The sequence below is a fragment of the Ostrinia nubilalis genome, chromosome 18, assembly GCF_963855985.1.
Source record: "Ostrinia nubilalis chromosome 18, ilOstNubi1.1, whole genome shotgun sequence".
NCBI lineage: Eukaryota > Metazoa > Arthropoda > Insecta > Lepidoptera > Crambidae > Ostrinia > Ostrinia nubilalis.
The window spans coordinates 12,426,191-12,570,369 of NC_087105.1; the positions used below are offsets into that span (position 1 = coordinate 12,426,191).

The following is a 144,179-nucleotide window of genomic DNA, read 5'->3' on the forward strand; positions in this document are numbered from 1 at the left end:
ATGTATTTATAAGGACATAAAGTATATAAGATTATTTTTAATTATCCATAGTTTAAAGAAGTGGCGGGAGCTTGTGTGGCGGATTAAGTTTACCAAAAGCTTAGGCTTAGAGTAATTATGAACTTTCACAATATCCGTTTGTTTACATTACAGGCCTGAATCGATTTTATTATCAGAAAAAAAGTTAAGACATAAATAAAAAACAATATTTTTGAATCAATTAATGGTACAAGTAGATGTTCGGTTCAATAAATATTTAGCCGATTGAATTAGCAAAAAAATTAGTTACTTTCACAAAAAAAAAATTATTGACAGCTCATTACTCGTACATGGTGTATACCACATGAGACAAAAATATTTTGACTTTGGCAAAGTTAAAGACTATTTTTGTAGATAATTACTTATGTCAACTACCCTATAAATACGAATCTAATAAACGAATCGAAGCTGTTAGAGAAATAGATATTTATAATAAAATACAAGCTCAAAAAACTCCATCGGCAGTCGGGTGAGAACAACCAAACCTTTTTGTTAATGTACTTCATCGATTCGCCCTTCAGCTGATAAGTTTAAGGTCTCGTTTGTATTGCCGACAGGCTGTTTACTTCGAATGTTATGTTGTAACCTTTCTTATCTCTTGCAACTTGGAGGCAACGACCCTCATTATAATGTAAGGAGATACAGTATAGCCCGGTCGCCGAGCACGTAGAATTTCGTCCAATGATTACGCGCGAGCGATAATGGGTAGCTTGGGGTCATTGGACGAAATTCTACATATAAATCTCTTGTTACTGTTTGACGTCTCAAAAACACCGTCCCGTGCCGCTCCCACACCTCAGACTGAGCTAGGCGCTCGCCCTATAGTTTTGATAACTGTTACTTATACTAAAATTTGCTCAAGTAATCGTACCTCATAAAGTTGTGTGCAATCAGACATTTAAAATGTTGCTCTTATTTAGTTTTTAAACATGCTAATCGTGTAACATATTTAATTGCATATTAGTACCTACCTAAAACATAATTTACAATCGTATTATAAGTACTTATTAAATTATTTCAGTTTTTGGTAACCAACAAAACGTTTGTATATTGCTTGCCTTACATAAAATATTTTGTTTGAGCCGTCACTGAAGTAAAAGTTGATTTTTATGTAAGTGATATTTCCTTAACCTCTATAGTCCAGTAGAATTAGATTTTAAATCGGAAACAATTCCTACAAAAGATTTTATAGTTTTAATGGCTTCATTGGTTGCCCATTAAGACTCTCCTAGGTTTTCGACTTCGACGGAGTTGTGCTTAAGTGGTGGGGGTCCCCGAAAGGGGCGCTTTTTCGGTTTTCCGGTTATACCGCGTAAAGGACTTACTCTATCGAAAAGTGGTCTACGTGACGGTTGAAGGGCATTTAATGCTGCATTAAATAAGACCAAATTCATATGTTTTGGACAAACCGTTCTCGTGCAAATGTTCGGCAAAGTAGAAAATATGTGTATAATTAATAACCCTCTCCACGTCCAATAGCTCGTCACCCGTAGGCTCCCATGCCTTGTAAAGGGTCGCCTTAACCAGCGTATCCCTGTCAAGGCTCACGAGTTGGATTCGCTTATCCTTGTTCGTCCCAGCCGAACGGTAATAATAGCCGGTATCGGGGGTCACTATTGACCCCCTATACCAGTTGCGTTGCCCTTTTTTCGCGATACCAGCCTTTTTTGCCTTCTGTATCTCTCTACATTATACCGTTGCCCAAGGTTCAGTATTTAAATCAGACGTAGAAATAAAAAACCTAATTCATTTACTTCCTTTGAAACGGTTTCATTCAATTAGACTGAAACCTTTTTGCCTCACTTTGAGGTCTGAAGAAATCTACAAATGAAATTTTTATCAGGTTTACATTGATGTCAGTCGTCCGCTAAACAAATTGGTGCTTGTATTTTGTTTGTGTATTTTAAAGAACAGTTGACTGATTGTGGAAGATGTGTGGAAGTGGTTTAAGGACTAGGCACACCAAGCCGCCCACACAGCCCCGGTGGCTTTATTTCAAAACAATTATGTCGAAGACATACTGCTATCAACTGGACAACATGGAAAGCATTGGGGGAGGCCTATGTTCAGCAGTGGACGTCCTATGGCTGAAATGATGATGCATTCCATGACTTATGACAACTGGTGTAGAGACTTATTAGGGCTATTTAGCAAATGTCAAAAATAAATAACTAAGTAGTTACCTATGATTGAACTCGTATCATACGAGTAAGAGCAAATTCGCTCTACGGGCGATGCCAATTCGATTTAAATACGTGAAACTTAGAAGATTACGTTTTTCTTAATTTGCTTTTTAGTTAAAATTTAAACTCAAGATCATGCTGCAATCGTCTCATAGTCTAAAATCACAAAATGCCCATTCAAATTGGATTTTACCTAATAATTTTGGGTGCTCTATTAATCATGTTTTATTAAGCAAATAATTGCCTATCCAATACTCGTATTAGGTATCAAACAAAGACTGGAAGGGATAACAGGATGATCTGTACAATGGTAGGGATCAGGGGGTATAAAGGGCCTATTAATTACCATTGTTGGTTCTCGGGTCATGTTTGATAGGTCCTTGCGATGGAGGGTTGGAGGAATCCATTTTTGTTGTACCTAGAGGTAAGAGGTACGTTTATTTTGTTGTAAATTTAGTTTTATTGAATTTTTATTTGTTACTATTGTGTTGAACCCACTCGTAATACAAGCTTATTTAGCTTAATACGAGGTGTTAACGGGACTAAGTAACACAAACAAAGACAACAAATCATCAATAAATAATAAAACAAAGTTGCTTCCTGTCTGTCTGTCCCTAATGTAGGTACGCCTAGATCTTTAAAACTACGCAACGGATTTTGATGCGGTTTTTTTTTTTATAGAGAATGATTCAAGATTTTTAAGTACAATACTTGTACCTGTGCGAATCTGGGGCGACCTGCCCCTTAGTTACTAATAAAATATAAAAAATAAATAAATAAGGAATCGATAGAGTTCCTGCCTAGTATGAGACTCCAATCAGTTTTTTGATTTGTTGTAATAGAAAGCTAAGGGTAGAGACGTAATAAGTATTTTTATGAAAAATCCCAAATAACGTACAGTCCAAAAAATGGAAGACTAGTGTAGTTTTATTATTCCTTTAAATTTACAATTTCAGCTCGATTTAACAAAACAAACTGTAATCCCAGAAGGCGTGTCCAGCTGCTGCATGCAATTGAATATTTACGGTGGTAATGAGCACTGGGATCCAAGTGTCGTGCCCTCTTTAATTCGGACGTACATAAACAATGAGACGAAATCTTATTTTAGTACAAAATTGAAGATTTAAGATACGATTTGTCAGTTTTGATACAATCGAAATTAACAAAAAGTTTGGATTTAAGCCTAGGTGCAGACCACCGACTTTTAGTTGGCCGATAATAGTTGGGCCTGATTTCAATTTGTATGAAGAATCGGCCGATATCAAATCGATGTAATGTGCGCACTTTCATACATCTCCCTAATGATTAACTGCCCGACTAAACTACCGGCCGACGAAAAATCGGTGCTGCTGCAATGCTTTTGATGAACACTTTAATACAGTAAAAAATAAATAAATATTACGAGTCACAGCAGACCAGCAGACAAGCTATTCTAGCATTAGGCGATCGGTGATTTTGGGATTGTATCGATGCAGCATCGCGATTTCGCGACATCATGAGTTCGGACGCAGTATCGGAATTAGGCTAACAACTCACGGCGCGATTTTCACCCGCGCCCGCGGCTATTGTGGAATTGCGGTTTTATTTCAAAACTCACGGGAGCGTTTGTTATAAGAACGCCGCGTGCTAATTCACTGGTACAATATAGTCGCCCGCAGATCGGGCGGTTTTTGCGCGTTTTTCGCGCGGGAGAAAACCGCCGAGCGGGATCAGATTACAACCGCGCCCGCTGCATGCGAAAACCGCGTCGTGAGTTGTGCATTAGTTTTTTACATAAGTATCTGCATTCTACAGAAGCTGTGGGCCCGCAACCAACGCGGGCACGGGTGAATATCGCGCCATGAGTTCTTAGCCTTACGCGTTTTAGCGACTGCTGTCGTTGCGTCGAGCTTCTGATTCATATTATAATATGTAAGGAATAATAAAAAAAAGATAATGTAGTAAATATTAGTAGATGCATCGCGTAAGCTTAAGTTACTTTTTTGTTAAATGACACCTAACGTTAAATTGCGTTTCTGAGTGCGACCATTAAGTAGATAGGGCTGATAGTTTTACGACTTCTTTTGTCAAGACTAGATACTTTTTATGACAAAATAAAAATACATAGTTGCGCTGTAGGATAAGTTTCTTTATTGCGTTTCGTTATGTCAAAATGTTTCTTGTTCTTTGTTGGACGGCCTGGCCTGGTGCGATGTATACTCGTCACTACATAAAAAAAAAACAAAGTCGCTTTCCTGTCTGTCTGTCCCTAATGTATGCTAAGATCTTTAAAACTACGCAACGGATTTTAATGCAGTTTTTTAATAGAGTGATTCAAGAGGAAGGTTTTTAAGTATAATACATTGTACCTGTGCGAAGCAAGGGCGGGTCGCTGGTACTTAATAAATTACTAGAATGGTTTGGCTTCACATTCCGCTGGTGGCCAAGTCTGATAACCATTATCAATCACGCTGATTTAACCCAGATACTCCTGAAACTTTTTATCCTTGTCAATTTTTATCAATTTTTAGTATGTTTCTAAATAGAGGTCAAGTATCCGCAGAAAAATTTTAGAAAAATTCTTGGTCAACTGGAAAAGCCGGAAAATGGGTGGTGTTTTAACACCTGGTCGGAGAATGGACTACTACTACGTGAAAAAATTATACTATGATTTTGTTAGGTTTAAGAGTTAAAAACGAGTTGTAAGTTATACAAATTTATTTAAAAAATACCAAAATCTTATTCAGAGGAGGTAGGAGGATGGTGGAGACATAAATCATAACCCAGGATACTTTAGTACGTGGCGCATTTTTTACACCAAATTGATTTTTTCTTGCAAATTTTACATGTCAGTTGCATGTAGTACTCGTAAGTACAGTAGTACGAGTATGTACTCGTTTACGGGTCTACCGGGTCTACGGAGCTTACATCCCTATGTATGTACATAGGGATGTAAGCTCCGTAGACTCTGGTTGTGGCGCCATTCTTCATAAATATTGTTTGGCACAAACTTTAACAGAAGGTACTTGCACTATATTGCATTGTTGTAATAATTGTGATTGCGGTAGGTACTTTCATGGCAGAAGAACTAGCTGCATTGGAGGCATAATTAGATTCATTTCGTCTTACTTTAAAAAATTCAGAAAGCGGGATGTTATCCTCTTTGTCTGAAGAAGACTTGTGGGCATTTCTACTGTACGGTGTATTTTTTCTCAATTCGGTGCTAAAATTTATATTTAGTTTTTTAAGTAGTTTCAATACAAAAAAATAAATGTTACTCCATTCTGAATGTAAAAATAGCATTGTCACTAAATATTGTTAAGTGGTTTATGAGAAATGTTAAGCATCGAATTGAGAGAGCACCGAATTGAGAAAATGAATCACGGAATTGAGAAATGAATCTCCAAATATAAAAATCGCTCCGCAAACTTAGAATTGATGACATTATGAAGAAATACCTAATGTATTTCAATAATTAATATAATAAATACTTAAAACGATTTGATATCTGATTGCTGGTCTATTATTTAGATGGTTCATTTTAGGTTTATGTGTCTGAAATACTAATGGAATAAAACAAAAATCCTAATCAATATGTTTAATTTTTTAATAAGGAACTATAATAAATTCTAAATTTTTATATATTTATAATTTTATTTAAATAAAACAAATAAAGACATAACACAGGGTCTCTTTGTTTATTTATTCTTAACCTTAAACATAAAACTAATATTGCAAAACCCAAGAGCTAGATTGACCTGACACTATACCGAAGATATTATATCGGACGTCAGTTTGTACACGATTAAAATGGCACTCAAATAGCTGAAATACAACAAGGCACCAGGTGTTACGGCATTATAGCTGAGCTTCGCCGGTACTAAAGGCTCTACAGAAGCAGTTCAATTCCGTCATTCTCGAAGAAAAAACGCCTCCGGTATGGCACAGAAGTGTGGTGATAGCATTATAGACTCATCTCACTTATGAGGCGTGTTTACAAGCTGTTTTCGAGAGTCCTTACGAATCATCTCGCTCGCAGACTCAACGACTTCCAGTCTTCCGAACAAGCTTGTTTCCGAAAAGGCTTTAGTATTATGGTACACACACAGGTACGCTACGGCAGATTATACAGAAGACCAAGGAGTCGCGATATCAGGGATGATATCGGAGTCATGGCCTCCGTAGAGCCTTTCAACAAGTGGGTCTCAAAATGAACATGGACAAGACAAAAATCATGTCAAATGTCCGTGTTGCACCCACTCCTCTGAAGGTTGAAGACTACACTCGAAGTTGTTGACAATTGTGTATAGTTACCTGAGACAAGAGTCCAGATAGTTAGGTCCAACTTTGAGAAAGAGGTCTATCGCTGAATTCCACTCAGCTAAGCATCGATAGGGAAGCTTCGCTATTACGTCTGAAATACCGCAGCATCTTAAGACAAAAGTCTTCTACCAGTGTGTGTTGCCAGTGATAATGTATGGATGTGAAACTTGGTCGCTTACTATGAGCCTAATAAGAATCAGAAATGTGAATATCGGCAAGAGAACCAAAGTGACCGGCATAGCCCGTAAAATTGCATAAATCAAGTAGCAGTGGGCGGGGCACATAGCTCGTACAGATAATGTCTGTAGGGACTGAAAAGTTGTCGAGTGAACCACGGACCAGTGAGCAGGCCCCCACTAGGTAGACCGACGATCTGGTGAAGGTCGAGGGAAGAACCTGGAAGAATTATTTTAATAAGATAGCAATAGCAGTGTTTTTTTTTTTTAATGAAACCTCAAAAAATTAGTTTTATTGTCTTCTGTCCAATGACTGGTACGGTCCAATGATTGGTAGTTCACCCTATTATTATGCTCTATTGATTTCATTATTATTTTAAGTTACACAAACAATTTATAGCACAATAAAAGTATCTATTTTCATTTAATATCAATTCGGTGTACGTGTTTTCTCAATTCGATGCCCCATATTCCGCGGAATTGAGATCCACGGAATTGAGGAAAAATCACATTTCATCAAATTACTCGAAAATATTATAAATTACAACGATTTCTACCTAACGTAATGGCAGATATCAGTTAAATACTTAATTAATTCAGCAGTAATCTCATTAAATACTTCATGAACATTATTAATATCGCACACCGGTTTGAGAAATGACCAGTGACCAAAAATTCTGAGTGATTTCAAACCTCTGAAAAATGCTCCTCAAAGCGACTGATCCCTCTTTTATACTGCTCGACCACTCGAGTGCAACTGCTAGTTTATGGGAATCAGGCGTGGGTGTTCGTATTGTTCGTTGTTAGTGATATAGGAGCACAAAAGTAAAAATCACGGAATTGAGGCACACACGTCGGACAAAATTTAAATGTGTTACTGTATTAAAACCCAAGGACTTGCAATAAAGAAACTCATTTATATAGCTTTATTAACTATCCCTTGTTCTGTGAATGTGGGTTTCATAATGGGGAAGTTATTATTTCAAAAGTTATGAAGCAAAAACGAGTAAATTCTGGAAACCGGACACTCCATTTTAGGCCAAATTTCGCCCGTTTTTTAACTTTCGGATTTTTTCAAGGCGAGATGTAAAACCTGGCGGTCTTCTAAATATGCTCTCCATCAAGTCAAGAGTTCTATAAATACGTGTGATTTTTTTCAAGTCCGTACTTCAATTTTAAAGGTACTTTTTTCGCCCCAGTAGGTCGATCGGTCGTCCCCGTAGAAATGCCCTTGTCGTACCTACTGTACTTCTGCCTCGGCTCTAAGTTGAGAACCTGGTAGGAATTCACGAAAAATAGCAATAGAAAACTTACACGCTATAAGTAACTATAGTTAGATAAACGGAAGCAGGCTAACCTGGAAGATTTTGTAAGGTAACGTGGTCTTCTTCACCAGAATCTTCATCTGTTGCTTCTGCATTAGCATTTTCTGGTGGTAAAATTGCTATGTAATTCGGTATCTGATCATTGTCGTCAATGTTTTCTAATATTTCCACTATTTCGTGAAGTCTCAGCGGTCTTTTATATCGTGGCCTAAACTTTTAATTAATATACAAGTTAGACGTCGATTATGCGACCAGGTGTTAAAACACCGATCGTAATTTTGTCATAAAAAGTCTCAAAAATGTAAAGCATTTCAAAAACAAGTTTATAGTTTTGTAGCTAACAGTAGTACCTAAAATAATAACTAGTATAATCTGAGGTATTACTAGCAAGTTTATGAAATATCTTAGCTTTTATATGACGTTTTTGCACAAAACTAAATAACAGAATTCAAAATAGTAAAATACTAACAAAATAAAGCAAATATGCGATATCGAACATACTCAATTACAGCTTGATTCGTAATGAAGAGAAAATACAAGGAACAGTAAATAAATTCTCGATATTTTTATAATTTATCTGAGGATATTCCGAACAACTTTTTAGCGGTGTTATAACACCTGGTAGGAGTAAGTGGGTTAAGCCTGCAATGTCTGAACTAAACTAAACTAAAAAAAAGAGTTTCACATTTTTTAAATATATCCAAGAACTTTTAAAGTTGGATTCTACCATACAAGAGTAAATACTAATCTCAGAATAAATTTTGACATATCTCCCATACCGAAACTGTCAATATGCCAGTTACACCAGGAGTTATTCTCGTATAAAAGTTTGGTCGAATCGGGCCTAAGTTACACAACGTAAACTTACATAATTTACCTGCATTCTGGAATCCTTAATGATCGCCCATCAAAATGTTATGCACTAGCTTTAGCACCAATAAACGTACTACATAAACACCAACTGTACACGCTGGAAGACATTAAAAACTCATTCAGTACAGAATAAATTCAAGCGAGAAAGGTCTTAAAGTTGTGTATTTTAGCGGAATATTAAATGTCCCTATGGGTTAGTAAGAGTAGTGTACTACAGATGTAGAGGGCATTTCAAGTTAATAACTATAGCATCTTTTGTACTTCGTAATAGGTGCTATATTTCAACAAAAATGTAAAGTCCGATGTGCTGTCAACTATAAATAAGGCATATCAAGCTAAGGCTATGGCATCTTATACAGTGGTATTAGGTGTGATTTTGCAATTATAGTATAAATAGCCTAATGTACTGTACTTACTGATGAGCCAGGTTTTACCTTGGTTATGGAAATAATCTCGTTTTTAAAACTGTTTTCAGTAATAGTGGCAAGCAATATCATTTTATAGCGGTTTGGTAATTAAAATTGAATAATCTGCTACAATAATTACTGCTTAGTACCTAAATACGATAGTGGATTTTTACAAAACGTCGTTCGTTTCAGCCAAATGATATCCACTGCTAGACAAATGCTGCTCTCATCCAGGTACTTCCCGCGATTGTCAAAACAAAAACCGTTTACGGTGTGAAAAATATTGCGATCATTTTCTAAAAAAGATGCCGTGCAACTTTTCCATAAAATACAAGTTCAACGTTTTTTCTCATTGAAATATCTGTTCGTTATACCTACTCTTCAATATTTTTAACGGAACTAAGTCCATGTTAAATGAAGCCGAAAAATGTCTCTACTTTGTTTTTCAAACATCTCAGTCGCATTGAACTTCCTTACCAAAACAGAAGCGCCCGGTCCCCAAGGCCCGCGGTACAAATGATACCGTTCCCTTCCTTATCATTTGATAGGCCGGGCTTAGTGATGTCCCTTCTGAATATCGATAAAGATGCTACAACATGCGAAATTACAAAGTTTTTAAAGTAGTTATACCTTTTGTTATTTGAATAGTTTGTCAAATTACATTCGGAATGCCAATTTTATTAATTGTATTACGTTTTGGTTCAACAATCTCTCGATAAGTCCTACTACCGTAACTAGTTTAAAACTAAGAAAAACATGCGTTATGGCGACTAGACATAATATGTTAAATAAGTTCGTCATATCATAAACAATGCTACTAATTCTCTATACTATTATTTAAACTACTCAACTCTCACTGGTATATGATAGTATTAGTACGGAAAAGTATCGAAAATAGGAATACTATTTAAACCATGACTCTTGGTTATTATTTGATTTATGCTCGTGCCCACCACATTTATTTGTTTATTTTATTTTAACCTTCAACTTCAACTAGTGGCCAGACAGCAGTCTTAAGTGTCATCATCAACTATTGTATCGAAAAATGCCTGCAAAATGTAGTTATTATATCGATAATTGTTTGCAAAATGCGTTAGCGCGTGGCAACACTAGTCCAGTCCTTTATTTCTGAGAGATGGTCCCTATAACTACGCAAAAACATGGGGGCTTGTCTTCTTCGGGCGATTCCTATGTTTAGGAGTATCGGCTGTGTCATATCGTCCTTTTATCTGGTTCTTTGACACTAAGGAATGGCCATTGCGAAATAGGGTGCCTATTTCTTTTCCTTTATTGTACACTTGCGTTTACCCGCGGCTCTATGCGCAGAAAAATTATAAAAAGTCCTGTAAGAAGAGGTTATAATTATGTTAAAATTCTTTTGAGTTTTTTTTTAACCCGGTTAAACAGCTAAACTTGGTCTGCGAGGAGAGGTAAGCCAAACAGTAGGTATATTTGCCTTTGGTAAATAAGAGAAGGGTGTGCTCCTGCAGTGTATACTATGACAGTGTAGATAAAATCCGATAAACAAAGCGTTTGGCAGAATAATCGTATGTTATGAACTGTCACATGATAATGATTGCTTTACACGATACCTCTGATGATTATGATGAAGTATGACAATTGACAACGTTGTCGGGATATGTTTAATGTTGTTATTTATCTTAGCCTAGCCCAGTCTCTAAGTAACCAAGTTATAGTTGAATCTATAGAACATCAGCTTGGATTTCGATCTATGATGATGATACGCATGGCAGACCTCAAGAGTGAAAGAAAGAAATATTTTAGAAATGACATTGTGGCCCTTAAAAATTCTAATTAACCTATAACCATTTGCCTATGGATAATAATTTAGCGTTCTAAATAAACACTATCCCATTTTGTTAAGCTGTCAGCGTCACGCGCACACAAAACCTGTGACGTCACGCTTGCGGTCGCACCGCATTTGTTAACCATTGTTTCCGATGTACTTTTTGACTAGCCGTTGTATGTGGTTTGGCATGTAATTATCAAATAAATAAATAGCACTAATATTTATGGCCGTTAGGGCAGAAAAGTTCTCGAGTGGCGACCACGGGCCGGAAGACGTAGTGTGGGCGGGACCCCCACTAGGTGGACCGACGATCTAGTGAAAGTCGCGGGGGGTTGTGGAAATCCTTAGGGGAGGCCTTTGTCCAGCTGTGGAAGTCATTTGAACGAACTATTATTTATATGTGTTTTTCAATCTAAAGCAGACTACTACTGATGTTACTGGACCATACTGGACCTTGCCCCAAAGAGCGACAAATGTAGGGGAGAGGGAGGTGTTTTGAAACAGACATAACTTGAAAGAAAGTTAATTTCTCTGAACCTTTACAGTTTTCTAAGAACTAGCAACTTAGAGAATTCATTGCTCTTTCGACAGTTTACATGAAACTACACTCGACATCAAATAAATCGCACCTCCCGCGACAAGCATTTTCAAACGTATGCATCCCCACTTCCTACCAATATTGGCACCATTTAAAAGCCTAGTTCTAACCTTAATTTCATTAAAGGAAAGGTTTTTACCCCAAAAATGTGTCTTTAGAAGGTTCCAGAGTCACTTCTTCGAAAAATAGGTAGTTACGCTAAAGCCAACTTTTATGGCTATAAAACTGTTAAGTTGGGATTAATCGCTATCCATCTGTTAAAGAGGACACGTGAGATCATTATTTGGTTTTATAACCATAAAAATTGGTCTAATTGATCCCATAGATGGGCCCAAAGTGAGGTATTTTTTCAAGTCACATTTATGGTATATGTTAATCATTTATTAAGAAATTAAATGTGTTTTTCTTTAAGGATATTTATTGGGCTTTCAAATAACACCAATATTGTTGGGGCACCATGATTGTGTCAGAAGAAAATCTTTAAAGTTGGCGTCGCGGAAGGTGCGGTTTATTTGATGTTGAGTATATAAGCTAGGTCCAAAGAATTCGGCTTTGTCTCAACTCATTCTGTTACAACTCCTATGATATCCTACTATAATTATTATAATTTAGCTGTTGCCCCTTGTCTTCTAGTGGTTAAAAAGTAAAATGGTCCCATTTAATTTACTTAGGGTGGGTTGCACTATCTTACTTTAACTTTGACAAACGTTAAAAATCTGTCAAACTCCATACAAAATATGCCGGTTATCGTTATGGTTACGGTCAAAGTTAGGTGGTGCAACTCAGCCTTAGCTAGTTATAATTATGAGTTTTACTGGTTTTACATTACCTACTTGTAGAATTCTGCAAAAATGCATTACGATAAACTTTACCATAGTCCATTGAAACTACATTGTCTGAAAAATCTGTTTTCCACTGCATTAAAGTCTACTTTCCCATAGCAAGCTTCCAAATCTTCCCTTCCCTTTTTTCAGTTAAAACAGACTCTATTTTGACCAGTACAGGGTTGTTTTTGGGTAAATTCCAATATGTTAAGTTTGTTTAGGTTTTCATTTCGTGGAATGTGTTCAGGAGGGAAGGTGTTAATTAGGTGAATGTATACCCTCACGTTACTTCGGTAACTACGTTGGTTTGCTACGTGTCAATAGTTGACACCAACCTGGAAACCAGTTAATGTGATTTGCTACAAAAGTCGTTGGTAATTTAAGCGTTCATAATTTTGGCGAACTTTTACAGATGGTTTTGTCTTTTTGTATGATAGGTGACGTAATTACATTTTGTTACAATTAATATTAGTATTGAATACACACATTGCTACTCGTATAATCCTTACTAGTGCTGCTCAAAATGTGAAAGGGATATTTTTAATTTTTTTGTTTAATTACAAAAAACAATAATGTATTTGTCCTACATTCTAAATATAAGCTTATTCTACTCGAAACTCTACAATAGATTAAAGCCTTTACCAGTTTTAAAAATTTAATTAAAACTATCAAAGACTTTTTTTTACAAAAATTTACATTATTTATTGTGACTAGGACCTAAAAATAGATAGGAATATTTTCATAAACTTAAAATGACTTATAAAGACTTAAAATCCACTCTCAAACGAAGATTCATTTTTAAGACTTGTTTCATAACACAGGCCTCAGTACAGTCTATTAAATAAATTCAGCATCCACCTCCAGTCCAGATCGAAGAAAACAAACGGTTTTGAGTCCAGCAAGACGTCCCGGCCCAAGTATGGGCACGCACCGCAATATCCTGCCAGTTGTTTGCAGTGGGCCATCATCCCCAATCTACTGCACTCTAGTGTACTGGAGAGCAAACAAGCCCGGAGGTTAAGGTGGATGGATATTGGAGCGAACGCCGCGAACGAGTTTTTGGGACGCTTGTGAGCATGCTGTAAAGGTTCAGCCAAAACGACGCGATCACACGCAAGCCGGCGTGCAGCGATGGCGATCAATGCATTTAAGTCTGATCGCCATCGCTGCACGCCGGCTGAACGCGTGTGATCGAGGGTTGATCGCGTTGGTTTGACTGAACCTTAACTGTGATTTATCCCATATTATCTTAAATCTGCGAGGTAAAGATGTATGGACATTGGAGCGAACGCCGCGAGCGTTTTTGGGACGCTCGCAAGCATGCTGTAACTGTGATTTGTACTGCTAAATCTGCTAGTCGTAGTGTTTATAAGAGGAAGTCCAAAATACGCACAATTCAGTCTATGTCAATGAATGAAAATAAATCTATAACTATTGGCGGACTTTCCAGATTATGTAACTATAATAATATGTTAGTTGACTGAACTTAAATGTCTGTCTTTTTACTTTCTGTAAATTTTCCTTTCAGCGTGATTAAATTTACTTTCAAAGCGATTATATTATTTGTGTGACTGTTACAAACCCCAAACGCTCCATATTTATTTAACAAGAAAAAATATTTTAGTCAAAAGCTATCTTAAGACTATATCTAATGTATGCGCACCCTAAAGTGGTCTCTGAAATATTTACTGTATCCGTGCAGCCAGAAATGGATCTTGAGGTGAAGATTATGATGGCTACGTGAACCGAAATACAAACCAGTGTCTTATAAATATATTTTAAAAACTAACATAACTGCTTGTAATATGAGTAAAACTATCGTTTATTGTGCATAGCGCCTCAGTATTCACGATTACTTTAATCAGAGTCGTTTAAAATACAGTAAAATATATTAAAAAAATATGATTTATGGGTCTCATTTTGAGAAAAGAAGAGCCTGAGTATTCTAAATTATACTTTAAGACAAAGAAAAATCAATCATGACCTCGCTATCATATTGGATTCCCAGTCATAAGATATGTTTTTAGAGTTGTGCCTGTATTGTGTTAGCCTATTCAATCCATAAAATATGTTGAAAACATGAAAGTATTAATTTGTTTTATATTGGTCGTGTTAGTGACCTTTTTTCGTTCGTTCGTTTCAGCCAAATGACGTCCACTGCTGGACAAAGGCCTCCCCCAAGGCTTTCCATAATGAACGGTCCTGCGCTGTCCGAATCCAGGTTCTTCCCGCGACCTTTACCAGAGACGTGGACCTTTTTTACTTGTTTTTTTTACTTCTTAGTTGTCAAAGTAAAGCTTCCAGTCTTTTTGTCATTAAAAAGAACTTTAAAAACGCTTGCCACTACTGGCAAAAAGCTTATTGGCTATTAGTTACTAAATGAAAGTCATTTATAAATCAAGTTTACAAAGGCGCATGAACTGAAGTTTTGTCCTTTTGTTAAAGTATTCAAGTAAAGTGATTGTCTAACTTTCTATTGTCTTTCTTTAATTTGATAATCTGATTACTCTTTTGTAGCTTCAAGTCTTTCAATTTGATTTCGCTGGAAAGTCAACTAAGAAACATTTTTGCGAATAAACTTGTCTGTGAATATTTGTAATATCATTTTTGCGCTTCATTAAGACACTTTTACTTTGTTAAACTTCATTCGTTTATAAATAACTTTTCATCTTAGCTTTTATGAAGTTTTATTGCACAAATTAAAACACAGGGCCTTTAATTAAGCCTCAGATGCACCGAACAAGCCTAACATGACCCTAGAAAAGTTTCATGAGTTTTGAAAATTGACACTGTATTTATTTCACATTTTAAATTACTGTATAATTTATTACTACTTATTTAATGTTTAGTTTGCATGCTGTATTAATTTTAATTGTGGAAGCTTTGCTGTATTTTGTCCAATTTTCGTGTGATTATTTGTCTGTGTATCAAAAATGTTTGTTTCCGTAATATAAATAAATCAATAAATTGAATTATGTATGAGTGGGTACAGCGCAATAGTCCAGCGGATCTCGAGTCGTCCTTATATGATTTAATTAAAATTTTAATAAAAAATGCCAACTTTTTATCACGTTACTTTTCTGTGGCCTGAAGTGTACAGTCTAATTTGGATGCAGGCATCAAATATGCGCGTAACAACGAACCTTATTTCCTCCTAAGACTCAATTAAAATTGTATGCCTTATCGTGACGAGGAAATTATTCCATTAAGCCCCCGGTGTTTCTTGTTGGGTACTTTTTTGCTCGTAGGTGTACACGTGGAAAAGTAGGTCAAATTTAATTTAATTTAGGAAGAAAATGTTTTAAACTTTAAAAAATTCAAGGAAAATTTGTGTCGAAACTATGCTTCTTTTTGCAAACAAAATGTGTTAATTCAACGTGTTAATATTTACTCTTGTAACAATATCACATTTATCAATCAATACTACTAGCGCCATCTCGTGGTGTTCGCCTGCATTACCAAGCCTCCGCGGATCACCGTGCTTATTGTAAGATCTATCCAGTCTAGGAAGTGTTTGCGCCGCTCGCCGCTAGATGACACTAGCACATTGAGAGTCGATTTCTACACCGCGGTGTCCAGATTTTTTTTCCCATAAAGACCTTCCGACGATTATGTTGAATATTGTAAGAAAGAAGTAAGTAAGCAAGTAAAGTATAACCTGAGGTTGCATCCGACTGTGACGTTCTTTAGGGGAATCGCAGATTGGGACTTCCGAAGGCGCATTACGAATATTTGCCCCGCGACTCCGCGTCTGTCTCCAACGTCCTGATTGGAATTGGTTGACGGACGGAGCACGCACACACTATTTTTGTATAATACGCTGGTACTGCGAAGTAAAAGTACACTTTTTGCTACACCCTGGCCTTCTTATTTGGACCCTGCACCTCAAGCTTGTCAGCCGAGAACTTCACACTTTTTATACTCTATGTATTGTTAATTGTTATAATAAAAAATATATATATATATATATATATATATACATTAGAAAACACACATGACGTAGTCCACTTAGAGCAACCGCCCAAATAGCACTCCACACGAATAGAATCAGGCCTAGTAGTATTCGTAAATTCAAAAATTTTTGTCCTCGAGCGAGAGAGAACAAATTATCGATAGGTTTCTTCGTGGACTAGGCCAGGTGCTATTCGCGCAGGTGCTATTTGGGCGGGTGCTCTGAGTGCACAACGTTCTGTCTGGCTCAACATCTTTTAGACGCGGCATAATAAATGAAACTGTTAAACGATATTGGTGTGTGTGTGGTCATGTCCTATCACACCTTGTCTTATCACTTCGTTTCTCCCAGCTGCTTACAATCCAGCGTCATCGCATACCTGCACCAACCGCGGACCTATTGTGCTAGTGATAAACTGCGTCTTTAATAAAACCTTCTTAGAACGCTCGTCTCTTTGTTGGCTGCCAAACTTGGACGGCAAGGAGATTGTTCGAATAGTTTTGGGTGAGAATTCGGGGCTGATGAAGATTGACTGAGTGTGAAGGCAATTAATTGGTGTCTATGTCTGTGTTAAGTGAATCTGCAGCAACTTTTTGATTATTGTTTTTTTTTCATCAACGTTTCGGTTGAAAAAAAAAACATAAACATGGTGAAAAATATTATTATAGGCCTTTCTTTTATTATGGCTCAACATACCTTCAGAAGGAATCATACTTCTTTTCTAACCATCCGGTAGAAAGTCTACAATGTCCTAACTGGAACCTTGGAAACCTGAAAGCTTGGGAATCGAACCAAGTGGTGAGTTCTAATTTATAGTCAAATCGCCTAAAATAGTGCTTCTGGCACTGACTTTAAAAGAAAATTTATTATTAAATCTTGGGAGCAATATTAGTAAAGAAAAACTATGATATTCTACGGTCTCAATAAAGTTCTATCCTGCTGAAATATAATCATCCCTAAAACCTCTAACGAACCTTACTTATTTAAAACGAAACTTCATAAAAGCTATGTAAAACATTTCACACCTACAGCGTAAAATGTTACAAAATTTTCGTCCAAAAGGTGTATCTCCAAAAGGCTAGATTTTAAAATGTTCTGCACATTTTGCTCCCAAATCTTCAACACGTCACGGGGAATTAACATTTTGCCTATGACGTCATTTTCTCAAGCCCTGCGTCCGGTAGCACGTATCTAGAATTTTCCGACGTTCGTACAGCGATTCAGGTAAATAGGACTGAAGGTTTGAATACAGACTGGGATGAGGATAAACTATGGAATAGTGATAGAGATTTTTGTCGGTCTTGGCTTGAAAAATTTAAATATCAAAGTCGACATTTCTTTATTTGCACTTACAAATCGTCAAATGTATGTTTTAAGAAAAAAAATACTAATAATAAGAAAGATAAAGTTTTTCTCTTAATCTTTGCACGTCTCATAATCTTTTTACCCTACCAGCGCTTCGACACCTTTAGATTTGCAACGGAGGGAAGTTGATATTAGTCTCTACGAACTTCTCGTAAGTTCTTGTAATTCAATCCGATGTCATTTGATTGATTTGATGATGATTCTCTTGGAAATGAGTGGTTGGGGCTTTATTTTGGATAGTTTTGTCTTATTTATACCTATTCGATATTGACAATTTGGAGTTTTGGACATGGCATATCAAGTGTACAAAACAAAGGTAGCTCTCATTTCGCGTGAAATGAAAGTAATTTCAAAGTCATCACGTTGTGCCATACTGTGTTGTTGTTTGTACAGCAACATTTCCATCGTGCCATTCCATACTTGCCATAAGAGTTGTTGACCGTCCTCAGTATCTTGTTCCATGGCTCGGTCGAGCACATGAAGGTAATAAATGCAAATTGGTCCGTCTCTCGATTCGCGGTAAAACAGTTACGCCCTTTTGCGCCGCGGGCGTGGGTCGAGGGTCCAAATTAACATCGTTTTTGCGAAACATAAAGGATAATACAGTGCGGATATGGAAACCCTGAGATAGAATGACAAAGCCTTTTTAAAGTATATTAGATCATCTAACTTTTGTCTAAGTTTGGTTTTTCATTTTCCGATAACCTTGTCTCTTGTATACTTATTCTATTTCATTAGAAGATTTCACTTTGAACATTAATGTGAAATAAACTGTAATGAAACTGTAAGGTATTCTCTTAATTACATGATACCTACCAGCACCTAGTTAAAATAATATCTGGTGCTTTTGTATGTTATAATTAAAACCAAGAGATTTTCGAAGTCTCATACGACGCACGCACGTTAGTGACTTAGCATTATGAATACACCAATATTAAGGGCATCGGATACCTTCTAGCTAGACGATATACTGTGGTGTCGTTTCGCAAATTACCCAAACATTTTCAGACAATGAAATTGCAGCGTTTTTGTCTTAATTATAAGGCCACTATTACCATTCTAGCCCGCATTTGGTGAACGTGCTAACATGAGCAAAAAGAACTAACGAACATAAACAGCACAAAGCATACATTAAGGTTTGCACACTAATGTGTGTGTGTTTAGTGCAACCGGGCCGATACGATCATTATAGCACTCCCTGTACGGTGTTCGAGTTAGATACAGTTCAATTTGTGGTTAAGTTAGGAAATCGCGTGTAATTTAGTGTTTGTGAATGATCATTGTTCAACGGATATAGGGTAAACCAGAGAGTGATTGCCCACTGGTAGTGATTGCCCGCTTTAAGAATAATATTGTCAGGTGCTGACTTTGAATCACTCTAGTTAGATTTGAATTTACTAAGTAGATGGCTCCGAGATCAATGTACAGTAGATTTAAAATTTACAATAGGAAACACTAAAAAAAAAACAATTATGGTGGATTTTGTCAAGACGGGTGAAAATGTTACTCAAATAGGTAAAGACTTTAACAATTTTATTAAGGAATTACTTGCTTAGAGGTTAAATTTTTTTTGCAAGTTATTTAATATTCAACTAATGGTGTATAGTCATGATGAAATTATAAGTGTTTTCTCCAGTATCAATGAAAATAAGTGATAAAATTTGATTTCTAACGGTCATTTTAACGGTGGGTAATCACTGCACGTAAATCTGTATATTTTTAGTTATTGCCCACCGTCATTTCAGTTATTGCCATATGTTAATGTATAGTTATTGCCCAGGGCAATTATTATTAAAGTGTTGCCACCATGCAGAAGCAGTGTTTAATTAAGTTTCTCATTGCCAGACTTGTTTTGCAATTTACAGGCATAAATATTGAAATGGCTTTAATGTTTCATTTTCAGTATGCCAAAGACTCCAAAAGTTCAATATAGCATAGAAAATTTGCAAAAAGCGATCGAAGCTGTACAAGATGTATCCAACAATTTATCTACAAGATAAATTGCTGAAAAATATGGTTTGGCTTGAAAAAATTGATAAAAATTCAAAGGAAAATACAAAAAATGAAAATCCTACGTTAAATCTACTAGTGAAAATGTTAATTGTAAGGAAATAGATACAACTTTAGGGAAGAATAACCAACAGCTAATTGAACATTCTGAGCAACCGCTTGAACTGATATCAAAGAAGATAAAAAAATAAATACATATAAAATTCAAATTTTTGCGTCATCTATGTTTTGAAGTAGATGATTCTGTCTCTACCGATTCTGACTCATCAACATTAGCTCAAGAAATATTTGATAATATGTTAATAAGGCCAAACGCAATTTATTTTGAAATTTTGAAGACTGTAGGTACTACTAGAATTTAAGTTTAATGTTTTGTTTTATTTATTTAAAGCCTATTTTGTCATTTTAAATTTGATTATTTTGTTTTAAGATACTGGGCAATTACTGTGCTTTGATGTGGGCAATTAGTGTAAGTAATGGGCAATGACTGTACTTTTTGGAGGATTTTAAATTTATTTCAATATTTTCTAAGTTACGTAAGTTTCAACTAAAAACTGTTAATATTCTGTTTAACAGTTTATTGAGTTATAAGAAAAAAGTCATAAATGGTCGATAATTAAAATACTTTCTTTAATTTTTCATCTCAATGAGTTTGAAATCTTTAAGTGGGCAATAGCTATACGGTTTACCCTACGTTGTAATGCTTTGGCTACTATTTCCAGTGCATTTGATATGTTAGCGGCAATTTGTATTTTTCATGACACATTAATCTAAATTTTGCATTGAATAGATCCTATGGGGCTCATTTTATTTGGGGCAGCCATAACATTTCATTTTTAACCTCATGGTTAAAAAGTTTATGACTCTGTGCTACAACTGAATGTGTGACAAAAGGCACATTATGACGTTCCCCTGATAGCAAGCCCAATTGGACACCTGTAGGCCTAGGATGCGCGCCGCGATAAGCGGTTATCACGCCATTTTATCGATTTTGCCCATACATTTTGGCGTCGATAAAAGTAATCATGGCGTGCATCTTAGGCCTACTGAAGGGGTTTAATATGACTGTAACGATAAAAGACGAATGCATCTCACCATAGTTCCTGAGACGACTCAAATCTGAAATCTAAGTTAGATACCTATCTGAATTTTGGATCCAAATCCTAAGTTTAAAATCCGACCCTTTCATTCTGAGTCCTTTTTCTTTGGATTTAAACATTACGTTAACTTGAAACTAAATTGTAATACAACTTAAGGTCAAAAGCGTCGTCCTTAACGGGCGGCCCAGATATTAACAGTGATTAAAACACGGCCAGCCGCGGTCGTGATGGGGACTAATGACTATTAGTAACCTATGCTCGCGTTTAATTGTGCTCTATTAATATAGAGCTTAGGACTGTAATGACATGATCGTTTTTATAGCGAATAATGACTAGTGAAGTGACCTGCTTTTCCAGGTGCTATGAAATTAAGTATTAAACCTTCTACTTTAACAATTGCATACAAGTTTCATAATAGCGCTAAGTCGCGCTAGAAAATTCTCAGACAAGAGATCTACCGTATATACTACATTGTATTAGTTCCCAGGTGGCAAGCGTGATAAACTGAATGTCCGAAACAGAATAGATTTATTGTGCAGTATTTTTTAAAGTAACTTACTGAAATGAGAATTTTTGATACACACAAGCAACTGTTACTATAAAAATATAATTAGTTTCATATGAATGTTTCTCTTTGATGTTTTATAAGGGTTTAATATCATGCAAACGTAAGACACTTTAAGCTCTCAGTTGAATAAAACTCATAAAAATAAATTTTGCAAATAGGCTTTTAAAAATCTCATTACACGTCCTAGTATTAACTCTACCACTGCTTCGGGACAATAAATGGGCCAGTGCTGAGAAGAAGCAGCGCAAGAAAGTCAGTCACTATTGTCAGCCGCCTTTTCAAGGGTTTGCAGAAATAAAATGGTAGTCTAAAATTAGTGTTGTAGTGTTGTGAGCTCAGTAGTTAAAAGTTTAACCCACATGATGGAAGAGGAATCCCCCAGCGAAATCAAAACCAATAGATACAGCACTCATCATCATCATCATCATCTCAGCCATAGGACGTCCACTGCTGAACATAGGCCTCCTCCAGTGATTTCCATGTAGGCCGGTTGGTAGCGAAACTAGCGAGCTTCAGCTTCCTGCTACCTTTATGACTATGACTTACAGTTACAGGACTATTAGGCATAAAAATCAATAGCAATTTTTATTTAATCACTAACCGTACAGTAAAAGTCAACATGAATAATTCGAACACGATAATGTTTCCATCGATTGCTCGTTCGTTAACTGATATCGCTCGAGGCCATTTGTGTAATTAAATCCCTGCAATTAATTCCCAAAGCATTTTGAAGTAATATCATTTCGTTTTTAAACGATGTTTCGATGACCCATTATAAAATTATTTTAAATTTTCGATTATGTTTTTGGGTGTTTGTGTTTTTTATTGACAAGTGCGTTGTGTAATCGTATGTGTGTAGACAAAAGCAGAACAAAATAAAACCAGCATTTTTTTAGCAATTGATTGAACAGTTTTGAAAAGCTCGAGTTTGTTGTAAAGTTTAAACAATCCATCCCTATTAATATAATACATCGCTCAAAGGATTAGTGCGGAAAATTAGCGCATTTAAACTAAATAAACTAAAGCAAATATAACTAGAACAGTGTAAAATGTAAAGTAACAGTAACTTCATTTTAATACGATTAATTATAATTAACAAAAGAGGTGGAAATTATGATCCTACATAAAGATTTTATAGACAAGATTTTATAAAAGACACAAAACTCTATTTCCATCGTAATACTGTGAAAATGTTATGTAGATACTTACAGACTACAACACATTAGACTATACATTTTTTTGCAAAATCGCCCCTATCACAGTTACATAAGACTGTGTTTAGCTTGACTTGCTGTCGTCTATATAATACTAAAGAAAATTTCTGCTGCAGTGAAATATTTACACCCATACGAGAATAAACCTAGCGCATGTCGACATGCATTTATTAATTCATACAAAAATTACCATCCATCTGCTTCGACAGTAAACTGACCAATAAAACCCCCCATTGCCCCACTCTCATCATCTTAAAAAAAAGATAAAACAAAATTTACGGTTGCAAATAAGAACCTTCGGCGGAAAGTTCTTAGTACGGAACCTTTGTCGGAGTAAAAATAGGTCGGTATCACAAAAATAAAATAATAATAAAAAAACCTTTTTTAATAAAACAAGCTTTATTCTGAAATGCAGTTGTATTAAAACGAAAAAAATAATTGTATGCAAGGTTCAAATAATTTCGAAAGCTTGTATCGCGCATGTAATTTATTTCTCTTTTTTCTGTTTGAAAAATCAATCTCAAGAGCCCCCTGGTCATCAGTGTCAGATCAAAAAGCAAGATTTGTCCCACACATACTTACTAACAAGTGAAGTCAATATAAAGCTTGTAAAAAGTATCAGATATTTACTTCAAAGGTTACTAGGAAGTGTTAGGAATACTTAAAGGCCACAGACATCCTACTAATATTATAAATGCGAAAGTTTGTACGGATGTCTGGATGTCAACATGTTTGTTACTCTTTCACGCAAAAACTACTGAACGCATTTTAATGAAACTATTACACACAGTATTATTGTTTTTAACCCAGATTATAATTTATGACGCTCTATGACAAAATAAATTTCACGCGGGTGAAGCCGCGGGCAAAAGCTAGTAATTAAGATAATAGGGTAAGCTCATAAACTGAAAAAGATTTCCCTGATATGACTAACTTTGGTAAAATAAGGCTCTTTCCAATACGGGATAGACTATTCACAACCTCTAGTTCCCACTGCTACAACTCCTGTGTAGCCAGGATCTACAGCTTGACCGCCAATAAAAACCAACCGGTGAAGGTCAAGTTTGTCATTGGACCCACACGAAAAAAGGAAAATACGAGTATAGAAGGAGTTCGAAGGTCTGTCCAATAGCAGCCGTAATGCCAGTCGACGCAAACCTCCCGCCCTTAACACCATTCAGGCGCACAAAAATGAAAAGAAACCCAACTGCATTATCTGTAGTTACCGATCTATCTCGTCCATGCCTTTGTTTCGCACATGCCTACCTGCGAGCAGTAAATAAATGCAAATTGTTCGGGGCACTCTCCTCGGGCCCGCACTGACACCCGCCTCCACTACGGCCAGTTGGGCACTCCCGTTAAAGACCGGGTGTTTGATGCTACTGAATTAACATGAATAATGAAATGTTACCAATTTAATACAATCATTTTTTTTAAGATGTACCTTTATTACCTCGATAAACATTTAATTTTCACGCAATTCTGAGGTTATTTAGAAAAACAAAATAAATAAACATACCGTTTATCTGGGGGCACGGCAGTGCCCCCACCAAGTCGAGCAAAAAAGCGGCACGGCCGTACCATCCTTTTCTCGAAGCAATTCAGGCCATTTTCGACCCCCTGTAACTTCGTTGTGGATTAAACTAGAAGACTGAATTTTCAGTAACCATGCAGGCATTGTAAAGACACGGTATATTTCAAATTTCATTCAATTTGAACCAGTAGTTTAAGAATTATAACGGGTCAAAGTTTCTTAATTTTGTCACTCACTGACTCACTGACTCACCGATCATCAAAATTCTAAGGCACTTCTAGCAGACCTAGAAGCTTCAAATTTGGAATATAAGTAGTGTTTGGTGTATGAATCAAGGAAAAACTAAAATATTTGGGGGCACGGTAGTGCAACCGCCAAGTCGAGTAAAATTTTTCAATTTCGGTCCAGTTTTCTAGATACATAACTGCTGTCTACAAAATACAAAAAGAAATGAGATCCCATCAAAAACAATACTTGTCAAAAAAAACCAAGTCTCGCAACTCAGTTGTTCTACGGTAAAAAGTTGTGAGATCCATGTAATACCAAGTCCAGGCCAGGAAATCTTTAACGTTTTACATAAATATATTGACTTGGCCATCGCATGAAAACACGTGTAAATTAAATTATTTAGTGCGATGGCCAAGTCAATAATTTATGTAAAACGTTAAAGATTTCCTGGCCTGGACTTGGTATTACATGGATCTCACAACTTTTTACCGTAGAACAACTGAGTTGCGAGACTTGGTTTTTTTGACAAGTATTGTTTTTGATGGGATCAAAATTTTTCTAGCATAAATACTCGTTAAATGACTTCAACAAGTTTTCAAACTGATTTTAGGTAGCTGTTCTTTAATGATTTAAAATATTTCTGTACGCTATCTCGACCTACTATGCAATATTTTCTATAACCGCATACTAATTATTATTCCTTACATTGTTATGTGAGTGTAGAGCAAGGGCAACGTTACAGAATTGCTTATACTATAATATAGATTCTAGACCAAGGACTGTATTTTTCTTCCAGCAAATGTTAGGTCATTGCTTCAGATTTCAGATAGCACTCATTATAATCTAGAATGTATAGCTTGGAGCATGCAGACCCAATTATAAAGATAAAATCTTTATTAACAAGACTTAGGTAGGTTTATGTTAAAATTACAGACTTTATTTTTTGGGTTTATAATATTTCATTCATGAACCAATTTGCAGATAAGGGCAGACAATATATTTTACAGAAATAGATGTTAATGTTTAAACAAAAGGTAAACGTAAATCCAACCCTTTTTTACTACATTTCTAAAACATTACAAACGTCTGCGTAGCTTATAGTTTATTCCAAAATAGCATCTATTACAACTTAATAAGCGTTATGTAACTACCGTCGAATACGACAATCGCCAAAAATATGTCAAAAGCATCCACAAAATGTTGAACAAGAAAAAAATACCGGCATGCTTAAGATACCAACTCGAATCAAGGATCCTATTAGCAATGTTCATTCAACGTACAACACACGATGCGACCTCTATTTTCGTACGATTTATTGGGCATGAAGGACTCTTGTAACCTTATGAATCTCGTCTTATCTTCGAAATATCAAACCCCGTGCTTGAACGCGACCTCGGGATAAATTGAAAATGAAACTGCTGTAATACTGATTAATGGAATATTGGGCGTCGTTGTATGCTTTACAGAATATTTGTATTTGTACTGCCCGTGCAAATGTTTGTTGTGTTTGTGTTTTCTTTCGTAATTAAGATAGTCAAAGAAATTACTCAAAGAAAATGATATTAATTAAATTATTATGTGAAATAATATTTTAGTGTAAGCATTATTTGATATTTTTTTAGGGCAACGATTTCAATGTAGAGAGATCAAAGCGAAACAACTTCGATCTCGTAACTAATTTTGAAAATTAAATACCTATTTATCTTTTATTAAAGTTTTAGCAAACGTTACGATTGACGCAATTTTGACTTATTTGCAGTCATTTTTGATATTGGAATAATAACAATTCCATCTAAATAGCACCTAAACAATTTACATTACTGCGAGTGCTATCTGCAAAGAATCGCTAAAAGCTGAACAATCCTTATCCGTTAGCAACAGAAGTTAGTTATGCAGCCATTATTGGACTGAAACACGATTACAAGTACCGTGCACAGCGAACACATACCTACAAAATATCATGTTCTGCTCTTATTTATATGCCTTCTCGATTTTATCTCAATGTGAGAACAAACATATAAATTATTTCAACGCATTTTCCTTTTTACTTAATTAGATTAAATCCAATGACCTTAACACGAATAGGGTTCGGGGCGTTGGCGCTCGTAAATTCTGACCACCGTTGTATTGTACTATCTCACATCAGAGGCTGTAGGGCGTATGTAAATGTCCTCCACCTTGCTCGAATGATAAGTATTTAGGCATACTTTTATCAATGCAACTTCATGCTGATGTCAGTTAGTACACTTTTGTGAAGGCCGGAGTAATTCGTTGTAAATCAAAGTGGTAAAAAGATTGTCGAAGAAGAAGAAGAGAGTATTTGTTTGTTTATTTATTTGCTTGTCACATGGTAAATACAGGTGGTAAAATACAATTTAATTAATTTGCACACATGACACCCGTATGTTTCTGTATTGTAACCAGTTTTTAGCTTTAAAACTTACAATTAACGACTTGTACGAATATTTGGTATTGGTATATTTGGATATTCAGCTCAATATTTTTTTTTATATTTACTTTTGTCAAGAGATTCAGACTCTTACAACTATCCAGTTTGCTGTTTTTACCATACACTCTACTATAAATCCAATTTTATTCTTATGTGACAAAAAGTAAAATAAAATCAGATTCTTTACGTTTAAATAACAATAAAATAGTATCGAATGCACCGGCATGAAGCAGAGTGCAGCCATAAACTTCGTTGGATTCACATCAGCAGCTATATCGGGTGTGGATACTTCGGAACTAGCAAGTCACGTTTGCTTTTTGGCAAGTCTGGCTTGCCATTTATAGTGGTAATACGTCCACGAAATCTGCTCGACTTTTCCTTATAAGATGGGAGTTGAAAAGATTTGTGAAGGAACGAAATTGGTGCACCAAAGAACTAGGTAAGTTAGCACACGTAGGTTGAAGAATTGACAACACTGGGTGTGTTTAAGACTGAGTATTTATAGTTCTAAATAAGAGAACTTAACGTTGTATGAAAGTATATGTATTTTTATATTCGATTGCTCTACACTACTCTTCAGGTTCTATGTAGGTAGCTAATAATTATATTTAGGAGACGAAATTTCTATTAAAGTAAGACACATTTCTTTTATACATATTGCTAAGCGTTCTCTATCTGACATCTTATCATTTACCCATAAATCAGGACGTAAAACGCAGGGTCAGTTATTTATTTATTAGAAACTGGACTGATTCTTAAGAAGATACTCACATCTTACCTCAAAATGAATCATAGAGCCACAGACAGAAGTTGAATTGAAGATTTGAGAATATTCCTGAAACATACGATCTACAACCCTAGGTATCGTATATTAAAATATTTGCCAAAGCTCAGAAATTTCACTAGAACGTTCAAAATTATTATTTTGCTTGTTATTTCTAACGTGTCCAGCTAGCAGGTGGAATTCCAACTGCCGCGGAGGCTTCAAACAAAACAATCCGGTAGTTAGTAGTTGCTTCAAACTTTTCACTCCGGGAATCCCCAAGTTCGGGCATTTTGAGGGTAACTACATGCCGGGAATTACTGCGTCGCCATCTTTGTGATGTGTTAACTTTTAAGTTTCAGAACTACAAGCTTGACGATGGAAATTTGAAGTGCTTGTCTCCATAAAATTAATAAAATATTCTTATTATTCTAAATGCTTAACTATGTAGAAAATATCTAAGATTTTTTTATTAACTACAAACCAAATGGGTTATAAAAAGTCCAATCAACTAAACAATTAACATTCCTAGTCATAATCGAGCGCTTTATAATGCTTTGAAATCATGAAAACACCTGGGGTTTCATGATTTCAGAGAATTTAAACCCTTAAAATTGTTATTATACTTGACTCTAACTACAAGATTTTAAAAAATTATCAAGTTCAGCAAGTTTTGCCTTATTCAGGTACCGTCCAGTAAGGTAAATACTTACGAGTAAGAAGCAACAAGAGGTATTTAAAAATATGAAAAACTGTTTTCAAAGACTATACGATAGTCCCAACAACTATAAGTACCTAAACTATGAATCCCTTACCAAAATAATATTCAAATTTTGTTCGTTTCAGTCGAAAGACGTCTACTGCTGGACAAAGACCTCCCCCAAGGTTTTCCACAAAGACCGGTCCTGCGCCGCTCGCATCCAGGCACCAGACCGTCGGTGCACCTTGTGGGTGGCCTGCCCACACTACGTCTTCCGACTCGTGGTTTATATATCGCACACCTAGATCTAAACTGAGACAACTCAAAAATTGCCAATTTTGACTTATGCTTGTATTCAAATACTCGGGTATCATACGCATCTTTCCAACATAACAGGTTTAATAAAGCCTTGATCCATTTGCCACTAGATGGCGATAACTTACTTTTGTTGAATCAACGCTTGTCAACCCCTTCCACCTAAACAAGCGTTTTGTCAGTTGACCTTCGTTAGTATCAGAGAGTGCACGTATTAAAATAAACGAAAACGCGGATATTTAGATTTGTTACAGTTAAGCAGAAAATATATAATGAGTTAATTTGAGTAGTAACAGTATTGATGAATTGTTCTGCAATAGTCAACCAGATCATTTTGACTTGTTCCAGTTTTTTTTGATAAAGTAACTTATATTTTGTTACTATTTTGAGTTGAGTTTGTTTTGATGAATCAACTTGTGAATTTCTAGTTGGCGTAGTTTTGTTGGAACAAATTTCAATTCAATGTTTTTCTATACAGAACGCGTAGTTTTGCATGTTTCACCTAAAATCAGGTACAGTATGATAATCCCTGTTTCTAAATAAAGTTAGTTTTATTCAAACTGTTCAACTGTTGTGTTTGAGAAGAGTGTTTTGAGTTAACTTACTATTGTTGGATAAGTAAAAATTACAGTGGATATTTTTTTTATTTTCCAAAAAAAATATGCTAGGTCGTTTTCTTTTAAATATTTTGAGAGAACAGTGTAAAGATAGTTAAAATGGCAATGTACAGACGACGGCACTTCAAGTTAAACACTGTAGTAACTAATGTAGTTGTAATACAAGTGTATAGTCTGATATGCTGTTGTCTGCACAAGAGATAAAACCTTCTTTATAATGTAGAAATAAAAAATAATGTAGAAAAAAGGTCTATAATAAGTAAATAAATAATAAATAAACATATCAATCAGCTGATGCTAAGAAAAAGTGGCTGAAGAAACTCAAACACCTATCATGTTCACCATGTCATGAAATCTTCATTTATCTCTCTTATGCTGATCCAAATCGTGTTAAAAAAGAACTGTTTTCTCAAACAATTCCTAAATTGATGATTAAGGATATCGAAACATTCAATGAAAACACTTTAATAGTGCAGGAAGAGGACTCAGCGACATCTTAAAATTTTGAAATACAGAGGACCAAAGAACGTGGAAGAGATGACATTTGAAAAGTTTTATGACACTAAAATCTTGCAAAAAATGTGGGCAACTAATTTGGTTGTAGACGAAAATCGGAATCAAGTTAAATGGCACGATATAAACATTTTAAGAGTGGAAAAGGAGGACTCAAATCTCAAAATGTCCAAACAAAACTGATTCAAGTCTAAATGTGCTTTATTATTTATACAAAGTCATTCCCCTAAAATGTAACAACTAAAAAAACTGCGATTAAAGGTAAAAAGGATAGATTTTTTGACCCAGTTTAAACACAGGGTCATTTCACAGCCTGTCAATAATCCAAAATAAAACTGAGTTTCATAACTTCCCTAAAAAAAAATGTAGTAATACGTTTTTTTCGCCTCCTGAAAAATGCCCTTTTTTGAGTTGTCTCAGTTTAGATCTAGGTGTGCGATATTTATCATTTATTTTGTGATCTTTTAAAAATCTCCTTTACATTGTGATCGAGACTTACATAAATATCACAGAATCCTTTCCTAACTTCGTTACCATCCGTTCCCAACAAATTACCTATCCTACCCTCAAACACAAACTTCACTTGCTTACTTAATAAACGTACGTACACACGTTACAACTCTATCAATATTTCCCCACGTTGTAATGATAACATAACAAGTAAATTCGAAACAAACATTTGTATTTCGTATTCAAATACTATACAAATAATGATAAGCAACAGTCTTGGATTGCCTGGTGAGATCGATTGGCGGAAATTCGTTTCGATGAGGTTTTTTTTTTTTTTATGTGATAGGAGGCAAACGAGCAGACGGATCACCTGATGGTAAGTGATTACCGTCGCCCATAGACACCCGCAGACCCAGGGGCGTTACAGGTTGCGATGTTGAATCCCGTTAGGTGCAAACGCTATTGACATGAGTGCGAGCATCTATATCCTGAGACATTATACTGTAGAGATTGGCTATTCTAATCTTAGATTTCAATCTCGTACCTAAGTGTTAAATAAACAAAGTGGATTCATATCACACAACGTGACATAGGTAACTTTTGACCTGTAGGCCTAAGATGCGCGCCGTGATAACTTATCGACGTCAAAATGTACAGGGAAAATTGATAAAATTAAATATCTTTGGACAATCTCTTTGTCAATTGAAGAAGTTTCTCTACTGATGATAAAGCTATATTGCACTATTAGGACTTATTTTTCTTTCTCATCAACGTCATCGTGCTTGCTGGTGTGCGTTTTGACTAGCAGCGGACCATGTACGTAATTCTGTAGATATACCCTGTAGAATCCTGTAGATGTAACCAGACCCTACAGCCTAGCTAGTATGCTAGGTAGTATAGAAATGTTAGTGATAGAAATCGAAGCACTACCAAAGACCACGATAAACATTATATTTTAGGTACCGTTCCATCATTTATTCAAGTACGTTTATTAAGCCTAAATACTAGTTAACACCTTTCTACACTACTTCCCCATCAAAAACAGGTTGCAGTCCGTTAAAACTAATCCCCCGATCTACGTGGAAACCGAAAAATTACCTCCGACAACGGAATGCACATCGCAGAGGAACCGAGACCGGCTTATTCAGGTTTAGAGGTGGAGGAACAAAAAAGCTAAGCCGGGCTTAGCGGCCGCGACTCGCAGTAGACTCGTGATATTTCTGAGGGCGGGCATTAAAACGGGTCGGGTGTTGGTGGCAGCGGAATGAAAAATAAAATTGTTCGTATTTCACTACAACTTAGGCCTAGGATGCACGCCGCGATGCTTTTATCGCGCCATTTTATCAATCTACGCGATAAGCCAATACGTTTGTCGTCGATCATCGATAAATTTTATCACGGCGGCCTTAGCGGCCGCGACTCGCAATAGACTCGTGATATTTCTGAGGGCGCGCATTAAAACGGGTCGGGTGTTGGTGGCAGCGGATGATAAAAAAACAGTTCGTATTGTCACACACTACACCTTAGGCCTAGGATGCACGCCGCGATGCTTTTATCGCGCCATTTTATCAATTTACGCGATAAGCCAATACGTTTGTCGTCGATCATCGATAAATTTTATCACGGCGGACTTAGCGGCCGCGACTCGCAGTAGACTCGTGATATTTCTGAGGGCGGACATTAAAACGGGTCGGGTGGTGGCAGCAGCGGAATGAAAAAAAAAATTGTTCGTATTATCATACACTACACCTTAGACCTAGGATACACACCTCGATGTTTTTATTCATATTATCGATTTACGCGATAAGCCGTACTCGCAGACTCGTGATATTTTCTAAGGGCTGGTGTTGGTAGCAGCGAAATGATAAAAAAACAGTTCGTATTGTAGGGCTCGTTCCTATGGCAATCCAGTTTTGCTGGACTGTCATGTGAACACACATTATATCCGTGATGAGTTTGGAATTCCAAATTCGAACGATTCGGTTTTTTGCAGGACACTGCACTGCAAGCTGGATCTTGCGGGATCGAAAAAACGGAATGCAGACACAGCGATAGTCACACAGTTGCTGAGAAGTTCTCGTATACGAGTATTTGCATCAAACTGAACCGCACGGTTACCGACTCAGTGCCTCGCCAAGAGAACTAACTAGGAAAAAACAGTAGGTATCTGAACAAGACCTTAGATTATCATTTGTTAGGTAAGTAGGTACTTCATTCCTATACAACGCTTAACAAAACCTACTGGTCAACTGTATGTGATCTCTATTAATGGAGTATATGCAAAAATATTCAGTACTTTTCATCGTAGCTGTCTTTATAAATCAACTTACAGTGAGTACAAAAAACAAAGTGACGCACAAAATCAGGTAAAAAAATAGGTACTTACCAGTTAAAATCAGGATACAGGAACAGCGTCGGCGCAGCACAGGAACCACAAACACAACACTTTTTTTTTTAAAAAACTCACAAAATTCACGCGTCCTTCCATGATGCACACTTTTTCAAAAACTCACAAAATTCACGCGTCCGGGCATGTTGCAGGCCGACGACCCGACACAGACTGAAGTCAGAATCGATGTGTCATAATAATTATTGAGGTTAAGTAGGGTAGGTCGAAATTAAAATGTTCTTCTGAATATCACATTGCTTCCCAATGAATCAACACTGACATAGTCTGTGGTTATATCAAAATACACGAAAATACTTTTAAATAATAATAATTTAATACGGGATTTATTACGTCAACGTTTATTACACACACCATAAAAATAAATTACGAGCGTAATACCAACATTGAAATAAGATTCTACAAAAATAAAAAGAGTCCGTTCCGCACTGATTCGCATAGATGTGGCAAGATTTTATTTTTGTCGAATAATACTTCCAAATTTTACTATTGGTATTTTTTGTGTTCTAAAACTATTTTATTTATTTAATTTTAACTATTAGGTACTTGTGTGAAATTTTATTAAAAAGTCGTGTTATTTTTTCAAGCAACCTGCGTCATACAGCGTGATTATGTAAATGTCACAGATTAAAAAGTGGTGACCAACTTTTTTTTAATTGTTTCACGGCTTTTGACTAAGTTTTTTTGGATGTGAATTTAATAATAACGAGAGCAAAGAACATTTTGATATTAGTTAAACGTCGCAATTAATTAAATTAAAAGCAGAGCAGCAATAGCAAAATGTTGTAACGCAGATTTTTTTATAACTGTATTTAACTGTAAAGGCATATCTTTAAGATTCTAGCTTTCTAATCATGTAACGATGCATGTGAAATAATTGTTGTTTGTAAATCTTTAACAATAAATAAATAAATAACCGTTAACCATTCGTGGTGGGTTCACCTATTTATTTCCGCGTTCAGTAGTCCCGTCCCGCAACGGAGTTATAATTATATTCTATGTTAAATATCTTTTTATCTTTCGCTATTACTGGAAATCCACCCCAGCAGAACCCATACTAGAAAGACTCAAATAAATTAGTTAATTTGTCTCACACAGATGGTCGTGCAAAGGGTTTAACTACTGGATAATGTGTGACTAACGGTGGGTGAAGGCGGTTTAACTTGAACTTACTACTTTCGGGGATTTAACCCTGCTAGTTTTTACTTACAGTTAAAATCCGTGATACGAAGTTGATTCTCTCTACAACATATAAAATGGCCAGTGTAATATACCTTAGAAATTATTTTCAGTTTAATTCTTACCTTTTGATCAGCATCAGTTTGAGCTGATGATCAAAGAACGTTGTACAATGTTGTAACAACATTTTCGTTCGTTTCAGGCAAATAACGTCCACTGTTGGACAAAGGCCTCCAAGGATTTCAATAAAGACTAGTCCTGCCTGCCCGCATCCAGGTTCTTCCAGCCCTTTATTCGCATAATATCAGATTCTCAAAATATCAGATTCTTAAAATATTAGATTATCAAAATAGCAGAATCTCAATATAACCGAAATTGGACACTCAACGTGAAAAATATGTTTGTTATTACCTATGCAGGGTGTCCAGAAAGTAGAGGTCAAGCCGAAATGAACATGATATCTACTTTAAATAAATATGAAGAACTAGCTTTCCGCCCGCGGCTTCGCCCGCGTGGAATTTTGTCTGTCACAGAAACAATATACAAACAATATCGCGCGCGTATTTACTCACCGTTTAGACCTACCCTGGACTACGACAAACATTTTAAAACCAAAATCAGCTCAATCGGCCCAGCCGTTCTCGAGTTATAATCAGACTAACGAACATCAATTCATTTTTATTTATACAGGGTGACAGGTAAAGCGATACATTCCTTGAAAGGGGTTAAAGTAGAGCTTATTTGCAGTCATTTAAGTCATATGACACCATGTCCGAAACTTGTTCATTTCCAAGTTATTCAAGATTTAAGTATTTTTTAAAAAATCTCCAGTTTTTATGTTAAAATGTACCCTTGTAATGAAGAATACGGAATAATGTTAACTTTTTTGTTGTATTCGTATAGCTAAATAATAAGATTGATATTTTAAATTAAAATTTGCAAGAAAGAATCGTCATTACTCAAGTAAAAGCTAAAAAACCATGTATTATTTTGCAAAAAAAATATGTTTTAGGTAATTAAACGAAGAATTTCCAAGAAAAAATGTATGGAATGTTGTGTACAAATTACAGAATTTAGTTCCTTGATTCATTAGCTATTCAAAAAGGTACAGGTGTTTAACAAACACTACATAATTATTTTTTTATTTGAATTTAAACGTCTAGTAAGATACTTTCATAAAAAAAATAAATAAATAAAATAGTCACACGAACAACTGTTCTTGGGTCTCAATAAATGAAAAACTTAGTATTTTAATAATAATTGTATCACCTAATTTTATCTAGGTACATTATTTTAAGTCCTGCTCAAACTGTGAGCCCCGTCTTCTAATACAAGCTCGTAGTCTGTTTCTCACTTCTGTTTTTGTGACTCTTGTTGTCAAACTTTGCTGAATATCTTGAGCTGCCCTCTGAATGCGCTCACGAAGCTTTCACACACACAGCACACTTTTGGCACAGTGTACGCCAATGGATGGATCAACAATATCCACTTCGTTGGATTGGGCGCGGTGGACCCATTCCTTGGCCAGCCAGAAGTCCGGATCTGACCTCTTGCGATTTTTATTTATGGGGTCACATGAAGTATCTCTTGTATGTAACCCCCGTAAACAACGAGCAAGAGCTTCGTGAGCGCATTCAGAGGGCAGCTCAAGATATTCAGCAGTTTGACAACAAGAATCACAAAAACAAAAGTGAGAAACAGACTACGAGCTTGTATTAGAAGACGGGGCTCACGGTTTGAGCAGGACTTAAAATAATGCACCTAGATAAAATTAGGTGATACAATTATTATTAAAATACTAAGTTTTTCATTTATTGAGACCCAAGAACAGTTGTTAGTGTGACTTTTTTATTTATTTATTTTTTTATGAAAGTATCTTACTAGACGTTTAAATTCAAATAAAAAAATAATTATGTAGTGTTTGTTAAACACCTGTACCTTTTTGAATAGCTAATGAATCAAGGAACTAAATTCTGTAATTTGTACACAACATTCCATACATTTTTTCTTGGAAATTCTTCGTTTAATTACCTAAAACATATTTTTTTTGCAAAATAATACATGGTTTTTTAGCTTTTACTTGAGTAATGACGATTCTTTCTTGCAAATTTTAATTTAAAATATCAATCTTATTATTTAGCTATACGAATACAACAAAAAAGTTAACATTATTCCGTATTCTTCATTACAAGGGTACATTTTAACATAAAAACTGGAGATTTTTTAAAAAATACTTAAATCTTGAATAACTTGGAAATGAACAAGTTTCGGACATGGTGTCATATGACTTAAATGACTGCAAATAAGCTCTACTTTAACCCCTTTCAAGGAATGTATCGCTTTACCTGTCACCCTGTATAGATAGATAGATGATAGCTAGCGGCCGCCCGCGACTTCCCCCTTCATCTATCTTAAGCGGTTTAGATTTTTTTCATACAAATGTTTTTTCCCGCTAACTCCCGTTCCCGTAGGAATTTTGCAATATCCTGTTGTAACTAAGCTTTAAGTTTACTAAGGTACCTGCATGCCAAATTTCAAGCGTCTATCTTACGCAGTTTAGATTTTTTCATACATATGTTTTTTCCCGCTAACTCCCGTTCCCGTGGGAATTTTGCGATATCCTGTTGTACCTAAGCTTTAAGTTTACTAAGGTACCTGCACACCAAATTTCAAGCGTCTAACTTAAGCGGTTTAGATTTTTCATACAAAAGGATTTTTCCGCTAATTCCCGTTCCCGTGGGAATTTCGGGAATTACTTTCTTAGTGCACTTCTACGGTACCTAAACTACGTCCCTTCCAAATTTCAAGTGACTACGTTTAGCCGTTTAGGCTGTGCGTTGATCTGTCAGTCAGTCAGTTTCTCCTTTAATATATTTAGATGCTAATTTATGCACAGAATACGCCCGCCGGGGTGTTTGGCGGAAAACTGTTCATAAAAAATGTTTCATAATGTTTCATCATCTCTGTAAACAGTTTATAAACAGTCCATAAACATAGGTGATGAAACATTGGTTATGATACCTATATGTTGCCGTGCTCCCCGCTATGAGTGGAGAGCAAGCGTGGACGATCAAGTTTCAGAAACCTGTTTTTATGGTAAACTTGTTTCACACTAGTCATAAACAGTTTATCAACAAATGTTGCCTAGTGAATACATAGCTTTAGGGTCAAATGGGCAAACTAGTAGTCTTAAAATGACCTTACCTATACACCCACGAAGTTTGTCTAACCTTCCGCCAAACACCCTGTATAATATATGCGTATGATTGTCGCTGGATATAATTTTAAATCTATGGTGATCTTTTTTAGTTTCAATAAGTGTTTGTCTCATATTTAAAAATAAATTTGATTTAAAAAATAAATGTTGCCTCGATTGTACTTTGGCTATATTGAGAATCTGCTATTTTGATAATCTGATATTTTAAGAATCTGATATTTTGAGAATCTGATATTATGCGAATAAAGGCTTCCAGCAACCTTCAACAGATCGTTGGTCCACATACAAATATCTAAGAACATTTTTTTTGCATATTGCTAATTAAAATTTGACAAAGGCTTAGAAAATACTTTCAGTTCACCTATTGGTTTATTAAACTCAGTAAAACCGTCTGAAAGTTGCTGTTTCTAATATTACTAATATTACAAACATTGCAGTTCATCCTTTGTAGCATCCAACTGTTTTGTTTTACGAGCGCAAAGTTCAAAATTAGCTATTTCGTTTGTATTTCCAACACAAGCCGTGAAACCCGGGATTAAATTATAATTGAAAAATAAACATCACAAAGGAACATTTGCGAATATTTCCATTTATTCATTTATTTTCGTTTCCCAATAGTTTAGTGAAAACATTTTGACAGTTAGAAAGATTTCATTTTAAACTATTTACATTATAACGAATAAACTTAGCTGAAATTCGTAATAGATAAAATTATTATCTAGCAACACAATTGGATATTTAATATCCATTAACGGAAACCGCAGATTTTATGTTTTAACTAATTATAAATATTTTTTTATAATAATTGAGATGTCCATTATCAACTTATTCGATGATTATAGTCTTCAAGTCCATTTTTTCTTTTTGAAATATTTGTGTTACCAGGTTGTATGTATGTTTAATATTATTAACATTGATATCAATTATTTACAAAACAAACATTTGTCAAAAATACTTAAACAAATTAGGCTAAAGGCAGTGAGGTTTTAATAAATACAAAATTATAAAACAATATTAAAACTAATTAACAACATCATAATGATAAAACAATCTTACTCTTAATATCACAATTAATAAGCATAATTGATTGAAATTATATAAAATTTGAAAGATAATAATTTATTAAATACAAAACCGTACCTATTTAGCGTTAAAATTAGGTTGGACAAGTAGGTACTCGTAAAGAACATTGAGTTAGGCGTATAGAAATCCAAAATCTGTATTCCGGAAAAACCTTTTTTTCATGTTTATTCACTTAACAATAAAATAAACACTAAGTTAGATTTAAACAAGTTTTTATGATGTTTCCACATTTTCATGATAATTATAACGACCGTTCAGTATTTTTTGTCCTAATAGAGCTTTATCACCCTAACAATTATGATTTGTCTGGCGAGGCATAACTACGATAATCTCGCACAACTGCGTCATCACGACGTTCACACAGCGTTTGTACTGCGATCACGCGACGATTCACAAAGCGCTCACGCAGCGTTAACACGCCACGAGAAATCGCAGCGTGTAGTCTGTTCCTAATAAATCTTCATGTAAAAAGCACACAAAAAAAAAGTTTACGAGCATTTACAATTTAGTTTAATACTTAGATTTAAATACATTCTCGGTAACACAAATATTGCAATTCTCAATTTCACGACTCAAAAACCTCACTTTAAGACACAAATAGGATAACTTTATAATATAAAACATTATTTACAACCATAACATTATTTATGTACAAAATATTCCGTAATGGACAAATTAACTTTAACACTATCCTGAATCAAGTCACGAATTCAGTTCGCATACCTACTTATGTTTTATTATATTTGCTAAAATACTACAGATGCTTGAATTATAAATATGTAAGGTAATACGCTGCCAATAGATGGCGCTGTATCAGCTTTAGATCGCGATAATAAAACAATCCAAAACCGTAAAGAGCTATATTGAAGATGGTGTCTGAATTGAAAAAATATAAAACTAAAAAACAATAGTGACATTTAAATATTTGTTTGCTCAGAAGTTTGTGTTTAGTCTTTGGACTTATTGCTCAATGAATATAATATCACATGAGTTTTAACTATTTATTGCAATTATCGACTAAGCTTCGTGATTTGATTCATTCTTTCATGCCTCGATATTTTCATTCGAATAACATTCGTCAATTATTTAATTAGTTATGATTTACTGGGCAGTGATTAGAGGTAAAGTTGTGGTTCGAATAAGAGCGGGAGCGGATTAAAAAACGAACAATATCAGCGCCGTTCTTATTCAGCCACAGACTAAAATGATCAGTCATACACTTTTTGCACAATATAGATAAATACGTGTGACTTTTATAATACTGTAGGTAAAGTCCGGTCGCCGAGCAGACAGAATTTCGTCCAATGAGCCCAAGCTTCCATCCTTATCGCGTGTAATTATATTGCTGTCGCTCTTACACACTCACTGCGGCCGACGAAATTCTATCTGCTCGGCGACCGGACTTTAGTAAATGAATTGGATCACAAGAGACGTACACGAGTAGTCGAGTATTTGTCTATTTTGTGCTTTTCGGAAATCAGAAACAAAACTATCGAGGCACCCAATAATAATATTATCACATGTTAGTGATTATGTTATAATGCCTATATTAATATCAGTTTAGTTTCAACTATATTACAATAGGAAGTGTTTACAGTTCATTATCATTCAACACTTCAACTCACAAATGTTCAAAATCGTACTAAAATTTACATAACTGGTTTAGTTTTTACATATCTCACAACCGTTTACGTCTGAAAAAGAAAAATCACCCGCTACTCGAACTATTTACACTGGGAATGTACAAATGAGTATTTTATTTTCTACCTAACAGTGCGGTTACGAAGTTGAGCACTTTAGTCTTTGTATGTACACGTGTCCTATAGTTGCGTTGTCTGTCAAAGGGGCGTGTCGCGGGGGGTGTCGCGGACGGCGCGGGGCGCGGGCGCGGGCGCGGGGAGAGGGCGGGGGAGCGTACGCAAGTGTTGAAGCGGGATGCCGCATCGGGTGTCTCCCGTGCCGATGGTGGATCCGCGCGGGAGCGTGCACGATCCGCTTGCGAAACGCGCGGGCGGCGGGATGCCCGATGTGGAGTTCTGGAATGAAGGCTTGGGTTAGTGTGAGTCGGGTAATAATAAAAGACTAATTGAGCGATGATGATGAGCAACGTTGCTCATCACTACGTGTAATTCCCATAAGTAAATAACATGGCTAACTCTTTTGCTGGAGCTCTGCTTAATAGTTTCCACTGAAGCCGAAAATTTGGGCGGAACTTGTGGCTCATTTATACATTATCATTTACATTGCAGCACTGTCATGATAAAATGAGATCGCACCAGGGCAAACACTGCTACCAGCCGTGCGATGTGGATGCCTACCTATGTTCTGCAGTGGACGTCCTGAAGCTGAAATGATGAAGATGACGATGATTGAAAAAATGATGATGATGTTTGAAAATACAGTACGAAAAATGATATCTGTAGATACAGGATTTACATAGTTTTGAAGGAAATGTAAAGTGTCCAAATACGACTTCACCGCAATCTCTGCCAGCGTCTGCAGACGGCTTCAAATGTCACCTAAAGACCCACTCAGTGCAGGCCATATAAGTTTCAGCTAGAACAAATGTTTCAGCAGTGTTTCCTATGTTAAAATCTAGATGAATTCCACTCTGGACGAGTGAAACACGCGAAATGGCGCAGTCAAACAAATCGTCAATTTTCCAAAACAAATGCAAAGATACTATCCACCAGGCAGGAATAGAAACAAAATCTCTCTCAATATTTTCAGTTACCAGTGAATTCTCGGCAAGTAATACCACAGATATTTGAACTGGCTAGCGAGTGAGAGGAGGACTTTAATCATTTAAATTAAATTTTGGTTACTTATGACAAAATTCTATTAAGTCGTCCTGTATTTTCTGTAAAGCACTATGCCTTTAAAGTGAAGCAATTACATACATTATAAAGCATATCAAATTATGCCAAACAAACCATAACAGTAATGGGCCTCAGTAACTTAGAAAATGTTCGCCCTACTAAATACTGCAATAAAGTAGTGTACCACAACGTTTACTCTTTTATGGCTAATTTCGCTACTTTCCATATCAACCGTACAATATACGAGTATATTCATACGCTGCGGAAAATAATTTATCATACTAACGCGCCATTATACACTACACTCCACTCTGTGTATATCACAATATAAAAGTACGCTCGCAGCAATTTATCTACATAACATTTACCGAACCAAAATGTTGAAAAACAAACTTTTTCTAACATCAACACGGATTTTGCGACCTAAATCTAAGTCAAAGTACCTGAAATCTTACTTTGTAGTTCAAAAATATATTCGGCTTTAACTACACACTATTATAAATAGGCAACATGAACATAACGTCATAAAACTTTGCACTTATCATTACAAAGTCTTACGTATTTAGCCTAGATTAAACAATCTATTTTAAGATACAAATACCTAGATATTTCACGTTGAAAGCTTACACTAAAGTCTAGTTGTTTTACACACACCTACATGTAGGTTCAAAGGATTAGATCTAAGTCGGGTCTAAAGTTTAGATTCCATAATCCTGACACACAACCTAAATTCATCAAACATAAACTTATCTCATCACGAAATCCCTACTTGCTGTTACCTTCGTAAAACACCGACAGTCACCTATATGTTATACTAGCGGCCGCCTGCGACTTCGTACGCGTGGATCCCGTTCTACCCCCTTAGGGGTGGAGTTTCGTAAAATCCTTTCTTAGCGGATGCCTACGTCATAACATCTACCTGAATGCCAAACTTCAGCCCGATCCGTCCAGTGGTTTGGGCTGTGCGTTGATAGATCACTATGTCAGTCAGTCAGTCAGTCAGTCACCTTTGAGTTTTATATATTTACATTCGTGAATTTGATTGACTCTATCTAAATAGCAAAATCAGGTACGAAATCTTTCACATTGTTAAGCTAAAATTGTAAACATGTACCACCGTTCCAGAAAATGGTTCAAGAAGCAACAATATATTTTGCAGCGCACACGTCAAAATTGTTATGCGTGCCACGACTCCTGAATGGGAGGCTAAGTTATTTCATGAACGTATTAAGCAAAATATTCAAGGGGAATCTCGTAAAGTTGACAAGAACCTTTGTGCTGTCTCGCAGACTATAATTTTATCATTTAGAGGCTTCTAACGTGTAAACGTTTGAGGCATATGCACGCTTATGAATGCTGCTCATGCTGAAATCAAAGTGTCAAAGTATTTCGTGCTTTAACATACTTTTTTTATTATACGCGATACAGTGAAAGTGGTTCTGGTACAGTGAATGAAACTATTATTGTAGCGCTTGACACGTTGCTATCAGAATTATTAGTGTCTAGGCTATGCATGCCACTACGTTCTTAATTATACTTAAGGCAGGCAAACGTAACCCTATGAGCTCGCCATTCAACACTACTACGTCTCTCTTTAAAATTACTCGTACCAAATATGGACATATTATACATAAATCATGAAGTTTCACAAGACGGTTTAGTTATTCAAGATTGATAATATCAATACTTTATTTCAAACTTCTCAAAAAAGAAAACATTTCTTATTTCCAAATCAACCTATCATTATACCCGTGGATTACACTTACAGGCTCATGTATAGAATGCGAGGGTGGGGGCGCGGTCCTCAGGGGACAGTACCCTGGCAGGCCTCCCCTGACCCCTACCATGTTGCCCCTGGTTCCCTGCTCCGGCGAGATGGTGAAGACCTACTATTCCCAATAGTCATACTTACAGGCTCATGCATAGGATGCGAGGGTGGCGGCGCGGTCCTCAGGGGACAATACCCTGGCAGGCCTCCCCTGACCCTCGCCACGCTGCTCCTCGTTCCCTTCTCCGGCGAGATGGTTGAGACCTGCTATTCCCGGTAGTTATACTTACAGGCTCATGCATAGGAAGCGAGGGTGGCGGCGTGGTCCTCAGAGGACAGTACCCCGGCAGGCCTCCCCTGACCCCCGCCACGCTGCCCCTAGGCCCCCTGCTGCCCGGCGGCGGCGAGATGGTAATGACCTGTAGTTGCCAGTAGTCTGTTATACTTACAGGCTCATGCATAGGATGCGAGGGTGGCGGCGCGGTCCTCAGGGGACAGTACCCCGGCAGGCCTCCCCTGACCTCCACCACGCTGCCCTTGATTCCCTGCTCCGGCGAAATGGTGAAGACCTGCTATTCCCGGTAGTTATACTTACAGGCTCATGCATAGAATGCGAGGGTGGCGGCGAGGTCCTCAGGGGACAGTACCCCAGCAGGCCTCCCCTGACCCTTGCCACGCTGCCCCTGATTCCCTGCTCCGGCGAGATGCTAGAGACCTGATATTCCCGATAGTTATACTTACAGGCTCATGCATAGAATGCGAGAGTGGGGGCGCAGTCCTCAGGGGACAGTACCCTGGCAGGCCTCCCCTGACCCCCGCCAAGCTGCTCCTGGTTCCCTGCTTCGGCGAGATGGTTGAGACCTGCTATTCCCGGTAGTTATACTTACAGGCTCATGCATAGGATGCGAGGGTGGGGGCGCTGTCCTCAGGGGACAGTACCCCGGCAGGCCTCCCCTGACCCCCGCCACGCTGCCTCTTGTTCGCTGCTCCGGCGAGATGGTGAAGACCTGCTATTCCCGGTAATACTTACAGGCTCATGCATAGGATGCGAGGGTGGGGGCGCGGTCCTCAGGGGACAGTACCTCGGCAGGCCTCCCCTGACCCTTGCCACGCTTGCCGCCTGCTATTCCCGGTTGCCCGAAGGCGAGATGCTAGAGACCTCAGTTGCCAGTAGTCTGTTATACTTACAGGCTCATGCATAGGATGCGAGGGTGGCGGCGCAGTCCTCAGTGGACAGTACCCTGGCAGGCCTCCCCTGACCCCCGCCACGCTGCCCCTGGTTCCCTGCTCCGTCGAGATGGTGAAAACCTACTATTCCCAATAGTTATACTTACAGGCTCATGCATAGGATGCGAGGGTGGGGGCGCGGTCCTCAGTGGACAGTACCCTGGCAGGCCTTCCCTGACCCCCGTCACGCTGCCCCTGATTCCCTGCTCGGGCGAGATGGTGAAGACCTGCTATACCCGGTAATTATACTTACAGGCTCATGCATAGGATGCGAGGGTGGCGGCGCGGTCCTCAGGGGACAGTACCCTGGCAGGCCTCCCCTGACCCCCGCCACGCTGCCCTTTGTTCTCTGCTCCGGCGAGATGGTGAAAACCTACTATTCCCAATAGTTATACTTACAGGCTCATGCATAGGATGCGAGAATGGCGGCGCGGTCCTCAGGGGACAGTACCTCGGCCGACCTCCCCTGACCTCCGCCACGCTGCCCCTGATTCCCTGCTCTGGCGAGATGGTGGAGACCAGCTATTCCCAGTAGTTATACTTACAGGCTCATGCATAGGATGCGAGGGTGGGGGCGCGGTCCTCAGAGGACAGTACCCTGGCAGGCCTCCCCTGACCCTTGGTTCCCTGCTCCGGCGAGATGGTGAAGACCTGCTATTCCCAATAGTCATACTTACAGGCTCATGCATAGAATGCGAGGGTGGGGGCGCGGTCCTCAGTGGACAGTACCCTGGCAGGCCTCCCCTGACCCCCGCCACGCTGCCCCTGGGCCCCCTGCTGCCCGGCGGCGGCGAGATGGTAGACACCTGCTGCTGCCGGTAGTAGTCCATCTGCGGTGAGGAATTATGTAGAATGCCCGGCTGGATATTGGAAAAATATGGGTGGTGTTAGGTCTATTGGTTGTAGAGATTTTTTTAAGGACCTAAAGATATTTATATGCTATTAAAGACTCATGATTAATATTGTACAGTCTTATTTATGTAGATGGAATTGGACTCGCTCATCGTCATAAGCATTTTTTTTTTTTTTTTGTCTTCGGCACTTTTTCGATTTTGGTTAAAGTACCTAATAATGTGCTCACAGTTTTTATTGAACTTCGAAAGTTCTGAGCTCCAAGGGCGTTTAGTTGCAGTCTGCTAATGGATACAGTCTGCTACCAAACGTGAAAAGAGAGAGAGATCCAACAATACGTAGCTTACAAGCTATGTTTTGTTGATCCCCTTGAGTTGATGGACTATTGAGTTAATGAGGGCTATGAACGTGACGATTGGTTGGGATTTTGTTATGATTTGTTGTGGTTTATAGGGGTCAATCCGTAAATTGTTGCATGTCATCTCGTGCTCATGCCGGAGTCTGCTAAATATTGGGCAGTCTCGCATGAGATGGTCAATATCCTGTAAGCTGGAGTCATCGCAGGGGCAGTAGGGGTTGTCTATGATCTTGAAGCGGTGTAGGTAGGATTTGTGAAAACCGTGGCCAGTAAAAATCTGCGAGCTTTCAAAGGACGGCCCCACAGTGGGCGTCTATACCACAGTGGGCTTTGACCCAAATGAATTTCACGTTTTAAGCATTTTATTATGGAAATCAAGAAATGGAGTAAGTACTTCTTGATGATATTCAAAGCGTATATTAGCAAGCCGATTCAGTTTCATAAGGGTTGAAAAATAATATGTAGCATACTCTTTGTCTAGCTGGAATAATGTACTTTTTAATGGTAAAGGATTTTTCAATACGTTGAATAATCTCGAATATTAGGTGGGTGCCCTCTTAGACGCATAACATTTTTCATCATAATTTAGTTTGGTATAACAATATTTGCATAAAGTTTTTTCGCATAAACTTTGATATGCATAGTTTTCTAAATGCATAATGGTTTCTTAGGCATAATAATAACTTTCTCTAATTTTCAATACCATAATTTAAATAATCATAAATGTAAAGAACATAATTTTTTTATACATAAAGTTTGTTTTTAATAAAATACTATAAACATAATTTAATTATTTATAACATTTAAAGTCATAAATATTGTCTATAAGAGCAACCAACATTGAAGAGTAAATAATTATGTATTTGTGATGTTACGAACGGTCCTCCTTCCACCTTTATACTCTTTCGGCCTATAGATTTGCAAAAACTAAATTCTCTGTATCATTGTCATTTTTGTTCTTAATTATTGACCTGTTTCTTAGAAAACTTAAGCTCGTGAAACTACATTCTGTTTGATCTTGAATCCCTCTTATCTATTATAACGCACATATTATACAGTCCACATTTCTTTTACAACATTAAGCTTGCCTGGTCTGAAATTATGTTGATCCCGACTGGCCGTGGTCTCTTCCACGTGGTACTAGTCTGCCCTATACTAGAGTGTAATTTAAAAGCCGGAGGCGCGGAGGGAGTGCGGTCCTCGCTCGCTGTAACATATATCCGGCAGCCGTGCGAGCTGGAGCGGCTGAGGCTGGTCGCCGAAGGCGACCAGCAAGCCGAAGCTGCGGAAGCGAGCATGGCATGCCGGGCATATGTTACGCCAGAGCGGAAGGACCGCACTTCCCGCAGCGCCGGAGATAAGGCAATCCTAATGCTTGCTTGCATGCTTGCTTGCTTGCATGCTTGCTTGCTGCTTGCTTGCATGCTTGCGTGCTTGATGCTTGCTGCTTGCTGCTTGCTTGCATGCTTGCTTGCTGCTTGCTTGCTGCTTGCTTGCAGGATTGCTTGTTTGCATCCTTGCTTGCATGCATGCTTACATGCTTCCTTGCAGCTTGCTTGCATGCTTGCTGTTTGATTGCATGCTTGCTGCTTGCTTGCATGCTTGTTTGCATGCTTGCTTGTCTATTTTTATTTGTTAACTTATAACATTTTTATATTTCATATTTGTTAAAATTATGGTATTTTGTATATTATGAATGATAATATTTATGGCATTGGTTTAGATGCCAATAAATGTTATGCCTAGAAATCGTTATTAATAAAACGAGTATACAGAAAAAATATATACTAAAATATTATTATAATAAAAGTGGTTATGGCAAAAAAAATATGCCTTATGAATTATTCTGTATGAACGTTATGCGAAATGATGAGTATGCCAAAAAACTTTATGCACTCTTAAATTATGACAATATTTTTTATGCAACCGAATATGGACCCATATTAGGTACACCATAAACACAGAAACTCACAAAATCTTCTGTTAGGTACATTATTTGATATTTTCGAGTAAGCAAGGGAACTTCAAACATTGTTGATCTTAGAAGTATTCAATACAGTTGCTTCGTTAAACAAAATCTCATAAGAAAGTAATTAACATTATTAATATCACCAAGACTTACCTGCATCTGATCAGTATCCGATGGTATAATATCAGGGTTCCTGTCATCGCTTTCACTATCATCCTTCTCCCTCAGTTTATCAGGTGAGGCTGGTTGAGACGACGGTGGAGGGGCAGACCTTGGCTTCCTCTTGGCACAGCGCTGTCTTACAGCGATCATGAAGAGAACTAGTATCACCATGAGTACGCCACCGCCTCCCACCGCTGCTGACATGGCGCCCGACATTTGGAAGGCTGTTCTTGGGAGGTCTGGTGGAAAAAATACCAATTTTATTTTCAGTGCCAGAAAGACAAAATTAATGACTGCTTTTTTATGTAAGACAAGGCAGGTATTTGACCGCAATTGCACCTAATTATCTATTGCTTGACTTGCTTCCGTCGCCTGAACATGCTTGATTTTCATTAGATATGTGGTACGACACTTAGATCCGTATTAATCATCGAAGCTCAAAAATAGATTCAATCAATTCAATTTCTGTTAAAGTGAAGATTGTTGCTCTTGATTATCATCATCATCATCATTACAGCCATAGGAAGTCCACCGATAAACAAAGGCCTCCCCCAATGATGTCCAGTTTTTCCGGTTGGTATTTTCATTCCTCGGGTCCTTTTATCGTTCGGCTATTATCGATTGAAAACTTGTATTTTGATAATTGATAATTTCTGCTAAAAATCTAATAGATTTTCCATGTCTTACCTAAGCTCTTATCATGGACGTGGTGTTTCTCAGGAGGCCTCAGAGTGGTGGCCCTCAAAGGGTAAGGGTCTCCTCTCCCTTTGGCGTTGTATGCTAGCACTGCAGCTGCATACACCTTTCCTGGTTGGAGACCGACTGCAGTGAACCTGGGCACTGCACTTGAGACGTTGGCCACTATCTCCTGTAGGAAAATACTTTGATTAAATTCAAATTCTATAATATTATCGTGTGTACTCTTCCCGTGGATGACATGAATCCCTTAATAGCAAATGAGTATCGGGTCTAGCTAACCAGTCTGGCCAAGTTATGGAGTTTAGGTCAATAGATAGTACACCATCTGGTAAATTATAGAGGTCAGTAGAGACTAAATTTAATAACCAATGATGTTTATAAGATGATTATTACTAGATATTAATATTTCAAAGGTGTCCCCACAACTGCTAATATGAACTACTTTTGAACGTTAATATCTGTAAATGTTTTAATGAGAATGATTTTATTTTTACGATGTATTATCAAAAGAGGTGTTTATTTACATGGAAAACCAGCATGTTAAATCAATCACAATTTCAGAGTCAATAAAAGTAATATTTAAATCTAGGTTAGGAATAGCAGCTGCTCTGTTACATGGCTTATACAATCCACATCGGCAATAATCTTTTGCCCCAGTAGAATCAGTCTAAAACACAATTTCACGCAGACAAAGTTGCTAGCCGTCCGAGGCATTAAATCAAGTCTATTCGGCAGCCATTTCGTACAGCTGCTATCAAAACGTATATTCTAGGTCGCGACCTTAATGGATAGCATAGTAAAAGAGAGAAGGAAGCCGTCTCTAGCTCCTTGATTTTAGGCTATGGCAAGACCCCCTGTACAGGTGGTAGGTCTAGTTAAATGCTTTTGTAGATAGAATAGTCTATTTTGCAACAGAAATGTGTAGTCTGTGCAAACAGTAGGTAACCACTTAGGTTCTCATGTGCTTTTCCTAAAATACTAGACTAAATTAATGTATTTTGTTAAATTCTAGTTAGTAATAGATATTGTTACGTCAGCATAACATACTGCGCATATGACGGAAAACGGGGCAATAATTCACTTCCTTGGTGGACCCTTAATAATGGGTTTCGGGGTATTATAAATTAAATTCAAATATTTAACGATAGCTTTATCACAGTATCATACCGTTCATTAGTAACTTAGTAAGTTATCGCATTGTAGATTTATCATAAGACAAGGCTTGAGATTTCTACTATCCTTTCTGCACTATGTCGACAGTGTTTTCTATAATTCAACCCAATGATATTATTTAAAAACAAAAGCAGATATGTTATAAGCGCTCGCGTGAATACTCAAATACGTCCCAATTGGGACGTCTTGTGTTTAGTCTTCGTGTGGCCTGCAGTGGGTAGACACTTCTCATACAAAAACTAGTCTCTATATGTAGCAATTGATATACAACCTTATCCCTTAAGCAATAAAGTGCATTTTGGATTGATTTCACTATAGCAGGGGAACCCGCGGATCAATACCACCATACTAAAAATAATTGTTAGTGTCCTTATGTTGGTAGTATTGTTAGTTTGACAAATGAAAAAAAATGTCTGTCAATTGAGTTTGAGTTTTTAACCGGCGAATTGATTCGTGTGAAGTTATTTTCTCAGATTTGGTGCAATATTACTGTAAATAAACTTTTCTGTCGTTTACGTTGAGTTGATTAAGTTCCTCCGTATCGGGCGTGATAAAGTTTGCTGTTCAGTGTTATGTTTTTTGTGAGATAGAGACTCTTTTAAATAAGCTGTGTTTCAACTTCTACAGAAGTTTAAACTCTTATTTACTTTTCTGTTTAATGGGTATGTTATCTACTTACTTGAAATATTAGATCTATTACAAATCTATTTTTCATTAAAAACAACCCTATGTGATGAAAATGTAAATGTACTTTCAAAACTGGTAAATGCATGAACCAGGGCATTGACACTGGTTGGAGAGAAATTATAGGCTTTGTTTAATTAATACCTATTTCATTTTAGGCTTCTACTGACAATGGAGAGTAGAAACAACAAGAAGTGCGTTATTTGTAATAAGAGGCGAAGTCGTGGTGGATCACCCTTACTTTTGAGTAGGTTTCCTCTGGATTCTGACCGGTAAGTTTCTAATAACACTCATTTATTACAAGATAATTTTACTGATTGTGTAAACTTAAAGGCTGGGATTAATATTTTTAATCATACAGTAAATAACCATAACCAATTTTTAATTTCAGTATTTTGTTTCGTACTCTGTAAATGAATTTTTAGTATTAATGATGAACTTTATTTGTAAAATAAAACGAAGACTTTCAAGACGCCATAGCTCACTTTTATTTTCTTGCACACAACTGACAGATAGGCAGTGTTGCCAACTTTACATTACAGATTCAACATATTTTAACACCCCCCTTCAATGTTAAAATCATAAGCATTTGTAACATTGCAATGGGTATTTATAATAGACTACTTTAATAAGTCATACAATTTTAAATGCTTTCTTTTTACCTTTTAAACATTATACAATATTAAATGAACTTTAGATTTTATTTAACTTATACAATACTATTCAGTTTAGATGAACTTTCAATGAATTTTACATTTTATTTTTACTTATTTGCTGTTTACATTATTACATAATTTTTACTTATTTACTGTTTATACATTATTTTACTTATTTACTTGGTTACACAATATTCAACTTAGATGTAAAATAGTTATCTTTAATCTCACATAGTGGTTTTGTAAATATATCTGATACATTATGTTCAGTTGGTACATATGTAATGTTAATTTTATGATTTCTAACTGCATCTTTAATATAATGATATTTAATGTCAATGTGTTTTGTTCTTTTACCATTTTCCCTATTGGTTATTATTTTTATAGCACTCTGATTATCAATCAAAAGTAAGGATTCAAAATTATGACTGTAGAAGTTATTCAAAATACCTTTTAGATAGATGAGCTCTGTTGTGGCTGAAGCTGCTGCTATGTACTCGGCCTCTGCAGATGATAGTGAGACGGTACATTGTTTTTTTGATGACCAAGATATTAAATTCTTACCAAAATAAGTTGCAGATCCACTCACACTTTTGCGGTCAGTTTTGTCACTTCCCCAGTCTGCATCTGTGTATGTTATTAGCTGTATTGGTTTGTCAGTCCTGAAATATGTAAGTCCTTTATTAATAGTGTTTTTTAGGTATCTTAAAATTCTTTTCGCTGCTTTCCAGTGCTGTGATGTAGGTTTATCCAGGTATCTACTCAAGAAAGAAGTTGCATAGGTGATATCGGGTCTACTTGTCACCGAAAGGTAAGTAAGGCTTCCAATTAGTTCTCTATAAGGTACATTTACTATCTCCTCCTCTTCTGTAGTTATAGGTTCTTTCTCCATAGGTGTTTTTACTGCTTTGCTGTCCTCCATTCCAAATTTCTTCAGTATTTTTCTTATCAGTTTTTCTTGTTTTATACATATAGTATCATTACTTCTGTGTATTTCCATTCCTAAATATTCTTTTATATCTCCCAAATCTTTTGCTTTGAATTCTGTCTGTAGTTTTTCTTTTATCTCTTCAAAATTCCCCATTAATAAGAAATCATCAACGAAAATTAGTGCCCAAGTTCCAGGTTTAAAGTATAGACAAACATCATATTTAGATTGCTCAAAGTTATTTTCAATAAAGAAGTTGTGAACTCTCTCATTCCAGCATCTCGGCGCTTCTTTCAATCCGTAAAGTGCTTTTCTCAGTTTCAATACTTTTCCTTTTTCTTCCTTTATTCCTTCTGGGTATTTTATAAATATTTCTTTTTCCAGGTTTCCATTTAAAAAAGCTGTAGGTATGTCCATCTGTCTTATTGGTTTATTCTCTTGTAGTGATATACTTAACAATAATCTCACAGTAGACATTCTAGCAACTGGTGCATAAACATCATAGGTATTATTTTCTTGATAGCCTTTAGCTACTAATCTAGCTTTCTTTGTTCCATCTGACTTTTGCTTGAAGATCCATCTAGTGTCAATAGCTTTATGTCCATCCGGTAGAATAGAAGATTCCCAGGTTTGTAGTTTTTTGTGAGCATCTAGTTCTTTCTTTATTGCTTCTGTCCATTCTGGATTTTTAATAGCTTCTTTGTAGGTAATTGGTTCTGTGTCAACAAAGGTGTTCAAACAATATGCTATGTTAGATTCACTACTTTCATAATCACTTTCATTATTATTATCATATGTCTCATAGTCTTTTAGGTAGTTAGGTCTTCTAATCGTTCTTTGTGGTCTTACCTGTGGGTTTCTTTCAGTATTCTGCCTTTGTTCATTTTTTTCTGATCTATCTTTTAGTCCAATTGTGTCACATCCTGTATTTGAGTCGTCTTCATTGTTGTCACATCCTGTATTCATGTCATTTTCATTTTCTTCACCATAAGTATATCTTTGTTCCTTTTTTGTCTCTTCATTTATTGGTTTGTACTTAATGTCTTCCTCATCAAATCTCACATCTCTTGATATTACTATCTTGTTTTCTTTTGGATTCCACAGTCGATAACCATTAGGGGCATAACCCACTAATCTCATTTCGTGAGCTCTTTCTTCAAATTTATTTCCTTTGGGTAGTTGAGTAGCCCAAGCTTTGCTTCCAAAAACACGCAGTCTACTCAGGTCTAGAGATCCAAACATGACTTCTGCTGGTATCTGAAAATTAATAGCTGATGAGGGACATCTGTTAAGTTGGTAAGCTGAAGCAAGTATGGCCTCTCCCCATAAATGTTTTGGAAGATTTGTCTCTAAAATTTGAGTTCTCGCTTTGTTGTAGAGAGTCCTGTTCATCCTTTCAGAAACTCCATTTTGTTGGGGTGAGTAGGGGCGAGTATATTCAATATTTATTCCTTTCTCTATACAAAAAGATTCTATGACTTTATTCTTAAATTCACCTCCATTGTCGCAACGTATTCTTTTTACTCTAGTGTCTTGCTGATTTTCAATGTTTTTAATATATTTAATTAAGTTATTAGTCGCTTCATCTTTACTTTTTAATAGATAAACTACTACAAAATGTGAAAAATCATCAACAATTACCTGATAGTATAGTTCTTCATTAATCCCTTTTATGTTCACAGGTCCAGCTACATCAGTATGAAGAAGTTCACCAATGTGTGATGACCTCGGCTTCGGAGTGTGTGGAAATGGCTGACGAGTCGACTTACCCATCATACATGGTCCACATGGCTTGTTGGAGACAGGAAGCTGCATGATATTCAAACTGTGCCTGTTAACATGACCTAATCTGTTGTGCCATAAAAATCCTTTGCTGATACCACAAAAATTGTTTTCTGAAAATAAAGATGCTTTTAGAACAAATAGTTTTCCCTTACAATACCCTGTAATACAATCATTTGAATAGTTTTTGCGAATCTTTACTTCATTTTTAGTAAACTGAACATTACAATCTTTTTGCACTATCTTTTTGACTGAAATTAGGTTAAATGATAAGTTATCAACTATAAGAGCATTCAAAGTTAATTTATGACCGCTACACTTTAATGTTATTGTCCCTTTTTTCTTGGCAATCACGTAGTCTCCATTTGCAATATATATCTTCATTTCTGGTTCAATTTCAGTAATGTCGCTCATATACTTCATATACTTTTGTTGAATGAGATGTTCCGTGCATCCTGAGTCGATGATCCATTCTATGTTTTCTTTTTCTTCAAATATGTTGCATTGGTTCTCGGTTCCAGATAAGAATGTAAATTCTCGTTGATCTTCCTCTGTAGTTGCAGCATGACTTTGACTCTGATGATACCCTCTGCCTCGGCTACGACCTCTATAACCTCTTCCTCTATAATTACCACTTGTTGTTCTCGCTGCATTGGATCGACATTCAAAGCTCTTGTGGCCTTCCTTTTTACATTTGTAGCATATTATTGCATTGGTTTTGAATGCCATCTGGTGGGGTTGCTGGTTCTGTTCATCCTGTCCTGCACTCCTCAGTTCCTCATCCAGTAATCTTCCTTTCACAAAATCTAATGTCAACTTTTCATTCATTGTTTCCAGTGCCGTTACCAGAGTGTTGTACTTTTCAGTAAGTCCCAACAAAAGATAGGTAATTTTCTCCTCTTCATCAAGTTTCTTGTCTGCATTCTCTAATTCTCTGATTATTGACTCGAATTTCAGGAAATATTCCTCCAATTTCTCGTTATTTTGCAGTTTTAAGGTTAGCAACTTTTTCCTTATATGAATTCGGCTTACGATGGATTTTCTCTCGAAAATAGAACACAAAATGGCAAACATTTCTTTTGTTGTTTTTGCATCTTTCACCAGATCTAAGTGTTTGTCGGTGATGCACTGTACGATAATGGATTTGGCTCGCGAATCACTCTTTTTATCTACCTCGTCATCGTCCAAGGTGTCGATCAATTGCCTTTCTTCTAGCAAACATCTAATTCGGAATTTCCAATGACCGAAATTGTCCGCAGACAATTGCGGAAGCGATATATTTGAGGTGCCCATAACCTTTTAGTATTAATGATGAACTTTATTTGTAAAATAAAACGAAGACTTTCAAGACGCCATAGCTCACTTTTATTTTCTTGCACACAACTGACAGATAGGCAGTGTTGCCAACTTTACATTACAGATTCAACATATTTTAACATGAATTGCATAACAATACTAAAAGAAATTAGTTGATGAATAAATTTCAGTTTGTTATTCTTTTTCTTTTCTAATAGGTATTTCTTATTTCAGTTGTCGAATGTGGGTTAAAAATGCTGGCATAGAAGACTTAGCATATGTACCTATTGAAAAGTTACACCAACTGAAGTTTGTTTGTGGTGGGCACTTCACTCCTGAATCCTTCAATGCCAAAGGAACTCGGCTGAAGAACTCAGCTATTCCAACACTGGAATTGAGCAATCCCATCTTGCCAGATGAAGTTTTGACAGAGTTTCCTCTTCACGTAAAAGACTCCAATAAAGAAAACCTCAAGACAGGTATGATGATGACTTCAATTATTTTTTTTTAATTTAATTTACTATATCAATTTTTCTGAATTATTTAGATGTCTTAATTAATTTTCTTTGGTTTCCAAAACAAACCAACCGAATGCAATTTAACAAGGTTCTTTCTTTGTAACCACAAACATGTGTTGTATGCTTATCAATAAATAATATATAATTTCAATTATTAATTATATCTATACTTTGTTACAGTTCTTTATGATCATTCATATTGCATTCCAAAGAAGTCAAATCCAGTTGAACGAGGTATGTTTATCTAAAATTATACTAATAATATAAAAAGGAAATATTTAATTGTTTGTTTGTATTTGATCGGCTCCGTAACTCGAAGCCAAGATAGCCTAAAGTGCGGGTTAGAACCCCACAGCTTGAATATTGTAGTAAACCCACTCGTAACACAATTTAGCTTAGAATGTGTGTTGAGTTAGAGGGACTTTAGTAATTTGTGTAATACAAATTCTTCAAAAAAAGTACCGGACCAATTTGTAAAATTTTAGGCAATCTACATTAATTAGCCAGGTCAGCTAGTTTAATAATATTTATAAGCTAGTAATTTTTAATGTGAGCAAGACATGTACTAGACTGATTGTACCCTAAAGTTGGGTAAGAACATGACATTTTATTACCCAATTCACATTTCATTATCTGCTTTCAGTTCCCCTTACAACTACAACCAAACAACTAAATTCAACATGTTTGGGAGCTGTGGATATACCAGATTCTGGTATTTCTGCGAAAACAACTTTTGAACCTCTTCCTTCTACTTCCAATGCACCAGAACATTTATGACCTATAAACCCATTACTCATGGTAAGTGTACAAACTAATTATTTACCTTCTAAAATATGCCTTCCCTCAAACTAAAGAATGCCACCCTGGATGCGTTCTGCAGTCTGCAGTCAGGTCAAAATGAACTTATATGTACAACATTCTAGGTTTCTGTACATTTTATATTAACCTCCTGGGGCCTGGCGTCATATATTTATTACATAAAACAAAAAAATATAAATCAACGCTATCTGTTGAAATTTACCAGAACTTTTACGTTAGTTAGTTAGATGATGCATCTGTCCATCATTCTTAGCTGTGATTGGCCAGTGAAGTGACATTTATATTTTTTTATCTTTAATTGAAATAGCGACGGCGCCGCGACCGGGAACAAGTGGTTAGTAATAATGAGATTTTTACTAAAATATGAACGATTTCTATAAGCCTTTGTTATTATTCGTTTTTATTATCTGAGTATCACTGATTGTGGAAATACGTATGAAAACTACGAAAACCATGGTGAAATCTGAATGTCATACAGGTATTACATGAGGTCCCAATTACTAGTGTAAACTGACAGAGCCCAGTGTAATACCTGTATGACATTATACATTTTCTATTAAATAGCATACAATCTGATATTATTTTCTTATTTGTTTAAGTAGATATATGCGAATATAACATATTAGAACACACAAAACTCGATTTTACTGCTAAAGTCGGCCCAAAAGTAATATCAACACCTCAAGTCACTTTGATTTTTTTTTATAAAATTAAAATAATTTCATTAGGCACTTAATCAAATTGTTTTTTTAATTTTTATTATTGCTATTGGCCTTATCTACATCACTTAATATTAAATACACTTCGGTGTGATGCATTTTTTTATCAAGAGGATTTTTTAATTTGAGTCATCCAAATGAAATGCAACAAAAATTTTAAATACTATTGAAAAAAAAATAGAGATGCAATGTTATTGCCCAAAAACGACATAAAACTTGATAAAGAATCTATCTAGCTACATTGTAACGAAAAAATACTTAAAAAATATCAAGATTTGCATCCACTGCATAGAAAAAACTAAGTACAGGCAGAAAAAAAATTAAAAATAAACCAAAAAAAATTTTGGAAACTCAATATATTTCAAAAATCGATTTAAATTCGTTATAGGTAGTCAAGAAACTTAACTAGGAATTAATTTTGTGCTATTTATTACGGGAAATCCTGTACATGAAACAAAAAAATCTTTGACATTGGGAACCGATGTCGTAAATATATGACATTGAGAAAATTGCCGTTTTCCAGATAATTTTTTTTATTTTATTTTTTAAGATAATTATATCAATTATTAACACGATTTGGATAGTTTTCATATGAATTCACGATTAAAAAAATTCCCGGGCCCCAGGAGGTTAATGCGATTTGACCGTGCGGATACGAACAAAGAACGCAAAGCACACGTGACTGATTGCCTTATCACGACCACTTACAGATTGTCTTGACATACCCGCAGACCGCATCCAGAATGCAGAACATTAAAACCTCTAAATGCCTTTAATTTAATATTATGTCATTGTTATTGAAGGTGGGCCCACGCTTCATATTTTATGAGAAGAGCTATCATTATCCTGTCTTTGCATTTTTTTAAAACTTGATAATGATTGATTGATTTGGAAATAATATGTTTCATAAAACAACAAAATAAATTTTAAACTAATTTGCATATTTATAATATTTTAGATGATAAAAACATTTTCCATCAAGATGCACAGGCAGAAATATTAGTCCACAGTTATAAAAGACCTAAGAAAAACATTGAAATGAAAGGTAAGATAAAACATACCTAATTTAAAAAACTAAGTAAAATTGCTGATTAATTAACCAATATTCAATTCAATTTGCTTTAATGTTGTTTTTTTTACTAATTAAAATGTTTTTATTACAGACACTTCATCAACATTTACAATTAAAGAGAAGAGGCTTTGGCGACAGTTACAAAATGCAAAAAAAACAATAAGGAATATAGCGAAGTCAAGAGTGAATTTAGACAAGTTAGATTCGGAAGTGCTGACATCGTTAGTAAAGGATGTAGTGCAGAATAACAAAAAAAAGTCACAAGGAAAAAGGTGGACTTTATCCAACAAAATATATGCTTTGGCTATATTTAAACGGTCCCCTAAAGCATACCGCTATATGCAAAAGCTGTTTACGCTACCAAGCACTAAAACGCTCCAAAGGATTTTAAAAAATATACCAATGGAGCCTGGTATAAATAAAAATATAATTGATATGTTAGAGGCAAAAGCATCAAGTATGCCAAAGGAAAATAAATATTGCTCGTTAATATTTGACGAGATGGCGTTTAAGAAACGGATAATTTATAACGAAATTGCTGATAAAGTGGATGGCTACGTGGATTATGGAGAGGGCGAGAACATGGGACGAGAAAAGAAAATTGCAGACCATGCGTTAGTGTTTATGATACAGGGTGCTAAACATAAATACAAACAATATATTGCGCACTATTTTGTGGAAGGCACAATATCAACAGCAAAACTGGCAAAAATTATATCGGACATCATCAAGAAATTAAAAGAAATCGGATTTATGGTTCTAACAACAGTTTGTGATCAGGGATCTACAAATATAGGAGCTCTTAACATGTTAAAAAGAAACTGTGGACAAGGCATAGATAGCAACTTTTTCTCTGTAAATAATGACAAAATTTTTATAATCTATGACATCCCTCACTTGTTCAAATCATTACGAAACAATTTCTTTAAAAGTGGAAATATGTCTTTCGATGGAAAAATTGCACAATGGAGGCATTTGGTAGTTGCAGAAGAACACAACAGAAATTTTTTAAATTTTAAAAAACTGAATAGTACCATTGTAAATCCAACATTCAAAACTAAGATGAGGGTGAAGTATGCTGCGCATGCTCTGAGTAATACCGTGGCAGCTATTTTAAAAATGATGGCATGGAAAGAAGTTTCTGATTGCAATGATACAGCATTTGTGATTGAACAGTTAGATAAACTATTTGATTGTACAAATGGTCCATCATCTTTAAATGACGTAAAGAAAGGGATCCGGGAAAATGTTTCCACATCAAGTAATCACATTGAGTCTTGGACCTTTTATACTGATAAGTTAAAAACCATAAAATTTATAACAGCAGAAAACACGATACTAAAAAATGTTAAATGCGTAAAGGGATATCAAATATCTATCAAATCCTTAAACGATATTTGGGAAAAGTTAAAGAATGAAGGGTTTAAATATATGAACCTTAGACAGTTTAACCAAGACTCTCTGGAAAACTTATTTGGAATCATTAGGCAACACAGTGTAACCAATAGAAATCCCACTATCACGCACTTTACTGCAGCGCTTAAAACAAGCATGGTTACTGGGCTGAAAGTGCCTCATAGCAGAAGTGCTAATTGTGAAGCAGACAACAATAAACATATGCTGGAATATAAAGACATTTTAAAAACTAATTTAAAAACAACAGAAATAAAAATTAATGTTCAAGATTCCACAGACACTGAATTTTATCCTGTGTTGTCTATCCCGGACCCTGAAAACTTAGAACAGCCCATTGAAAATTTGTGTAGCCTTGAAAACCAACCAGTAGTATATGTAAGCGGGTATTTAGCTGCCAAACTATTACAGAACAGTTCTTGTTTAATTTGTGAAGAGTGTTTGAGCGTGAAAACTCCTGTTGACAATGATTTGTATGCATATATATCTCTTCGCGAATGGTGGCATGATAAAAAAAGTCTCGTTTATCCAACAATTCAATTATGTACCACCGTAAATGAAGCTAAACAATTTTATCATGACCATATCGATAGTGGAAGTATCAATTAATGTAAGGGACATTTTGGCCAAAATGAGTTATATATACCAACGCATTCAGAATTTTCGGCTCTATCGATTGGTATACTTGAAATGTTGATATCTTTAAAAAAATGTCCCTTACCTTAAACATTTTTAATCTTCTGAATACGACTTTTGGGGAAACAAATGATTTAAAGGACGTAAATTCCTTTTAATAATACAATTCAGCCCTTACCCTAAACTGTTGGTTTTAACTTTTGAACTCATTGAACCTTACTTCATTTAAAACTTTTTGATTTATTATAATTAGGCCCTTACGTTAATATGCATATAGGATATCAATTACTTTTTTTGGTGGTGATATGCATTTAATGCCTCCCACTCCTACTACACTTATGAACACTAAGTTGTCTTGTTTCTATCTTTTTTCTGTTCATTTTTACGCAGTTGGGTTTTTAACCGAGGGGCTGAAGGCTCTTCAGAAGCTGTTCAATTCCGTCATCCTCGAAGGAAAAACGCCTACGGTATGGCACAGAACTGTGGTGACACTCTTCTTCAAAAAAGGCGACAAAACCTTGTTGAAGAATTATAGACCCATCTCACTTCCGAGCCATGTCTACAAGCTGTTTTCGAGAGTCATTACGAATCGTCTCGCTCGTAAGCTCGATGACTTCCAGCCTCTCAATCTCTCAATCGCTTTAGTACACCACATACATACGCCACGGCAGATTATACAGAAGACCGAGGAGTATAGTCAGTCACTTTGCCTGGCGTTTGTGGACTATGAGAAAGCTTCGATCGAGACCTGGGCAGTACCTACTACAGTTTCTCCAACGGTGTCAAATTGACTACCTATATCGATACATCGAAATGTTGAAAGGCTTGTACGAAAACGCCACAATGTCGTTCCGTCTCCAGGATCAAGACTCGAAACCAGTTGCAGCAGCAGACAGGGGGAACTGAAAACTCCGAAACTGTTTCTGGACTGGAACGGATTCGGCATAAATATCAACGGTGAGTAAATAACCCTCCTTCGATTCGCAAACGATATCATAGCCATGGCTGAGACCGTGGAAGATCTAGGCACAATGCACAATGGCCTGAGTCGAGCCTCTCAACAAGGGGGTCTTAAAATGAAACATGGACAAGACAAAATCATGTCAAATGTCCGTGTTGCACCCACTCCTCTAAAGGTTGGATACTCTACACTCGGCAGTTGTTGACACTTATATATACCTAGTACAAACAGTCCAGTTTGGCTGGTTATAGTGTCACGCGGACCGTCCAGTGCGGATCCGCTTCACACAGCCGATCTGTAAACTTCGAGGAAGCGTTTTAGAGTAATGCGGTCCGCAGGAATCGCTCGCTCCCTATCAGTTCATACAGATTGGCTGTGCGGAGCGATCCGCACTGACGGTCTGCGTGACACTAAAACCAGCCTTAGGTAGGTCTAACTTCGAGGAAGAGGTCAATCGTCGAATCCAACTCGGCTGGCAACGTTCAGGAAGCTTCGTGATATTCTCACGTCTGAAATATCGCACTGTCTCAAGACAAAAGTCTTTGATAACTTATGGATCTGAGACGTGGTCGCTTACTGTGGGCCTCATAAGAAGACTCAAGGTCAAAGGCGATGGAGCGTGCTATGCTCGTAGTGATTGAACCAGAAATGACGTGATCCGCAGGAGAACCAAAGTGACTGACATAGTCCGCAGAATCGCTAAAATCAAGTGGCAGTGAGTGGAGCTCGTAGCTTGCAAAGCTGATGGCCGCTGGGGCAGAAAAATTCTTGAGTGGCGACCACGAGCTGGAACCTCCACTAGGTCGACCGACGATCTGGTGAAGGTTGTAGGAGGTGCCTGGATGCGGGCGGCGCAGGACCGGTTGTTGTGGAAATCCTTGGGGGAAGACCTTTGTCCAGCAGTGGACGTCATTCGGCTAAAACGAACGAACGATGATTGAAAAAAAAAACCTAACTGCGTAAAAATGAACAGAAAAAGATAGAAACAAGACAACTTGTTCACAAATGCAGACGTAGGCATCATCAGTGACTAAATGTTTTGTTGGTGATGTGTATTTGATGCCTCCAACTGCATTTGTGAACACTAAGTTGTCTTGTTTCTATCTCTTCTCTTCGTTTTGTTAATGAATACTCGAATGCAACCTCTACTTACATCAGGTTTCAATGTTAAAATTGTCAAGTTACAATAATATTACTGTCGTGTTTATTCTTAAATGTACCTTACAACATACATGACATTCCATACTTTGAAATTTCAACATTGTAAGGTACAGTCAAGCTCGTTTCTTTAATGTAAGGGACATGCTATCTTTTAAACTACCCATTTTTCGAAAATTTGGCGTTTATATTATGAAAGAACAGAAAATTCTAAGAAACTTTGCCATAGAAACTATTTAAATCGTAACATCACATAAAAAGATATTGAGGTATAAAAAAAAAAAAAATCGTTTTTTGGCTCTCCTGAAAAGTCGTGTTTTGTCCCTTACAGTAATTGATATTTCCACTATCGATATTGCCGACCAGATATATATGGAAAATGTTGGAAAATTCATTTTCTTAATGTTGAGTACAAATTGTAATTTTAGTTGGTTTAAATGTCAACAACATAATAAAGAAATTTATGATAAGATGTTTAAAATATTAAGTTACCTTTTTCTAAGAAAAAGTTGTAAAATCATTAATGACAGCTTCATAAAAAGTGAAAACAATTTTGCTGACAAAAGTAAAAAAGCACAGCAACAAAGCATTGAAAAGTAATCTTGAGGCTGAGGTTCGATCAGCTGATAAGAAAATTAAAGATGTTTATCTTTATAAATAAAAATCCTATTTTTTCTTAGAAAAAGTTGTGAAAATAAAAGTTTACAAAATTATCATTTCTGTACTTTGTTATAATTTTCAATAATTCCTCATGCCTACAACTGCTATGTCATGTTCAATACTTATTGTAATATACCTATTTTATTTCGAAATAAATAATTTACGTTACAAAACTTCGTTTTACTTACACATAGTATAAAATAAAAATAGTAATCATTAAAATATTGAAGGTTCCTATACTAGATATCGATATGCAATTACAACCCTAGCAAAGTATCGATAATCGATAAGTTATTACGAACGTCACTAATACTGTCAGAAAATAAGGCATTATGTTGGTAGCTCCGCCTGTAGTTTGTGCGGTTGGTAAAGATTTGCGGGTCGTTCTCTAAAATGCATATGTGTGCGTGAGCTCAAAAAATATCTATGGAGTGCCGTCTCTTACTCTTTTATGCTCTTTGGTGGCCTGCGTCGTGCGCAATCGCGTGCGTACCACACCGTAAGTTCCTGTGTTCTTACCAAAATAAATAAAAAATGCCATTGTGTGTGTTTCGAAAGTGTACCAATTATGACTCTAAAGTAAACAATAAATACAAGGGATCTCTTACCACATGTGATTATGCAAAATTATTTAGTATTTAATTTTCAATTATTTATGCAAACAATCAAGACGCCATGCGCCATGTTCAAGTTAAGAAAGAGAAAGCGATCTTGTTTTGACGTTAGAGCGATAAGGATGCGTGCGCTGCGGACATAGATTAGTTAGTGCAGAATCGTTAAAACTATAGCTATCTCTTTCATTTGCGTGCTATTTCGTATCTTTTGTTTCACTTATCAGTTACATTTGTCAATGTGTGCAATTTGGAATAGCTCGGCACGGATTAAAATCGTAATTTCTATGAACGTAACATATCTATAGTTCTATAATATCATTGATTCAACCACAATCGATCACATTGATTACAACACCATCTGTATTCATGTTATATTCAATCCACAATTAGTGCTGTTATTATATTAATTACACATAATTATAGGCTACACGTTACAAAGCAAATTAAATATTTACCGAGGGAATATGTGTTTCGAGGCCAGCTTTTAATGTTTTAATTTGGAGCCCTGAGATATCATTTTCATCAAATTCTCATTAGGGAACTTTGAATTTAGTAATGCGTATGTAAAACATGTAATTGGTTGGGTATTGTGTTCATGATAACCATAATGACGTTCCTTAAAACAATATACTCTTTGTTTAGATAATTTTAATGACGTTCACTAATAAATTTAATTAATATACCTACTCTTTGGTAGGTTGCTTCTAGAAAACAATAATTAAAAACCTTTAACTCAGCAGCAGATCTAAAAAGTAGGTTTATGTTAATTATATGATTACTCAGACATCACATTAAGTTACCAAATAACTTTGAAATATAGCTTTCTGTCAACACACAAGTTTTCAAGTAAACAATATAATAGTTAAAAAAAAAATCCTCATGAAACCTAAGTTAAACTATAGGACGATGTCTTTACGGTGTAATAATGATAAATATGTATGTTGTTATATAGTGTTACGTTCATAGCACCACTCCATAAAATTCTTTAAAACAATCTAATTCGAAAATATAATATTATTATATAAACTTCTTTAAAACAATTCTTCTTTAAAACAAAAACTCCATAAAATTCTTTAAAACAATCTAATTCGAAAATATAATATTATTATATTTTCGAATTAGATTGTTTTAAAGAATTTTATGGAGTGGTGCTATGAACGTAACATTATATAACAACATACATATTTATCATTATTACACCGTAAAGACATCGTCCTATAGTTTAACTTAGGTTTCATGAGGTTTTTTTTTTTTAAACTATTATGTTGCATTTTTTACTATAAAATTATCACTTAGGGAGGGTAATCATAGGGAGGGTAAATATTATTATTTACCGTTAAAATAGATATTGTTGCAATAAATCCCGTGAAGTGATAATTTCATGAGGATTCTCATAAATGAGCATAATAATTTTTATACACTTCAAACGTAAACTGTACCTTTTGCACATAAACTGTAGCATTTTGTAGTTGTAATAGTTATGAACTTACTAAGAAAATGTGAAGTTTGATGTGCCTGTCGTCTACACTACGTTGTATAACCTCAAGTTTCTTACAAGTGTGTGATCTATGAAATGTCAGAATTATAGATTAGAGCAAATAGAGGTCAGACAATTTTCTTAGAAATTAAGAGCGTTGTAGCAAAAAGTTGGCGTTCGAATTTTAGGTTTTTATTGCTTGACGTCGCGTAGTGAGTGCGCAAACTGCATTTATCTGTACAATTTCAACGCTGCGTCGACTAAACGATCTTAATCCGATCTTAAACGATCGTAGTTGTATCGTACCTAAGACAGTACATCATACATAATAATAAAGAAATAATGTATAATTTACCTATTTGATTTTTTCTCAGATCAGACTTTTAGCAAAATCAAGTTACGTAATTAATGTATTTTTTACACTAGTAAATCCCGCGACAAGTTTTTAATCTTTAAATTGAGTAAAGTAATAAGTTGATGGGTTTTAAAGAATTTATGTTTTATTTTATTCTTTTTACAGCATCAAAAGTTAGCTTGTTTATGAAAAATATTTACTATTTAAATTTTACTTTTGACTTTTTAGTTTTTATGATGCGGGTTGGAAAAATTAAAATTTATTCTGATTTTGTGACGTTTCCGCACATAAATATGGATAGGTTAAATAAATAGAATGAAATGTATGAAAACGAGCGTGCCATTTTTTAAACGTTATCTATAATATCTGTGTCCATCAAAGAGCTCGTAACTAAACATCGTAAGCACCATTCAAATTATTATCTAAAAGTTAATAATAAATATTTAGTTTTTGTAAATCTAAACAAGTCAGGAAATCAAAGAGGTAAATACTGATATTATTGTGATTTTATAGAATTTATTATTGTAAACCACGGTCGTATAATGCTAAAAAATCAGAGGTAACTTTAAGATTTTTATCCATAGAGCAAAATTTATCTAATCGTGTTTTTAAACAGTTATCCCATTAGGTACACATGCGTTCTGTAATACAAACCCATCAAAAACAATACTTGTCAAAAAACCAAGTCTCACTACTCAGTTGTTCTACGGTAAAAAGTTGTGAGATCCATGTAATACCAAGTCCAGTCCAGGAAATCATTAACGTTTTACATAAATATATTGACTTGGCCATCGCATGAAAACACGTGTAAATTAAATTATTTAGTGCGAAATGAAACGAAATTTTGCATGCCTGTGTAGACATTCAAAATTTCAGCTCAGTGGGAAAACGGGAAGTAAGTAAATTTTAAGTTGCAAGATTTTACGACTCCAGATGTCAAAGAAAATAAAAGCTTGTACATAGCTTTACAAAGAAAAGAAAGATTTATAAAGAAAATAAAAAGTACTGTCTACGATACATTTGTTAGGCCGTGTTGCACCGTCTTACTTTAACATTGACATCAAAATTTTGGATGTCAAAAATCTTTCTAACATAAAACACCGGTTATTGTCAGTTAGGGTCAAAGTTAGGTGGTGCATCTCAGCTTTAGTGTATTTTAATTAAATTTAATACAAATAAGGATGACGAAAATAATCGATAAGTGATCTCACTCGAATATTTCTTATAGTAGGTATACAAGATGTCGAACAAATGGTTACTTACTGAAAAAGTGCTTCATGAGACCTAGCAAACGGCATCAATAATATGTTTAAGAACGAACTGAATCTATTCAAAAAACCTATATTTCCAGCTTTCATACATTTAATACAGTTACAAACAAACACGAAATCAATGGTTTCTGAGAATTCTGAGTGTCTTAATGCCGTCCCCTTTATCTGTTTATTTAGTATTTATTCATTAGTATCTCTTGATGATATTGTAGCAAGTTAAACCTAAAATCATGTTTTCCGTTAAAAAATTTAAATAAGAATGCAATTTACGAGTTTGTTGTTTGATTGTTATATATTACTCAATTAAAAATTTAAATTTAAAAAATTATCACTTCTAATATGGTAGGTATGGCTGGCGGCATACATTTAGTATGAAATTCGGAAACATTGAATTTTCTCATAGATCCAGTTTATTCTTTGACCTATTTATTGTTATTGTTTTAAAGAGCTCATGAAGCACTTACAGGAACAGTAAACAGTTTTTCGATATCTTGTATAATTAAAAATCAAGTGAAATCACTTATCGTTTCCACCCTGTACCTATACTTTTAAAAATAAACTCATTTTATACGTTCATTTGTATAAGTATCTTCAATCCAAATACCTAACCAACTTAGTTGACGTTTTATAAAACTATTTGTCTAAGTGTCATCGAGCGACCGCTGGTGGATTTGCCATTTACCTGACCTACCCCTTTATTACTCAACGTTTAATATCAGATGAATAGTTACTCACCAATTTCTTTCATTCAGTCGTCAGTAATTGAACTTTCGGAAAAACATGACGAAGCGTTGTGAATACAGACGCTATTCAACTTTTATTAGTAAGGAATAGTATATTTTATGTTGGTAGAAACACAATAGCATAGACTAATGTTTTGACACCCTGTTAAAATTTTTATTAGTCATTTATTTTTTCCTGACCAAACAGATACCATAATAATATTTTTTATCTATTCTAGCCATCTGTAAGTAAAATAATAAAAAGTTTGAAAAGAAAGAAATTACAAGTCCGATTTACCTAAACAAATAAATTAAAAATACTTGCGGATCAAAAGTACTCAATCATACTACAATTTACGAAAAAATCACGCGTGACGCAAATACGTCAGTAGGCAGTCAACTGACAGAGACCCGGCGTCTACGAGTGCCAAAGCACGACTGATTTATGCCATTTGATGCACCCGATTTTATAGTATTTTCAAATTAATTTTTCATTTGAAGATTGAAGATAGATATTTTTTCTTTTTCACACAATAATAGTACTATGTTTCTTCTTAAGTATAAAGTAGTTTATGTTGCCAAATGACTTTTAGATTATGAGATGTGACCTGTTTTCTTGCAGTAATTTTCTCGAATTTTGACTATCTTAGACATGATAAAAATGCATTTTAATGAATTAAACATCAAAATTTTCTCAATACACTTTCTTCTTCAGGGTATGCTTATTCTAATGAATACATTCTATCTTCTTACTTAGAAATAAATTTGTTGTAATATTAGTTCAAAGTTGTGCCTTCGCGAGTTACCTGGAAATCGGGCTTTCGAAATTCGCTGTTTTCGTAGGCAAAAATCCAATTTGAACGAGATTTTGTCAATAGACATTCCGTAAAAACGTATGATAATTACGATGATATAAGTCAAAAGAAGCTATAACAATAAATTATATGACTAAAATCATTTCGAAATCTGCCAAATTCTCGATTTCTGCATGAAAAATGTGACAACGCTCTTAAGACAAAATGTTTCTCATAAATAAGATTCTTTGTTTTGTAGAAATTGTGTCGAAGAGATTTCTGAAATGTCTTAGTAAGTTATGATTCAGTAAATATTTAGATGTTAAGATTTGAAGACACACAACAGCTTGTGTGTCTTCAATCTTGCGTTTGTGGTGAACAATACAAAATAACATTTATTAAAGAACAAACGTGGCACAAGCAAGACGTTACTGAATCAATTTAATATTTTTGAATTTAATTTTAAAACACAAAACAAAGCCACATACGTAGGTATTATGAAAATGAGACAAACTATTTTATTTTACCTTTTATTTGCAAATAAATACTTTGAATTTGAGAATTATGTTTATTTAATGATATTGCAATTTTTTTTGTCCTAAAAAGTATTATTCTCCGTAATATTTGTTTGCTCTTAAAAACTAATGTACTCACCTGTGTCACAATATCTCGGACTTCCAAAAGGAAGGACTGCGGCATACCACCGTTGAACCCCTCGGAGCATCGAACCCCGAACGACGTCAGAGAGGCGTTCACCACCGTGCAGTTGTGGACTTGATCTGGCCGACCTATGTGGAAATAATTAGTCAGATTATAATAATGGCGACACTATGAATTTCATAACAAAGTTGACAATAGTTTCATTCAAGTAAATAGTCTGTATAGTGATGTACGCCCGTATTCACAAACATTACTATGAGGTCTCACAGTGCGCGTAGACGCATAGGGACAAACGAACCAATCACAGAGCTCTATTCAACGCTGTGCGTTTGATTTCATCGTTTGTGAACACGAGCGGTAATATAACTTGATAAAACACTATCTCCCGCTTTTTTATCCACACACTTCTCCGGCAAAGGACCGTGTATATTCTCGGCATGTCGGACGATCTTACATTATGTCTGCCAAGACATAGTCTTAATTCGAATACCCATTTATTCAACCTTTTGTCAGTTCAGAGGTGGAATTGTGTAAAGCAATCGTTATCATTTGACAGTTCATAACGTACGATTATTCTATCAAACGCTTTGTTTAACTGACTTTATCGTACGTTATGAACTGTCAAATGATTACAATTGCTTTACACAATTCCACCTCTGATATGGTTATCAATTTAGTTTGTATATTTTTAGACTACGACCGCTTGGTATTTTGGCGAATCAACTTTGTATTGACAGAATCTTCCGTCAATACATACTTCAGAAGATTTAACATACTTACCAGCGGCAATGATGTGGTACACACAAGGCACTCGTTGCTTCCCTATCCTGTTATGGGCCCAGCACAGCAAAGTCCCGTAGTCCATCTCTGTGTGAGGAGTATAGGTCACAGTGGAACTGGTGCCGGTTCTGGACACGTATGTGTCGCTCACTTCGTTGCTGTTTGCCGTGTTGTTGAAGGTCCATCGGAACTGTTAGAAGAAGAATTACCAATTACTATGAAACTTACAAGAACGTAAAATGAAAATATGATACTTTTGGTTTAAGACTGTGTAGTCAGCAGCCCGCAGAATTGCTAAAATCAAGTGGCAGTAGGCGGGGCATATACACGTAGGTCGTAGAGAGCAGAGACAATGGCCGTTATGGCTGAAAAGTTCTCAAGTGGCGACCACGGGCCGGAAGACGTAGCGCGAGCAGGTCTCCCACTAGGTGGACCGACGATGTGGTGAAGGTCACGGGAAGTACCAGGATGCGGGCAGCACAGGACCGGTCGTTATGGAAATTCTTGGGGTATGCCTTTGTTCAGCAGTAGACGTCATTTGACTGAAAGGATTAGTAGAGTAACTTCTGCTTGAACGGAATAACATTTACCATTAGACTACAGTCAATATTGTTGAAATTCAATCGAGCTATCATAGGGTAATATTAAAGTCCGGATATAAATCAAAACATGTTAGAGCTAATTGATAGTTTCGAATAAGGGTCGACGTTTGGTTCATAATAATTTCATGAATGATAATATCAAGTTGTACAAGGGTAAGGTTACCCACGTTACTTAGGGGCATTAGTTATTGTTTATTTTTGTACTTTTATTAGTTGTCAAAAAGTTTTATTCTTTCTTTCCTTCTTTCTACTAGCAGACAAACCTACTACTATAATCGGCGACCGGCGACCGAGAGTCGAAGACTAACTAAATCATTTATCATCATCATCAGCTACAGGACGTCCACTGCTGAACATAGGCTTTTCAGATTGACCGGTTGGTAGCGACCTGCATGTAACTCATTTACATAAGCGCTATAAATATGACAAGGCAATATTATGTTTGTAGGCACAATAATTGAAAGACACTGGTCCTAAGAGTAGGCGCACACCGTTGATTTTTAGTTTCCCGAAAGTTGTGCCCGATTTTAATTTGTATGAAGAATCGGCCAAATCGAATCGGCGTGGTGTGCGCACTCCCATATACCTACATGCCCATACTGATCAACTGCCCGACTAAACTATCGGCCGACGAAAAATCAACGGTGTGCGCCTACTCTTACGCGACATTTATGAATGAGTTTAACTTTCCCTCGGTACAAACTTGGCCTTCATCAACAAGTAAAAGGCAACAAAAGAAGTCTTGAAAGCAAATATTTTACCTCGCCACACTTATTAGTTATTCTTAATAGAAATAAATATTACAAGTGTAAACATTTTATGTTGCCCATAAATAGTGTCTAAAGAACATTTTTGTTCACATTTATCTAACTTACTCGTATAAATCAGGCCGGCACGAAAGAAATATAAAAAGCCTTTCGTAATGGTATATAATTTTTCTAAAGCGTTTTATTTGCGAAGTTGAATACTTCAAGTATGTCTAATAGAATGTGATAAGCACTTGAAAAGCTGTGTTGTTATTGGGACTTAAGTTCGAGACATTTTGATTGCTAACAGTTTTTATCACTGAGTTTCTGCGAGATAAATTACTCTGTCAATATTTGCAATCAATTTCAATTTGCAATAAGTTAATCGCTCGTTCGTTCGTTTTAGTCAAAGGTCGTCCACTACTAGACGAAGTCCTCCCGCAAGGCATTCCACCACGACCAGTCCTGCATTGTCCATATCCAGGTACCTCCCACGACCTTCACCAGATCAGAATTAACTTAATCATTCACACAAAATTGATACTTACAACCACTTCTGGGGGGTTCGCATCGACGTGGCAAGTGATGTGAGCTCGTTCTTGCTTCGCCACACCATGCACTCTTTGCTGGGAGCTTCTACACGTTGGGGCATCTGTGGCAAAAATTTATATAAAATCAATTGGCCCTGGTGGAAATTGAACCCATGGTGCAAAGAGACTGTTCTGGCCGCTAAGCTACGGAAATATTGGGCAAGAATTCGAACTCCGCCTATGTTTTTCTCATTAATTTCGTTGCGAGTCCAATCACAGTTAGTCCAGTCATTATAGTAAGTTCACCTCGGAATTCGAGATACCCAGCTGTAAGTCTGTAAATACGTGTATATTGACACCCTAAAAGTTGTCTCAAAACCTACATATGGTAGGGTGTAAGCAACTATTAAATTTCAAGGTCAACGGTCACAAAAATCGGTTTTTTGCGCTTTTTTTAGAAATATCTCATTTCCTGTGGGTTTTTTGCTATTTGTATTTATTATCAATATTGTAGAATACTAAATTCTCTACAAATTTTGTTTAAAAACTTTTTTTATACGGTGAACCGTTTTCGAGATAGAGGGCGGAGAGCGCGCGGTCACTGCATCACTTCAGGTCTACTGAAGCGGTTTAGATTTTTCATACAAAAGGATTTTCCCGCTAATTCCTGTGGGAATTTCGGGAATTCCTTGTTGTAACTAAGCTTTGAGTTTACTAAGGTACCTACATGCCAAATTTCAAGCGTCTAACTTCCGTTAAGCGTTTAGATTTTTCATACAAAAGGATTTTCCCGCTAATTCCTGTTCCCGTGGGAATTCCTAAGTATACTATAACCTGCCCAGGTGTATGAAGAATAATTGTACCAAGTTTCGTTAAAATCCGTCGAGTAGTTTTTGTTTCTATAAGGAACATACAGACGGACAGAATTCTATACATGAAATATATTTTCAAAATAACTATCAGGGGGTGATTAGTGATCGATACTGATGCCAAAAATGCAATCAGTAAAATTTTTGTCTGTCTGTCTGTCCGTCTGTATGTTCCTTATAGAAACAAAAACTACTCGATGGATTTTAACGAAACTTGGTACAATTATTCTTCATACACCTGGGCAGGTTATAGTTTACTTAGGAATTCCCACGGGAACAGGAATTAGCGGGAAAATCCTTTTGTATGAAAAATCTAAACGCTTAACGGAAGTTAGACGCTTGAAATTTGGCATGTAGGTACCTTAGTAAACTTAAAGCTTATTTACAACAAGTAATTACCGAAATTCCCACGGGAATTAGCGGGAAAATCCTTTTGTATGAAAAACCTAAACCGCTTAAGTTGACCTGAAGTGATGCAGTGACCGCGCGCTCTCCGCCCTCTATCTCGAAAACGGTTCACCGTATAAAAAAAAAATCCTAAACAAAATTTGTAGAGAATTTAGTATTCTACAATATTGATAATAAATACAAATAGCAAAAAACCCATAGGAAATGAGATATTTCCAAAAAAAGCGCAAAAAACCGATTTTTGTGACCTTTGACCTTAACCCGGCGCCAATGACGTGAAAATAATTGCAAAGACGATGACCCCGGGTCATATTGACCCATATTTCTTCGATCATTTTTCAGGAAATTGAACAAGTAATCTTAATTTTAATTACTGTCCATGTATATAGGGTTCTTTACTGAGCTAATAAAACAAAAATAAAACGAATACATGAAATAAATCATTTCTTTTATGAATTTTTAAACAAAACATTAAAAAATCGTGTATAGAAACACATTGAGTCTATATTTTTTGTTTTTGGTAAAGATTTTTAGTATTAATAGGAATAAACAATGATATATAGTGAAAAAGAGATAAAATGAACTTCTTATATGCAGATACAATGAGATAAGTCTTCTACTTCATCATTCAGAGCCATGGAACTGGTGCAACTGGTGCAGTATGTAATCAAATGGTCTGGGCATGTAAATGTGGCATGACGCACTTGCCGGCGCCGTACTAATGCAAGGTTGAGATTATCCGAAGACTGAGTCCACATTACTTGCGTATTTTTCACATTTGTTGCCATTTCTAAGTTCTGGCTATTACAGCCTGAAATTCTTCAATCTCGGAATCCGGCTCTTCCAGCAACGCTTCATTCTTGCTGGGTCATTTAACAAAGACATTATGACTAAAACTTAAAAAAGAATAACATAAGCTAGCACTAAACACAAAATAAGCGAATAAAAGTAAGTCATAAAATCACCGCGCCACCTATGACGCTGGGTCATAATGACCCGTTTTGATTTGAATCCTATGTATTTCGCTATTCAAGCAAAGTCACACTGAGTTAACTAACGGAATGGACTTAGGGAGGTTGTATCTCCAGCTATACAAACGCTCGAACCACAAAATGGACGCAAAAAAAAAATTATGAACGTTTGAAAATGCCTCGGGTCAATATGACCCAGCGTCATTGACGCCGGGTTAAAATTTAATAGTTGCTTACACCCTACCATATGTAGGTTTTGAGACAACTTTTAGGGTGTCAATATACAAGTATTTACAGACTTACAGCTGGGTATCTCTAATTCCGAGATTCTTACCTAATTTAAGCTTAAATGACTGGACTAAGTTTAACTTTCCCCGAGACAAACTTGACATTCACTGGTTGGGTTTTTATTGGCGGTCAAGCTGTAGATCCTGGCTACACAGGAGTTGCAGCGGTGGGAACGAGAGGTGGTAATAATCCCGTTGTCAAAGTTTTCAAGTTTTGTTATAAAAAATAATAATTGTTTTGACACGACCACTTAATTTTGTTTCAGGCTTTTAGGCGCAGGATCATTATCACCGATATCATGTTTCACAAAAGGCGGGCAGAATTTCTTTGCTAATTAATTCCAAAATGTTCGAAGAAGTCATACAATGAGTTTAGGGGTAGAATTACTGAACAGTTTCCTTGTTTCGTGAGTCAAATATGATTCACACAAATACAACGTGAATTGACGTTTTATTAGATCATAAGTTGTTGGAAGAGATCTTCCAGGAAAAAGCTCGAGCTTTATGATCTGTCTCTCAAAACGAGATAGGTAAATATGAGCGATAGATCCAGGTGACACGGTGAAAAAATCATTAACGAAGTTAGGTAAACATGGTTTTACTTAATTTTTTTCCAGAGGTAAAGCCAGGAGTGAATATGCGTCGTCTTGCAGACTTCACCATGGATTGCGTTTGGATCTCCCAAGTGTGACTGTTATCAAGAGCAAGTCATAGGTACAGACGACAGCACATCAGCATAATTAAACTCGTATATGAGTATGTTTGTTGTAAACTCACTGCTATTACAATCACGTAAGACCTCACAGTGTTTAACCTGGCGCGCTATCTGTACTAAGGAAAGAAAGATAAAAAACAACAGTTTTTAAGAAACACTTACAAAGTACATCCAGCGAGAAAGGCTTGCTCTCGCCATCGCCCTCCGCGTTGAAGCCCACACACGTGTAGTTGCCAGCCGTCTTCCTGCCCACTCCTTGGAGGACCAGCGACTGGTTGCTGATGATCACGCCTTGTCCCACATTGTGGAGCAGCGTTTTGCCCTGTTGACGGTTTGAAAACTCTTAATTTTTTATGCTATTTGATTGATATCCCAACGGATAAAGACTATCCTTATATTTTTTTTATTGAGAACTTCTCTATCAGCAAGAGGCTTAGTTATTTGTAAATACATTGTATTAAATCCATTTGTGTGAATTATTGTATTATTGATTTCCTAATTTCAGACATCAATTTCTATCATTAAATGTTGATCTACTTTTAAGAATAAGAATAAGAATAAGAATAAGAATAAGAATACTTTATTCAGCATAGAAAAATAAAATAAAAATACAGTACATATAACATTAAACTACAAGCTATGCTGAAGAGGCGTCCGCTCAGCTATATTCACGACATAACAAGCGCCATGTCGAGAAGCTGGTTTTCAGCGGGAACCAACACGATGAAGATTGCGGATTGCGCACCCTCTTGACCGGGACCATATTGAGGCTACCAGTCAAGAAGGCGCGCAACAGGGGGCGTTATGGACGGTGATCACAAAAAAGAGAGAGAAAAAAAAACAAAACAAAAAAAGAAAACAATATTAACACAAAACTAAACAGAATCAAAAACTAAATTAACTAAAAACTAATGTATTAAGAAATGCCACACCCGAGACACTAACAGGGGGACGCCACCGTCAATACCGAATCGCATGTTCCGCTATTCGCCACGTTAAAACTATTTACTTGAACGACGGTGGCGCCCCCCCGCCGTTCCGCCCATTTTACGACTGGTTTGCGATTACAAATTGCGCCTAGCAAATCAAGTTCCAGTTCAAGTTGTAATCAAAGTAAAAATATTATATTTTTACTTTAATCACAACAATAGACCGGGAAGGTTCACAGCTGTTCCAAAAGACAAAACAAAGTAATGAAGAGAGGTAAGCTTTTATGAATGGTTGAACCTTTAGAAACAAACAACAAAATAATATAACGGTAAAAACAATAAAATAACGATACAAGATACATGTCTGTAGCAGTTTGCAGCCGAGTGCGGAGCGAACGGAAGGAAGAAAAAAAAAAAAAAAAAAAGTCAATTGTCATTTTATTTTCCTTCCGCTCTCCGTTCACCCTCAACCATAATGTTAAATTTTACACGTTTTGCCACGTTAGAAAAGGTGGTGGTGATGTGGCGTAGTGGTAGTAGTCACCCCTACAACAAAGTTGGCCATGAATGCAGCAAGACCCTTGCATAGTTGCGTGTATCATCGAGCTCACATCTCGAGGGGCCGCTGCCACGACAATACAAGGCGGCATGCTGTGAGAGCAATACTGACGAGCACGATGTACATGACGCGCATAAACCCCTGGTGAGTGTTGGCAATTGTGCAATTAAAGTGTATCGATATTATGATTAAATTAATCTTTTCCTCATTTCTAGGTGCTATTTTTATCTCCAGCGGCGTTTTTATAGTGTGAAGGCAGGCATCCGCTATCATAATAGTAAGAAATTATCGGCAGCACGTCTGTCGCGCGTTTGTGGCACTGCTAGTCGCCTAAATGTGAAACTAAATGACTATAAGTAACTGGCGTAAATTCGGAAGTTGATTGCACTGTGGAGACTAACTGAGTCTCCAAATTCGGATTATTAAATTTGTTTGTTATTAGAACTGGCTTAAAACTTACATTATGCCTCCATTCCACTTTGTAAACGTAGGGATGTGCGTTGATGATGCAGTCGAAGTAGACATCGGTGCCCTCTCTGATGTTCGTGCGGTCTAAATTCGTGCCTAACCGCACCACTGTTTCTGGTACATCTGAAAATTTAATCTAAGATGAAGAAATGGAAGAATGCTATGGAACATTATTTCGACGGTTATGTTTAGCAAACGACTGTGGATTTAGTTGTGAATAGAAACAGACTCAATAACCAAAATCTTTATAATTTTTTAAACGTCTTTCCTAAGTTAAAATGTACACGGGCGCAAATCTCGTAAAACTTAGGCCTTCGACCATTAAAAAGGTGCTATAATAAAGATTTACTTTAAATCATCATCAGCTTTTCAGGCGTAGGACGTTCACTGCTAAAGATAGGCCTGCAGCGGTTTCCTTTTTCTTTTTACCTTTATAAGGTCATGTTACTACTATTTAGATGATTTGAATACTTGTATTACTTTACATAATTACTCACATTGTATATCCAACGTCCAGTCGTCTTCCAACGCCGGTACAGACGGCATCTGAGGGTTGGACGCTCTGCACGCCAACTTGGCTCCAGCATCAGCTTTGGTGAGCTGTAGGGAGACTGTCGACGTAGTTGTGTTGCCGTCGGTTGATAGCTGTTGACAAACATAAGTGTAAGAACTAGAGAAGATTATAAACAAGCAACTTGAAAAAACCGATCTGCCTAATGCGGGAATAGAACCCACGACCTTTTATTTGCCGTCTTAGGCAGTTCGATTTTGAAGTTGTTTATTTATAATTTAGTTTGAGAAGCGACTAATCGCTAAGAAATTATAATAACTAGAGGAGATTGTCTTGGTATAACTGTAAGAACCAGAAGAGTTGAGACTGTGTCTTTGTAACGAGGACGTTCTGAAGCGTGAGGCCCTTTTCACACGTCCCGGTTGCCGGCTAACCGGCGCAGGCTACCCGGCGTCAAATGTATGGGCATGCCGGATTAATTACGCCGGAACATGTGAAAGCTACGTACCATGCCCATACACTTCACCACCGGGTACCCGGCGCCGGATAGCCGGCAACCGGAACGTGTGAAAAGGCACTTACTGTTTTGGAATGAGGAAGATGTTAGTAATCAGTGACGTAACGTGATTCTAAGCTGTTACTACTTATTAAAACTTGTAAAATTTGTACTGCATACTGCATTATTGTAATGAATAGATAAATTTTTTTTTCTCTTTTGACGCTACTGTAATGATATACAGGGCGTCCCAGAATGGGTGAATCAAACTTCTTTGGGAGTTAGCTTGACCTTAACCTAACTATAAAAAATATAAAATTTTAGTACAGAAATATAGAGTTAATGCTGATGATTCTAAATTCAATTACATAGTTAAATATATAGCCTTTCTATTAATCTTAAATATTTATTTAACTCAAAGGTGACTGACTGACTGACATAGTGATCTATCATCGCACAGCCCAAACCACTGGACGGATCAGGCTGAAAATTGGGCATGCAGGTAGATGTTATGACGTAGGCATCCGCTAAGAAAGGATTTTACAAAACTCCACCCCTAAGGGGGTAAAACGGGATCCACGCGTACGAAGTCACGGGCGGCCGCTAGTAGGTACATATAAGTACATATACCTACTTAATGCCACTTTTCCTGCTACTTAATGTAGAAAAAAAGTGAATTTTATCTTCACATCTCGTCCCATGCTTCCCCATCGCATTAATAACAGAAAACCCTCGGCTGCAAACGACATAATCCACAAAAAACGATTCATCCAAAAAACCGAATCACACTTCTCGATTGTACTACTTTAGTTTCTTTCGCCGAGACAATTAGCGTGACCTTTTTTGTGGATTCGTGATTACTTTCTGTTTATCTTGTGCGTTTTATTGTTTTCCTTTAGATTTTAGTTAGAATAAATAATCGTTAAGTCATGATAATGATAACAATTAACTACATGGCTTTAGGTAGTGTTGAAGAGGCATCTTCAACACTCAATTTCACACAGTTAACCGGCAGTTAACTGTGTGAAATTTATTAAAATAATTCGAGAGGAAATCAGTATTTTATTTATTTAAACTTTTAGCACACATACTAACAATACACTATGGCGGACTTAATGCCGGATGGCATTCTCTGCCAGTCAACCACGGGTCATGCAGAAAGAGTAAGGCGGTGAGGTGAGCGGCGGTAAGTATTCCGATAGCTCAGTAGATAAAGATTGCTTTTGTCAAGTGATTGCACTTGGCAAGCGAAAAGTTATGACTTTGAGCCGGAGTTAATAATAATGTGGAAGATCAGATGCTATAATAATATAGCATTTTGTTAATGGTTACAATTATTAGCCAGCCAACCCTTATACTATGTGTGTTTAGACATAATGAAACAACAAAGCCAGAAAGCACTTTATTACAATAAGCCCAATAGATATCTGTTAGTTTATTAGCCTGCCCTAGTACTCTTATCTGTACCAAAACCCGCTCGTAAGGTCACCTTCGTATCAACAGAGAAATATATTAAAAGCTTTGGTGGACATCCCAAAGGGAATTAAGCACCGATACGCCCCATGTAAAAAATATTTTTGTGGCAGAACCATTTTGAAATCCCTGAACTAATATCGAACTTGCAAAAACGAAATAGTTTGGCTACAATTGAAAACAGCAACAGTTTCGATGGATTTGCCTCAGAATAACATTTTAAAAAGTTTGGAATTACAGATGGGTGTGGAATAAAAAATATTGACATTCAGGTTTTATTTTCCAAGTATTGAAGGTGTCTAATGCCCGTTTTCACCATTAATACCTATTTTTTAAGAGACCCCTATGAAAACAAAATTCATAATAAGTGTTACCATAGAGGTCCATATTTGTTAAGTTAGGGATTGATGGTGAAAACGGGCATAAGTGGCTAAAGTGGCCTTATGTATGTAATTGTGAAACACTATTAAAGAACTGAAGTATAATAAAATTATGACTCTACGCTCAAGAATGGATTCAAATGATTGGTTAGTAAACTTGCACAATCAGCAATGCATGGAGATAAAAAGACGAGTAATAAAGTTACATTATGATCTTCATATCTCAAGATTTTTTAATTGGATGACTAACCCGTCGTCTACTTTCAAATATCCAACTGTAGGCTTACAATCAAAATGTTATTGTACCAAAGAAAAACTTACATATCGACTGCCAGATAATATAGTCTGAATCCTGTTCTAATTGATTTTAATTAAGACTTGTTAATATTAATTTCTCCTTGGCACGTCGGCTCGGGATTTAATTAAATTACGCACAACAATCAAACTCAAGAGTAAAGCTTAAATGTTAATATATTACATACGGGAATATTTGATTGACATCGCATATTATACCCTAATCAAAATCTGTTCTGACGAGGTTGCCCTGTGAAATTTATACATCGTGAGGTTGGGTATATAGGGTGATTTTGCAAGCAAACACTTGCCAAATTTTTAGGAGCGGCTTAATTCAGTAACTTGATCATCATCATTATCATTTCCACAATGGCCGGTTGGTTGCTGCCGGCATCCAGTGCCTTCGCGCTACCTTTATGAGGTCGTGGATCCACCTTGTGGGTGAACGTACTACGCTGCGCTTTCCGGTACGGTAATCGATTTACGTAAAGAAAAAAAATTCTTCATATTTAATTATTTTTATCCGCTGCAGGTTTAAAAATTGGCACACATGGATAAATTTACTTCGTTCCTAAAAAAAATGCACACAGTTAACTGCAAAGCAAAGCTTAATAGACATTATGGTATAAGCCTTAGCCTTTGAAACTTATGATTATGAGCACCCGTGAACTGTATCTTATTTTTTTTTTAGAAAAATACCACGATTAAATATAATTACCATTAAGTTATTGTACCAGTGTGCTTCAAATTCGCACCATTGAAGCCATTAGACAGAATAATAATAGAGCTTATTCAAAACAATTGCATCTGTTTGCAAAATCATCCTGTATTCTACGTGGTCTTTTTCATTATTACTTGATATACTGAAGTTCGTTGAAAGTATCACAGCGACAAATGAAATTAATAAAAGCGGGACTCAACTAGCAGAGGAAGAAAAAGGTATTTTTTTAAATTGCCACACTGCACTGCATACTGGGACGAAAGTTTTGTAATAAGGCTACCTCTACAAGTGTTACTTCTAAAACTTACTAGGGACTTAATTACAAACGCTTTGTATGAACTCTTGATGTTGACGCCCAAAAAACTTAATTAACTATAACCATAACCGGTGTTTTTTGTATGGAGTTTGACAGATTTTTGATGTTTGTTATAGTTGAAATAACCTACAACCGATCAACATGGAAATCATTGGGGGAGGCCTATGTTCAGTAGTGGACGTCCTATGGATGAAAATTAAATGATGTTGATGAAAGTAACCCAGCCATAATTTGTCTGTATATTGACGAGGGATTTGTATTGCAATTTCATATCCCTTATCTTTGGACTCGTTTAAAGTTATATCATTTATTAATTTTATCCATGACGTAAATGCACATTACCATCGCTTGAGAGTGCATTAAGCGACACACACCATTTAACTTTTAGTCTCTGTGTGATACAGCAATGTTGTTTATCGTAATAATTAATTATTATGTATTAAATTAAAACGTATCAAATCTATTTTCGACTATAAACGCACTAATTTGACTTTGAGATAATGAATGTAAACAGCCTACAAGTTTAAATATGATTTGTAAGTCCATTAATTTTGGATCTAATTTGTACACGAATAAGATGTTCTATTGAGCAAAAAATCCAACAAGCTTAATCTATTGAGCAGATTGAAAGGGTTGATAAATTGGTATTGCTAAAAGTGTATTTATTACTTAGACTTGATACAAGTTCAGCAGTTCGCAGCAGGACCTAAAAGGGTCCGTTTGAAAACAGCAACAGCGGTTTGAAGTTTTGCAATAAATCACTGGATAAGGCTTAACAAATCGTAAAAGTTTTGGGAGAGCTTTTTCGCCTGCAAAAAATGGGCCAAATTTGTGGCATATTAAAACACTGGCGATGTTGGTTTTGCCTACGCATTTACTTGTATGAATGTGTTGAACACGTTAATTGACCTCTATAAAATTTATTGGACCTCCCACTTTTGTATAAATGCAGACGTTAGGACGACAACGCTTCAAGGTGAACTGTGTAGCATCTAATGTTATTTGATAATATCAGATTACATATTTAAATGTCGCAAACGCCACCTATTGGTGCCAATCACCACCCCGGTGGCTAGCTCGAAGGGGAAGAAAGGACCCATGACATGACACCTTTTATAAATACATAAGATGCCACTGTAGTTCATTTGCTGTCTGTATTTAACTATGATGAAAATTGATGCCAACATAGTTTGAATTGCAAGTTCAGGAGTCAATTAGACTTTATTTATTTAATAATAATAACAAATATCCTTTGTACAGCTAATGGATGCAATAAATAAAGTAGCATTTTGTTCTCTTAGAGTTTAGATAAATAACCAAGAAAGCTAGCCAAAAATTACAGGCTATATCTTTCCACAAGTTCCTACTACCCACATCCTGCAGCCTGTAGGCCCGTAGTAGATTTGTGTATTTCTTATTCATCCCTCTACAAGATGAATGTTTTATCTCGTTTAGTTAGCTCACTCGTCCACCTCTTGCGTCAAGCAGTCTACCACAATATAAGAAAGAATAGAAGGCAATGTGCGGAGTAGGTACTTTTAAGTCTACAGGGTGACACCTTGAAAGTGGTTATGCTAGAGGTCATTAGCAACAAATTAAGTCCAGTGAACTAAGGGTCAAAACTGGATGGTTACCGAATTGTGACGATTCTTCGAAACTTTTGAATTTTTCTGACTTGTTTGTCGCCTTAGGATACACGCCACGATGTTTATCGTCGATTTTAGACGATAAATGTCTACGGGCTTATCGTACAAAATCGATATGGTGATACGTTGAAAGTGGTTATACTAGAGGTCATTAGCAACAAATTAAGTCCAGTGAACTAGGGGTTAAAATTGGATGGTTACCAAATCGTGACGATTCTTCGAAATTTTCTGACTTGTTAGTCGCTTTAAACTCGCGGGCTCGTACTAAATCGATGCCCTGATAAGACGATTAATTGGCGCACATTCTTGGTTAGATGAGCAAGATGTCGAAGGGCTTGTATAACACTACCACTACATCCACTTACACTGTGTCCCTGCCAAAACTTAGGCAGGTCCCTTACGACCGATTTGAGTGCGCTGCGAGCTCTGGCCTGTCCCATTCAATCTACATTTATTACTTTTACGTGCTCTTATTTTAAGTTTGCTCCGGATGTTGTTTCTTATGGCAGTAAAGATTATTGAGAGATAAATTGGCTGTCCCATTTGTCAAGATCGATGAGCCGTTTAATGGCGTCCTTTTTTAAGCAGCTGGTTATTGTCTACCCCTTTCAGACCTGACTTAAATAAGCGTGCGCATTGACTTAAAATAAAAATTTTCTTGGCAAAATTTTGTTTTTCGGAACGAAATCGATACACGGCGATCGTGCGTATTATGATACTTTTAATAAAAAATATAGGACCCTCTTGCGGGCAGTTGGTCGCCGGACAGCGATTGTGAAAGATGTCAGAATTTTTAGACGCGAACTCCTGGAGATGTACGTATATAAAAAAATAGTACTTTGCTAGTATTGTTGTTAAAATGTTATAAATTATAAAGTAAATATTGTATTCTAATAAATAAATGAAAAACCATTAAAATAATTTATAGTATTGCTTACTTAAAACTACCTTAAATTTAATGCGCACTATCGTAGCAGTTCGGTTTAAATTCATTTTTAAAGGGAAAAAACGGCACGCTCGTGCGTATTGTTTTTTTGGAATTTTAATTCAAATAATAGTCATTTTTTAATTTAACTTTTTGATATAGCAGTTTAATTATCAGAAAACATTATCGTATGCTTATTACGTGATGAAAATGACTCAGATATTTAAAAAAATCCAAACGAAAGCTACTTTCTGCACTATTTAGATCAAAAGAAGGAAATAGTATGAAATGAAGTTATTTTATGCCAGCAATCCATTGATTTGGCTAGATCTGAGCCTGCAGAGCCATCAGGGAGTACCAGTAGTGCTCAATTCTCCGTAAAAGTAACTTTACTATACAGGGTGGAAACGTTAAGTGATCTCACTCCATTATTTCTAAACTATACAAGATATTGAAAAACTGGCTACTGATCCTGAAAGTGCTTCATGAGCTCTTTCAAACGGTACCAATAATAGGTTACAGAATAAACTGGATCTATCTGAAAATTCAATGTTTCCAGCTTCCATACTAAATGTATGCCAGACACACAATATTAGAAATGTATTTTTTTTTTAATAATAAACTCTTAAAATAAACTCGTGAAATGTATTCTAATTTTAAATTATTCATGGAAAACATTGGTTTTAGGCTTTACTTGCTATAATATTGTCAAGAGACGAGTGTCATGACTGTGGTAGTACTAAATGTATGGAAGAAGGAAACATTGAATTTTTGGATAGATCCAGTTTATTCTGTAACCTATTATTGATACCATTGGATAGAGCTTGTAAAGCACTTTTAGAATCAGTAATCAGTTTTACGATATCATGTGTAGTTTTTAAAATAATGTGACTTTACCAAATGTATGGAAGCTGGAAACATTGAATTTTCGGATAGATCCAGTTTATTCTGTAACCTATTATTAATACCGTTTGATAAATCTCATGAACCACTTTCAGGATCAGTAACTAGTTTATTGATATCTTGTATAGTTTAGAAATTATCGAGTGAGATCACTTATCGTTTCCACCCTGTATATTACGCCAATTGAAGAGAGAAAAGGGCTAGGATATAGAGGCAAAGGGCATATCTGTAAAATAAATGAAAGATATTGATAGATAATCAATCTATTCGACTGTACAGACTCCAATGAAGTACTTTGGAAACTTCCTTGGCCATAATTTTATAGACTAGGAGTCAAATGCTTCAATAACTACTACTTGAGAAAAACTGGGCGAGCCGTTAATACCTCCGCTGATAAAATGTTTGGTATGCTTTCATACATGAATTTTTTTCTTTCCCCAGTTGTATCTGATCTGGTGACTAAATATACGATAAGTAGTCATAGGTGACATTCTGAAGACGTTAGGATTCGCAACGTGGCGAAGCCAATTGAATTTTGTTCCCTATGACCATCCCACTTCCCTAGAGGACATAACTTTTGTGGAAAGTACAGCCTTCAAAGTCTTGTAAGCTTGTCAGAAAATGGATAGAGTGTCTAATAGTTACTAAATAGATGAGTAACTTTTATATAATGAGTATATTATGTTACTGACAGATGCAGGTTGTAAGAAATGAATCTTGCTCTGTTTGGCTTTTAACAGCTGGAAGACTGATGCTTGATTTCAGTATTTATTTGGATGCAAGTACAGCTTTTGCTGAGTAAGAGCAGGGTGTTGGTGCACTAGTAACTTTGTATACTTAAGCAGTTCCTCCACGCAGATTTATATACTTCGACAGGTTTTTCACCAGCGTCAGTCATGTTATTAGAAATTTGACAGCGATTGCCTTTGATTGGAACTAGCACCATTATGATGAATGGTATTTTTCAACGAAAAACGTTAAATTTCATGTCTGACCATAAGATGAAAAGAGGAGAGTCAGAATAATTCGTGTTTGATGACTTGGCTCTCTTTAAATGGAAATACAACACATTTGTTATGATAATCTCTAACTGTTCCACCAGGAGCTCATAACACTTCAAGGGTCATGAGTTGGAATGGTTTTATTCAAGTAAAAGCTGATTATTATTAAATTTTAATAATAATATCCAAAAAAGTGGGTCTTTTCTTATGGGTTTCCTCTAATTTATTAATTATGCACGAGCGTGCGTATAGTGCACTTAGTCCTAACCCGCACGATAGTGCGGGTACTTTTCTGAAAAATTGGAAAGTCGAAAAATTTTTATATTATTTTTCTTGTCTTCCTTATGGACCAAATGTTACATAAAATCCGAGAAAACATAAATTTTGTAGAAAAAAATTTTCAGGTCTGAAAGGGCTACGATAGTAATTTATCAGTTTGCTTTTGGTCTTAACTGGTCTTAGCCCACAACATTAAGCTATAAAATAGTGGCAGTATTGTCGCAAAATAGCAAATTAATAAGATTAAATTGAAATTAAGCTTTTAGGTATGTCAAATTGTATAGTTTCAGATTTAAAGATATCACACGTGTTATCATATAAACAAATTATTGAGCAAATGAAGTAAAAAACAACTGCTCCTATGTAATAAGCACCACACGACCCAAGAACATTTATGTAAACTGAAAGATTAAAATAACAACTCATGCATGACGACCATCACCACATTGTCATTGTTATAATGACTGATAAAAACAAGAAATATCTCATTAAATTCAAATTTTTACATAATATTCGGCGGACCAATAAAATACCGTTTTAATTTGAAAACAAAAAGCTGTAATATTCCGTCTTCAGGATTACGGTGGCTAGCATGGATTATTGTAATTTATTTTTTCCTACAACATTTTGCCGAAACAACGACTGTTGCTCGTACATAATTTATTATTAAGCTAAAGGGTTTTTGATAGGCCTTAATGTTTTTTTCATGAGTAAACGCGTACGTGTTTAGCATCGTCAAAGGAAAATCTAACTTGTTCCAATCTATGTAAGGTTTGTTCTTGCATTATCAATTTTATTGGTGGATAATGCGATTGGAGCAGCAGGTGAGGTTTTCGCGTCTAATACACTTTGGTAAGAATCGGAACATAACAACTCAATAAAAAATATTGGAGTAATCTCTTCATTTTTGAGACATTTTTGTTGGGTACAATGTTTGGCAAATATTTTTATCTATTGCGATTGGAGAACTATACTAAAATCTAAAAAGTTTAGGTTATATTGAACATTGTATCTCACTTTTCAAAACAACTGGTTCGCTCTTTTTAATACAATTTACTAGTAACCCTCCACATAACCTAAAAGTAAATTAATTGAGAAGATGAGCATTTTGTATTTATTTGGGTCACAGTCATACTGTCTCACTCTACGTCTTCTGACGTTCACTGCTCGACAAGTACAGATTCTGCGCATACACAGTTTTTTTTTTAAAGAAAATGGTTATTACAAAATAGAACACAAAACAAACTTACCGTCTCCTTAGCGTTGTTTATCCTATGCCCGTTCTTCCACCACGTGATGGAGGCGGGAGGTCTCGACCCTGAGCTCTGGCAGAGGAGGTCGTACCTCCTGCTTGCTGACAGAGGCTGGTTGGAGCCGAGGATGTGCACTGTGAGTGGAGGAACTGTGGACAAAAGATAAGTAATCTTATCTTATCTTATTTAGAGGCCGCGCATTAATACCCGTATTCACAAACGATGCTTGCTTATGTGAAGCAGCAAATCGAACGCGTAGCGTTGAATAGAGCTCTGTGATTGGTTCGTGTGTCACCCGTGCGTCCACGCGCACTGTGAGACCTCATAGTAATGTTTGTGAATACGGGCGTAAGTATAGTAGATATCATATCGGGGAATACTATTTTGTTGCAAACTCGCAGTTATTAAATCTACTTAAGATACAAAACCTATTGCCGTAGACGTTCACGCTCACACTTATTCGGTTTTTCAAAGCATTTTATTTAAGAGACATGTTTATTAGATCTTTCAAAGCACTTTTGGACGTCTCAAATAAACTTGGCCTACCACTACTTTTTTGCTTAGTAAAGTAAATAAAATTTACCTGATATTCATTTCAGATAAAATTATTTCAAATTCTCATCTCATTATTTGTATTTGAGATCACATTAATTTTGGTTAATTTTAACTTGAACGAACACAAAATTGAATAAAATGATGTAAACATTAACAAAAGACAATCGAGTGCGCTGGAATTTAATCGTTTCAAAGGTTTCTTACTGGCCAGTACACTGATAAAATTATCATGATTGATTATGAACGTCGTATCACATTATTCCACTTAGATACAGCTTGATTTTGACAGGAATTCGAAAATGGAACAATCTTTTCATTAGCATCAAGTATTATTTTGAATTTTTTTTCTAACTGGCCAGATTTTTTAACTAGACAGACTTCAGCAACCAAATAAATCCTCAAAATAAAAAATAAAACATGTCATTTTACAAAATTGTGCACCAGACCACCAGACCGTATATTCCCCGCGTTCTTTTGTTCCACAAACTTTGAACTACGTGAAATATAGTCGGCACTGTCTCAGAGTAAGTGGCAACTCTTTGAAGGCAAAGAACACGAGTGTCGGAGGTTCTCTAGAGACAAGAGCGAGTGAGCGCGGGTTCACTTCTTGGCATTTCGCTTTGGGCGATAAGTTTTTACTCGCAGCTGCGTGAAACGAAACGCTCACTATTCAAAACTTAGTTTTGTTCAGTGGGAATTAATATACTTGTAAAATTTATGTTTTGATGTTAGAATTAAGCGTCGAAATTAGTTTTCAGTAATGTTAAGTACACGCCTTGCATAATTAGGCAGTAATTAATTAACGGTCAAAAGTCACGCAATTTATGTTATTAACGTGACAAAGTGTTTCTTGTGGTAATAGGCCAAATTAATACCAAAAATTAATAATAAACCTTTTATTTACGGCGTTATCAACTTACACAGCTACTTTTTATCCGTCCACGTCCAGAAGTTTTACTATCCTTTCGCGCTAAGTTTGCCGCTGGCGATATGACGTCACTCGAAGGGTAGGGTCTATAACTATAACAAACTATATTTAAAATATTTTTTATTTATCATTATTGATAAAAATTTTGTATTTGGGTAAAATAAGACACATTAATTGCGTTTAATCACTAACTAATTGCGTTTAATCGCGGTTGAGGGAGGGGACGCGCATTCCACGGACCGGCAAACTTAGCGCGAACGTGTGGTACATAACTAGGCTACAAACAATACTAAATACTCACAGTTCATATCCAAAGTAAGTGTGGTCTCGATAGGGTGCGCTCGGGGATGGTTCGAGGCCCTACACGTGAGGGCCGCTCTGACGTCAGCCCGGGTTAATGGCCCCACCCTGAGGATCCCCCGAACTCCATTTCCCGAAAGGGGGGAGGATGGAGTGTCAGTCTCCACTTCGTCCCTGAACCATTTGACCCAGGGCCTTGGACGACCTGGAGGAAAAAAGTTTGTATTATTCTAAAAATAACAATTAAGTCTACCAAATGTGTAAAAAGTTATGTTAAAATCTGTGATTCAGCTATGCTTCACCTTACTTGCTACAGGGTGTTTCAGAATGGATGAATCAAATTGCTATGGGAGGCATCTTGACCTTTGACCTACCCCTAAAAATATTTAAAAAAAAACTAATCTGTGACGGCATTATTAAAATTAAAAACGTTTCTTTTAAAAAAAGCAGTTTAGTTAAGTGCTCGTATTTCGATCTCTATGAGATTTTTGAAAGTGTTTTTCGTGGAAATTTTCGCTAATGTATTTTATTTACTCATGAAACTATTAATATTATAATTTTAATCAACAACTACTAACGAATGATTCTCGTTGTTATGCCAGGTGGCAAACATAAAAGGCAACAAAACGAAAGTTCTTCGTTTTCTCAATAATTTTCATTAAAACTGATCGGCGAAATGTTTTAGAAGTCATAACAAAACTTCGCTTCGAGACAAATGAAGAAAATAACAATCGAATAACGGTGAAACTAAATCATCAAAGAGCGAAAGAATTCGCGGAATAGATATAATAAAAATTATGCTAATATAATTGTGAAAGGAGAACCAAAGTAACCGACATAGCTCGCAGAATTGCTAAAATCAAGTGGCAGTGGGCGGGGCACATAGCTCGTAGAGACGATGGCCGTTGGGGCAGGAAAGTTCTCGAGTGGCGACCACGGGCTGGAAGACGTAGCGTGGGCAGGCCTCCTACTAGGTGGACCGACGATCTGGTAAAGGTCGCGGGAAGAGCCTGGATGCGGGCAGCGCAGGACCGTTCATTGTGGAAAACCTTGGGGGAGGCCTTTGTCCAGCAGTGGACGTCATTTGGCTGAAACGACGAATTGTGAATATTGGCACAATATTGGTCACAATCGAAAAAATACAAAGGGCTCACTACAAATACAATCTTTTGTATGTTCTATCATTATCATTTCAGTCATAAGACGTCCACTGCTGAACATAGGCCTCTCTATATGCTTTGATCTTTATAACTACGCAACGGATTTTGATGCGGTTTTTTGTAATAGATAGAGTGATTCAAGAGTAAGGTTTAATGTATACTTAGCACCCGTGCGAAGCCGGGGCGGGTCGCTAGTACTTTATAAAATCAAACATTACAAATATAAAATGTGTATATGCGGTGACGGAAAATTTGTCTAAAGAAACTAAATGCTAAAAAATATTTACAACCTTTTTGTATCCTTTAATTTATAAGTGGATTTGGAACGATCTGTATTTCATATACGGTTCAAAATAAATCGATGAATTTTATAGAAGGTTCAAGTTACACAAGGAACACTTAATCCGGGCCTTTTCAAGGCGAGAGTGAATAGGCACTTACAGGGCAGATATGTATCATCCTAGACTGCATTTCACTTAACACCAGGTGCGATTACGGTCAAATACCTGCTTTGTCATGCATAAAAATGTTCATCTATTTACCTAAAATGAAGCTTACTGTATCAATATCTTCTATGCTCGAGTCTTCCAGCGAAGAACTAAATTAAGTTATTCAATTAAAAGATGTTGAATGTTAATCGAGTTTCGGGGAAGATGGATCTAAAAGTGATTAGACAAGCGTTCACTTAAGAAAATGAATATTTAAGTTCTGAGTTGATAAAAAGTGCTGCTTCCCCGTCTGATAAAGGATAGAACATTTGAAGGCTATTGGGAAGAAACTTTGTGGAAAATACAGGGTAATTTAACAATGTCCTAATTATTTTTAATCGTGGTATTTTTCTCAAAACAATATATTGGAAATCTAATTCGCGGTGCCTATATCTTAAGTTTTAAAGGTCGAGGCTTATTTTCGTGCACCATTATGTGTAGGTATTAAGCTTTGCAGTTACATGTGTGTGAGCGAATTTTTCTATGAACGAAGTTAATCCACCTTTGCCAATTTTGAACCGCAGCGGATAAAAATAATTAAATAATGAAAAAAAAAAGCGTTTTCTTTATGTAAAGCGATTAAGTTACTGATTCAGAGTCGCTCCTAATAATTTGGACTTTCACCCTGTATAAATAATTTTCCTGGGAAATAAGAACCTTATAAATATCTTTCTATAGTTTTACATTTTGTTGTTGGTAAGCCTTATAAGCTCATGTGCCAAAATAGTACAGTTGCTATAATTTTTAATGCTTCATCTCTTATTCATAAAACTCAATAACTCTTACTTCGTCAGAAATTATTTCTAAAGTACTTACCTACTATAGGTGCTTATTCTGTGACAATACGTAGCTACGTTATTAATTCATAATAGTAGGCAGTCGCCTAACTCCTTTCGTCCAGCTACAATCGAGTAATAAATTCAGGTTGTTGAAAATTAATTAATTTCCCCCTTACAGAGGATAACTCGTCCGAATCCATTATGAATATAAAACAGAATGAAAAGGGTGAGGTGAGTTTTTACGTAACAAAATCTGTCAATGTTAATGTACACAGCGCAGGTAAAACAGATAGAAACATTTCAATATTTATGCAGTCGATTGGTACTAAATAAGTACATTAGATTAGACTATACAAACTTGTTGAAAAAAGAGAACCTATTTTGTAATAGGTTCTCTATAACTAGGTAGGTACATAAGATCTCATAGTGTTAAGCTTGATATGCTGTTAAACACTGTAATTATTATACCTAAGTATTTTAAGGTTTCTGTAGTAATGCAGCAAAGAACAGCAATAAAACCTGTTTTTAAGTAATATGGAGTCTAGAGTGACACATATGTTTCTTTCTGTTCTGTTCTTTGGTGTGCAATAAAGAGTATTTATTATTATTATTATATGTACCTGCCCAGTGCCCAGTATCTATTCAATCTCGCCTTGAAGATGCCCGCATAATAGTGTTCGAAAAGATATCAACAGGCAGCGAATTCGAGGAGTTCGCAAAACGCTTAGGGCTAGCTGGTTGAATGTCGATATTAAAGGGATGATAGGTTCAATTTTACAACAAAATGTATAGCCCTATGTACCATCGACTGTAACTTAGATAGGTAAATGGCAATGCCAGATTTTGTATGGAAGGTGGCGTCTTTTTTTTTCGCACGGCCATCGACCAGCGCCGCTACCGCCGCCGCCCCGCTGCCCGCTAAATTCGAGACTGAGGCCTAATGAATAGTATTGTTTGTTTACACATACAATGTCACTATTTTGTTGCAATTTCATACAAAACTTGTGGGCAAAAAGCAAATCTAGTATGCAAAATCATCAAACTTCTAATGCTCGAAACTCAGTTCAGAGTGAGTTTAGAGGTATACGTCATGTCATAGTAAGTTTGGTTTATTACACTATTTTGTAATGAAAAAACTAGGTTTGGTCGATGGCCGCGCGAAAAAAAAAAGACGCCAATTTCCGGCATTGTCTTTTCTTCTGAGTACAAAACGTACTGGCTTTTACATCTTCACACGACGTAGGTTCATAATGAGGGTGCGAAATGTATTAATTTATGGGAGAACTCGGGAACGCTTAATTTTGGCTGTTATCTCGGGCCCTTATAAATTTGTTTCCGATTTCGGAGTACGGTTTGTCAGGTGGTAATCGGTACATTTTAAGCTGAAATTACCTATAAAAACGCCGACAAAAGAGGTAAGTTGCTTTGATCTGTAATAAAATCTGAAATCAAATCAATCACTATTAGAAACAGCTCTAATACTCAAAATTAAGGAGCTTATTTATAAATAGTGTTTAAATTACTCTTTCAATGTTTTAGCTTAGGCGTCAAAGTTGTTTTTTGTATTCCTTTCGTAAAGGCACGTGTAATCAAATCTATTTCAAACTACAACAGCCTAATATCAAAGTTTGATGATGTTTTTTTTTTAATTTCTTTGTTGTTTTCTTAAGTACCTACCAATGATCCTGATAATAAGAGAGAAGCAGTTCATACAGGATGTCCCAAAAAGTAGTGTCAAGCCGATCACTAGGGCTAACCGAATCACCCCATGTATGTTCCGCGATTTTTAAAAGTTTTCGAGTTATGATTGTTTTAGGCAGGTTTTAGAATCGCGCTGACCGCTCGCTGACCGCTCGCTGATCGTCGGCGCTGACAGATCAATATGTATGTAATCGAAGGGAACGTTCCTGGGTGACGCTGATCGCTCGGCTCCAACGCTTCATAAATTTCGGCTGTCAGCGCTGACGGTCAGCGTGCGTCAGCGTGCCTCTAATACCAGCCTTAAATTTCTGTGCTTGACTCTACTTTTTGGGTCCCCCTGTATATTCATAGTTAATTTTTCTTTTTAGTTCCGTTACCTCTGGCATATTATACGAGTCACATCACTCGTACTCCCGTAGGGTTCACTCACCTCCTGAGACGTCACATTTGAGCGTGAAGGAGTCACCCTCGATGTAGGGCCCGACGATGGCCTGCTTGACGTCACCCTTGTCGTCGATGATGATCATCTTGTTTGGAGGCACTGGTAACAAAAAAATTTATGATTAGAAAAAAACCATGGAAGAAAGAGAAAAGAACGATTTGTTAATTAGAGGTGAGGTAAGGCAAACTTTATAATACAGGGTGTAATTGAAATCGATGATATCCTTTTAAAATAAGACTCTGTAAATGAGACAAGTCCGATGAGTGATTTTGTCTTTATTTTTACTACAAAAGTGTATCCTTTTAGGAGACGTTTGAACCAGGGTTTTTACTAATAAAGTAATTAGTTAACATTTTATTTATATTTCTTTTAATTGATTTCATGTGTACTACCACCCCTGAGATGGGCGTTGTTTTACAAAACCACACCCTATATTTGCATTGAATCGTACCTACCATAACCTCTTCCTTTTTTGAAGTCGTTTAAAAATATGAAATACACTCTAGGTAATAATAGAACGTTCTTCTTATTTCACAAGAAACAAAACACTATCAATAAATTCTCACTATATTTTCTTACAACAAAAGTTCCGTATCACTTGAAATTCAATAAAGCCACCCGTAAAGTAAAAAGCTTAGGCGAAGAAGCAAGGAACAAAGACCATGAAATTATATCTATCTCATTATCAATACTGATAGAGTCGGGATTTCCAATTATCATTACGATCGGCATAACTGCCGTCGGCAAATGAAGTAGAAAATTTTTCCTCCATTCGTTTCTCATTTCGAGATTGTTACCTTTAAAGGTCTGGGCTACTTTTATCAAATTGTTATGGCCCCAGATTTCCTTGTGATTCTGATAGGAAGTTTCTATAGACTCAATTCTTATAAAGATAGAGAGTAAGATACTCGTAGGGTCAATGAAATCAGAAGAGTATTTATTAAATTAGCTGAATGAATAAGAATTAAAGGCTACCTTTTTATACTATATTTTGACGTTAATAAGTGCCACTAGTGGTCAAAATTAAATTAATATAATTTGATTTTGATTTTTTGGAGATTTTTTTAAAAACTGTTGAATTGATTCCGATTGGCATTGTTCGTGATAGTTTTTAGTGTAGTATGGCTTGCTCTTGATAGAAACCTCACCAGAGAAGGGTGCAAAGCAATGTTTTGAGGAGCGAGTTTGCCCAGAAGAATAGACCTGGTTTTCACCAAGGCGGAGCAGAGCGGAGAAGTGTTTTGAATAACCAATCACATTTCATTATTTCCACTTCTCCGTACAGCCGGTCCGCGCCATGTCACTGCCGCTGTCAGTCTGTAGAAAAATTTGACGGCCCGATACTTCTCCGCTATGCTTCGCTCTTCTCCGTCTTGGTGGAAACCGGGCCTCATACTGCGAGTAGGTATAATTTTTAATACCTACTTCTAATCTTCTAATTCTTTCTTTCAATATCTTCAAAGAAAATTTGAGATCTATTTTCCACCATCTCTTGTATGTAGAATAGCTATTTAGTAAAACCACTAAACGAGGTCCAGTTTTCAGGATTTTATTCCTTTTTATCACATAACAAAAATATTTATCAGCTTGCTTTAATACTTATTTTATGAAAACTAGATTTGCAATCTCCTGGATACTTCTACTGCATTCCAGCACAACTAAACGTGCTCCTTGACATATTTAGCACGCCTTTGTGTTGGTGCTTTGGTCCAAGTGTCGCGCACTTCGCCGAATAATCTGGTTCTTGTTCCTACAAAATGCGTTGTGTGCCACATGCAGTTTGTTAGGTCCAGTTAACTGTTAAAGTATTTGCTTTGCAGACTTTGTTGTTATAAGAACTGTTAAAAGGTCAGTGAAATGATTTTGTTAATTTGTACACAATAATTTGTACAGTATTTAATTGATGAAAAATTATTTGTTAAACAATTAAACAGTAGCTTTAGCGACCAACAACGATATCTTTTTGATATCAAACACAGTTAACCTCGTGGGCGAGCATCCGTAAGTGATGTACCACACATCGTCTTACTAATATGAACAATTTTTTTAAATGATTATTAGCAATTTTTTTGTATTGTACAAATTACTAATAGTCCCGTTAGCCCCTCGTGTTAAGCTTGTGTTATGAGTGGGCTCACCACGAACCCGCGTTCCTCGGATCTCGAGTCCGCCAGTCCGACCCTTTCACCGTTCGGCTATCGTGGCTATTTTTCATTGTAAATAAACTTAATTAGACATGAATACACCCTGAAAAGCTTATTACCACTAATTAAATAGTTAAAATTGTTAGCTCGTTCATTATTTTAAACAAAAACAATCTCATTCGCAAATTCCGCAACAAGACGCGCGCCATTGTGCTGCTTCATGCCGCATTTGTTAGCTTTAGCAAACGTATTTACTATAAACAACGGACTTTATTGTGTCTAGAACACAAAAACATTTTATTTTCGTCGAGTCAGGAGACGCAGATGCTTAATGAACTGTGTTAGTTTCAAATATTAGCTCCGAGAAGAGTTAACACCTCGCTCTGGAAGATTTTGCTTTGTTTTGATTGACAGTGAAGCAATGCATAAGAGCAATGGTGTCGACTAGTCTCGTATTGATGTCATTGACACCAATTTTCAGGTTCCTTACTTCTGGAACTCGCACTAACGAGTATATTGCACAGGATATTAATGCGACATCATAACCAAGACCAGGGCCTTACTGCTGTTTTGTTACCTAACTACGAATCCATAGTATATTAGGCCCTGAACTCATAGAGTCTCGTCTAGCCACCATAAACTTACCAATGACGGTGAGGTTGACCCTCGAGTTCCTCGTCTGGGCCTGTTTGAAGTCGACCCGGCACCGGTACACGCCCTGGTCGGAGGCACGGACCCGGTCCACTCCCAGTTCAGCCGGCCTCCTCTCTGGCAGGAAGTAGGCCCTGGACGCGAAGACGCTCTCGTCTGACCACCGCTCTGCTACCCCGAAGTTTCTCTTGGGGGTGAAAAACTTGAGAGCTCTCAATGAAATCATAAACTTACCAATGACAGTGAGGTTGACCCTCGAGTTCCTGGTCTGGGCCTGTTTGAAGTCGACCCGACACCGGTACACGCCCTGATCGGAGGCACGGACCCGGTCCACTCCCAGTTCAGCCGGCCTCCTCTCTGGTAAAAAGTAGGCTCTCGATGCGAAGACGCTCTCGTCTGACCACCGCTCTGCTACCCCGAAGTCTCTCTCGCGGGCGTCGACGCTGCGGGCAAAGAGAATAAATGAGTAAAACTATAAGTGGACCAGTCGCTTTTGAGTTATTATGATAAACTCATAAAAACCTCATAAAACTCATTTATTTATGCAAGTAGGCTTTTATAAAGCACTTTTACACGTCCCAGTATTAACCCTACCACTGCTTCAGGACAATAAATGGCACAGTGCTGAGAAGAAGCAGCGCAAGCAACTTAGTCACTATTATATTAATATTACTGTCATTCCTTGGGGGAGGCCTTTGTCCAGCAGTGGACGTCATTTGGCTGAAACGAACGAACTGTCATTCCTTCCTCTATTAATGATGATATTATTATTATCCCCAGATAAATCTCTCCATATACAAAAAGCTTTGTCGCACTATAACCGCATATTATAATATGCTTCATTCAAACTACAAAAATATCAGTAGTAATTTTCTATCCCCCAGCGAATAGTTGATTGATATTTTTTTTTATAAATTCAACGAATTTATCAAGTTACATAGACTGCTAATAAACCTTATTGAAAATAATAAAAATGTGCATAGAATTTGCATGCAAAAAGTTTTAAACGGATATTGTTTTGAATAACCCAACTAAAAGTGGAATGAAATATGATTCTAGCATTTTTATAGTTTCACAATTTTGATCAAGCGTTTGGTGGGGAAGGACAAAGGAAAATATTATGTAGAGTTCGATTAAAAATTCATACCGAAAGGACTTTTTATTTCTCTACGAGTATGTTAAGTTTTAAGAGTGTATGTCACAGGCACTTTTCAATACAATTTCAAGCCCGCACACAATAAAAACCCCTTGATTTAAATTACTTGATATTATTTGTTTTAACGGTCACGTAAACTTGATATTTGGTGGTAAAGTAAAGTATATCATTTCATTCATATCATTTAATATAGGTACGGAACTTATTATACCTGCTTTAGGTGAAAAAACAAATAGCAACATCACAAATCAAGAATCTTTTCAACCTCTTGAACTTTGACGTCATCACCTAGAAGAAGGATCGTTTCACTCCTCATTTTGACTAATCTCGTGTTTTGGAATCACAAAACAAGGAGGGTAGACAAATCAATATGGTAGCTTATTAAGAGAATATCAAACAAAGCGATTAAACTAAAGCTCTTGTCAAGTTTCAAGGCCTGTCGCGTTTGAGGCGCTCAAGAACTCAGTGAGGTGAGGCTGTGGTGCAAGTGACAGAATACTAGCAAAAAATTAATAAATAAAAATAAAAATTCCTTATTAGCTCAAGGATGATTGGAAGGCACTATACGCGTCCCAACTTAGCTTTGCGTTACCACCACTTCGGGACGACATCTAGGCTGGTGATGAGAAGAAGTGACGGAAGAAACTCAGTCACCTTTGTCATACAAGATTTATGTAATACTAGCGGAGGCGACTTCGTACGTGTGGATCCCATTTTGCCCCCTTAGGGGTGGAGTTTCGTAAAATCCTTTCTTAGCGGTGCCTACGTCATAACATCTACCTGCATGCCAAATTTCAGCCCGATCCGTCCAGTGGTTTGGGCTGTGCTATGATAGATCACTGTGTCAGTCAGTCAGTCAGTCAGTCAGTCACCTTTGAGTTATATTATAGAAGTGTGAGCTATGCAAGTACAGTTCATGCACTTTTTGTCATTTACTAGTATCAAAATGAACTATTATTTTTTTTTGTCCATCAATATTGAGATAAGTAGATTCCAAACTGCATCAAATATAATTATTGTCTTCTGTGGACAAAAAAGTCCCATGTCTGCGAAGACTTAAGATACTACATACAATGAATAAATGGATTCATTTTGATCATTCATAAGTTATCACCAGCAATTCGTTGTTCCTTTAAAAAATTAAAGCAACTTCCTAATCCAGAAAAACGCTTTTATTTCAAACCTTAAACCAGCCCCAAAGTGGGTTGATAATTCACGGCCGTGTTTAGTTGGAGTAGTGTTTATGGTATTTGCCAATAAGCGAAGGAAATCCTCATCGACCGGTTCAAGTGTACAGCTCATCAAGCAATCTGTGTGAATGGAATTACTGAATCGCGTCAAGTGACGTGATTGCACGTCTGATTTGGACGTGATCGCGTGAATTGTTCATCAAGTCATTTTGCTAGTTGGTGCGATATTGATTACCATGTGAATACACTCAACATCAAATAAACCGCACTTTCCGCGACGCGAACTTTAAAGATTTTCTTCTGTCACAATCATGGTGCCCCAACAATATTGGTGTTATTTGAAAGCCCAATAAATAAAGTTAAAGAAAAACACATTTAATTTTTTTATAAACAATTTAACATGTACCATAAATGTGACTTGAAAAAAGGCCTCACTTGGGGCTCACCTATGGGCCCAAATAGACCAATTTTTGTGGTTATAAAACCAAATAATGATCTTACGTGTCCTTTTTAACAGATGGATAGCAACTAATCCCAATTTAACAGTTTTATAGCCATAAAAGTTGGCCCAAGCGTAAATACCTATTTTTTGAAGAAGTGACTCTGGATCCTTCTGAAGACACATTTTTGGGGTAAAAACCTTTCCTTGAAATTAAGTTTAGAATTAGGCTTTAAAATGGTACCAATGTTGGTGGGAAGTGGGGATGCATACGTTTGATAAGTGCTTGTCGCGGGAGGTGCGATTTATTTGATGCCGAGTGTAGGTGATGTTATTAAATTAATTGTATTAGATTAGACGAAGTTGGGTGAAAAGGAGGGCCGACTCGAATTGAAATGGGAAAGGCACATTAAAAGAAGAAGGAAGGGGTGATACTGGTCTATGAAACATTTCGATGCAACAGACTCAAAAATAAAATTTGTAAAAAAACTCTTTTGCTTTTGGCCTGTATCTTGCATTGGACTGCAATAAACTAGACACGTACCTAGATATGAAAATGCCTACAAACTGTTGTATAAGACGTCATGCTAAAATATTATAATTTCACAGTGACACACATATTATTTTTTTATTATCATTTGAATGTTTTAACTACCTAACTAAAATTAAAATACATTAAATCGTATGTTGAACTTCTTTGAACTTCACTCACGCCTGTTATACTTTGCCTTAATAACTTTTATGACAGCTTTTTGTGCTTTGAAAGTTCCAAAGAAAGCTCGTTAACGCTCACTGCAATGAGTACGTTGGTGACAAGAAAAGGCTCTGAACAATGTAGGTACTAAAATGTTGGCGCAACTTTTTTATTTGTTGGCCCATATTTTACCAGGAAGAAATGTAAATTCGCTCTTACTCCTACAGTAATAAGGATTCGCTTGGCCTGCTGGGGAGGCCTGTATCATCATCATAACCATCTGGATTTTAGTGGTTAGGTGAGACCTGAGTCGATTCGATTCGATTCGATTCGATTAGAGTGGCAGTGGGCAGGGCACATAGCTCGTGGAGCTGATGGCCGCTGGGGCAAAGTTCTCGAGCGGCGACCACGGGCCGGAAGACGTAGTTCGGGCAGGCCCCCCACTATGTAGACCGATGATCTGGTGAAGGTCGCAGGAGGTGCTTGGCTGCGGGCGGCGCAGTTCCGTGGAAATCCTTGAGGGAAGCCTTTGTCCAGCAGTGGACGTCATTTGACTGAAACGAACGTAAATATAGAGACCCCTCACCTGTAAATGGGCGTCCCCAAGTCCTCCCTGTACCACAGCACGAGCAGTACCGCGTCCTCCTCGTCCTGGGTGGAGATGTCACACGGCAGGTACACCGGTTCGCCCGCCACGGCCACCACTTGCGTCATTATACTAATATAAACCTACGCCCATCTGTGGACGATAAGCTACCATACCAAACTGTTGATAAGCCGTCACTGTCAAAAGAGTGCGTAATCCTCGTCGCGTGTACTTACCCTCTGAAAACCAGCTGCGGGACAGGACAACTTCTTCTTATTTTCGTGTCGACAACAAACCTACACAGTGTCAGCCCAAAACTCCGCCACAAGAGTGGCGTTGTCAGCAGCACTCATCAAATCCTCCTGAGTGCAGTTGCTTGGGCATTTAGGGCACGAAAGTGTTTCATCGACTGGGGAACAAAACCGCATCTGCACTCCATGTTTAAGCCATCCAAGAATCCCCACCTGACCAGATTGTCTTTACTACGGCCAACCTGCGTCCGAAGTCTATTAAGCCAGGGGAGCTCATGTCCAGGTGGAGGACTCTCAGACATCGGGAAAAATCAGAGGACAATTTGTGTCTTGTGACTATTAGTATTCCTATTTTTTTTAAACTCGTCTCACCTGTAAATGGGCGTCCCCAAGTCCTCCCTGTACCACAGCACTAGTAGCACGGCATCCTCCTCGTCCTGCGTGGAGATGTCGCACGGCAGGTACACCGGTTCGCCGGCCACGGCCACAACTTGCGTCATCGGCACTGTGGGCAGAAAAAGGTAAATTAGGAATCGTAAAAAAAACTTTGAAATTGCAAAAGATGTCACCACGGTGATTGGTACTGGAGGTAGAAAAACATAAGTTAGGAATTGTTGGCACTGACGGCAGAAATAGGTCACTTAGGATTTTTTGGGAAATAATCATTGAAGTTGCTGATGGTGTTTTGCCTGACTTAGGTCGAGTTGCACCACCAAACTTTAACGGTAACTTTAACGATAACCGGTGGTTTTTGTATGGAGTTCGACAGATTTTTGACGTTTGTCAAAGTTAAAGTAAGATGGAGCAACTGGGCCTTAGTGTTTGGGAGGGGCTAATGGACCAACTAGGCTAGGAATTTTAAAATGACAGCTTGGTTTTGGTTCGCGTACTGTGCATAAATTGTACGAGTATATTCCTCTTGCGTAGGATGCTAGCATAAACAAATAACACAGTGAATGCCCTGCCCCATTCCATCAAACAAAAAGATATTTTGTAATTTTGATTCAAAGGATATTAAAAATAACAGTTGTTCATTTCGCCCAAACAATTCCAGTCCGCAAATATTTTGTTTTCTATTAGGTCTCTACGGAATTCGCGTACATTTTCATTCTGAAAGTACGTTCAACCGCAAAGCCAAATAAATTATGGTAGCTAATAGTTTAACTTTCCCATTGAGCTACGTACATGTAAGTTTTGACAAGTTTATTTCACTCGAGCTAGCTAACACGTTATTTATGTCACCAATATAAGTAAAAGTGCTTGAATACTTTAGTCTCAGGCTGAAGAAACTTTGTTATTGTAAGGGAGAGTACAATCGAGCAAAGCAAAAAATACACACAGCCTATTGGTTTCAGGAACATTGGAATAAACATGTTTTTTACAAGATTTTTCTTACGTATTGGATAGTTTTACTAAATCAAAAGTAGGTACTCTTTTAATATACCTCTTACATTTTTCTTTCCTTTTTACCCGACTGCGCCAGAAGGAGGGTTATGTTTTCAAGTGTATGTATTTCTTTGGCACGCTCTGTATCATAAACGGTTTGATCGATTTCAGCGTGAGAGGTGTCATTAGAATTGTATTATGCTTCAACCACACCAATGCGTGCAGATCGCCATCGCCGGCGCGATCACGGCGCGAAAATAGGGAAATGACAGGTCGCGTGAACTGTTATGGGTCGCGCGACCTGACATTGGCCTTTGATCGCACCGGCGATGACGATCTGCATGCTTTGGTGTGGTTGAAGCTTTAATTGTGAGAGTGACACTGGGTATATCAAAATTGGAAAAATATCCAATTTTAGGCACCATTATCAAAATAAAAGGTTCTATAAAAAGCTTGCAAAGATTAATGGTATTTAACTAAAAAAAATCTTCCACCTAGAATGAAGGTGTCTTTTGGAATCATCGAGCATATTAACGGGTGGTTCCAAACAAAAAATATACAAATTCAAATGTTTGTTGGCCAGCGTTCACGCCCGTGTGTATCGAGGCCTCCAACTCGAACTCAGTTGGCTAATGTAAACATACTAGGTACCGTATTGCTTTCAATTTTCTTATTTCCCTGCAATATTTTTAGGGAACTTGGATTGTTGAGATATTCCGCTCTGTTATTGTTTTCTGTTTACTTGGATTTCGCAACGTATTATAACTGGGTAGGTATTGGATACACGGGTTTTTGGAGGTTATAATTAGTTTGAGCTCACAAAGCGTTCAATGAGTATCGAGATCAGTGCCGGATTAAACCAGCGCGGGGCCTGTAGCAAATTTCTATCAAGGGGCCCTTGGTTTGGTTCTTGGTTCTCAAGTTTAGGGTATTAAATGAAACAAAACTGTTACAAATGAACTTTTCTTGATTTAATGTGGGAAAATTTAGAGATAACACTTTCAATATCAACTTCTTTAAGCAAATCATGCTCTATATTCAACAAAGTAAGATGATTAAGACGTTCTTGTCCCATCGTGGTCCTTAATTTATTTTTAATACGTTTTAATGTTGAAAAAGAACGTTCGCCACTGCAGTTAGTGATCATGAGAGACATGTAAATGCGCAAGGCAATTTCTAAGTTTGGAAAACACGATTCTAAAGAATTATTTATTAAAAGTTTATAAAATGATTAGTTTTTCAAACGTTGTTTGTAAAATGATCTTTTGTCATACGTTTTTTGTTAAATAGTAAACCTCATTTTTTAATTATCCGCTTTTTTACTTGAGACCATAGAGTATACTTGAGACTCTAAAAAAACACCTTGCTCTTAATCTACCGTCACTAGCTTTCAATAATCTCGAAACATGATCGATATGATAATCGATTAAAAAGGTTAGCTATATTCACTCATAAAATGAATCTATATTTTATTTTAAATCAACCAACTATAGTAGATTGGATCGTGACTGAATTAATAAAATTTAAATAGTTCGCCTGTTTTCTCGAAATATTGATAATCGATATTATATTAAAATCGATTAAAAAAGTATAATCTCGGCTACCTACGTAAACTCATAAAATAAATGTATACCTATAGAAAAAAAAAATCTGGCCGCTTGAAGGGTAGAAATGTGGTATCTATAGATGCTAGTCTAAATATATCGATTATAATTAAACATTATAGGCCAGTAGATTTTATCGCTTTAATGGCTTCATTGGTTGCCCATTAAGACTCTCCTAGGTTTTCGACTTCGACGGAGTTGTGCTTAAGTGGTGGGGGGGCCCCCGAAAGGGGCGCTTTTTAGGTTTTCCGGTTATATCGCGTAAAGGACTTACCCTATCGAAAAGTAGTCTTCCTGACGGTTGAAGGGCATTTAATCCTGCATTAAATAAGACCAAATTCATACGTTTTGGACAAACCGTTCTCGTGCAAATGTTCGGCAAAGTAGAAAATATGTGTATAATTAATGACCCTCTCCACGTCCAATAGCTCGTCACCCATAGGCTCCCAAGCCTTGTAAAGGGTCGCCTTAACCAGCGTATCCCTGTCAAGGCTCACTAGTTGGATTCGCTTATCCTTGTTCGTCCCAACCGTTCCTTAACTGCGGTTGCTGCACCTCTTCCTGGCACTCTCCTGAACGACTCTGTGTTACCTAATGTGGCTGCCCCTCTTCCTTGTACCCTCCTGTACGATTGCATTGCTTAGCCATATGCCTGGTCCAAGGTTCGACGCCACAAAATCAACTTCGTACGCGTGAAAATAGTTTAAATACTATTTTCCGTGCTTGCAACATTTTTCTTTACTGCTTCGCCTCTATTAGTCGTAGAGTGATTGTAAATATCCTATAGCCTTCCTCAATTTATGAGCTATTCAACACAAAAATAATTATTTCAATCAAACTAGTAATTCTTGAGACTAGCGCGTTCAAACAAACAAACAGAAAACTCTTCAGCGTTTTAATATGAACTTGTTGTTGTTGATTTTTGGGGTCGAACCTTAGACCAGGCATACGGCTAGGCAACGTAGTCGTGCAGGAGGATACAAGGAAGAGGGGCAGCCACAGTAGGTAACACAGAGTCGTTCAGGTGAGTGCCAGGAAGAGGTGCAGCAACCGCAGTTAAGGAAAGGCTGGGACGAACAAGGATAGGCGCATCCAGCTCGTAAGCCTTGAAAGGGTTACACTGGTTGAGGCGCTCCTTTTCAAGACTTGGAAGCCTGCGGGTAACGAGCCATTGGACGTGGAGAGGGTCATTAATTATACACATATTTTCTACTTTGCCGAACATTTGCACGAGAACGGTTTGTTTAAAACATATGAATTTGGTCTTATTTAATGCAGGATTAAATGCCCTTCAACCGTCTGAAAGACCACTTTTCGATAGGGTAAGTCCTTTACGCGGTATAACCGGAAAACCGAAAAAGCGCCCCTTTCGGGGGCCCCCACCACTTAAGCACAACTCCGTCGAAGTCGAAAACCTAGGGAGAGTCTTTATGGGCAACTAATGAAGCCATTAAAGCACTAAAATCTTTAGTAGGAATTATATCCGATTTAATCCATTTTTGTGTTTAATTCTACTGGCCTATAGAGAACATTCACGTTAAAAAGTTCGTAAAATACCTACCTACTTATTTTTATGATTTAACGTGATGAAATCCAGTTTTAGATTTTCAAGTGAAAGTAAAGCATAGCCTAATGCAAGATATTTTACACTCCTATCTAAATTAATCTTTTTTTATTTCGGTCAGACAGGCTTTGGAGCGCGGGGCCCCCAAATTCGCGGGGCCCGTAGCATTTGCTACTCTTGCTACGTGGCTAATCCGGCACTGATCGAGATAATTTGTTGAAGATAAAATATCGCTTTTATAAAAGTTGAACATTAGATAGACTAGTCTTCAAGATCACAAAGTACAAAATATCTTTTTACAAACATGCTAACTCGCATAGTTGAAGATATTTGAATATTGTTTTTGAAAACCTAAAATTTTCGCTATAAGAATAAACAAAAATTTATCTTGTTCCTGAAATAAACAAGTAAAGAAAATCAACTTGAACAAAATGGAAACTCTTAAACACACCTTAACCGTTTAAATAAAAGATCAAACGAAGAATCCGGACTATAACTACTCGCTTCATTGTGTCCGGGACCCGGACAGAACTGCCGGACGTCCGGTTTCGCCCCGGACGGCAATGCTCGCCTCGCGTGCGTCCGATATCCTTCTTTAAGAACGCTTAAGATCTTCTCTTTTGTCTAAGATTGTTTTGTTATTTATACTGCTTATGTCGTTCAATTTTGTGCTAGACAATGCTTGGAATATTTGTAGTTTAAGATTATCTAGACAATGCAAAAAGATATTAGTAGAAACCAGTTTCCACACAAGAAAAGCAAGCATTTTTCTTTTAGAATTGTTACACTTATTTTCGTAAATAGTAAACTTCAAAAAAGCTGTAGTAACTTTAAGCAATTTGAGAATATTATATTTGTTTACATTCACTAAATGGCTAAATTGGGTGAATAAAATCAAAGCCTTTGTTTACCGTTAAAATAAAACTATGACTCAAAATCTATGACAATTTGTAATCGAAATCCACACTTCATGTTACAAAAGAACAAAAAGTGTAGCTGCGGAATCGGAACACAACGAATATTTTCCATTTCGACCCTTTGCAACAATATCACTATCGCTGATGGCTTTTCATTGAAATCTTGTTTGAGTGAAGTTTCTAAAATATCGATAAATTGACGCTCAACTTATGGTCCAACTGATTTAACACTCATCAGTAAGGGGGTTATCTAACTTGTTGTATTAATAATATAGAGGTGATTTAGGTTAATCTGCCTCTTTTGCGGATTGCTTAATCCTCGCTAATATGGAGAAGGCCTTGTTTTTTAATTTACAATTATATTTTTAAAGTTACAGTAATTGGTATTGAAAAATGTTATAAAAGCAAATATTTAGAACTCCATTTTCAGAAATTCTCACCCTCAAAGTAATTTAATCACCAGTGTGACATTTAAGTGACTCAAAATGTGGAAAGCGAAGATTAATAAACCACCATCAAATCGCTTCTGTCTCAAACAGTCTCAAATCACAAAATAAACGGTCCGAATCCGACGTCATAAAGTAGGTATCGATGCATAACGCCATAAAGTATCGAGTCGCAAACATCCCTGTCTCGCTTAAATCGAGTTTAAATCGCAACGGGAACCGATCGGGCCCCGCACGGGACGCGTACGGGAAACGATATTAATTTCCGAATGTCCACTCTTCTGTCCACGTTGGCACGAAATACTATTCGATTTGCGTATTTTAAACGATTGACTTTAAAACAGGTGTTGGGACTTAAGTGTTTGGACTAAAGTGGGTTGGGATTTTGCTTTACATTTTTACACAGAATATTGGCAGTAGAGTCGACTTTAGTGGAAATTACTTATAGCATTTTACGATGCTGTTTGGTGTATGCTATGGTAAAAGCCCGTGTATTAGTAAATTCTAGGTTTTACTTGTGAATTTTCTTTCTCATGGATTTGAAAATTTAAGGTTTTCACAAAATCATTTTTAACAATAGAGATTTTAGGGCTTATTTTAGGTATAAAGTAGGCATTTCGCACATTATCCTAATGAAGATTAGTAAACTTTAAGGATTAAAAACGTTCACAACTTTGGAAATTGAATTAATTAGCTGTATTCAATCAAATTGTTAATAAAACAAGCAAACAATAATGATTGAAAAATTGGAAGGTAGCGTGGCAAATTGCCTCTGCTGCAAAGGTTTCAGGTTCTAGTTTCAATCATATCAATTTGTTTGAATAAAATTGTTCGATACTTTAATAACAGTGCTATGATTGGCTATGATAGCTTATTTAAAAGCATGTCAAATACAGAACCAAAAAGGTTTGTAGAAGGGGATCGCTGGAGTAAGTGCTTAGTTTATAAACTAGGTAGGTATGTGGTTAAAATACTAATGAACGATTTATTTAACGACTGAAGAAGCTTTTTTGCTAATTGTAGAAGCTCAAATAAAGACTGAAGGACTTTTTTCACGAATACAGATCTCTACTTATTTCAGATAAATTATTCCCCAAATAAGCATAATAAAATGGATAACGTTTCCTTCTTGGAAAATCTTTCAGAATACACTTTAATGAATGTATGCTTTCAGGAACCTACTCCGCAATAAGTACCTATACTAAAATATTCCTTTGTGCCTTCGAAATTTGAATTCCGTAAGTCGTATTCTTGCCCTCAAAACGCTGCGTTCCCACTCTATAATCTTGTTTAGGGACCTTTCTCATGCGACCATGTTCGCTAAATCCCGTTCCAGAGTCGGAATTCTACGAAAACGGGAAAGACTATTCCCGGTTGAGTATCAAATTGGATTTTACTTCGGTAATTTTGGTCGGCTACTTAAAATTTAGCAGCTGGAGTCGTGCGACTTGGGAGAATAATTTGTATTAAAAACTCAGAGCTAGGGACTGAGCTACTTCAAATCAAATCATTTATTACGCTTGAAAATGGTACACGTCTTGTGATATGAGAGATATGCCCGTTTTCACCATCAATCCCTAATTTTTAACTGACCCCTATGGTAACACATAACAGGCATTTTGTTTTCATAAGAGTCACTTTAAATTAGGGATTGATGGTGAAAAGGGGCATTAGATTCTTTTGACTCAGAGGTTCTGGTTGCGATTCTCCGTTTAAAATTGTTTACCATAATGCCATTGAATTATTTATTTACCACCTTTTATAACAACCGACAGTGTGTAGGTATCTTCACAATGTTATTCTATGTATTTGTTGCGGTATTGTGTATGAAATGTTGCTTTAGATATTGTATCAATCTACAGTCAATGGAGTTTTTTTTTGGACCAAGGGATTATTTTTATAGTATCTGGTACCTACTCTGTTACAAGAAATACAAAGTTCTTAGATAGACAATTAATTAGGTACACCATGACAAATATTAGACGCATAATTTACCGACTGATTGTTGTTATTATCAGTAATATTTTTCGCATTAAGTGCTAATTGGGATAAACACTATTGTAACTATTAGAATAGCCTTTAAAAACCTGCTAAAACACGATCTTATGTAAATTTGATTATCAAAAAGACCTAATTCACCATTTTTGTCGCCGAAGCAAATTGCTTAAACGTTATTACCGAAACTGCAAGCTGAAACTCGCGAACGTTTAATAAAGTACCAATATTTCAGTAGCGAATAGCTTCTCAGCACATTCAACAGAAAATAAGTCTTGCCAGTTTGAGAGATGGTTGAATTTTGAATGCAGCAGTAACGGTAGTGGTGGGCCATCATTTGAATAATTAAAAAGCGGTTTTATCTATTTATTCAGCACTGGTTGCAATTGTGCCAATTTCGAAGTAGTCTGAGAGTTCTCCGCTTTTGCTGCACGGTTTTTAGTTGGGGCTTGGGACTCAAGTGCTGTCTAGCGATGAATTGGTTTTTTGGCTCTGGGAAAGACAGTATTTTGCGGCTCAGTGGGTTTGGGGAAGGAATAGGATGTGATATTATCGTGGCATTGACTGAATATCGTCTATACTAACCTTCTTTAATACTACATACACTGACCTATCGAGCCTTATTACAAAAAAGTTTAACACACGTTGAACATTGGTATACCTACTTAGGCTGAGTTGCACCACCTAACTTTGACCGTAACTATATCGATAACCGGTGTATTTTGTATGGAGTTTGACAGATTTTTTACGTTTGTCAAAGTTAAAGTAAGATGGTGCAACCCAGCCTTAATGACATTTTTATTCTAAATGTCAATTTAAACTAATTTTCAACGGTATCTGATGGTGTTTTGCCAAGCCCCATTTTTATCTTTCAATGTATCATCAATAGTTTAGTAGCAAAAAACAGACTGTTTTATAATGATAGCTGTATTTATAAGATAAAAGAATACCGAGGTTTTTAAACATGTATTATATCAAACCATACTGTACAAAATTGAATTCTAACGCTACGAAATTCGGTCACATTTTCTGTAACACATTTTGTATCCACAGCAAGTGTCACTAGAACAGCATTCTCAGCTCATATTTTGATAAGCATTCTCCCGTAGCTTGTCTCCGAGAGCCTTGAATCAACCGGGATTACCCGAGGGACGTGGAAACAAGGTCACGTCGTGCAGTCCCGGTTATTTCTGGCGTTTTTTTATATAGAACACGCCGGGATAAGGTTTGCTTTTAGTTGTTATTAAACGTTGTTCTTCTGTCTTGTTTTTGGTAGGCTCTTTGTTTCTGGCTTTTGAGAAATGACTGACATTGTCGTTTGGGGTTTTTCTTTGATTCAATTCTTCATCTTTGGTTCTTGTTTTGAAGTTGAATGGGTTTAACTTCGAACTCTTTCAATTTTCTTTTTAATATTTATATCGTCGCGGGTCTTTAGCAGTTCAAGCGAACGAACTAACTTAACCTTCACTGGTTAGTTTTTTATTACAGCCAAGCTTTTGATCCTGCAATGGTGGGATGGGAAATGATAGTTCCGTTGTAGAGTATGAGTATAATCAGGATTGAGCTTGCAAATCTAGTGTCACTTTAAACCCAGCCACGAGGGCCACGAAGTGGACCGCCAAGGCATTTGAATTTGCCCAACAGCGAGTTAGCCGGCCTTACTTGACCTTATTAATTTAGTATAGTTTTGCTTTTGCTTTGATTTTCAAAAAGCTGTGGCCCGGCGTCGGTTCAATCTAAAATTTTGCACACCTGGAAAATCTGTTGGGCCAGCCTTGCTTTAGAGAACTGTCATGAACCTTCCAAAACGCGAAAACATATTTTTTGTACCATTGATTTACCTTAGCATGGCTTAATTTTTTCCTTATCCTGATAATCACGAATTCAGAGGCAAAGTAAAACCAGAATGTGAATTTGTTCTGAAATATTAACGAGGTTAGAACTTACCTACGAAATAAGAGTCTAACAAAGTAGAAACTTTTCGAGTTTAATTAATAATGTTCCTGCTTATTCCCAATTCATTAAAGGTTGGAATTCTGAACATGGTTTCCTCCATACTGGTATGTTATAAAGGCTGATATGTCTTTGAAATTCTGTTTGAGATATTTCTTTGAATTAGCTTCCAATTTTCTTTAGGTTTGCCAAGCAAAATTTGACGTTACATCCATCCTACATGCCTTTCAAAGCGTTTGTTTTTCGACGATCAAGGTGTCATAAATCATGACGAAATTATGAACAATAACAGTGATTATTCAAGTAAGAAGTACCTAAGTATCTGAACATTACACACTGACTTATACCACCACTGATCTGATAGACGGTAGCGCATTTTCTTACATAACTTTTCAATTCCTATCATTGGAGGTCCGAAAATATTTCTCATACAATTTGATACCATAATGATCATTCTTCATAAAAAATTTAAAACCTACATATTTAAAAACATAATCATTGATATTCATAATATCACTAATCATACACTTAGTTTTTACTAATATTTATTTTCATATATTTTTCTATACTAATGATCGAAACTCATAATCATTCGAATAAATAACTATAATATTCATAAATGTGATGTATCCTAATATTTGTTTTCATAAATTTATTACTCATAAGTGTATTTATCCATATTATTGAAAATCATGATGTCTATATTCGTATTAAATCGTATTTTAACATTAAATTAATTTAAAATGGTCCAAAACAGGCAATATTTTGTGCCACAAAACTAACGTGACAGAAACGAATCGCTGCAAAACCGACTCCACGTAGTCTTGTCTGCCCTACCCCTAGAGTGTAATTTAAAAGCCGGAGGCGCGGAGGGAGGGCAGCTCTCGCCCGCTGTAACGAGGCTCAGGCGCCCGGGCGAGCTGGAGCGGCTGAGGCTGGTCGCCGAGGCGCCGAAGGCGCCGATGGCGATCCAAAAAGCCGAAGCTGCGGAAGCAAGCGTGGGTGCCTGAGACTCGTTACGCAAGGGCGGAAGGGCTGCACATCCCGCAGCGCCGGAGACGAGGAGATACCAATGCATGCTGCATGCTTGCTTTCATGCTGCATGCTCTGCATGCTTATCTACTCTATTAAATTATATATGACTTTTTTAAAGATACGAGTATGTCTGTTATAAAGTAAATTATTCTGAACAACAACATTATGAGTTGAAGTATGTTCTTAGTAACAAGATTATTAATTAAAACAATATGATCAATGAATGTTATGAAGAAAAAAGATCTGAAAATAAAAATTATGTATTTTAAATGGTTCTTGGTAGTAACAGTATTGATAAAAAAATTATGATTACTAACTGTTATGAGCTCCGATGGTAGTAATAAAAATGTATGAATAAAAAAAGTATGAAAAATAAAATTATGAAGAGAGATTATTATGAACACAAATCGGTAGTAAGACAAAGAATAGGATTTAGAATTTTATGTGAGCCAATATAGAACCCTGATAGACGTTCCGTTAAATAAAATAGAAACATAGAAACGTCAATCTCTCTTACTTAACCTAAAAGCCTTACACCCACAACTTCTAGGTTTTACAAGAGGGCCTGAGACATAAAACCTCGGCTGAGCATAGGCGTGTTTAGATTTTTGGGTGGAAAAAAATCCCTCGGGCCACAGGACGTTTCCCCTTATAAATGTTTAAAGGAATCGATCCTATTGAATTGTACATGCTTAGTGTGGTTTACGTTACCCCGTGCCTTTCAATCAGTGTGAACATGTGTCGAAACGCCGAGCGAAAAGTTTTTCCGAGAATTCTTTAATTCTCGTAAAATGTCTTTACATTTTATTGTAAGTACAAGCACAGAATAATAATAAGTACTGCGTACAGAAGTTTTACTTCGCGAAGGTATTTAAAAAAATGTATGCTCAATAGGGTGGAGCGTCATTGTATGGTTAAAAAAAAAAGTTACGTAAACGAACTTGAATACCTGCTAAAAGTTGCATGAGAGCAAGATAATAACAAGGATATTTTTATTTTATTTTTAAAATGTATTTTTTAGCCCTCTACCGTCGTTTTAATTTAATTATTTTTTATTGTATGGCAATTTTCTAAAATCTGCCTATTATTAAACAGAACAATGAAAATAGAATTAATTTAAATGTGTTTTGTAAATAAAAAATATTTTTTGTGAATTAAAAAGTTTTATTCGAAAAAACACTATTAGAAATAATTAAAAAATATATGGAAAAATCACAAAATTTAGATTTTTCTTAATTTTTATTTAGAACATTGCAATTCAATTGGTATTGAAAGATGCCATTATATTGCTAGTTCAGTTGTTTCCAAATCCATATTTTGCTTTAGAAACATTCACTATTTTAAAATTAATTCATATCAATGAAAGGTTAACTTCCGATTTTTGAATGCTCTAATACTCCTGGTACTTTGTTGTCTTTTCTTGTTGCCATTATTTGTCTCAAGCTCTCTGATATACATAATTGTTTTTCATAGTACATAAAAGCTAACAAAAGATGCTTAGGGTGTGCAAAAAACGTGACTCTTTGAATAACTCGTTTAATTAATTAAAGTAATTTTCTTAACATTTGATTACAAAGACTTTAATAATGTAATCAATTTCAGTCTTGCTTTGCTTGATCTGATTTAAACTTCCTATTGCTATTTTTCTAAATTTTTCTGATCTAGTGAAAATGCTCTTTCTAATAATGTTATTTCTCATCTTTTGGACAATTACAAGTGCTCAAATTACTAGATTTATAAGAAAACTATCTATACATAGTTCTTGTATGCATTTTTTACATTGCTGTAGTTTAGCGTTGAAGTTATCTGATTGTTTTGGTTATGGAAAGCGAATGAAATGTGAATACTTATTAGAACAACACATTAACAATTGTTTTATTCGTTGTATCGTAACATAACAACAGGCTAAGAAGTTTTCCTATTAGTTTCGACTAAAATTTGAGAAATACAACGGGCTGTTTACCTTTTTTTACTATTTCCGATTAGCGACCCGCCCCTGCTTCGCATAGGTAGGTACAACGTAATGTATTATACTTAAAAATCTTCCTCTTGAATCACTCTATCTAATTTAAAAAAAACAGGTGTGAGTGGTAACACTGATTAAGGTACAAAACAAATAAGGAAATCCTAAAATAGGTCCCTACGAGTGATTAATTTCGATTTTATTTTGACTTTGGATGAATAAAATTAGACAACGCAATTACGAACTATCTACTTGATTCATATCAGTCAACTAAAGATAAAGACATAAGACAAAGATAGAAAGAAGAAAATAGGTAACTGGACTAATTCTGATGTCAACAGTTCAAGTTGCAAAGTTACGCGCTGACTGTGAGTTTTGCTTATAATCGGCGCTTTTAATAATGTATTGTTTTAAGTTTATGACAAGCTCATAATGATTTACAAATATTTTTTACGATGTATATTATATTTAAAGTTACAAAAATATATTATTTATCAAATAAAACCTATTCTAAGGTAATTTATGATTTTTGCAATAAAGTCCTATTTTTTCATTTTTATGAAATATTCAAAAGCCAGTAGAGGGCTAAAAAATGGTCGCAATATTTTTTTATTTATTTTTCTCGTAACCGTTGCAACAAGATGCAACTTTTAAGAGGTATTCACAAAAGCAAATGTAAAAAAATATTTTTCGCTCCACCCTAATGCTCAATGTCATTAACAATATGGTGTAATTTAGCCTGTCTCAAGAGTCAAGCACCATTTTGTTGACAAACGTCAGTGATCGGCACTGCGCCGAAGCTATAGGTACAAGTAAAAAGTGGTAGGTAATCGCATCAATTGTGATCGGCGCAAATGCTATTGTAACCCGAATTACGTGTTCATGGAATGGAAGATTGGTATTTTACTCGGAAATCGTAATCAGATTATGTTGCTTTAAATATAATTGTAGCTCATTTGCTGGTATTCAAAATTAAATAATGTGAGCATTTTACTGATTGTGTGAGTGATAAGTAATCCATTCTCAACCCGTCTGGACAATGTGGGGAGTTTAGGCCAAATCCTACATTTGCTTTTGGTAAATTAGATAAAGGCTGGGTTGCACCATTTTACTTTAACTTTGACAAACGTCAAAAATCTGTCAAACTCCATACAAAAAGCTACAGTTATCGTCATATTTACCGTTATAATTAGGTGGTGCAACTCAGCCTTAGTAAATTGGGTCGTGCTTCTGCTATGGAGACTAATTGATAATGATTCATTCCTTACTTTGGTAATGATATTCTAAATATCTCCACACGCAATAGCTTTGTCGCACTACCTATAACCCATAATTTTGACCATCGCGCTGTCAGTTGTGTAGTGTTTAGTTAGCATAATGCAATAGACGGTCGCAACATTATTTATTTTATAAATGGTCCGTGACCCTCCCTCGGCATGGGGCACACTGAAAACCAGCGCCATGGCCTTCGTAACCGTGGGCAACGGCATAATGCTGAGTGGGGTCCCGTTGCAGTGGGCATCTTGTTTGTGAATGTGGCACTGCTCAGTTTAATCTTGTTTTTATTTTTATTCCATTATTATGTGCCACTGTTATGTCTATGTAATTGCCTGTATTTGTGTGATGTCCATTGTAATAAATGTATCTTTCTTTCTTTCTTTCAACATACTTCCAACAAGCCAATTTTTTCGGTACACCAATGTAGCAGTTAAATATCAATATCTCTGCCCCATTCCCTCACAGCTAACATATCTAAGTGCACGATATGACCTTGTTCTGTCGTGCAGTCTCGCGGGAAATCTCCCTGTCTCAAGCGCTCACGCGTGAGATATGAACGGAACAAAGCTGTAAACAAAAATCCGTAGGCTTGCTCCCTAAGTGGTAGCTAGCAATAAATGCTTTGATTCGTGTTTTTGAGACCACTCAAGTTTGATCACGGAGGCAAGACAAAGTATAAAAGTAGGCTCTAGGAGAAATAATAGAAACTGAGAATTAGTTTCTTAATTAAATACATCTTCAGATTTTTCTAGACATTTTAGACAGACTGCATGATGGACAGTGCAGTGATAATCATGATCATCATCCACGTCTCCACTGCACGAACACGACCCTCTCTAAATAATCTTATCCTTCCTACGCAGGACAAACAGATTGAGGAACATAAGAAGCACAATTTAATAATAAATCGCTACATAGTATAAAACAAACTCGCTATCCTGTCTGTCTGTCCCTATGTATGCTTAGATATTTAAAACTACGTAACGGATTTTGATGCGTTTTTTTTTAAATATAAAGTGATTTGTCGGCCGTTTGGTGTATTTCGAAACGGACTACTATTCCGGAGGTAGCGGGTTCAATTCCTGCACAGTACAAACATTTGTGTGCATGAACATATTTGTTTGTTTTGGACTGGGTGTTTTCTATGTATAATAAGTATCTATGTATTTACAAAAAAAAAGTATTTATTTATTATTCAAGAGGAAGGTTTATATGTATACTTACCCCCCGTGCAAAGCCGGGGCGGGACGCTAGTCAACTATAAATCCAACATTATACTTAGGTGGACCTACTGTACCAGTTTTAATTGCTCCTAGCTCCTAGAATATGATTATCTAGTACCGAGCGATTATATCGTAAGCTCGGGGTGGCTTAGCGAAACCCATTTAGGCTTTGTCGACGTAATAAAACGTAATAACGTGAATACTTGTCTACTTTTAGACATTTCATATGTTCAGTTGAAGTGACGTAATTCTATGTTGAAAATACTTCTTTTATAATGCGAACGGCTAGGGACTGGAATTTGTTGCCTGCTGCTGTCATTCCCGAAGACTATAATCCGAGAGTGAATAGGCACTTGCAGGGCAGATATGTACCTACCATCCTAGACTGCATCCCACTTAACATCAGGTGTGATTGTGCTCAAATACCTGCCTCGTTATGCATAAAAAAACTTGGAGATTCGTTTCTAGGGTTCCGTAGCCAAATGGCAAAAAACGGAACCCTAATAGATTCGTCATGTCTGTCTGTCCGTCCGTATGTCACAGCCACATTTTCCCGAAACTATAAGAGCTATAGGTACTGTTGATACCAAGTGGTAAGTAGATGTATTTTGTGAACTGCATTAAGATTTTCACACAAAAATAGAAAGAAAACAATAAATTTTGGAGGAAACCCACACGACGTGTCGGGTATCTATAGATATGTCTTGAAAAATTATATCGAGGTTATATCATCATTTTTTTTTCTAAACAGTAGTTTGCGCTAGAGACACTTCCAAAGTGGTAAAAGGTCTATAGTCTATAGTCACTACCTTTAAGCTGTAACAAAATCAGAGTTATATACCAACAGGTTTGTACGGAACCCTCGGTGCCTGAGTCCGATTCGCACTTGGCCAGTTTTTTGTTATTTGCGGTTGCGTTAAATTCATTTTTTTTGTTTGTCTACCGAGTAATGTTTTTAAAATGTATTATTTTATCATTGAATAAATTATCCCATTATCTACTTCCTTTGTCTGTGCATGTTAATGATTTTAATGTGGAATTTACCTACCATCTCTTAACGTTAATCCGTTCGGGCATAGAATAATTACTATTAGTCCAGTCATTTAAGCTTAAATTAGGTAAGAATCTCGGAATTAGAGATACCCAGCTGTAAGTCTGTAAATACTTGTATATTGACACCCTAAAAGTTGTCTCAAAACCTACATATGGTAGGGTGTAAGCAACTATTAAATTTTAAGGTCAAAGGTCACAAAAATCGGTTTTTTGCGCTTTTTTTGGAAATATCTCATTTCCTATGGGTTTTTTGCTATTTGTATTTATTATCAATATTGTAGAATACTAAATTCTCTACAAATTTTGTTTAGAAAATTTTTTTATACGGTGAACCGTTTTCGAGATAGAGGGCGGAGAGCGCGCGGTCACTGCATCACTTCAGGTCAACTTAAGCGGTTTAGGTTTTTCATACAAAAGGATTTTCCCGCTAATTCCCGTGGGAATTTCGGTAATTACTTGTTGTAAATAAGCTTTAAGTTTACTAAGGTACCTACATGCCAAATTTCACGCGTCTAACTTCCGTTAAGCGTTTAGATTTTTCATACAAAAGGATTTTCCCGCTAATTCCTGTTCCCGTGGGAATTCCTAAGTAAACTATAACCTGCCCAGGTGTATGAAGAATAATTGTACCAAGTTTCGTTAAAATCCGTCGAGTAGTTTTTGTTTCTATAAGGAACATACAGACGGACAGACAGACAGACAAAAATTTTACTGATTGCATTTTTGGCATCAGTATCGATCACTAATCACCCCCTGATAGTTATTTTGAAAATATATTTCATGTATAGAATTCTGTCCGTCTGTATGTTCCTTATAGAAACAAAAACTACTCGACGGATTTTAACGAAACTTGGTACAATTATTCTTCATACACCTGGGCAGGTTATAGTATACTTAGGAATTCCCATGGGAACAGGAATTAGCGGGAAAATCCTTTTGTATGAAAAATCTAAACGCTTAACGGAAGTTAGACGCTTGAAATTTGGCATGTAGGTACCTTAGTAAACTCAAAGCTTAGTTACAACAAGGAATTCCCGAAATTCCCACAGGAATTAGCGGGAAAATCCTTTTGTATGAAAAATCTAAACCGCTTAAGTAGACCTGAAGTGATGCAGTGACCGCGCGCTCTCCGCCCTCTATCTCGAAAACGGTTCACCGTATAAAAAAAGTTTTTAAACAAAATTTGTAGATAATTTAGTATTCTACAATATTGATAATAAATACAAATAGCAAAAAACCCACAGGAAATGAGATATTTCTAAAAAAAAGCGCAAAAAACCGATTTTTGTGACCGTTGACCTTGAAATTTAATAGTTGCTTACACCCTACCATATGTAGGTTTTGAGACAACTTTTAGGGTGTCAATATACACGTATTTACAGACTTACAGCTGGGTATCTCGAATTCCGAGGTGAACTTACTATAATGACTGGACTATATAGCCTTTTGCGAAATTAATTTCATAAAACCGCGTGACGTTTTTTTATACATTAGTAGAGTTAACTAGTATTGATATCTATCTATAAAAGCGATAGATCACTGACTGATTGACTGACTAACTTACTCAATTACTCAACTACAAGTGCTACTCTCAAATTTTGCATGAGGGTTCCTTTTAGAACGTAGCTAGGTGCTCACTAAGACGGGATTTTGCAAAATTTAACCCCTAAGGGGCAAAAACGGGATCCACGCGTACGAAGTCGCGGGCGGCCGCTTGTATTATATAAAATCTTAACCCTCAAGCTAGCTTTTTTATACGTTAGTAAAGAAGAGCTAGTGTAGTGTAATATTGTTTAGAATTCTTGCCTGCTGCGGGCATAATATCCTTCTTACGTCAATTTGTTCTATGTTATGAAGATAATATGTTACTGTTGAAAACCTTACTTATAAAGTTACGGTCGAAATTGCTTACAACATTAATTTACGCTAAAACTTGCAAACAGTCCATTAGATACAGGTAATTTAAGGTTTAGATAAGAAATAGGTGATACAAGCACCGCTGAGCGCCCAATGAAATGGAAGAAGCGCTTGAATATAAGCATAATCCTTTATTTTAGCTCGTGGTTTTATCCAGAAAGGAAAACAAAGTACCTATACACAATATACGTTTACTGACAGTCAGTTATTATAAACTAGCTTTCCGCCCGCTGCTCCGCTCGCGTGAAATTTGGTGTCAAAAACCGGGATGTAAACCATCCTATGTCCTTTCCCGGGACTCAAACTATCTCTATGCCAAATTTAATCACATGACATTCATCAACGTCACATCGGTGCAGTGGTTTAGGCGTTTGAAAGCGACACAGACCGACAGAGTTACTTTATTATAAATGCGAAACTATTTCTGTCGGCAGGGATAAAGAAGAGTTAATAGGCACTTCCAGGGCAGGTTAATGGGCACTTCTAGATTGCATCTCACTTAACATCGGGTATGATTGCAGTCATTTAATACCTGCCATAATCTGCATTAAAAAATGCTACACGTGAAATTAGCTTTATTATAAAATCAGCTATATGTCATAAACTCTACTTTTCTCAATTTATTGTTCCACCTGAAACTCAAACACCAGACTTTCAAATTGAGAGAACAATCTTTTAACCACATCAAATCATCGACGTGTAGCGAAGGAAAATATTCTTTGCCTTGTGACCACTTGGATCTTTACACACCTCTTCACCACACTTCGCGCGTATTCACAAACATTACTATGAGGTCTCGCAGTACGCGTGGGCGCACAGGGTAACACACGAACCAATCACAGAGCTCTATTCAACGCTGTGCGTACGATTTGTTGGGTCACATAAGCAAGCATTGTTTGTGAATACGTGTGTGACTCTTCACTACCACTATTATTCTTTATTGTGTATCACTTAACTTGAACAACTTCTGTAACACGATATTTCAATTTACGACCCACCTAAAACACAATCATAAAAGAAAGTCGCTGAAAGAAAAATTAAATTCTTTACGACAACATTCTATCGTCTTACAAATACATTTTATGTTGGAAACATGTTCATGAATATCACAATATCGCTAGAAGCAAACGTTAAATAAAACATGTACATCAGAAACAAGGATTTTTATCATTTATGCGACGCGCACTTGCCTATGCCTGTTACAAATTCCATGTGTGATATCACCGATACATCACAGTGACACACGGAATTTTTCTTTTCGTAAGAGTGGGTTGACTAGCTGCAAATCTGATCTTATTTTCAAAGTAAAGACGACAAAGGACAGATATAAAAGATTTCAGCTGAATATTTGTAGTCTTTGGAGACGACTTGTGTTCTGAAATTACAAGAGACTAGAGGTGGGAATAGTCTTTAACAAGGCCGAAACTGAAAGAAATAAAGAAAAACTATAAGTAACATCATTACAATTTGAATTCTAAACATGCTGCGTAACTTTTGAAGAGTTTCTAAATAAATAATACACTCCGTAGATAATGTATGTGCTGTTTATCATTTCATTACACACGAGAAATAAGAAAAAAAAGATAAATAATTATTAGTTACATGCTGAAAATGTAATTCAGAGTTACAAATAAGCACGCACTGAACTTCGTAAGATACAGCTTTCTTGGCAACCTCTGATACCAAGTCTGTTGACAATTTTTTCTGTTGTTTTATTTTCATCCTGGAAAATTCTACTTTGAATAAGGAAAATGTATAAAGAAGCTAAAATATGATTTTCTATAAATCGATAAAAAGGCGAAGTTGAATACTTATAAACAATTACTCTCTCTAGCATAACTCTCCCTTTTTGAAGTCGGTTCAAAAGTAAAATTTATCTGACTATAGAGGCAGATTAGTCCGAAATTTGTGGAACCGCTTAGCCCTTCTTCAGACTGACGAATGTAACGCTACCTTCGTATTTATTCGACAGAATTAAATGCTATACTGCTCAAAATCCTAAACACATCCCAAACTAGTAACTAGGCTAGTTGCTCGCTGCGTTGGTTTTGGAAGCGAATGGTGTTAAGCAACTAGCACATCGTTTCTAGCTGTGTTTTAATTTGCAATTGTGATTTCGGATTTGACAGGCCTAAACTATAATTTCAACGTTTAATTTCGCCTTAGATCACGATCTGATACCACTTAGTCTTAATCAAATTTATTTAAAGTTGATTAAAAACTAATTGGTATCAGATCGTGATTTACAATTGTCATGTCTATGGCCGTGCGGCGTCACGTAGACCAAATGCTCCAGTGGGTCTAGACAAAGTGCAAATTTTAATCGCAAACCAGTCGAAAAGTGGTCGAAAAGCCCCTTTTTTGTATGGAGTTTTGACGGATTCGATTTTCGATTCGATCAAAAAGTGCGTTTTGTCTAGGGGGGCAGGCACGAGCAGTCACCATTAACTGAAGAATTAACGGGGGAGGACACTGTCATGTCTATGGCCGTGTCGTATGACGTTTCCATGGAAACGGATTGTGTTGACTAATAAAATCATAGAATATCAAAGTACTTTATTATTTAATAACAATGTTTAAGTTGCTTTAACATAAATAATTGGCAATTGATTAGTTGGATAAATATTGACATAGCCTACTTTTGCCACACAAAGTCTGTGAAAAAAGTAATGGTTTGAAATTCAACACTACTGTAACTTAACCTTAGTTCAGCTAGGATTGGCATAAATTTTAGGGATGTGTTTATGATTATCAGATTATCAGCACAAAACATTTGATATCAAAGTAGGATTGCGTAATTAATATTTTAAGTTGGACAGGTTTTAGGACTGAAATGCTCTTGACATTCTGATAAATACCTTCGTAATCTTATGTCGGAAAATCTTAACAATAATAAGTAACAATATCGTTTTATTTTAAACTAGCTTTCCGCCCGCGGCTTCGCCCGCGTAGAATTTTGTCTGTCACAGAAAAACTTAATCGCGGCGTCCCTGTTTCAAAAACCGGGATAAAAACTATCCTATGTCCTTTCCCGGGACTCAAACTATATCTATGCCAAATTTCGTCAAAATCGGTTAAGTGGTTTAGGCGTGAAAGAGAGACAGACATACAGACAGGCAGATAGACAGAGTTACTTTCGCATTAATAATATTAATATAGATTTGCATAGTAATAAGTGGACACTGTACGTACATTATATCTACCTTTAGGTCTGTGATTGCTGAAAGATTTTATGAGTTGAAAAAAGCACTCATTTATTCTTTCCAGAGTTATTAGCTTAATACTTATTTCGATCTTTGACAACCCATGATGCCAATAACAGCTGCAAATCCAGAACCGAGCCGCAGACTCTACAAATGCATGCACACAACACTTGCATAAATACATATGCATGCATCTAATTCTATTATGAGCGGGCTTGTTCAACCCTGTTCGGGGACAGATGGGACGGAATTTATGCGGGATATTGCAGGGCCAGGACCTTAGTACGATATTGTCTTGACTGGTTCCTCTCGGATTTTGCATGGAGTTTAAATGGCTTAGGTCACAGTGATTTTGGTTTGAAGAGCTATGCTAATGGGTGTTTGATAAATACAAATTGGTCGGATCAATCTCGGTCGGACTGAAACTACATTTTATTGTTGTTTACTCAAATTTATAAGGATTATAATGACTCTTAAACAAGCCTAAGATTTTTTTAACTTCTATGTTTTTCTGATTAATTTAGTTGCGGGTCCAATGACAGTTTAACTTTCCCCCGGGACAAACTTGACCTTCACGGGTGGGATTTTTATTGGCGGTCAAGCTGTAGATCCTGGCTACACAGGAGTTGCAGCGGTGGGAACGAGAGGTGGTGAAATATTTTGAAAATTCTTATAGTTAAGTACTTAACTGAATTAAATGATTGTAATATTTTCGAATTTAAAACATTTTTAACCTAGGGAATTCTATAAACAGCAAAATCTGTATTGACAAGTGAAATCACCCTATAGGTTAAATGAAACATTTTAATGCCAACGCAGTGTCAGATAATCCCGAACAAATACAGGCTGTATTCGCACACGATAAATATTGGGGCTATTTATTTTGGACGGCAAACAGTGGCGAGGCTATTATGAATGCAGACGTCCGAGACACAGCAAAGAGAGAACAGATAAGTTTTTTAAGGCCTATTCAAACCTGAGCGATATTCGCTGCCGCTGTGGGTAAAGGTACATACCGCGCGGGTTTCGCTCAGGTATTTAGTATCAAGTATCGCGGCTAGAGCGACCTGAGCGATATTCGCTGCCGCTGTGGGTAGAGGTTACATACCGCGCGGGTTTCGCTCAGGTATTTAGTATCAAGTATCGCGGCTAGAGCGACCTGAGCGATATTCGCTGCCGCTGTGGGTAGAGGTACATACCACGCGGGTTTCGCTCGGTAGCGAATACCGCTTAGGTCTGAACAGTATTATTACCGCATACCCACTGGGTTTTCTCTGCCGCAGACGGTAGCGAATACCGCTTAGGTCTGAATAGGCCTAGGCTGCTTTGTCGGCGCGGCAGCGGCACGACATCAGCGGCCTAGTGTGAGTTTACATCAAACGAGCTCACTAGTGAGTGCGTAAAAAATGACATTAAATGTATGACCGATTATACAGCGCCCCTAGCGGAAACGTTCAAGAACTAAAATTTTCATACATTTTTTAACGCGCTCACTAGTGAGGACGCTTTATGTAAACTCACACTTAGCCCACAGCACGCTCGGCATACGCGGTACCGAAAGCTTACTAAAAATATTCTATGAAGCTTACCGAGTGCCTTTATCAACCGACTTCAAAAAAGGAGGAGGTTCTCAATTCGACCCGTATGTTTTTTTTTGGATGGAGCGTTTTTGGGAAAGTTCATTATTGTGATTTTGAAAGATTGGTAAATATCGGGGAGATTTTATGCTACAAAAGTAATTCTTTCACCATTGTAACTATTATTGAGAGGACAATCTTTAAAAATAATACGATGACGATAATAAAACGAACGAATGAGCCATTTCTTACAGATGAGCTTTCTTTTCTGTTTATACTTCTACCTTCGTGAAGAATTTTCCAACATCTGTATCTTTGTGTGCATTAACGTAAAAGTAACTGGCTGGAAACATATTGTAATGGTTTTAGAAGATTATTATGAAACGCCTTTGATGTTAACCACTGAATAATAAATAAATTATAATTATCCGATTCCACTTTTATGGTAGACCAACCGCCATCAATTAGTGGTTTTGTAATAATAATTTTATGTAGGTAGTCTAGAGCCCTTTGATAGCTATAACAAGGAGCAGGTTTAACCACAACTATGATTTCTTGGACCTTCAGCTCACCACAGTGGTCTTCCACTGCTAGAGCTTCACTCATAATCCTAAAAACAGAGGAACCAGCTATCTTAGGTACTTCCAACTGCCGAAACTCAACATTGCTGTTGTTATATGGTGACAGAATTATGTAAGAGGTGGTTGAAGCTGGTCTTCATCCCTCTTAAATGTTTTTTTCGAAGTTACATATTCTAGTTACATCTACTTTAATGTCTTGATGTGTGTCACCAGTGTAACTAAGTGCATCGATTTCCATTTATATTCATAAAGTTAATTTTACGAAACCAATTTGATTATGAAAGTATTACGAAAATTGGCCTGTCATTTTCCGATTCCTGAAATTAGTTAGTCTGAAGGCCAAATCGATTTTTGGAATCAAATGTAATCAATTTTGTAGACTGATTCTAGTCTAATAAATGCAAAGTCTGATGGATTATTTTAAAGAGCTATTTCTGAATAAATTAAAACAGTAAATAAATAAATTACTATTAAAGGGTCCGATGGACTAGCGGCTTTAATAATATTAACATGAAAGTGTTTGTGGTATTATAAAGAGCTATTTTTGAATAAATAAAATACCTAATAAATAAATAAATTACTTAATATTAAACGAAAACGATCTATTGCGTTCTCTATTGAGTCTATTCACGTTTTCGTAATATTCATCCTTGAAGCTTGTAAATAATTATTCGGTCCTTCAACCCGACCCGGCCTTCGAACCCCAGGTAGGTAGGTACACAAATTATATTCTTGTACTGAAATCTAATAAAAATTGGTGACTTGATAGGTATGCTACAATATTGCAGCTGTGTGTGAAGGTTGAACCAATCGATCAACGTGGAAGTCATTGGGGGAGGCCTATGTTCAGCAGTGGACGTCCTATGGCTGAAATGATGATGATGTGTGATTGCGATACACATGTCAATAAGTGGAAGGTACTTTTGCATACAAGTGTTCTTCTTACTATGAGTTTACGTTAGGTGTGTTCGCTAGCGAATGCGTCTAAAAATTCTATGAAGATTTTAGTTCTTGAAAGTAGCCGCTAGAGGCGCTGTACAATTCGTTCTTCATTTAATTTCATTTTTTAAACAGTCGCTAGCGAGCACACCTAAAGTAAACTCATACTAAGCACATTGTTCCTAGTACGTGCCACCAATATACTTTCAATATACGCTTTCCTAACATGTGTATCGCCACCTTAATAATATTATATTGTAGCCGTGTATTCTATTTTGGTACGTCACTCAATTGGTAGCTGTGTGCGTCATCCCATTTCGGTGTGCCACACTATTGGGCAGTCAAACGTCATTTGCAAGTCGGTTTGACGAGACTTGGTATTGACTTTTGGTTCGCCCGTGACAATAAACTGATTATTGAACGGGAAATTGTGGAACGTTCTCTACTGGGTTCATTAGAGATAGACAGTTTCTTAGACTGAGTTGCACCACCTAACTTGACCGTAACTATAACGATAACCGGTGTTTTTTTGTATAGAGTTTGACAGATTTTTGACGTTTGTCAAAGTTAAAGTGGTGTGATCCAGCCTTAGTTGCAAACCATTTATCGGTATTAAAAATTGTTCGTTTAGTTTGTGTATTTGGTAGTCGTACGCATCTTTAAACTGGCTTTAAGAGAAGAACTAATAAGAGTGAGCTCAAGTTATTATCTGTTTTACCGTTTTTATTATGGGTTTTACATGTAAAAAGTTTTGTTACTAAGCTCCAAGTATGTTGTAATTAGTAGCTCGTTAGGACATATTTTCATAATTTTATATCCAACTTGAAGCTTCAGCAATAAATATTATCTGCAATATACGTCGGATGCTGATAATGGAACTATTTTTACCATTTATCGTTCTTTTACAAAGGTTTTATAGAAATGTAGGTACAGTTGACAGCACGAAACCGTACCTATAACAAAACTAAATAAGACAACAAAGTTTAGTTTGTGCCATCGTTCGAAGTAATTAAGTTTAACTTAACTCGTATTCGTGCTATATTTCAGTGGCAATAATTGATAAATAAGTAGGTAATAAATAACTGTTTATCTTCGCTTCAATATTTATCTTCCGTTATGTATAGTTTGAGACACTTTGGATCCTGCCCAACCTCGCTCCATAGATTTTGACGGTCCAATACAGTTGCCAGAACGCTGTATAACGAACTTAATAGCAACCCACAACTCTATTGGTTCGTGCAAAAAGCAAAAAATTGGCGAGTGCACTTAGCGATAATTGTTATTTTAGTGGAGCGGCTGCTCTGGTTAATCTATGTTTGTATGTTGGCAGAAGATTCTGATCTTAAAAGAAGCAAGAACAATAGATTGTCATGTTGGCCAATTCACAGAAACTATAAAGAATACAAGCGGCCGCCCGCGAGTTCGTACGCGTGGATCCCGTTTTACCCGCTTAGGGGTGGAGTTTCGTAAAATCCTTTGTTAGCGTCTACGTCATAGCATCTACCTGCATGCCAAACAGCCCGATCTATCCAGTGGCTGTGCGTTGATAGATCACTATGTCAATCAGTTAGTCAGTCACCTTTGAGTTGTATATTATTTAGACTGAGCTTAAAAATATAAAATCTTGTGTAGCTTCAATGCTCTTAAGAGTAGGCGCACACCGTTGATTTTTCGTCGGCCGATAGTTTAGTCGGGCAGTTGATCAGTATGGGCATGTATGGGAGTGCGCACACTACGCCGATTCGATTTGGCCGATTCTTCATACAAATTAAATTCGGGCACAACTATCAAAGTCAAAGTCAAAAGTCAAAGTATTTATTTGCAAAGAATAGAATCGGACAACTAAAAATCAACGGTGTGCGCCTACTCTAACTCAGTCAGTGCCGGAGGTATGGGAGCGGCACGGGAGGGTGTTTGTGACGTTAAACGTCAGCGAGTCTTCAATGCGCTTCAGATTTGGATGCTCTGTTGCAGGGATGTTATGGATATCCGTAACCGTAACCAAAACTTTCGGATATCCGAAATAAAAAAATATCCGAAACCGTAACCGTAGCCGATTCAAAAGTTTCGGATAGTTTCGGATGTAGGCTGTTTAAATTGTTTTTTGTATAGCATTATATTATGTATGTAAAAGCATAACAGCCTGATTTACCTTTATAATGCCATCTAGCATAAATTTTTATTTTTTATTACTTTTTATTCGATGTAAAGTGTGCGGCCATGAATGAACCGTGTTGGATAACTATTGCAAATTGCATTCTAAAGCACAGACATCCGTAACCGTAACCGAAACTTTCGAATATCCGAAATAAAAAAATATCCGAAACCGTAACCGAAACCGGTATAATATTATTCCTATATCCGTAACCGTATCCATAACCGAAACTACATATCCATTAACATCCCTACTCTGTAGGTATACCTCAGACTAGACCTAGATAGTTTGCACGTTGCAACTAATATGTAGTTATACTTACTTATAGTTAGATGTGATAGTGACTCTACAATGTACCTAACTACTAAAACTACTATCTATTATTCCATACAGTTAGCAATAGAACTATTGAACTTATCACAAAAAAAAAAACAAGTGAAAAGAACGCAATTTAATTTCGGCGCCAAATATACGAGCAAAATCATAAGACTTTTTCATTTTTTAACCTTATTACGTCACACATTTTGCGCGCAACTGTACGAAACTCGCAATTCCTTCCGAAGGGAGCTTTGTTTCCCAGATATGGGAAAATAAATTTCGCTCCGGGCAAAAGGAGATTGTTGGAAAGGTCCAAGTTAAATCGACTTCCGAACTGTTGCTCAGATCGTCCCGATAGGGCCTATCGAGCAATTTTTGGCTGCAGCATTTTTGGAGAACAGCCCATAATAGTTATAATCAGTTTAAATGTATTCCTTGGAGGACTCCCCGATTTCACGGTTGCTTTGCGCTCGTTAGCTTCAGAATCTTTTGCGCTTCGGAGATTCTCCAACGGTTTTCGATTTTGTTGTCATTTTTATATTCTGCTTATCTTCGGAATATATTCGGAATATTATCGTGTGTCACAGTGAGACGTGTATATTAGAATGAAAGAAAGAAAAATAGTTTAGGTTCATAAGATTGCACATAATTACATAATGAGTTGTTCTTGTTTTGTTAACACGCCTATTACTATACAAACAACAACTAAGGCTGAGTTGCACCAACTTACTTTCACCGTAACTTTAACAATAACCGGTGTTTGCCTTTGCATGGAGTTTGACAGATTTTTGACGTTTGTTAATGTCAAAGTAAGATGGTGCAACTCAACCTAAGAGTCACCTTTGTGAAAGGAGATTAGATATCTAAGTATATTGCAAGGAAAGTAGCTGCTTTTATTTTTGTTTCTTTCTTTCTCCAATTTCTTTTTACAATTTGTTTCATTGATAAAATTCGCCAATCACTGGTTTAGAAAAATGTGTCACAAATATAAGAAAAGTAATATTCTCATTTTTAAATACCAAAATTGCCTTGAATTTTATCAAAAAAGTAATGCTTTAATCATATTATGAGTAAGTAAGTATCTTATTAAATGTAAGAATGACAGAGCTTCACGCCTGAAAAATCATAAATAAATTGGCAACAGGTTGTTACACTGTATTTATGTTTTTTCTATATTTAGGCACAAAAAGCCACGAAGCTTTGCGCCTCTGAATAGTCTGAATCTTTCAAGTAAATAATATGACTTAAACATCCAGACGAAATAAATTTAAGTTATAGGTACTACTTTGTAATCTTTTTTCGGGCTAGCTTTTGTCCGTAGCTTTACCTGTGTTGATTTATAATATCGTTTTAAATTGTAGCTTTTATGTTATTCTGAATGCATGAACATAACATTGAACATTAATAATGTAAAGTTTCATCAAAATCATAATATAGTAGTTTTTGCGTGAAAGAGTAACAAACATCCATCTATCCTATACCTTCACATAGGTAGGTATATTTACTGCTACGAATAGGAAGAAGAATTAATAAATTCGGCACAATGTTTACCTATTCATCGGTTTTCTCATCCCTGTCATTTGGTATGCCGTAAAAATGAAAAATCACAAAGGGCGTGCCTGAAACTGGACACAATGTGAGTAAAGAGTAGGCTCATATCATAAAATAATACTCATGTAAGAATGGTCTGTAGACCGATAAGTCTTAAAACTATTCTCAAGTTCAGATAAAAAATCATTCTATGACAGGCTTGAATCTTTGATTGATTTTGAATGAAAAATATCGTTTCACAATACAGGCTGTACAGCGCGAAAATCGTTGGTATCCACTAATTATGACCCTTATATACCACTATATTGACAAAGTTCTCCGTCTTCGTACGCGATATTGGAAATTTGACATATACTATCGGCAGAATGACAGTAGGAATCGTCTGGCTTTGATATTCATATTTCAATTGTATTACCTCGACAATCAGTTCAAAATTGATTAGGTACTAAAAATTATTTGACAGACGATTTCTACTGTCGACAAATGCATTTGAATTACCCCACTGTTTCGTTTCATAGACAAACACGATTGTACAGACAGGTCAGAAAGAAGGTACCTAAATACTCCAATGAATGTAGTAAAATAATACAAACATTAATGTGTGCTTGAAAATATCTTTTGAAATTTAGTCTAGGTGTTTTCAATACAATCTCTTCCAGACAGTTAAGAAGACAGTTGGTGGGACCTGTATGAAATGTTTTATAAAAATATGAATAAGAATGTCTTTAATCAGCCCAATTTAAGGTAAACAAAGCAAGAGTAAACTTAAAAAATAAATAAAAACATATGCAGAATAGGCGCCCGCTCAGCAAAAATCGTCATGACACAAACGTCATGCCGAGAAGCTGGTTTTCAGCGGGAACCAATGCGTGATGAGGATTGCGCGCCCTTCTGGTCGAGACGGTTTGATCAGACAGTGTCAGACAGGTTATAGGCGAGTTACAGTCTGATGTCACAGTGAGATATGTCAGTCTACTGGCCATAGGGCGCGCTGTTTTTTTTCTAATTTATTTATTAAAAAGCCCTAACAAAAAAGTATTCTGTATCGTATTGTACTATGGCCCATCCATCTAACATAGTCTGTATGGATGTACGGAACCGTTCCGCCGATTTATTGCCGATCCCCAATCCGAGCGGTCAACAGAGTGATCAATGGTGTTATGCAAATACGTATTCTGTTGTGTGACGCCACAATACAAAACAACACAGTATCATTTTTAGGGTCCCGCACCCAAAGGGTAAAAATACAGAACCCTACGACTTACACCCGTATTTACAAACGATGCTTGCTTATGTAAAGCAGCAAATCGAACTCACGGCGTTGAACAGAGCTCTGTGCGTCCAAGCGCACTGTGAGACCTCATAGTAATGTTTGTGAATACGGGCGTTGGCTCTCTATCTGTCACCAGGCTGTATCTCATGAACCGTGTTAGCCAAAACTGGACAAAACTGAAATGTCCCATATAATTATGACATTTACAGGAGAACGTATGACATTTACATTTTGCTACTTGACGTTTCAGAATCGTTTGACTAAGGCTGCGTATTTCCACCAGAGATGTGCGAGGATGCGCAGCGAGGGATGTGTTGTAAAGAACCAATAGAATCGCTTCATTTACCTCGCCACGGTCAGCACGGCTTTGGTGGAAACGGCTCAGTGAAGCTAGATTTAGATGCAAGGTTTGCGCATACTGTACCACACATCAAGCGTATTTTCACAGCTCCGCTACCCATTATTGTACGACACGTTTTCATCGCACAGCTTTGGTGGAAACCCCCACAAATTATCACAGCACAGCTAGACATCCTCGCACGACACATTTCCCTTGCACATCTCTGGTGGAAACGCAGCACCTTAGACGTCGTTTAAATGACTAGTGTGCGTGCGTGAATTCTGGCGCTTGTATGAAGTTGGACTACTGTATGATCTATGTATTGTGGTGATTTCACCACTAGTGACGCTTCTGTTGTTGTTTATTCTATTATTGTCCTTGGGAAGGTCTTGACTCACGATAATTTGGGCATCCATTGATTTTTCGTGTAAATACGTCAGTAGTAATGACTGCTTGGAAATTATTAGGATAATGATAATTATAGGTTTGAGTAAATAGTATTTAAATAGAGTACAAGTGCCACTTGTGGTCTAAACTGAATAAATATTTTTGATTTTGATTTTGAGTAAATAAGACGTAATAACATAATGGTATTCTGAAATTAAGTTAACATTGAAAACCAATTTCACTGAAAAAGTTTTATCTTACGACTACGTCGTGGTTTTAATTGTTGGTGGCTTATGCTCGTTTTCACCATCAATACCTTATTTTTAAGTGACCCCTATGGTAACGCATAACATGCATTTTGTTTTCATGGGGGTCACTTAAAAATCAGGGATTGATGGTGAAAACCGGCATGAGTCATAATTCTTCATGATATTATTTATTCATCGCATCAAATACTTAGTACCAATAGATGTTAAATCTATTATTCCTTTGTCATCTGCGGAACTTACTTTATTTTAACATTTAGCCTCGGCGCAGACCACCGACTTTTAGCTGGCTGATAGTTGGGTCGGGCTGTTAATAAGTATGGACATGTTTGAAAGTGCGCACATTTCGCCGATTTAGTATCGGTCGATTCTTCACAAAAATTAGAATCAGGCCCAACTATCGGCCAACTAAAAGCCGGTGATCTGCGCCTAGGCTTAAAAAGAAGTTTATTATAATGTTCGATCATAACTATTTATCAGACAAACCGTTTATTTATACCAAAATTTCATAATATTTTTTACCTTTGTCCCTTGACATAAAACCTCTATTGTACCTACGCAAAAGGCACACTTTCTTATTCTCATCTCACTAAGGTCCAAAATGCCTTCCACATCTGGCACAATACAATCAAATACCTCCTCCCACATGCCAGTACGTCAACGTATTGTGCTACTTGACGAAGGTTTTCTGTTTTACAATACAGACGTGTACTGGACGTACTGAACGGGACGAATGTTAAGGTATTCTCGATTTCAAGATCCCTTTCTTATTGTTGGAACGGAAAAATTACTGAGATATTTTCGAGTAGAGGGTTCCGTACATTTTCATCTTATCACCATTCCATTAAAAATTCTAAAACACGTTAAAAATAATCCTGTAAATTAATGTAAGTAACTTATGATTTTCGGTAAAGTTTTTAATGTAATTGTAAACACAACTCAAGCCTATTTTCAAAGTTTTATGATCATTAGCGTGTATCGTCTTTGTTTACTTTCTAAATCTATTAGCACAGACTTGTTCTTCTGATTATAATTATTCCATGCTACTGTGAAATTTCAACGAAATCCGTTCGTGCTTTTGGCATGAAAGAGTATCAAAGATACATCCTCACCGACGTTCGCGTATGCTATGGGAAGGAAAACCAGCAATATTTAGTAGACTGGCAACTAAAAAACAATCGCCTCACATTCCAGCCTCCTTGGCTGTTGACTGACTGAAAAACAAACGTCACACGATCTGCAATCTTCACGCTGGCTGTTTTTCTTACACTACGCGAGTGTTGGGCGTATCTCATATTTCCCCATAATAAATCACTGCGGTTATAACGCGGGCCCATTACGAATGTGAATGAATTTCCGGAGAACTCCCACTTTGATACGTGAACCTATTCGACACGATACATTACGGGGAGCGACAGCAAAAAACTTTGGCGCTGACAGAAAAAAAATGCGTAAACTAAGGCCATCTTACTTTAACTTCAAAAAAACACCGGTGTGGTTAGAGTCACGGTTAAAATAAGGTAGAGCAACTCAGCCCAAGAAACTCGGTTACTAATTACAAGCTTCTTTTTTAACTTTTAGCTACTGAGGTGGATTTAATTTCACGTAAACACTGACGTGGGGGCCTGAGAGGCCCGTACATATGTGTGCTTATATTTAAAAATATGAAGGATTTCCGAGCTGGTGGTTACGCTCATGCGAGTCCATAGGCGGGAAGCAGCGTTTGTTAAATAAGACCCGAAACACTTCACACAAAAAAACGTTTATTCGTTTGAACAGAATAACAATGTGAATACGGAGTACGTAGAATTGCGAGCTACGTTCAGCGCGACGTCTCGAGCACAACTGCACGACCGGGCTTTGATTTGCTACTAAGGCAGCCTCCCCACTACACCCCCACTACGCACGCTGACGCAACTCGCAAGCCCACGCGGACTACACAGTCCCTCCTTAGTTTAGCGACTTATTTTATAACTGAGCTTATTTTAATAATACAGAGAATTATTTTGGAATCATAATACAAAATCAAAATTATTACATGCATGCAATCAAATTATAAAAATCTAATTATCATAATATGACAGTAACCTAAGTGTCAGAAAAATCAATAGAATTACTTTTATTTTTGCAACTCAATGCTTAAATTAAATTGTTAGAATATTATTAAAAATGGAAACGCGCCGTCAAATATATAATCTTTTTTGGGTTTTATGTTTAATAAGTATTAATAGTGGTTATATTTAAATGCAATAAAACGATTTTTATGTAAATTATTTGTTAATAAGTACGTATTATTTAAAAATTTAGAAAACATGTAGCATTTTTGGCAAAAATCTCATGAAATCATGATTCACAAAGTTATCATGAAAAATATTCATAAATTCAACAAATCAACTTAGAATCTTAATTTTCAATAGTCTTTTTAGCTAATGATATACCAGTAATCCTAATATGAAATAGGGGGGAAAAAATTACACTCATCAAATAGTGCGAATTAAACACAGTCTGGATAAACTTGTTTTGCTCAGTGAAGGAAGCCATACATGTTTTTAAAATGTAGATTTCATTTGAATCTTCAAAATACATGTATTGCACTTGGTTTCATCGTTTAAATCTTGATAGACAGGTACAGGCTTATCATTTCCTAGCATACGTGCCAAAAACTACTGTTCTTCAATTTTTAGTTAAATGCTGGTTATTTTTACTTCCGAGATACCGCTTTCTCTCGGACGGATATACTGTGGGCTCCATATTATAGATTTTTTCAAATATTTCAAGAAAAGACGAAAACTAAATGAAAACTATAGACAAAAAAAGTTACGCCAATACTGAGGTGGGGGCCTGAGAGGCCCACAAGAAACTTTTAAATTAATTTACCTACTGAAATTGCGCGTGCAATCACGTGCACCGTTGTTGACAGCCTCGGCGCAATGAAACTCGAAGGTACTAAAAGATTCGGGTGTGTCGTGCACGTGGAAGAGGAGAAATTCAACAATTTGACTTTTGCAAGGCCTGAGAGGCCCCCACGTCAGTAGTTAAAGGTTAAGGGTTTACGAAGTTTTCGTTCGTTTCAGCTGAAAGACGTCCACTGCTGGACAACGGCCTCGGTTTTCCAGAAAGACTCCTACTGCGACCTTCACCAGATCGTCGGTTCACCTAGTGTCAGGCAGGCCTACACTGCGTCTTCCGGCTCGTGGTCGCCACTCGAGAACTTTTCTGCCCCAGCGGCCATCAGCTCTATGAGCTATGTACCCCGCCCACTGCCACTTGATTTGAGCGATTCTGTGGGCTATGTCAGTCACTTTGGTTCTCCTGTGGATCTCCTTATTTCTGATTCAAATACGCAGGGACACTCCAAGCATAGCACGCTCCATCGCCCTTTGGGTGACCTTGAGCCTTCGACGCCCATTCGACGCCCATACGAATTGTTAAAAAGGTGGAAACTGAGCCTTTTACAGTCGTCCTATGTGATGTTCTTCGGAAGAAGATTATTACCATCAGTAAAATTCCATCAACAAATAAAAAAATTTTTTGCTATCCGTATTACAAAATAAAAGATAAGGTAAGTAATGAAAACGCTCCAAAATGTATGGTTTTATTTCATATGCTCAAAAGGGTATGTATTAACGCGATGTGATCGTTTTAAGTTTATTGTGCGTAGAATATCATTATCAATTTATTACCGAATTCCTTATCACTTCCTAGAAATATGCTACCGTTATGTTATCGACGGAAATATCTATACTTATAATAAATCTGTAGAGAGGTCAATTCTGTACATGAAATATATTTTCAAAATAACTATCAGGGGGTGATTAGTGATCGATACTGATGCCAAAAATGCAATCAGTAAAATTTTTGTCTGTCTGTCTGTCTGTCTGTCTGTCTGTCTGTATGTTCCTTATAGAAACAAAAACTACTCGACGGATTTCAACGAAACTTGGTACAATTATTCTTCATACTCCTGGGCAGGTTATAGGATACTTAGGAATTCCCACGGGAACGGGCATTAACGGGAAAATCCTTTTGTATGAAAAATCTAAACCGCTTAAGTTAGACGCTTGAAATTTGGCAAGCAGGTACCTTAGTAAACTTAAAGCTTAGTTACAACAGGATATTGCGAAATTCCAACGGGAACGGGAGTTAGCGGGAAAAAACATTTGTATGAAAAAATCTAAACCGCGTAAGTTAGACGCTTGAAATTTGGCATGCAGGTACCTTAGTAAACTTAAAGCTTAGTTACAACAGGATATTGCAAAATTCCCACGGGAACTGGAATTAGCGGGAAATTCCTTTTGTATGACTGACTCACTGACATACCCACGCACAGCCTAAACGGCTAAACGTAGGCACTTGAAATTTATAAAGGACGTAGCTTAAGTACCGTAGAGGTGCACTAAGAGAGGAATTCCCGAAATTCGTACAGGAACAGGAATTACCGGGAAAATCCTTTTGTATGAAAAATCTAAACCGCTTAAGTTAGACGCTTGAAATTTGGCATGCAGGTCCCTTAGTAAACTTAAAGCTTAGTTACAACAGGATATTGCGAAATTCCAACGAGAACGGGAGTTAGCGGGAAAAAACATTTGTATGAAAAAATCTAAACCGCGTAAGATAGATGAAGGGGGTTGTTGGAATGTAAAACGAAACGTAACATTGAGTAGTCTATTATCCAGTAACGTCAAAGTCAAATCTGACACTGCATGTCATTGTGACTTTATATTTTTTTTTCTCTCTCAATGGCTGTGTGCCTATGTGGTATCATCTCTGTCGTACTTACAATAAATATCTACTGTTTTCTCTGCAATCTTCTTTCTTTTTGACCCTAACCCATCAGGTTATGGGCCCAGGGCGTCTGTCCCTGTCGCGAGTAGATAATTTTGTAATTTGCACAACAATTCGCGCTTTGGTAAATATTGTGCATATGCACATAACCTCGCGATGGCTACCGGCAACGACAAGGCGAATTTTCCTATTGAGAAACTGCGTGGAGTTCAAGACTATCATAATTGGAAATTTGCAATGAAGATGATACTGGTGCATGAAGATTTATGGGAGTGCATCGAGCCAACTGACACCACAAAAGTTGATGCAAAACGCGACATGAAGGCGCTGGCAAAAATATGTTTGTCTGTTCATTCTTCGGCGTATCCCCATGTACGTAATGCAGCGGGAGCCAAGGCTGCGTGGAACAATCTGAAGAATGCGTATGAAGACAGAGGGCTGAGCAGACGTTTGAGTCTCCTTCGAAGTCTTTTTGCTACAAAACTTGAGGGTGACATGGACACATACTTATCCACCGTCACCGAGTTAGCTCAACAGCTCTGTGACATAGGCTCCCCGTTGGACGACGACTTTGTAGCTGTGATAATATTGAGTGGTCTCCCACAAGAGTATGATCCACTAATAATGGCTCTGGAGAACAATAACACAACTTTATCGAGTGAAATTGTTAAGGCAAAACTGCTACAAGAGTACCAACGTCGCGATGACAAGGACACTGTGAGCGCTTTGGTTGCTAAAAGAACAATGAAATGTTTCAAGTGCAAGAAACCAGGGCATGTCATGAAGAATTGTCCGCAGAAGTTTAAGAAAAACAAGAATGAGAAGTCAAACGAGAAGGATAGTCAGTGCAAGTCCAAAGTACTGATTTCAGCGCTATCGTCTAACTTAAGGAGTGATGTTTGGTATGTGGACTCGGGGGCAACAAACCATATGTGTAACAACAGGTCAGTTATGAGTGATTTTAATTCCAAGAGTGTATTAAAAGTGAGTGTAGCTAATGGTGAGGAACTGTCGACTGCAGGTCAAGGAAATGTAACAATTTCACTTAAAGACTGTAAGAGAACAATTACAAATGTTTATTATGTTCCTAAGTTGTCGCACAATCTATTATCTGTTAGTGAATTAGCTCGAAAAGGTTACAATATAAAATTTGATAGCAAAATGTGTAAAATATATGACTGTAACGAGATTTTAGCCACCGCTACATATACTAATGGTGTCTATCAGCTAGATACAATAGGATTTGCACTAAGTTGTAGTTCACAGTCTGAAAATAATGCTAAGTCAAATGTGAAACCTCAATGCTTGACAATGCCACGGGGCGATGATGAGGAATGTTCTAATAGTTCTAAACATGGGGGCCCCTCCGGGCAACAAACCATATGTGTAACAACAGGTCAGTTATGAGTGATTTTATTAAATTCAAGGCTCTTGTAGAAACACAAACAGGGATGAAAATAAAAACTGTGCGAAGTGACAATGGTCTTGAATATGTGAATAAAAAATTACAGGTTTATCTGGAACAGCACGGGATAATTCATCAAAAGACTGTCCCGTATTCACCGGCTCAGAATGGAGTCAGCGAAAGAGCCAACCGAACGATTGTAGAGAAGGCACGCTGTATGCTGCAGGATGCTGGTCTGGACAAGCGCTTCTGGGCTGAGGCAGTACAGACAGCAGTCTACATCAAAAACCGGACACCAACTAAAGCCGTAATGGGAGCCACTCCTGAAGAAAAATTTACAGGAAAGAAGGTAAATGTCAGTCACTTTAAAATTTTTGGATGCCGCGCATATGCCTTAATTCAAAAGAGGAAGAAACTAGATCCCAAAAGTAAACCATACACTTTTATAGGATACTGCGAAGAGACTAAAGGCTATAGGCTTGTAGATCTTGATAATCCTAGGGCAGTAGTGATAGCCCGTGATGTTGTCTTCTTCGAGAATAAATTTAATAAAAACGATACCTCTGTAAATGATGCTATGACGTCACATGATGAAGGTCTTGACTTGTTCTCGCCTGTTGTATCGGTAGAAACTACTGACAATAGTGGAGAGCAACCATCTGGCCAACCTCAGTCTGAGCCAGGGTCATTTGATGACAACCAGTCCCAAACTGGTTCTGATAATATAAGTCTATCTGATGATGATCATAATAATATACCAAAACAGAGGAGACAAGAGATTATCGAATCAAGTGACACTGACTTAAGTAACTTGACTGTAGAGAGTACAGATGATGTGCTGGATAAAACTTACGTTCCAGAAAGTTCGTGCTATGACTCTGAAGAGACTTCAACCTTCTTCAGTCAGTCAGACTCCGATGAGTATGCTGGTATGGCAGCAACGGCAAATTACGGGAACGTGGATGATCCGGTCACCGTGGAGGAGGCTTTGAGCAGTGAAGATGCCAAGAAGTGGCATGATGCAATGACAGATGAGTATAACTCTTTTTATAAAAACAATTGTTGGACTTTAACAGAATTAAAGAAAGGCCAGAAACCTGTGAAATGTAAGTGGGTTTTTAAAATAAAACGAGGCTTGAACGGAACAGTACTAAAACATAAAGCTCGTTTAGTGGCAAAAGGCTACAGCCAAAAATATGGAATAGATTACCAAGAAACATTTGCTCCTGTAGTCAGATACTCTACGATCAGAATGTTGTTTGCTGTTGCTGCCCAGCTGAACCTAAATATTGATCATCTAGATGTGAAAACGGCATTTCTAAATGGTGACCTCACAGAAGAAGTAGTGATGGAACAACCAGAAGGATTTGTTATAAAGGGGAAGGAAAACCAAGTTTATAAATTAAACAAATCAATCTATGGTTTAAAGCAAGCTGCAAAATGCTGGTATGATAAAATTAATGAGGTACTGATAAGAAAAATGCATTTTCAGAAATCATCAGTTGAACCTTGCGTTTATTTTAGATATATGCATGGACAGCTGACAATAATTGCTTTATATGTTGATGACATTTTACTATTTACATCTTCAAACAAGATAAAGAAGGAAATCAAGGACCAGTTGATGAAAGAATATGAAATGAAAGACTTGGGAAGGGTTCATGAATTTCTTGGAATGAGAGTTTGTACAGAAAAAGAAAATGTCATTACTCTTGATCAAACTGACTATATAAAGTCTGTTTTAAAAAGGTTTCAGATGGAAGACTGTAAACCGGTGTCCACACCAATGGAAGTCGGACTGAAATTACAAAAGGAAGAAAAGAAGACTGAAAATTTAAAATATAGAAACTTAATTGGATGTCTCATGTACATTGCTGTGTGTTCTAGGCCCGACATAGCTCATGCTGTGAGCTACCTGTCGCAGTTCAACGACTGTTACTCTGATGCACATTGGAAGGCCGCGAAACGCGTTTTGAGGTATTTAAAAGGAACAATCAACTACCGCCTGATCTATGAAAAATCCGACCTCAACGTGCGAGGCTACGTCGATGCGGACTGGGCTAGCTGTGAAATTGACAGGAAGTCATACACAGGGTATGTATTTAAAATAGGTAATTCCATAGTGTCTTGGGAGAGTCGCAAACAGAAAACCGTTGCATTGTCAAGCACCGAGGCTGAATATATGGCTCTTGCCAATGCTTGTAAAGAATCGTTATTCATTCGTACTTTTTTGAAAGAATGTTTAAATATAGACTGTGTAACTACCTTGTTTAATGATAACCAGTCAGCACTAAAATTAAGTGAGAATTGTATGTTTCATGCTCGTACAAAACATATAGATATTAGACACCACTTCATTAGAGATGTTGTTAAGAATAATTTGGTTAGGATTGAACATTTGTCTACTGAAAACATGACAGCTGATTTGTTGACAAAACCTTTGTCAAGTGCTAAGTTTAATAAGTTTGTATCTCAACTTAACTTAAGGATCTCTTAGAACTGTAACTAGAATAAAACTACTTAGAATTGTAAAATGTTTAAATTGTATTTATTTAAAAGGAAAAGTGTTTTGGAGATCTGTTTATGTTTTCATATATTATGTATGCTATATAAAGCGACATGTTACTAATATTGTATGCAATTTTTGTTCCAATTTTAACTTGATTTATTTGTACCTCAGTCATTGTTGACGTTTATTTTATGGGCAGGTGTTGGAATGTAAAACGAAACGTAACATTGAGTAGTCTATTATCCAGTAACGTCAAAGTCAAATCTGACACTGCATGTCATTGTGACTTTATATTTTTTTTTCTCTCTCAATGGCTGTGTGCCTATGTGGTATCATCTCTGTCGTACTTACAATAAATATCTACTGTTTTCTCTGCAATCTTCTTTCTTTTTGACCCTAACCCATCAGGGGTAAAACGGGATCCACGCGTACGAAGTCGCGGGCGGCCGCTAGTAACCAAATAATTTTGGCAGTATTAATATAACATGGTTGCATTTCAGAGATTGTGCTGGTACAAAAATACAGAATGTCATAAATTATAAGTAATAATCACATCATATTTTATATGACCTGGGAATTAACGCGATACTCTATGTCTATGGGTGGTAAGAATTCATTTTAGATTATCTATACGTTCATGAAAAAAATATTTTTGAGGGAATCGAACCCGCGACTTCTCGTGGTCTCTACTACTGTTCCAAACAGATCTTTATAAAATGTTAATAATGCAAAAACCAAATGTTAATAAATATCCCTTTTAAATAACATGAATACAACTAAACACATTTCAAACTTAACCAAATAGTGGTAAACATCAAAGCTTGAGCCGAACTGAATAAAACATACAACACCGGACTTAGTTATATACCTATCTATAAGAGCAGTGGTTCCCAACCATTGGTCCGCGGAGCACCGGTGGTCCGCAGGAATCAAAATGGTTCGCAAAAGTCAAAATGGTCCGCGAGACCGCGAACAATCTAGAGATTCTGTTTCATATCGTTTCATATTAGGTCAACAGCTCGCAAGTCTGTTTCATCAGGATGCAAAGACTGCCCCCAAAAATGATCTGCGATCGATTTTACATTTCGCGAATCCCGTCATGAAAGAGATCACGGAATTTGTACAAAAATGCAAGCAGAAAAATCACATTGATACATAGTTTATTAAGGCTAGGTTGCACCATCTTACTTTAACTTTAACAAACGTCACAAAACTGTCAAACTCCATACAAAAAACTCGGTTATCGTCAAAGTTAGGTGGTGCAACTCAAGCGATTATCACACTGCACCGCGCTCCGCCGCGGTCCGCGTGGCGACATATAACGAATCCCGCGCGCAAACACGTTGTCAGTGTGTGTGTATGCCGCGCGTGTTTTCTATACAAACTGAGGTACTTGCATAATTATTAAATCTGTCGTCCCGCATACCGCGGCGTATTGCGCCTCAGTCTAAATAAATATGACTTCCTTCAAAATAATTTATTGTAAATTAAGTTTTAGATTCAAGATTACCAACGAATTTTTTTGTGACATGTTCCTGCGAACGATTCGAATGATTCGACGAGAATTCGAAGTCCAGGAAAGGTTGGGAACCTCTGTAGCTGAGAGATAAATTGCTCGGTGGCTCTCCAAAACTATTCCGGATCCAGGTAACATTGTGTAGACTTTTCGGAAATCTATATTAAATCCGGGATTTCTATGGAATATACTAAATGTATTTGGGACAGGAAATAATTGAATATTGATCCATAGATAAGTCAATGTAGTAAGCTAACGGTTGACATATTGTAAATTGGATGTAATTAAACAGCCGGTTCGAGTACTGACAGATGCGGTTGCAGGTTTGAATTCTATTAGGGACAAATAGTATGATAATAATGGTTTCGTGATGTACAGTTTAATTTCTATTATGTAGGTACGTTTTTCTTTCATGTAGTTATAGTACAAACTCGGATCTTATAAGGATAGTTTATTTTTTGATTAATTTCTTACTAATAAGTAAATATTAACAGGCGACTCTCTGAAGTGAAACTCGATACTGTTACCTTTCAAAAGATCCTCTAAATTGAACCACCGACTTCACATAAACCAGTATTAAACCACCAACGTTTTTGCAGAGTAAATACAAATGTGTAGGTCATCTTCATAGAAACGCACCGAGCACGGTTTGTATGTGAGCGCGCCAATACGTATGCGGCGCGCACGCACACACTGACAAAATTCGGCGCAACACCAACACCCCGCTAATCCACGCTAAATTTTGTCAGTGGGTGCGTGCGCGCCGCATACCTATTGGCGCGCTCACATAAAAACCGCGCTCGGGCCGTTTCTATGAAGATGACCTACTCATTTGTATTTACTCTGGTTTTTGTCACCACATTATGACTAAATGAAGCATTGAACTAACAACTATAACACCATTTGCCCCAGAAGCCAGTTTCAGCTGATATTTAATAAGCTCTAAGTTCAGTAATTTCTTCACCCCATCTCGTGGCGATGAGTTTCTTTGACATTCGCCACACACTGCATTAACTGGATTAAGGCTGTACATGAAGACGCTTCATTGGATCTTGTAAGGCTAAGACGACACTGTCTAGGATATTGTTAATCCTTAAAGACAATGCCTAGAAACTACTAACATAATAACTAGCTTTTGCTATAGCCTTCGTTCGAGTGGGTTGGGTGGCACGTGACTATTTCTATAATATCTTATTACCAAAAGCACAAGTAATAAATAGTTTTCTAATCTCTAATATTAGTTTGAATGATTGATTCCTTGTACCTACAAAATCTTCGATTTTACTCGCTTCAAGTTTTGTTTTCGGGACAAAAGGTGCCAAAAGTCCTTCTCCAAGGGAGTCTATCATATCTCTGTATCGAAATTCATTAACATTGTTTCCATTTCTCAGACACGGTTACTTTCGCATTTAAGTAAGTACCTATATTAGCATGGGTTTGTGACCATATATTTTTTATCGCTTATTTTAAGCTTTGCATGAGTTAATGAACGAATATTTGAATTACTCGTATAAACAAGCCTTAAAAAACTTTATATAAAAGATAGTACACATATTTTTAGAATCATAAAAGTAAACAAATTACCTGTATGCCTGAATAGCGAGAGCTTTCCATTTCTCGGACGTAAAGCAAGTAGGAAGCTTTTGATTCCGTGGCCTAGTTTAATGTCCCAGGATTCGTAGTAAATGATGAAGCCCGTCAAAACCATAAGCGGCTTTGATTTATTTAGATACTAGCGGCCGCCCGCGACTTCGTACGCGTGGATCCCGTTTTACCCCCTTCATCTATCTTACGCGGTTTAGATTTTTTCATACAAATGTTTTTTCCCGCTAACTCCCGTTCTCGTTGGAATTTCGCAATATCCTGTTGTAACTAAGCTTTAAGTTTACTAAGGGACCTGCATGCCAAATTTCAAGCGTCTAACTTAAGCGGTTTAGATTTTTCATACAAAAGGATTTTCCCGGTAATTCCTGTTCCTGTACGAATTTCGGGAATTCCTCTCTTAGTGCACCTCTACGGTACTTAAGCTACGTCCTTTATAAATTTCAAGTGCCTACGTTTAGCCGTTTAGGCTGTGCGTGGGTATGTCAGTGAGTCAGTCATACAAAAGGAATTTCCCGCTAATTCCAGTTCCCGTGGGAATTTTGCAATATCCTGTTGTAACTAAGCTTTAAGTTTACTAAGGTACCTGCATGCCAAATTTCAAGCGTCTAACTTACGCGGTTTAGATTTTTTCATACAAATGTTTTTTCCCGCTAACTCCCGTTCCCGTTGGAATTTCGCAATATCCTGTTGTAACTAAGCTTTAAGTTTACTAAGGTACCTGCTTGCCAAATTTCAAGCGTCTAACTTAAGCGGTTTAGATTTTTCATACAAAAGGATTTTCCCGTTAATGCCCGTTCCCGTGGGAATTCCTAAGTATCCTATAACCTGCCCAGGAGTATGAAGAATAATTGTACCAAGTTTCGTTGAAATCCGTCGAGTAGTTTTTGTTTCTATAAGGAACATACAGACAGACAGACAGACAGACAGACAGACAGACAGACAGACAAAAATTTTACTGATTGCATTTTTGGCATCAGTATCGATCACTAATCACCCCCTGATAGTTATTTTGAAAATATATTTCATGTACAGAATTGACCTCTCTACAGATTTATTATAAGTATAGATTTTGGATATTTTGATTACTACGAAACATTTCCGATCCGATTAAAACTGCTTTTTGACGTTTGATTCGAGGATTGGATTTCTATGAATTTGCCAAGGAGGTTATTTATTACCAATTCATCGAATCTGTCCATTCTTGTCACTCTTGAGGAGGTCCTGGTAAGAATGACAGCGAGAAATTAATAAAGCTTAACACAAAAATCGCCTTAGGGAGTAGACACACCACACGTTCAAAAACGAACACCGCGTTTTTTTCCTTTTCAGTGTGACATCACCTTTAACGTAAGTGTGCAAGTAAGTAACTCAATGTATAAATTTTCTTGAGGATGTAGAGGTTCGCACAGTAATTAATTCCGCCTAATTGATTCCGCGAACATACTAGATTTGCTGTGAAATTATCTGTCAGATGAAGGTGCAGATT

The 144,179-nt window shown here is 36.6% G+C and overlaps 2 protein-coding genes across 2 annotated transcripts; one reads left to right on the forward strand and one right to left on the reverse strand.

Annotated features, from left to right (window-relative positions):
* Nucleotides 1-40,039: 40,039 nt before the first annotated feature.
* LOC135080903 (uncharacterized) lies at nucleotides 40,040-99,826 on the reverse strand. The gene is made up of 20 exons (XM_063975633.1): nucleotides 99,699-99,826; nucleotides 95,628-96,076; nucleotides 92,827-92,937; nucleotides 88,270-88,473; nucleotides 86,483-86,634; nucleotides 76,785-76,932; nucleotides 76,280-76,410; nucleotides 74,494-74,653; nucleotides 71,100-71,203; nucleotides 69,204-69,393; nucleotides 68,418-68,551; nucleotides 48,044-48,224; nucleotides 47,348-47,595; nucleotides 44,693-44,845; nucleotides 44,415-44,537; nucleotides 44,123-44,245; nucleotides 43,676-43,795; nucleotides 43,384-43,503; nucleotides 43,079-43,333; nucleotides 40,040-40,237 (listed from the first exon to the last, which is right to left on the reverse strand). The coding sequence occupies exons 1-20, from the start codon at nucleotides 99,824-99,826 to the stop codon at nucleotides 40,040-40,042; spliced, it is 3,432 nt and encodes a 1,143-aa protein (XP_063831703.1).
* On the forward strand, nucleotides 49,936-55,881 carry LOC135080752 (THAP domain-containing protein 5-like). Its single transcript, XM_063975475.1, has 4 exons — nucleotides 49,936-50,184; nucleotides 54,809-55,053; nucleotides 55,273-55,326; nucleotides 55,736-55,881. The coding sequence occupies exons 1-4, from the start codon at nucleotides 50,084-50,086 to the stop codon at nucleotides 55,867-55,869; spliced, it is 534 nt and encodes a 177-aa protein (XP_063831545.1). The 5' UTR covers nucleotides 49,936-50,083; the 3' UTR covers nucleotides 55,870-55,881.
* Nucleotides 99,827-144,179: the final 44,353 nt, after the last annotated feature.

What these genes read in the sequence shown, in the direction of transcription:
- LOC135080903 (XM_063975633.1), bottom strand. Translation starts at nt 99,826, where the DNA reads ATGACGCAAGTGGTGGCCGTGGCGGGCGAACCGGTGTACCTGCCGTGT. An exon ending in TTGGGGACGCCCATTTACAG is followed by an intron (nt 96,077 to 99,698) that starts GTGAGGGGTCTC and finishes CTTTGCCCGCAG; the next exon opens with CGTCGACGCCCGCGAGAGAG. An exon ending in CGCATCCTATGCATGAGCCT is followed by an intron (nt 44,246 to 44,414) that starts GTAAGTATAACT and finishes TACCGGGTATAG; the next exon opens with CAGGTCTTCACCATCTCGCC.
- LOC135080752 (XM_063975475.1), top strand. Translation starts at nt 50,084, where the DNA reads ATGGAGAGTAGAAACAACAAGAAGTGCGTTATTTGTAATAAGAGGCGA. An exon ending in TAAAGAAAACCTCAAGACAG is followed by an intron (nt 55,054 to 55,272) that starts GTATGATGATGA and finishes ACTTTGTTACAG; the next exon opens with TTCTTTATGATCATTCATAT. An exon ending in GTCAAATCCAGTTGAACGAG is followed by an intron (nt 55,327 to 55,735) that starts GTATGTTTATCT and finishes ATCTGCTTTCAG; the next exon opens with TTCCCCTTACAACTACAACC.